General features: G+C 34.7%; 5 protein-coding genes, 2 long non-coding RNA genes and 1 pseudogene across 15 annotated transcripts; 6 read left to right on the top strand and 2 right to left on the bottom strand.

The window, feature by feature from the left end:
• Positions 1–14,027: 14,027 nt before the first annotated feature.
• Positions 14,028–15,094, bottom strand: LOC150025437 (uncharacterized). 2 transcript variants are annotated; one of them, XR_016514712.1, is made up of 3 exons: positions 15,003–15,094; positions 14,801–14,894; positions 14,028–14,099 (listed from the first exon to the last, which is right to left on the bottom strand). It is a non-coding gene; the product is annotated as an uncharacterized LOC150025437 (long non-coding RNA). The 2 variants fall into 2 exon arrangements; XR_016514713.1 differs by having other exon boundaries at positions 14,993–15,088.
• A 1,279-nt stretch (positions 15,095–16,373) lies between these two features.
• Positions 16,374–18,234, bottom strand: LOC137823886 (choline monooxygenase, chloroplastic-like). 4 transcript variants are annotated; one of them, XM_090293736.1, is made up of 5 exons: positions 18,047–18,234; positions 17,691–17,765; positions 17,388–17,600; positions 16,603–16,724; positions 16,374–16,493 (listed from the first exon to the last, which is right to left on the bottom strand). In XM_090293736.1, the coding sequence occupies exons 2-5, from the start codon at positions 17,709–17,711 to the stop codon at positions 16,415–16,417; spliced, it is 435 nt and encodes a 144-aa protein (XP_090149862.1). In that variant the 5' UTR covers positions 17,712–17,765; positions 18,047–18,234; the 3' UTR covers positions 16,374–16,414. The 4 variants fall into 4 exon arrangements, 2 of the variants coding, with proteins under 2 accessions (XP_090149862.1, XP_090149863.1); XM_090293737.1 differs by having other exon boundaries at positions 17,691–17,791; positions 18,047–18,198; XR_016514711.1 differs by having other exon boundaries at positions 16,436–16,493; positions 17,388–17,605; positions 18,047–18,198.
• Positions 18,235–20,111: 1,877 nt separating this feature from the next.
• LOC150025436 (uncharacterized) lies at positions 20,112–22,600 on the top strand. Its single transcript, XR_016514714.1, has 2 exons — positions 20,112–20,142; positions 22,245–22,600. It is a non-coding gene; the product is annotated as an uncharacterized LOC150025436 (long non-coding RNA).
• A 13,824-nt stretch (positions 22,601–36,424) lies between these two features.
• LOC137825479 (tropinone reductase homolog) lies at positions 36,425–38,074 on the top strand. The gene is made up of 5 exons (XM_068631146.2): positions 36,425–36,658; positions 36,749–36,956; positions 37,282–37,498; positions 37,590–37,702; positions 37,773–38,074. Exons 1-5 carry the CDS (start codon positions 36,567–36,569, stop codon positions 37,941–37,943), a joined length of 801 nt encoding a protein of 266 aa, XP_068487247.2. The 5' UTR covers positions 36,425–36,566; the 3' UTR covers positions 37,944–38,074.
• A 20,508-nt stretch (positions 38,075–58,582) lies between these two features.
• Positions 58,583–66,258, top strand: LOC137823881 (tropinone reductase homolog At5g06060). Of its 4 annotated transcripts, none has more exons than XM_090293733.1 (6): positions 58,583–58,774; positions 58,864–58,956; positions 59,197–59,482; positions 65,311–65,527; positions 65,624–65,736; positions 65,942–66,258. In XM_090293733.1, exons 4-6 carry the CDS (start codon positions 65,380–65,382, stop codon positions 66,110–66,112), a joined length of 432 nt encoding a protein of 143 aa, XP_090149859.1. In that variant the 5' UTR covers positions 58,583–58,774; positions 58,864–58,956; positions 59,197–59,482; positions 65,311–65,379; the 3' UTR covers positions 66,113–66,258. The 4 variants fall into 4 exon arrangements, with proteins under 4 accessions (XP_090149859.1, XP_068485292.1, XP_090149857.1 ...); XM_068629191.2 differs by having other exon boundaries at positions 58,646–58,774; positions 58,864–59,124; positions 59,197–59,404; XM_090293731.1 differs by having other exon boundaries at positions 58,653–58,774; positions 59,197–59,404.
• Positions 66,259–72,304: 6,046 nt separating this feature from the next.
• On the top strand, positions 72,305–73,149 carry LOC137824620 (uncharacterized). Its single transcript, XM_068630287.2, has 2 exons — positions 72,305–72,785; positions 72,878–73,149. Exons 1-2 carry the CDS (start codon positions 72,305–72,307, stop codon positions 73,147–73,149), a joined length of 753 nt encoding a protein of 250 aa, XP_068486388.2.
• A 7,264-nt stretch (positions 73,150–80,413) lies between these two features.
• On the top strand, positions 80,414–87,119 carry LOC137823882 (tropinone reductase homolog At5g06060). Of its 2 annotated transcripts, XM_090293735.1 has the most exons (7): positions 81,479–81,555; positions 81,632–82,062; positions 82,152–83,122; positions 83,195–83,402; positions 84,243–84,459; positions 84,570–84,682; positions 86,822–87,119. In XM_090293735.1, the coding sequence occupies exons 3-7, from the start codon at positions 83,031–83,033 to the stop codon at positions 86,987–86,989; spliced, it is 798 nt and encodes a 265-aa protein (XP_090149861.1). In that variant the 5' UTR covers positions 81,479–81,555; positions 81,632–82,062; positions 82,152–83,030; the 3' UTR covers positions 86,990–87,119. The 2 variants fall into 2 exon arrangements, with proteins under 2 accessions (XP_068485293.2, XP_090149861.1); XM_068629192.2 differs by having other exon boundaries at positions 80,414–82,062.
• Positions 87,120–100,570: 13,451 nt separating this feature from the next.
• LOC137824391 (tropinone reductase homolog) lies at positions 100,571–102,851 on the top strand (annotated as a pseudogene).
• Positions 102,852–123,709: the final 20,858 nt, after the last annotated feature.

Here is a 123,709-nt window from a genome sequence, read left to right as displayed (position 1 = left end):
TTTACTCAAAATCTAGTATGAATTACATGAAGCAAAACATTCTATTTATAGCTTAAGGTGTCATGTGAATCGTAAAGGGAGGGAAATTCAAAATCCGAACTAAGCCTACTTGAGCCCCTAAATTGGCGCCACTAATTGTACATCTAAGAGAGTCATGCTTCTCACATTTAAGCATGTGCTTAATGTGAAGGTGCATGGGAAATTCTTTCTATAAGATAGGTTTTGGACTTTGCACAAGTCCAATTTATGTTATTTAATTCCTATTCTATAGAAATACAAAGCAGATAAAATAGTTGGTGCTCAGGTCCAATATTTTGTACTTTGCTCCTGGTAATCCTTTGATGCATAATGGGCTCTAAATCACTCACTATGGAATGAGTCTGACCTAACACTAGGTCCTATGCCATGCTCTTAATCAACCTTCTGAATGGTTGAACTAGCTAAATGGATGCTCTATCAGTCATGATTTCATCATAAGGTCATTGGGAAAAGGTTAATAAATAACCTCCCACAAATTCACCATAAGTTTAATTTTCAGTGTAAATAAAATTCAGAAAATGGAAACAAAATCTCTCATGATTTGGTTCATAATTCATTATTAGTCATTCTTAATTTATTCTCTCTAGAAACTCAAAAGACTTTTTTTTCATAATTAAAAATAATTCTAATAAATTCATAATATACTTATATAAAAAATATTATAATAGTAATTGAGACCACGTATGAGCACTAATGTAGAAGAGGTCAAAGATAGTTGTCCCTTTTAGCAATTAGACAACAGTTTCGAAACCGCTATCTATCATCATGTAGTCTATTCTATTAAGGTATAGAACTGTCGTTTATAAGTCACATATAGACAAAAAAAATTCAAAAAAAAAAAAAACACCAACCTCAAGGTGATGGCAATGACGACGATAACAGTGACAACGGTAGAGGGAAAGTGGAGCGCAGTGGTGGAGCAATGAACAAGAACCTTAAACAATGAACAAATGGAAGAATGAGCAGTGAACCAATGGAAGAATGAAGGAAATATAAGATGAGAACGAAAGCGGAAGAATAAGCAATGAGGGTAGAAAGAACATACAAAGGAAGCGGTGGCAGCGACGATGGAGGGAAAACGGAGCGCGATGGTGGAGCAATGGACAAGAACCTTAAACAATGAACCAATTGAAGAATGAACAATGAACAATGAACCAATAGGAAGAATGTTGGAAGAATAAGCAATAAGGGTAGGAAAAACTTGCAAAGACATTGAGTGAAGAGAATGTTTCAAAAGAGTTGAAGAGAGAGTGCGAAAAAGAAGAAAGAAAACATAGAGAACGAAAGCTTAAGTGACATGGGGCTCAAATTAGGGTATAGACAACAGTTGTAAAAGGAACCAATGTCTATTTAAATCGGAGGGAATAGATAGCGGTTGTAGGTTAGAACTGCAGTTCTTCTTACAACCGCGATCTATCTACCTGTTTTAATTTTAAAAGTGCCACCATATTTTGATAGACAACATTTAGTAGTGAAACGTTGTATATTAATTATTGTAAATAAGCATTTTAACTCTATTGGAGTTAATTTTTCAATGTGTAAACATTATCTTTAAAAATTTATATAAGATTTTCAAAAGAGGAAGGAAAATTTTCAAACTATACCGAAATTTTTTTATAAAAACTATAGATATAAAGACCAAAATTTTATATTAAAATAAATAAATAAACCAAGTGAGACCTAGAAAAAAATTGAATTAAACCGTAAAAAAGTTCAAATAAAATATATAATTTTATGTATTCAAATCACACTTTCTTTGCTACGCATTTTAATATTTTCTTTGGATTGTGGAGTGGAAATGTGAAGGTATGAGAGAGTGAAAATATGAGGATTTGAGAAGAAAATGCAAAAAAAGTTTAGTGTGTTTGGATTGAGGTATGGTAAGGTGTGAGGGAAGTTTATTGAAGTAGAGGAGTGATAAGATGATTGTAAAAGTATTTTGAATTATTTTTAATAGTGTAAAATGTAAGATTACAAATTTACCCTTGTGTATGAAAAAATGAAAAAGAATATAAGTTAATTTTGTGTACATTTTAATTAATTAAAATAATTTAAAATTACAATTATAAATAATAAATAAATATATAAATAAATAAATATTTAAAATATTTTTGCGTTATATTTAAATAATATTTATTAATTTAAAATAGTTTTGTTAGTTAAATTTAATTATTTAGATCATTTTAATATTATTTATGATTATTTTATTATATTATATTATGTTATATACGTATATTAAGTATATATATATATATATATATATATATATATATATAAAAGAATATTAATATTAATGATGATTTTATTTATTATTATGAAAAATTTAATATATTTTAAAAGTAAATGAGTATTTAAAATAAAATTTGATATTCATAATTGTAAAAAAATTTAGATGAAAAATTATCAATATATGTAAAAATTTAAAATTGTTAGATAAAAATAAATAATTTAAATATTCACAATTTTAAAAAATATGATTAGAAAATAATCTTACATTGAATTTAGATTATATTGCTAATTTTATAATAATTTTATATAATTAATGAATTCAATATTTATGCATACTACTAAAAAGAAATTAACTATTTTCATAAAAAAAAATAAAAAAATACAATATATATCAATCGATTATGTCTTATTTATAACATACTATACAATTGATTATGGATAATCAATTATGTCTAATTTATAACACACTAAGCAATCATTTATACCTTCAAAACTAGTGAATAATTGATTATGTCTCATTTATAACATATTACATAATTGATTATGTCTAAAAACTTAAATTTTAATATTGGAAATTTTAAAAAATGTTTAAATTTTATAATATAATTGATTCATAACTAATTATAATACAGAAAAAATACTTTAAAACTAATTATAATACAGAAAAAATATTTTATAACTAATTATAATACAGAAAAAATTAAGATTATATATAATTGATTATATTATATATAATAATAATAAATAAATCAATGTATTTTAAAATTAATTTAATATTTAGATCATAAACAAAATTATTATATTTGTAAAGTTATAAAATTTGAATAATAATATAAATAATTAATTTAATTAAAATAATTTTAAAAAAATATCACATACAAACAGAAATGACAATAGTATAAGTTTGAGAATAAATGAGATTTTTTCAAATAAGTCACCTAATTTCATTTTATTTTTTCACATTTGGGTGATGATTTTTTTTTTTTGTATTTTTCACATTTCTCCGCTCGCAACACATTTCTTCACTCGCAACATCACCTTCTTATCCAAACAGAATCAATCCGCACACTTTTATCCTCGTATTCAATAACTAGCTTAAAGCAAATAGAGGCTAAGAATATAAGATTTTTTTTAATATATAAATCCTTTAAAAATATATAATCAATATCGAAGTATTTATCTTTTTAATTCTCATAATTCACAAGAACAGAGCATAAATCTCTAGCATATTCCCTTTGGAAAAATCTCACCAGAAGCACGTGCCGAAATATGAAGAAGAAAAAATTGGATTTGGCGACAAGATTAAAATAATTTATAGATTATCCACAAATTTTATTATATAAATAGACAGTGCCTTTTACATTTTAAGGTAATTTATTATCGACAATATCCTTAAAATTCGAAGTAAAATTTATTAACATTTGTATTTATTGGGATTGTAAAATAGTCTGGATGAATAAAATTGCATAAAAAAAATACATAAAAGATTTAGAAACAGTGTTAAATTTTTTATAAATATCCGACTCCACAAGAAAATGATTCTCTAATATTCTACTCTCATTGTCGTTATTCTTTTTTCTGTAAAATGAATAAAAACAAAAACATCACTGGCTCGCTCTTTTTAATGTTTTTTTCTTTCTCTGTTCTTATTTCCCTTTCTAGATTTTTTCTCTTGTCTAGATTTTTTTTCTCTTACAAGCATTACACTCTCGGACCTCTCATCGTCATAAATAGAATATAAATATAACATAAGTTTTTTCTCGCAAGTTGAGTTATGAGTATAAGAAAAAGTCCTTTAAGTCTATTGAAGGCAAATATCAACATGCAGAATATTCTGACATTAAACTCAAATTAGTAAAAATATGAATTATAAATATATAAGTGAAGGTGAGGGAATTATGTACTTATGGTCTTAGTGAGTTTTGATTATGTTGTTGAAAATATAAATAGAGATATATTTTGATTATGAAATATGTAGTTCAATCAATTCAAGTTATAAGGTTGTATTTTATTCGTTTGGATTATGTCTAATTTTAATCCATTTGAGTTTTGTAGAGATAATTGTTGAGGTTGACGTTTGTGTAGCTCTTATTAAGTCAAGTTTACTTTGACTCTTTTAGTTGGTATGACGTGGTTCATAATATTGCATTTTTAATATACATAAATGGGAAGTTTTTATTAGTAATGATGATTTTTGTCTTTTTTTAGATGTTTTATCATTTTGACGGTTGACACTATGTCTTTTGGAAACACGTTGCCCTAAGTAGTAACAATTCAAGTGTCATTGATTTGTGTTAAATGTTTGAAGAGTTTCATTTTGCTTTATATTTGACCATAATTTTGTCTCATCATTTCTTTCCTTCCATCCTTTGATTCCATTGATGTTTCCTACCATCTCTACCTAGGTACGTTCCCAATGATCTCCTCTTTATTTTTTGATTCTTATGATGTGAATAGTCCCTTAGTGAGTAGGGAAGTTGTTGCTATTGGGGAGGATTCTTCCACGAGTCATATTGACTCTTTATGGAGGAAAATGACATGAAGGAAGTTTCTTTTCCTCCATCTCTCATTGTTTGTCCAGCTAGGATGCCCAATCTAAGCATATTAAATGGAAAGTTTCCTCTCGTGAGGAACTGAAAGAAAAGAAAAAAAATTCTACCAATCTTAGACCTGGATACTTTTGGGTTTTGGGGGAAGTTGTTGCTTATCCTTTCGATTTTACTTCTAGGGATTTCATATAAGATTTTATTACCTCTTTCAACATCTGTTTTGATAGTATAAATGAATTTATCATAACCAAGACTTGCAACCTTAGTGATATAGTTTATATGAAATCAAATACCAACAAAGAAGATTTCACCTTTGTGTACGAGTTCTTCTTCAAGGAGCATGACATACTTTTTTCCTCGTTCTCCTTTCTAATGTCAGATGTTGATGATCATGAATGTGGTCTCAAGTCAACTTCATGTTAACAGTTGGACCTTCTTAAAGGCCTTTCAAATATTTTTTCATTACTTCCAAATTTATTTGACCATAAAAAAGTTCATGTATTTTTACTAGTTAAAACATGGTTTTGAAGTCGATGGTGTATCTTTGAATGGTCCTTAGCATGGTTCCCTATTTTCCATTTATACTTCTTTCTTCAAGAATTTTAAAAATCGTTTTTTGAAACTCAAAGTTTCCAAGACCTCAGAAAAAGACTATTTTTTCTATCATCACTATACTCTTCAACTCCCCCTATATTGGAAAAGACCTCGAAAGTTTAAATCAATGGCTAAATACCTTCTTAATGTTAAGAATATGGTAGATATTGAAACCCTAAACAAACTTCCAAGGCCCTTACTAACAAAGGTCTCCTTAGTGTCCCTCTTGCTAAGGATCCTAGTTCCCTCTTTTTGAGTAAGATTCTAATTCTCAATTTTTTTACTTGATAATTTTGTAACCATCCAGCCTTAAAATTATTGGCTAAGAAGACTGAAGTAGATGAGGTTTTATTGTATACATTGAGGAGTCTTTTTTTCTTCTTCTTAGTTTTGTAAAAGTTGTACAAAGTAGTTTAGGAATTTATCTTGGGTCTTGTATTTTGGGCCAAGTAACATAGGATTTTATTTTAGACCTTGTATTTGAGCCAAATTTAGATTAGGTTAAATATACTAACCCCATGGAGGATTTTTGGTACCAAATATGTCATAAACCCTAACTTGGGCACCAAGTTAGGTTAAATACCCTAGCTTGCCATGCAAGTTAAAGTTAGGCGCGTCCTACATAAGCATGTGGTGCCATTCCCACTTGTCATTCTCCCAATGAAGAGGATTTGCACCAATGAGGGGATGACACTTGTCACACTTTCATTTGAGAGGATTTATGAAACATGCTTTCCAATTTAGGGGTAGGATTAGGTCATCTAGGTTAGAAGTTTCATCTCCTATAAATAGCAATGTCGTGTACATGAATTTTTTATAAAAGTTTTCATGTTATACATCACTATGCAACTTGGCATCTCAGCTAAGCTAACACCTCAAGTAACAACAATCATTTGCCATCACATGAAAAAAATATTATTAAAAAAAATATATGCGGGGGGAGGGGGGGGGGGATTAGACAAAAACCTATATGTTAACAAAAACGATACATAGGTAGACTATACCTATTCATAAAGAATTCTAAGAACAGACTAGATGAAAGCCTATTATTCCAATGAAATGATTCTCTATGAATAAATCTTAATTAGCCAACTTATCAACACACACATTCTCTTCACGAAAAATATGAGTAACCCTAAACCTGATTTTCCTACAGTAATTAAGCAAGTATTCAATCGATTGCGAAGCCTCCATGGAATATTAGTCCTAGCAATAAATGCAACACAAACCAAGGTAGAATCACATTCAAGTCATACATTAGTGAACCCATCTTTTGAGCTTCCTCCATAGCATATATAAGTCCATAAAACTTAGCAACCATAACAGTCTGAACTTCAAGAAACACAGAGAAAACACTAAAAAACTCCCTCATACTCCCACGAAAAATACCTTTACAAGTAGCAAGACCCATCCGTGTTAATTTTAACCCAACCTGGTGAAGGGAACTCCCATCTAACAGGAAGCGGACGAAGAACTTTACCAGTACGAGTATTAATACCAAAAAAGTTAATCACGTTGAAATCCAACATATCATTCTTCATTGAAGCTTTAGACGAATTTCTCACTAGACAAGTTAAATTTGTAATTGCCGAAATAGCTCTAGAAACATCAATCTTATCCTGAAATCTAGAATAATTCCTCACACGCCATATCATCCAAATAGAAAAAGTTATCATAGCAAGCTTAATAAATTTAACCAAAGAACTGTCATCACTTTTAATAAAAGAAAGAAGATAATCATTATTAGAGAAATAAAAAGTAAGAAAAATTTTCTGAACCCAACTCCAAATATGCAAAGCATTGGAACATTAAAAAAAATGCTGAATAGATTCCTTGTGCTTTTCATAAAGCGTACACATAGAACATATATGCAAACCTTTATTCTGAATATGCTGATCGGTAGGAAACCGCCCATGAAAAACTTTCTAGAGTACTAGAGTTTTGGAAGGCCAAATATATGAAGACCAAATGAATTTACCCTAACCACAGGGAACTCCTAATTCCAAGAAAAAAGTCCTAGGTAATTTAAGAGTGAAACGAATAGACTCATCTAGAATCCAATTAGGGAGATCTTTTTCCTCCCTAACCATGATATGATTAAAAAAAAGGAGACATTTGTTGTAAAGACAATGGAATATTCCAATCACAACCAGTCCAAAACTGAGAGATTGTATCCGAAATGGTAGCACGTCATGTATTAATTTTAACTTTGATTTGAGTAATGAAATGTTGTCCCCATTTTGAGATATTTCTACTTGTCAAAGTTATCTCTAGAGTTTTCTTCTTGCTAGACAAATTCTAGACTCGTCCTAGTATTTTTGTTGTATTTTTTAGACTAATTGCATTTCCTTGAGGATTTTTATAGGGACCTATAAAATAGCTTTAGAGTATAAGTGATATATTTTAAATGACAACTGAATATTTTATTATGAAAGTGAAAAAAGTATAAAAACAAAAAAAACAGTTATTCAGGTTTCATTTTAAAAGAACCACCATCTCTCTAAACTTTTCTTTTTTATTCGTCTTTCTTCTCTCTAAATTTTTGAACATCTTTGTCATCAGAATGACGATCGGAGTCCGCCATTGGATTCATGGGAGAGAATACCACAAGTCTTCCTGATCAGAGTTTTAGACAGAGTAAGTTCATTTTTGCTCATTCTTTTATTCAGTCAGTTTTGAACTTGTTAGATTATCTTTAATATAGGCTTTTCATGTGACATTTAGAGCTTTAGGATTAATTCCTGTTAGTTCAGAGTCCTAGTGATATATTTGGATCATTGATCAAGACTCTATGATGTAGGTTAAACTACCTTTGGATTGTGTAGGATTTGAGCTCTTTGTGAGCACAACTACTCAAAGTCATGTAAGGGAAACTAGTTTTATTTTCAAATAGAACCCTAAGTTAAAAGATCTGGATGCAGGGATAATGTCATCACCATTCTGAATTTTCTTTTAGCAATGTTTGTTTTTCGGAAAAATATAATGTTCTTTGAGATTGAATTATTTATATTTTATGTTGATTATAATGTGAATAAGTTATTGAGTATGTTTTGTTTGAGATTGAAAGTTTTGAATCACATTATAAAGTGATTTGCATTGCCTTTATGTCTAAATTAAAGTGTAAGAGTTGTATGCATTTATTTTATAAATCTAGATAGTTGAATTTGGTTTAAAAATAATGAATATATGTATTGTTCGAGTAGCTCATTGAGAGTACCTCTACCTTTCTAAATAAAGAAATAACAATTTTAATGTTGTAGGTTTATAAAAAATATAAGTTTGAATGTACATTTTGGTGAAAATATTAATGAGATCAATTTTGATGAGAATTTTAATTATATAATTAATTGAAAACTCTTTAGTTTTTATGTAATTTCTGGATTGTTTGCTTTCTTGGTATAATCACCTTGATTAAGTTAATTCATATTGATATGATACCATGCTCTTAGTTGAATAGGATAATTGTGATATTAAAAATTCAAATGAAGTTAAACCATGACAATTCTCATTCATTTGATTTACACTCATTCACTAATTGTTTGGTATAGTTTTGAAGTCTCTAAATGCAAGTGTCTTTTAAATTTGGTTAACGTATTAAATTCTTTTAATTTATAAATTATACTTGAATTATTTAGTTGTCACACAAGTATATATGGATATGACTTTTGCTTATTATTTTGTTACTTGCGTGATTTAATTTGGTACTTTTGCCATGACTTACAAATAATAGTTGAGTGAAATAATTTGTTTATATGGTGACATCAAATATAGTGTATTGAGAATTAATTTGAAACCATAATATTTAAGCGATGTTTTTAGTAAGGAGAAATAAAAAAATGTTATAAATTTGGTTGAAAATGTATAACATGTAATCTATTAGCAAAGAAAAATACATTGTAATTAATTTGAGAAAATGTTGTACTATGGATCCTTTCAAAATAAGGTATTGGAAAAGTATGTTTGTCATATTTCATCTTTTAACATAATACATATCTTTATTTAGATATGAATATTATTAATATTATTAAATATTATTAATATTATTAATATTATTAAATATTATTAATATTATTAAATATGATTAATATTATAAATATTTATTAATATTATTAAATATTTATTAAAATTATAAATAATGTTAATATTATTAATATTATAAAAAATGTTAATTTTATATATATTTTTATTAGCACTATTTATATTATTAATGTTATTATTACTGATATTATTAATTTTATTATATTACTAATATCATTAATATTATTATTATTAATATAATACTATTTATATTATTTAAATTATTATATTAATATTATTAATATGTATGATAGTTGGTAGGTAATAGAGATCTGTAGGTAAAAGTTGGTAGGTAATAAGATCCGTAGGTAATAGTTGGTAGGTAATGCTGAATTTACCTACAGATTCAGAATTCGTGGGTAATAGTTGGTAGTTAATGCTGAATTTACCTACGGATTCAGAATCTGTAGTTAATGTCCGTAGGTAATGTTGTTCGTAGGTAATATCCGTAGGTAATGCTGAATTTACCTACGGACTCAGATCCGTGGGTAAAAATTCGTAGATAATACTGATTTTTTTTGTAGTGATTTTTCATCTGAGAAAGTTCCGAGTATAACTAGCAAGAGGAGAACAAAACATAATTAATAGTAGCAAGAGCATTTCTAATTACAAAACTTTGATATACAAACAACTGAGTACTGTTAATGCATGTTCAAAGGGATAAAAATAATTTATATTAAGATTTCAAGTTCCACCATCAGGTTCTAAATTTCATGATATACATAGCTCAATTCTCTTTCAATTTCTGATTTTCTATAGATAAATAATGCCGGAACTACTGTACCTAAGAACCTCATAGATTATACTGCAGAAGATATAAGTACAATAATGGGAACTAATTTTGAGTCTAGTTACCACCTTTGTCAACTAGCACATCCACTTCTCAAAGCATCTGGATATGGGAACATAGTATTCATATCCTCAATTGCAGGTCTCAAATCTTTTCCTTTCAGTTCTGTCTATGCATCCTCTAAAGGTATATTTTCCTATCTTTGGATCCTTTTAAATTGGTAACTTCATAAATTGGAGCTTCAGAAGATAATGAATCTGTATGTAAATATAATTCAGGAGCTATGAATCAATTCACCAAGAACGTAGCATTGGAATTGGCAAAGGATAATATTCGTGCAAATGCCGTAGCACCTGGATTTGTTAAGACCGAACTTCTGGATTTTATACTGGGAATACTCTAATCTGCATAATTAATTTAGCAGTCATTCCAAAGATCTCTCAGTATTGTTTTTGTTATAGGAATCTCTTGATGAAGGGAGTAAAATTATTGAAGCTACGAAGCCTAAAACAATGGCTGGTCGCACTGGAGAACCTAAGGACATATCAGGAATGGTTGCTTTCCTTTGCCTTCCAGCTGCTTCATACATCACTGGACAAATTATAACCATAGATGGGGGTTACACAATTTAATATTGTTGTGTTGATACTAATGTTTAGCCCCACTCTTGCCTATTTTTAATATCCCATGTTATTTGAGAACCAAACATGTATTCTATTTTCTAATAAAATGAAAAATAAAGGAAAAGATTGTGAACCATAAAAGATTTTAATTATATATATTACTTATTATAAGCATGGAATGCACCTACAATAAATGTCATTTTATAAATACATGATAATTGTGTATAGAATCAGCAATGGGATATGGTTTATAAACTTTTTTTTTTTTTTGGAGTGTAAATATTTCTTTATTATGTAAATCTAACTTTAGTTTTACATAAGTATTAAGTCAAGATCTTAGAATTATATGCTTTTCATAATCTTATAAGTTGAAATATGCGTACTTGATCCATGGAGATTTGTTTTCAATGAGTTGATAATAGATGATAAACTACAAAATTAGTTTTCTCTTTTTTAACATTTTTCTCACTTTTACAAGACTTTCTGATGGAAAAGAAAATATCTCAACTACCTTTTCTAAAATTTCATAACCAACTAATATTATTTTTATTTTATTTTTTTAAACCACATATGTCATATATGCATATTTTACATTCTCCCACTTGGCCAATATGGCAGAATTATGTTTATGGTTTAATAAGCAAAATATACTGCACATAACATAAGGTTGAAATATCTTAAGCATTGATTATATAATTATATCATCATTAAGTATAGGCTAATATGAGTTTTTCATTAAGTCGACATAATTTCTTCCAAGTACTACAATTAAGTTTTCTACTTAAGATGACTTATAAATGAAATGTTTATGATGGTCCAACAATAATGTCTTAGTCAAAGACAAATATTAATCCTGTTATATCAACATAACTCATTCATGTATATACAATACCTAATGCAATAAAACATGATGCATTAAATATCATAAACAATAATATAATGAGTTCGGAGTTCCAATTACATAAAGAACATGAAACTCAATCATAAGGTCAAGAATGGTTTTTAGTAACACCCATTCTTTCAACATGTTCATTAAATGTTTTTGGTGGAAGACCTTTTGTCAACGGGTCTGTAATCATGATATTGGTGCTAATGTGTTCAATTGACACCCTTTGTTTTTTGAACTTCTTCTTTAATGAAAAGGTATTTCAATTCCATATATGTTTAACACCCTTTGAATACTTGTTGTTTTTTTAAAAAGCAGACTATTTTGATATTATCCAATTAGGAATATCATGTTCCTCCCTAACCATGATATGATTAAAAAATGAGGCATATGCCGTAAAGACAAGAGAATATTTCAACCACAATCAGTCCAAAATTGAGAAACTGTATCCAGAATGCTAGCACCATCAAATAACCTGCACTATTTGCTAAAGAAGTAGTAGAACATCATTTATCATTACAGAAAATAATAAAAGTACCTGTACCAATAGTCCAAGAAGTATGGTTAAGAATAGTGTGATAAAACTGCTTAATTCCAGGCCAAATGTATGAGGATCTATAAACCATTCTAAGCTTATATTTTGATTTAAGAACTCTGTCTTTCAGGAGAAAAGACCAAGGTTTGTTGTTATAAGCAAAGTTAAGAAGATACGCGTTATTTTCATGATGATGGTTAATAATCTTCAAACTTTCATTCTCAATAGAAGAACTAATCTTAGTCCAATTAACTATATCTTATGCCTTTTTTCATAATATCATCAGTCCAAATAAAATTTCTATACCACTGCTCAACTTGCTTAAGAAGGAACACATGCCATTTATACATATTAAAGCTATAAGTTAGAAATCTAATAATCATCGTACTAACCAACTAAATATGACCCATCATGCTAAGAGATTTACCTTTCCAATATGCTAGCTTTAATTTGACTTTATTAGCCAAAGGTTGAAGAAATCGACACTTTGGAGCGCCAACAAAAATAGGCACCCATAAATAAGTAAAAGGTAAACAACCATGACTACAAAAAAGAAGACATTGAATTTTGGTGACAAATCTTGCAGAATTATATATGGTGAAAAAAATACTCTTAGAATTATTAACATATTGAACCGAAAAATCTCCATATATTTAAGAAAAATACTCAAATTTCTAGGAGACTTATTATCCTCGCTAAAGAAAACAAATATGTCATTAACATATAAAATAAAAGAGGGAGTGAAATAACCTTGTGGATTAGCCATATGTAGAATCTTCTTATCATTCACAAGCTTAGAGAGAAAAAAAACCCACCAAACTACCATTTATCTTGATAGAAAGCATACACTACAAAAAAAAGTGTATATTGTGGCGGTTTTTTTCGTATAAAGTGACGTTTATAACCGCCACAATATACGCTTGTGGCGGTTTCCCAAACCGCCATAGAACTGGCCGCCACAAAGTTTAATGTGGCGGTTTTATGTTACCCGCCGCAACACCCGCCACTTTAAACATAGTGTAAGTTGTGACGGTTTTTATATGTAAGTAGTGTTAGTTATAACTGTCGCAATTTACAATCATTGAAGAAAATTCTAACACCATAGTATACATAAGTAGTGGCGTTTTTAACTGACGTAATTTTAATACTGAATAAATAAAATTTAACCACTTTTTTTATAATTTGTTTTATACAATTATAAATTTTAACCACCACTTTTTTATAATCTGTTTGGTACAATTATAAAATTTAACCACCACTTTTGCATAATAAAATAAAATAATGTATAAAGTTATAATCATCTATTCATTTCCATTGAAAACTAAAGCACACATAATAATGTTAAAAAATTTATATATAATTGAAAATTAAAACACATATAAAGGTCATACATTTCTAATCAAGTTTAAAATTACAACACATAATTGTTCAAGAGTTCATACATCCCTAATCAAGTTTAAAATTACAACACATAATTGTTCAAAAGTTCATACATCCCTAATCAAGTTTAAAATTAAAACACACATCCTAATCAATTTTGCTTCCAGCACTTGATCCTATTACTTGATTAGGTGATGGAGCACCACTTCCATAATCTGATGTCTGAAATAAATAATTTTAAGTTAATGAATTTGTATGTTTATAATTATAAAATAAAAGATACCAATAAAAGACTTCAGTATCAAAATAGTTGTTCTGACCTCTCCTCATTTTAACTACACCCTCTGAAGACCTCAATGTTGTTGTAACATAACGCTAGTGTTCCAATTGCCATTATCTGTCACAGTGCAGCACATGTCAAATAAACATCAAAATTACTAGGGAAAGATTATCAAAATAACTATTGCTAGATTCATTAAACATAAAATGAATATGAACGAAACTAACACCCCTTTGACCCCAAAAAAAAATTAATAGTGCTTAAAGAAAAATAGGTTCCACATAGCATCAGATTGTACCCAGTAAATCCACCCAAGCAACTTCTTCCTCTAGAACATATGCAACTCAAAAGAACAAATTTCTTATTCCACGTAGTATTAACTAAAACCAGCAAGGCTATATAGCTAAACCCTCACACAATCATGATCTATTAAAATCACTCAACCACAGGAAGACAATCTGTACTCTCACAATTATTGTACATGAAGTTTCTATTAAAAGATATTCTGTTTCTTGGCTTACCACTATGTATAGGTAAAACACTTAACTAAAAATTGTATAATAGATTGTTATTAACACATCTTTTGGGAAGTCTTAAACTAAATCTTAAAAGAAACTGGCATAATATATTAATTTTACTTTTTCATATTTTATTGAACTGAATAGGGAGGAAGCTGAAATGATTTAACTCTTCTGAAACATAACATGGTATGCAAACAATATAAAACATGCATATAAATTATGGTATATCATTGCAACATAGAGTGACATGAACTAAATAACAGTTCCATCAGAAGTAACTAAGTAAAAGAACAGTACCTGGGGTATAGCACAAAAACGAAATATAGACGAGCCTCTTAAAGCAGACATGTATATTAAGGAATCTTCAGCATGCATCAGAGCTTTAGTGACCCTGTCATTTAAGCATTGTACTGCCTTAACAGAGTTCTCCTCATATTTCAAATCCTGGATTATAAAATTAAATTGAAGTGACAAATAAGAAACCCATACATCAACACACCTGAACATGGAGTGAAAGTCAAAAAGGTATTTCATGTGTAAATTTGGCCATGTCAGCACCCATTCTTTTTGTAATGTCCTCAATTGCTTCCTGATAGCTGCAAATATCATTGACTAAAATTTAACTTGTTTATCATAGAATATACAGAAAAAATTTAATTACATAAATAACTGAGAAAAGCTAATAAAAAGGAAGTGAATCAATAGTCCATATACACATCTCCGTTGATCGGGAAATCTCTTCAATTTGAACAATATGAATGGGCCACAAAATCTAACCTGAAAAAAAATCTTCTACAGCTCCTCTAATTGTCCCTCTAAATACTCATAAAAACGAATATATATATATATATATATATATATATATAGAGTGTTACTTTATAGTAAAATCGTTTAACATTTAATGTAATAAATTATTTATTAATTATGTATACATAATAAATGTCACTATAATTTTTAGTTATCAATATTGGTAAAATAATCTAATTATTGATATTTAGCAATATATATTAGAAACTAAATTCTAAATTTAACCAAATTATATAAATTTATTTAGTAGGTAAGGTTCATACCCACTCTTATAATTTAGTTTAATTATATTTTTAATTAAAGTAAAATCTTTATCATACCTACATGGAATACTAGAGATATTAAGATTAAGAAGTAAAGAGTTGATATAAAAAAAAAACACAATAGACTAATAAACGTGAATAAGATAGACTCTCATAAGTTTTAATACCATTTAAAAAAATAAATTGAAGTCTAACTTCACCATATAAAAATTAATTTGTAAAATAAAATTTATTATATTTACAAAATTAATTGTTTATTCATTTAAGCCTCACAAATTGAATCATGTTTATTTAAGGGGTGTTATTAAATATAACACCCCTTAAATACAAAACACCATGTTTATTCATTAGTATGTAATCGACGGTATAATAAGTAATTCCAATCCAAATTTTGATATTCCAGAAAGGGATACAAATGAGTTCACAAATGTTATTCACAAAGATATTCTATTGGAAGCACAGCATGCATTAATGATAAACAGTACACACCCCACTTCCCCAAGTGTAATAACAATGATAGCATAAAATATTGTTTTTATTGCGAACAAAATATATATAAAATTATGTACAGATTTATGTAATAGATAGTTATTTTATATATATACTATTAAGAGTATAAATAATTTTCTGTTGATTGACAAAAAGGGAGCCCATACAAGAAAACAAGTTTTTGTTATCCTTAGTCTAATGGGGTTGATAGTGCAGTAAGTTAACAACAGATACATTTTAGAGACTCTGAATCATGGATAGAATATTGGGTATTATATGCCTACATAACTAGAAGTTACCTTCAAAGAGCGTTCAAGATAGTAGTCAAATATTACTTAACATTTGTTGGGTCCTAGTGGAACCACAAGATTGGTGTCCATCCAAGCTCCGTACCTATGAAGGCCAGCAAGCACCCCAAGTTATAAAGCATGCTAATTTGCAAAACAAATAATACACTTGAATATATCAAAATTTCTTGTTTAAATGAATAAGATGACTGAAAAAATATCTACCATGCCTAAACAACAACAAAACAAGCACCTATTAATCATGAAGTTTGGGTAAATAAAAGCGTATATAGCTTTTCTTCCAAGTCGATCATAATTCTCTTCGCTTTTCTCTGAGCTACCTTCACAACTTTGGATGCTAACCTTTTCAAACATCTGTTGTCTCATTCATAAACAATCTTTTTAGAACATAAGCAACCAGATGTGTAACAAAAGAAATAAAAAATCCAGTGCCAAAAGTATTTATTATTTTAGCTCACTTTAGAAAATTATTTTAGTTAGTAGACTGATAAAGAAAATTCTTTATTCTGGTTGCAGAAAAGGATGAAAAAGTCATGTAACAAGGGTCCCAAAAAACCATCTACATGACTCAATTTTTCATGCTACAGTACAATAGCATGTAAAATGAAAAGATTTTTTAAAGATAGCAAAGAAGCTTACAGTAGAATAGGAATCCATCTTAAGATCAGAAACAAGGCCTTTATGTGCATACGACACATGATAGCCACCATCTAAGTTAGTTATCACAGAATACCTTAAAAAAAAACCCTGAAATTGCTAAAGTCTTAGAAAAAAAACCCATTGAATCATACAAACAACATTGTGGATATAATAAAAGTTGATGTTTAAAATTTCTTTTAGAGAATGTTCACTTGTGAGATAAAGCAAACAGGTTTACCTACTATACGTGAGAGTGAAGTTTCATAAACCAGATAAAAATCTGGTCACATAATTATAACGAAAATGTAACCGTAGCTCACATAATAAACAATAACTTCCAGGAAAAAGAATCAATTAAATCAAATAGTCAATTCATACCTTCCAATTGCATTCAATTGTGTATTCACGTCTGCAAACATAACTTAGTGAAGAATCAATTCCACTGGAACTCAGTACTTCTGAACAGCTATCCAGCCATTCCTTTGACACATTATGGCTATCAACTTTCTTCTGAGAGACATTCTCTTTTTCCAGATTGAGAAGAACAAAAGGTCCCCAGGTAGCTGCTTTGATTGGTAAAAGGCCAAAATCCTACCCTTCATGATCACAGAGAAATTACTTGACCTTTCCCTCTGAAAAATATTTAGTACAAGAAACTTATCACGGAACATATCTGCATACATTTATATTGAAATTTCGCATTCCTGATATTCTAGTGGCCTTTATAAGTGCTCCATTGAAACCATAAGTCCTCCCCTGCAGAAATCATCGTATTTTCATATCTAAGTTTTCAAAACATAGAAACCTATATGAGAAAGTATCAGATCATGATAACTAAGTACAACTATTACTTGTGAAGGAAAGCTTGACAATTATGTTTTCAATTTCACAAGGATCATAATATAAAAAGAGAGGAGATCTATAGAGAAGAGAATCAAAACTGCCCATGTCAGTTCCTTCAATTACACATCAAACAAAGCAAGAAACATTCAAAAAATAATCGGCATTGATAAGAGAACGCGCAAGCATTTAATTACCTTCAAATCGGACCTCTTCACATCAGAGGCGTAATTTGAACTTCTGAAGGCGATAGGGTTTGATTGTGTTGAATCCTTGCAAGGAGGTGGCGATGGCGGACGCGAGAGTAGGGTTTTGTGACAATAAACGTGTGGAGGGAGAGAGCGCTAGGGCTCGTATGGAGGGAGAGAGTGCTAGGGTTTGTGTAGAGGGAGAGAGATCGCTAATGGTTCTCCACATAGGGACGAGAGTGTTGTAAAGTAAGTGTTTTAAAAAAAAGAATACAGTAATTTAAAAAAAAAAACATTTTCAAGTGAAAGCAAGTTTTCAAATATGAAGAAAAATTGTGATGGTTAAAAATGACATAATTTAAAAGATAATTGTGGCGGTTAATGAAATGACGTATTATACTGAAATTTGTGGCGGTTATTAATAACCGCCATATTAAAACTGCCACTTTTTACACATTTTTTTGTAGTGATAGCTAAACAGAGAATTGTACTAATCCAACCGACAAACAAGGGATGAAAACCAAAGCGTGTCAAAACTAATAATAAGAACTTCCAACTTAGAGTGTCAAATGCTTTTTGAATATCAACTTTGTAAGACACATTACCTCATCTAACCTTTTTAGAAAGCATGTTAATAGCTTCAAAAGCAATACCAATACAATCTTGAATTTGTCTACCTTGCACAAACACATATTGATTAGGAGAAATGATTCTAGCAGCCACAATTGCAAGCCTATCCACAAGTATTTTGGAAATAATCTTAAATTTGAAATTAGTAACAACAATTAGCCTATAATATTAATGGATTTAGCATCCTGAATCTTAGGAATAAGAGATACCACATTACTGTTCATTACAAGAAGAACCCAGTTTTGTTTAAAAAAACTGTTGAACAGCTTTGCAAACATCTGTCCCAATAATTTCCCAACAAGAATGATAGAAAACACCACCAAAACCATCAAAACCAAATGTACCATTAAGATTAAAAACAACATTCTTGATTTCCAAATAATCAGGGCATTTAATCAACATCTTATTCTCCTCAGAGGAAACTAGCTCAAGAATATAAGTACTGATAAAATCTTCCATATTACCTCTATCCTGATCATTAGAAACAAACTCAGCGTAATTTTTTTTATAAAAATCATAAATATGATCCTCAATGAGTTGAGGATCCTCAATAACCTCATTATCAATCCGTAGGTAATGAATCCCACTAGAATTATTTCTCTTTTTAACCACAACATGGAAAAAAGTAGTATTTTTTCCCTATCTTTAAACTAGAGCATCCTGGTCCTTTCTTTCCAAAACAAATATTGACAGTGAAAAGTATGATCAAGCTCCTCCTTAGAAATCTTCTTGATAGATAAGCCCATCAATATCAGATAAACTAGCAGTCTCTAAAGTTTGTTGAATACCAATAAGGAGACCCTGCTTAAGAAGCACTACATTGTGAATATTATCAAAAGAATTTTTATTCCAGGCTCGGAGCTCAATTTTCAACGTTTTTAACTTATGTTGAAAAATAAGCATAGGACAACCAACACCAATATTAGCCCAAGAATCATGAATAAGCTTCATACATGAACTATTATAAAGCCACATGGAAAAGAAACAAAAATTGCTAACCTTCCTTAAACAATTACTAGCAAGAATAGGGGAGTGGTTAGAACAATTTTCAACCAGAACCTAATAAGTACAAAAATCTCATTCATTTAGGCACATTTTATTACATAAAACCCTATCCAGTTTTCTATGAATTTTGTGTAACCCTCTCCTCCTATTACACAAAGTATAACAAGGTCCAGTAAAAGACATACAAGTAAGATCATTAGTATTAATCCAATCAAGGAATTCATTACAAGAAACCTGATTAGGAGTCACCCCCCTTTGCAGTCATCAACCAAGAGTACAACATTAAAATCTTCCAAAATACACCAAGATCCTGTGAAGAAACTAAGATCCCTCCACAAAAGTCATCTAGCAAGTATGTGTTAGCACCATAAACACCTGCAAAGCTAAAGCATTTATCATGCAAAAGGCAAGTTACAAAAATAAATTGATCATTGACCAAAATTTGGACTCCACTCTTGGAATCTGTCATGGTAAGTTTAAAGATATGAAATGGATATTGATAATGTAGAAAAGAAGTTAAGATCAAGAGTAGCAGATTAGTATTGTAAATTTGGATCATGTCCAATTTGGTAATGTTTTAAAAAGGTTATAAATATAAATGTTTTTACAAGGTTGGGTTTCTCTTAGAGAAAATTCTTTTATCTTTTGCTTCTGGTCTTCTCGGTCTTCAGGTGCTATAGTCTTCAGTCAAGTCTTTTGTTTCTCCGAATGATTGTGGGAGGAACTTGCAAATGTACTCTGACGATCAAGTTAGTCCTAGTACACTATGTAGGTGGGTTAAAAGAGAAAAAAATTACCTTAAGCGTCTGTCTGTCTCTGGTATTTATACCTTTTGGATGAACGCCTACATTTATGGGTTCGTTCGTGGGGTACAAAAGAGGGTCCGATGGTGTCCTAACTCTTTGCAAATAAACTGGCTTGATTATGTTTAAATGGAATTTGAAGGGTTCTATTTAGGTTAAGTAGCCGAAAGGCCATTGACCACTCGGCCATCCGGTAGTACATTTGTCCCTCAGGCTCAAGTGGAATGATTTTTTGAGTGTCACATAGAGTCTTTGAAAGAAAAATTTCTTTATCTTTAGCTGGATGCCTGCCCCGGGCTATATGCCCCCAGGCCCTAGTAGAGGAATTCTATGTAGGGTCTATGTGATCGCTAAGTCAGCTAACCGCTACGCCGGATGTTAATCTTCTTGTTGGCCAGTATATCCACGTGACTGTTACGCTGTGTGACCGCTTACACGACCTAGGAGTCGAGTGGGAAAACTAATTGGGCATTTGAGGCGCGTGGATGTGACATACTGTCAAGATGTGCAAGGTCAGATGATCTGGACCGTTGATGCCGACATGATCCAACGGTTTAGAATGGGCAAGATGGTTCATATTCGCCCCTTCCTCCACCTATAAATAGGAGTGGTAGTGGGATCCACTTCTTACACTTTACCCGTAAATTTGCTTGAAGAATCTGAATGTCGAGAGTGTTTGTTTTTTTAGAATTTGTGGGTGTATCGGTTGAGGAGTCTTCGGAGGTAACCATGTCTTCTCTTTCTATTAGCACTTTGTTTTCTTCTATGTTAAGGGTCCAAGTGGAGGAAGGGTGATGGCTGTAGATATTAATTTCAGCTCTATTGATGCCGAAAGCACTAGCAAGTTCTCTCGAGTTGTTGTTGATCTTGTAGGTAGGAATGACATAGGGTTTTTGGCATCCTTTTCTTACTTCCATAAGTTCATATAGGGGTGAGGAGTTTCGAGAGGCCAACTACGTGTGGGTGGATAACTGAGTCCGAGAGATTTTCTCGAAATTTCGACAACCATCCATGCTTCAAGCTTTCGTTGAGAGTGTAGACATTTTTTTAAAAGGTACCCGTGATGGATATTATCCTTGCATAGGTGTAAAGAGTTCGAGATAGTTTGTCTGGGTAGAGGGAAGGAACCTAAATACTTTTTCTACTTCTATTCCTGCTTAATCTTAGACATTCATGTCCACTTCCCTTTATATAGTTTCACCATGGAGATTTTGTGTGTCTTAAACGTGACTCCTACTTAATTATACCCAAATAGATGAGTCGCGATGTAGGTTTTTTCGCTGCTTACCAGAGACAACCAAAGGTAATTTTTTATAACCATGAATTAGACACATTTATGTATTGGTATATACCCTTGTTAGAAACTTAAGTATAACTTTAAGTTTTAGTTCTTACATTGAATAAAAGTAAAAAATTAAATATTATTTAATCAAAATAGTCACAAATTTATTGTATTAAAAGGTTTACTTAAAAGGTAATGTCATATGTCATAGGCTTTCAAGTGGATAGGCTTAACCTACCTTCCTTACTTCATAGGGAAAATTGATGGTTAAGGTATTACGGTATTGGTAGAACTGTGTTATGCGTAAAATGGTATTTATTGAGCAATTTCTTGTATAAGGGTTGAACCACCCCTAAAGTGGTTCCTATTTATTTAATTTTTTATTGCCGATAAAAAAAAATTGTGCAATTTCTTATTTGACACATATGTTACCATTATGTTTTTTATTTCTCATATGTTAATATCATAGTAATTGTTGTTCTTTCAGGAGAAAAGTGGACCAAAAGAGTTTGATGCTAATGTAACATCTAAAATACCTTCCGGTCGTATAGGAGAACCCAACGAAGTATCATCACTTGTTGCATTTCTTTGTCTTCCTGCTGCATCATATATCAATGGGCAAATTTTATATGTAGATGGAGGTTTCACATCTTAAATTTCAGTTAGTGATCCAACAATTAATTAAGAGTGTGTTTAATTCTCATTTTTTCATCTTTCGTATGTTTCCTTTGAATCTTGTTTTCTATTTATTTTATGTTCTTAAGCATTGTCCATGTATCCTTTGAACCTTGTATTCTATTTATTTTGTGATAAATGATAAAATTTACTTGTAATATTTTAATATATTTTTACTTATTTATATATATATATATATATATATATATATATATATATATATATATATATATATATATATATATAGGAGTTGGGGCCTAAAGAACTATTGAGAGGATTCCTCTTTCTCCCTCTATCGGTAGGTTGTACTGTCCTTCAACTCCCTTCCTTGTAAACTCCTTGCTCTTCCTTCCTAGTCTCTACTCTCGGTCTTCTTGTAATCCAGATTCGGAGGGTACCTACAGAAGGCACTCCGACGCTCAAGTCAACAAATGTATTCGACGCTCGGTTCTCAGAGCACTGTATATGATGACGTACCTGATTCTTGAAATATGTGCTATTTATATTACCATTGGTGGGCTATCCTTATTGGGCCAGGTTAAGGAGTTTGACCGCGTTTATGGCTGCATTACCTAGCTCTTAATTGTGGATTAGCTTCGCTGACCTTGATTGAGTGTAATTGGACTTCTATTGTTAGTCGGCCCCATGGACGTGGACCTTTACCTCTGTCGACCTAGTGATTGGGACTGAGACATGACATCAGTCGTACAACCCTCACCGGTACACTTGCCCCCAGGCTCGAGGATGATTAATTTGAAGAGTCCTTTGAGAGTGATGTGTCAGTCGAGCTTATGAGTTTGGCGTGACGATTGGACTTCTTGATACCTGACGCAACGTCAAGCGGTGCCTGCTGGCATGACATGACCCACATTGATGAGAGGTTTTTTGGGTGCCAAGTAACGAGGACCGTTGGATCGAAAAGATCTAAGGTTGACATGGTTGTGATGCTTCGTCTCCGAGACTCTCGAGGGCTATAAATAGTGGTCCCAACAATGCCGAGACACTACGCTACTACTTTGATATTTTGTCTTTCACAAGATTAGTCATGTCTTCTTTGTCTCGTCCTACCTCTTCTTCTTCTTCTTTGGCTCTCCGTTCTTTGCCATTCATGAACCAAGACTCTTCTCAATCGAAGGGCTTGTTGGACGTCTTCAAGGAAAGGGTCGCTCAGCAGAAGGGTAGGCCGAGTATTGAGGCCCTAGCGGTTGGAAAGGGATCGTATGGTGGTGCTGGCCCTTTTAGGAAAATCAAGAAAGACCGAGGGAGGGGGTAACATAACTACGACCACCGGCTCCCCCGGGTTAATGCCGACACCACCTCCTCTGCGCCGAACACCGATAGACGTTGACTTTCCGCCAACAGATGACTTTAACCGGCCAATCTCCCCTTCTGCGATCGAGCGTACAATGGAGGTTTCCATGTCACCCCTGTCGGTGTTGGCAGGTGACTTACAATTTGCAGGGGGGTCAAGATTGGTCTGCCTGAGCCAACGTGAGAGCTCATATGGGGCGTCCCCTTGGAAGACTTGCTCCAAGGCAACATCGGGATGATGTGCCAAGCGCTTGTCTTGGCCCGCCTGGGTTCCGAGGACTGGGGTCACCATGCCTAGAAGATATCTCGGCTTGAGCACGAACTTTCAAAAGCTTCGGAAAACCTGAAGCAGTCTCCCGCGGTTAACATTGAGCATGCGGAGAGGCTTGCTCAGAAGCTGCTGAGCGGGAGATCGCCGAAGACCGAGCGGCTGAGCTTGAGCAACGAGTTGTGGAGATTATGGCCGAGAATGCACAAATGAAGAAGGTCGTAGAGGGGACATATAATAAGATCTTAGTATTGCATGCCGAGAACTCCGAGATGAAGGCTGAGAAGGAAACAGTCAAGGTGAAGCTGGATAAAAATTTTGACGACACTTTGGAGCTACTCAACCAAAGTTTTTTCCAGGCCGTCCGTCAGGCCAACATCCTCTACAATGGTCCGCCACCGTCCGGTGATTTCGAACCTGAAAACAAACTGTTTGAGGGTCCAATCTTGTCGATGGCTGAAGTGAGGGCTTTGAAGAGAACAACGCAACCTGCATCGACTGAAGGTGCTGAAGGCGAAGACTAGTAAGTCTTAGGCTTTAGCATTTTTTTTTTGCTTCTGCCAACATGTGACCCTTTATCGCTTTACCTTTGAGGCTGGGGTGTGACCTCTTCCTTTCTTACTTCATATATGAAATGGATGTTTCTTCGTACATTGTAGCTTAATGATCAAAGAAATTGAACAAGTTAAGTTCATCGGTTGGATAACTTAATTGAACAAGTTCATCGGTCGTAATGCGTTTTAAGGTTTCGACAGGGTATGCCGGTTGAGCTTCATCTAGACCGAACATGATTTTTCTAGGTGTCAGTAGGGTAAGCCGGTTAAGGCTACACCTTTGACTGTACCCAACTTTTGTCGTATTAGCAGGGTATGCCGATTAAGGCTTCATCCAGACCAAACCAAGGTTTTGCGATGTCGACAGGGTATGTCGGCTAAGGCTTCATCCAGATCAAAATGAGGTTTTGCGGTATCAGTAGGGTGTGCCGGTTAAGGCTTCCTCTAGAGCGATCTGAGGTTTTGCGGTATTAGCAGGGTATGATGATTTTTCTAACAACCACTCTAGGTGGTACGTGCCCCCAGCTGCAACTTCTCGGATCCGGAAGGGCCCTTCCCAGTTGGATGAAAACTTGTCTTCATTCTTCCTTGCATCGCTTCTCATCCTCCAGACGAGGTCTCCCTTCTGAAAGCTCCTCGGTCGGACCTTTGTGTTGTAGCGTCTCGCCGCCCAAAGCTTGCATGCTGCTTCTCGAATCTTGCTCTTTCGCGGAGCTCGTTGACCAAATCTAGGTTGACCGAGAGACTCTCTTCATTCAGGATCAGATCAAACATCTTCCTTCGGAATGTAGGCTCGCCTACCTCGACCAGAATCATTGCTTCGGTTCCGTACGTTAGGCTATATGGTATTTCTTGTGTGGTCGTGTGGGGGGTGCAACGATATGCCCACAGGATTTCTTGTAGTTCTTCGGTCCATCGACCTTTTGCTTTGTTGAGCCGGTTCTTCAGTTCGTTCAGGATGACCTTATTGGCAGCCTCGGCCTACTCATTGTTCTGGGGGTGTTCGACCGAGGCTGTTATGAACTTGATACTGACGTTATCGTAGAAAGATTGGAGCCCTCGGTTGATAAACTGTCGGCCATTGTCAGTTATTATTGTGTGTGGCACAACCGAACCAGCACACAATATTCGCCAAACAAAGTTTTTCACGTTTTTGGCGGAAATGGATGCGAGTGGCTCAACATTGATCCATTTGGTGAAATAGTGAACTCCGACTAGGAGGAATTTTTTCTAACCCTTTCCCTAGGCAAAGGGTCCGATGATGTCAATCCTCCAGATGGCGAACGACCATGCGAATGTCATGTTGTTAAGGACCGTGTGGTAGTATCTTTGGAGCAAAGGCTCCTTTACCTCGAATTCCCCTTTGATATGGCTGATCATAACTTGGGAGTCGCTTTTGCAAGTTACCTCGGCGAGAAGAGCCTCATACTCTACTTGATTATTGGTGGTCTTGAACCCAAATTGGAGGGCTTGCTCCAAGAGGAGACCACCAGGTCCTTCGAGGACGACTCCTGCTCCACATGTGGTCTTGTTTAAGGAGTCGTCCACATATAGTGTCCATCCGACCAAGAGGTTTGGCAGAGGTGTGAGCTCGGCGGAGAAGTCGGCCAAACATTGAGACTTTATGGCACCTCTCGGCTTGTACCGGATGTCGAACTCTAAAAGCTCAATTGACCACCCTATCATTCACTCTCCAAGGTCGAGTTTAGATAAAATTTTGAAAATAGGGTAGTCAGTTCTTACCATGATGGAGTGATTATGAAAGTATGGGCGCATCCGCCTAGGCGTTAGGATTAGGGCGAGGGCCACATTCTCTATCATCTGGTATTTTGTCTTGGCTGCATTGAGCATCTAATTGACGAAGTATATCGGTCGTTCTTCGTTCTCCATTTCCTGAACTAACGAGGCATTGATCGCTTCTTTAAAGACCGCCAGATACACCACAATGGGTTGGCCGGGTTTTGGCTTTTGAATGGCTGCTAGCGACGACAAGAAGTCCTTCAGTTGTTGGAAGATTTCTTCACACTTCTCGTCCCAACTGAACTTAACTGTCTTGCGGAGCAGCTACACCATCGGCCTCATTCTCAGCTAGCTAGGGCAAAAACCTGGTGAGGGGGGGAGGGGGGGGGGGGGGTAAGACGCCCTATCAGCTACCTCCTTTATGTTTTTGGGGCTCCGCATCTCAGTGATTGTTCAACACTTATCCATATTGGCCTCAATCCCCGGGTGGGTTAGCATGAAACCCAAGAATTTCCCTCCTTCAACCTCGAATGTGCACTTCTCGGGGTTGAGCCTCATGTTCGTCCGTCTGAGGGCTTCGAAGACCGCTTCAAGGTCCTTGATATGGTCACACGAATTAGACTTCACCATGATGTTGTTGACGTAAGCCTCCACACACTGACCGATAAGACCCTTAAAGATCTTATCCACGAGCCGTTGGTAGGTTGCTCCAAAGTTCTTCAGGCCGAACGACATCACTTCATAGTAGTAGTTGGCGTTGTCCGTCACGAAAACCGTCTTCTCCTTATCCCAGGGGTGCATGCTTATCTAAGGACTTGTGGTCAATCGCTCCATCGACCAGCCGGTCGATGTTGGGAAGTGAATACGAATTCTTCGGGTAACCTTGTTTAGGTTCGTGGTCCACACACATTCTCCATTTTTCGTTCAGTTTGGTGACCATGACCACATTGGCCAACCATGTGGTGTATCGGGCTTCACGGATGAACTCGACCGATAGGAGCTTATCGGTTTCTTCCTTAACTGTCAACCTCTTCTCCTTTCTATGATTTCTCTTCTTCTATTCGATCGGGCGTTCTTCCTGAACACTGAAAGCTTGTGCGTGATGATATCTGGACTCACTCCCAGCATATCAGATGTTGTCCATGCGAAGAGGTCCATGTTCTTATGGTCGTGCCGACACAGGTGATGTGCTCCTCGTTGAGCAGGGGTACTCGGCGTAGTTCTTCCCTGTCCTCCAGCCTATCCTTGGTCATTCGGGGATCCAGATCCAACAAAGCGATTGTGTGCTCCATCGATGTAGGTGGGGCTTCTCTACGAGGAGAATTTTGTTTCCGAGAGGATTTGTGCTTTGGGGACCGGTTGTTCTGCATCGATTCCACTCTAAGTCTTTCAGCGTAATATTCTCGTGCGAGTTTTTGGTCTACATGCACCGTGAGAATGTCCCCTGACGGTGAAGGGAACTTCATTTCCAGGTGGGGTGTTGAGATGATCTCCCTCAGCCGATTGATGGACGGTCGTCCTAGGAGGATGTTGTACGATGTGTTACCATCAATTACCAAGTACCAGATCTTAATGGTCTTCCTGCTCTTCACCTCGCCGAAGGTGGTATAAAGCTCAATGTAGCCTTTAGTACTAACCCTCTCGCCCGCGAAACTGACAACATGGACATCATACGACACCATCTTTGCTTCTGGTTTCCTCATCTCCTTGAAGATTTTCCAGTAGAGGATATCTACTGAACTTCCTTGGTCCATCAATGTTTTCATGATGGTAAACTTATCGATGTCGACCGATATCACCATTGGGTCGTCCTCTGATAATTGACATCCTTGAAATCGTCATCGGTGAAGGTGATGGGCGACATCCTCGCTCGAAATGACACCATGTTAACTTGGTGCACCGCTATGAGGTTCTTCTTCCGGGCGCACTAGGAGCTTCCACCACCGGCAAACCTGCCAACGATGGTGTTGATGATTTCCCGGTCACCTCTCCTCTTGTTCTCCCGCGGGGGGGTCTTCTCTACATGGAGATTCATCTCTCCTCGGCCGACGCTCGGGTCGACGATCATCTCCTCGCACCCTCGGAAGGGAGTGGTTCCTCCGCTTCGCGGGCTCGTCCCTCTGGGGGATCGTCTTGTGCCTTGGCTACCTTGGACAAATTGCTGCAAGTGCCTGGCCTGAATAAGTTCTTCTATCTTATCCTTGAGGGCCTGACATTTCTTGGTGGAATGTTCGTTGTTCTTGTGATACCGACACCGTTTCTTACGGTCGACATTCTCTGGGCCTGATGCTTTCTTGGGTGGAGGGATCAGCTCGACGCTGAGAGCCTCGTCAAGGATTCTCCCCTTCTTGATCGTCAGGGGGATGAATATTTAGAATCGGCTGCTCTGGTTATCCCTGTGCCTGTCTCCCCGATTGGCTGACCAACCCTAACAAAAATAATGATTTTATAAAGTGCTGATAAAAACAACCAACTGTTTCGTAAAAACAACTGGTTGATTTTTTGCATCACGCTTAAAAACAGTTTTATATTTGGCTGGACAGATTTTCCATTGATTAATTCTTCATAGCCTTTCACTCTACCTTCAATACTTGCGAAAATCTTTCAAAAACAATTCACCCCCTCTTGTTTGAGCCCTATAATTCTAACATTATTTTTCTGTATTTTTCACATTTCTCCGCTCGCAACATCACAATCTCCTTCTTGATCCAAACATAATCAATCCAGACATTTTTATTCTCATATTCAATAACTAGCCTTAAGCAAATAGACATGAAGGAAGTTTCTTTCCCTCCATCTCCCATTGTTTTTCTAGCTAGGATGCCTAATCTAAGGATATTAAATGGAAGGTTTCATATTGTGAGGAACTGAAAGAAAAGAAAAAAATCTGCCAATCTTAAACCCTGGATACTTTTAGGTTTTGGGGGAATTAGTTGTTTATCCTTTCGATTTTACTTCCAGGGATTTCATATTAGAGTTTATTTCCTCTTTCAACATTTGTTTTGATAGTATAAGTGAATTTATCATAGCCGAGACTTGCAACCTTAGTGATATAATTTATATGAAATCAAATACCAACAAAGAAGATTTCAACTTTGTGTACGATTTCTTCTTCAAAAAGCATGACATACTTTTTTCCTCATTCTCCTTTCTAATGTCAGATGTTGACGATCATGAATGATGATGGAAGAGGCCCACTTCTCCATCAAATGTGGTCTCAAGTCAACTTCATGTTAACAGTTGGACCTTCTTAAAGGCCTTTCAAATATTTTGTCATTACTTCCAAATTTATTTGACCATAAACAAGTTCATGTATTTTTACTAGTTAAAACATGGTTCTGAACAAACTTCCAATGCCCCTAAGTAACAAAGGTCTCCTTAGTGTTCCTCTTAGTTCCCTATTTTTGAGTATTCGAATTCTCAATTTTTTTACTTGATAATTTTGTAACCATCCAGCCTTAAAATTATTGGCTAAGAAGACTGAAGTAGATGAGGTCTTATTGTATACATTGAAGAGTCTTTTTTCTTCTTAGTTTTGTAAAAGTTGTACAAAGTAGTTTAGGAATTTATCATGGGTCTTGTATTTTGGGACAAGTAACATAGGATTTTTTTTTAGACCTTGTATTTGGGCCAAATTTAGATTAGGTGAAATATCCTAACCTCGGGGAGGATTTTGGGTACCAAATTGGTCATAAACCCCAACTTGGGCACCAAGTTAGGTTAAAACCCTAGCTTGCCATGCAAATTAAGGTTAGGCGCGTTCTACATGAGCATTTGGCGCCTTTGCCACTTGTCACTCTCCCAAGAGGATTCACACCAATGAGGGGATGACACTTGTTACACTTTCATTTGAGAGGACTTCTGAAACTTGCTTTCCAATTTATGGGTAGGATTAGGTCATCTAGGGTTAGATGTTTCTTTTCCAAGCTTCATATCTTATAAATAGCAGTGTCGTGTACATGAATTTTTTATTAAAACTTTCATGTTAGGCATCACTATGCAACTTGGCCTCTCAGCTAGGCTGACACCTCAAGTAACAACAATCATCTGTCATCACATGAAAAAAGTATTATTAAAAAAAATACAAAAAAAATATGGGGGGACTAAACAAAAGCCCATATGTTAACAAAAATGATATATAGGTAGACTATACCTATTCATAAAGAATTCTAAGAACAGACTAGATGGAAGCCTATTATACCAATGAAATGATTCTCTATGAATAAATTCTAATTAGCCAACTTATTAACACACACATTCCTTTCACGAAAAATACGAGTAACCCTAAACCTATTTTTCCCACAGTAATTAAGACAAGTATTCCATCGATTATGAAACATCCATGGAACATTAGTCCTAGCAATAAATGCAACATAAACCAAGGTAAAATCATATTCAAGTCATACATTAGTAAACCCCATCTTTTGAGCTTCCTCCATACATATATAAGTCCATAAAACTCAGCAACCATAGCAGTCTAAACTTCAAGAAACACAGAGAAAGCACTAATAAACTCCCCCATACTCCCATGAAAAATACCTCTACAAGTAACAAGACCCATCAATGTTAATTTTAACCCAACCTGATGAAGTGAACTCCCATCTAATAGGAAAAAGACAAATAACTTTACTAGTACGAGTATTAACACCAAAAACTTAATCATGTTGAAATCCAACATATCATTCTTCATTGAAGCTTTAAACGAATTTCTCACTAGACAAGTTAAATCTTTAATTGCCGAAATAGCCCTAGAAACATCAATCTTATCCTTAAATATAGAATAATTCCTCATATGCCATATCATCCAAATAGAAAAGGTTATCACAACAGGCTTAATCAATTTAACCAAAGGACTACCATAACTCTTAATAAAAGAAAAAAGATAATCCTTATTAGAGAAATGCGAAGTAAGAAAAACTTTCCGAACCCAACTCCAAATATGCAAAGCATTAAAACATTCAAAAAAATAAATGTTGAATAGATTCCTTGTGCTTTTCACAAAGCGTACACATAGAACATATAAGCAAACCTTTATTCTGAATATGTTGATCTGTAGGAAACCACACATGAAAAACTTTCTAGAGTACTAGAGTTTTGGAAGGCCAAATATATGAAGACCAAATGAATTTACCCCAACTACAGGGAACTCCTGGTTCCAAAAAAAAAGTCCTAGGCGATTTAAGAGTGAAACGACCAGGCTCATCTAGAATCCAATTAGGGAGATCATGTTCCTCCCTAACCATGATATGATTAAAAAAATGAGGCATCTACTGTAAAGACAATGAAATATTCCAATCACAACCAGTCCAATATTGAGAGACTGTATCCGGAATGCTAACACGTCTTGTACATGAATTTTAACTTTGATTTGAGTAATGAAATGTTGTCCACATTTTAAGACATTTCTACTTGTCAAATTTATCTCTAGAATTGTCTTCTTGCTAGACAAATTCTAGACTCGTCCTAGTAATTTTGTCGTATTTTTTAGACTAATTGCATTTCCTTGAGGATTTTTATAGGGACCTATAAAATAGCTTTAGAGTAGAAGTGATATATTTTAAATGACACTTGAATATTTTATTATTAAAGTGAAAAAAGTATATAAACAAAAAAGCAGTTATTAAGGTTTCATTTTAAAAGAACCACCATCTCTCTAAACTTTTTCTTTTTTTCATTTGTCTTTCTTCTCTCTATCTTTCTGAACATTTGTGTCATCAGAATGACGATCGAATTTCGCCATTGGATTCATGGGAGAGAATACCACATGTTTGCCTAATCAGAGTTTTAGACAGAGTAAGTTCATTTTTGCTCATTCTTTCATTGAGTTGATTTTGAACTTGATAGATTATCTTTGATATAGGCTTTGCATGTGACATTTAGAGCTTTAGGATTAATTCTTGTTAGTTCAGAGTCCCAGTGACATATTTGGATCGTTAATCAAGACTCTATGATGCAGGTTAAACTACCTTTGGGCTATGTAGGATAAGAGCTCTTTGTGAACACAACTACTCAAAGTTAGGTTAGGGAAACTAGTTTTATTTTCAAATAGAACCCTAGATTAAAAGATCTGCATGCGGGGGTGATGTGATCACTAGTATGAATTTTTTCTTGTAGCGATGTTTGTGTTTTAGAAAATTATAATGTTCTTTGAGATTGAATTGTTTATATTTTATGTTGATTGTGATGTGAATCAGTTATTGGGTATGTTTTTTTTTAGAATGAAAGTGTTGAATCACATTATAAAGTGAGTTGCATTGCATTGATGTCTAAATTAAAGTGTAAGAGTTGTATGCATTTGTTTTATAAATCTAGATAGTTGGATTTGGTTTAAGAATAATGAATATATATGTTGATAGAGTAGCTCATTGGGAGCACCTCTACCTTTCTAAATAAAGAAATGACAATTTTAATGTTGTAGGTTTATGAAAAATACAAGTTTGAATGTAAATTTTGGTGAAAATATTAATGAGATCAATTTTGAGAAATCTTTTATGCATATCTCACTCAAGCGAGAAAATTCTCGCTCAATCGAGAATATGATGAAAAATGGGGTGCTCTCGGGTCCATTTTCGCTCAAGCGAGAAGGAATCTCGCTCGGGCGAGACCCATTCCCGTCTAAGTGAGAAGAAATCTCGCTTTAGCAAAAATGGGGTGAATTTTGGGTGTGCTTTTCGATTGATTTTCGCTCAAGTAAGGTCCGTTTTCGCTCAAGCTAAAAAAAATTAAGATTTGCTTATGTGTTTCTGTTTATATTTGTTTATTGTGTTTAATTAAATTTGATGACAATTTTAATTATATAATTAATTGAAAACTTTTTAGTTTTTTTGTGTTTATGTAATTTTTGGATTGTTTGCTTTCTAAGTTTTGGTAATGATTAAATTGTGTGACTTTGTATAAAGTGAGATGTTAATTATGAAGTTGAAATTAAGACATAGTATTTTTAGGAAAGAAAATACCATGTTGAGATTGTTAGGACATGCATTGACTAATGATGCGTCTAGAAGGAGATATTTTGACTCTACTAATATAATGAAATCATATAGATGAAGTTATTCAGATGGTGAGAGTCAAAGGAAGTTCATGTGATTTTGTCTGCGTGTGAAAATGAATATGGTCTTTCATATTCATATGGATTAACCTTGTGATATAAGGTCATTCAAGATATTAAGATTTTTACGCGATAATTGTGTGGATTTACAGTGAGGTAGTATGATAGGTGTGAATCTCTATATTTAATTCAATGCACGAGTCTTCTGAATGCAAAGTCAAGTGTATGAGTATATGGGTCAATAGAAGTCTGACATGAGAGATTGATTATAAAATTTTATGTACTCTTGATTTTTTTTGTATATATCTATGAGCAATGATGGATTATATGAGTGTTAATGGAAGTTCTATTTATATTAGGAGTTTTAAAAATAGTTAGCTTATCCTTTTATTTGTGTTGTTTTTATTTTATTTATCTATGATGATCATGTATTTACATGGGAACAAATGATTTTACAAGAGATAAAGTTTCAGTTTGTGTTGATGGAGAAATTTGTGTTCGGTTAAATAGTTCTTTTAAGTCATGTAAATATTAAAATCCTTAATAAGAGGAATATATTTTGAAATATATAGCATGTCTATTATAGTATTCATAACTGGTAAATAAGGATGTTATAATTCTTTTGATCTTATTTCCTGTTTTTATATTAGATTTGTATTTTTGGAGAAATAAAATAGTTTTTTATAAAATTGGCCTAAAAATGACTTCTTGTAGTTTAAATTTGTTTTATTTGTCTAAACTAATGTTTTGACTTTTTGTCGTGCTCATTTGGAGCTAAAATTGACTTGGGAAACGTAAACGAGGCTGGCAAAGAAGAAAACTTAGAAGGATGTTATTAGGTTTTTCATTATGTTTAATTTTATGACTGAGAACAAATGATATTGTAATATTTTACTAGTTTCAATCGTTAAAATTTGTTGTTTAATTATTTTACCTTAAAAAAACACAACGCATTAAAAAAACACAAAAAAATAAAATTAACCGGGTTTAAAACTACAGAAAGTAGTAGGTTTATAAACTGCTGAAAGTATGGGTTCAAAAAATAGTCAAAAAGTAATTATTATTGTAAAAGTTAGTAAAAATCGTTGATAATCAGTTAAAAATAGTTGGATTTTTCTGAGAAAAGAAAAACTGACCTAATTAGTAGTGATTAAAATCGTCGAAAAAGCTAAATATAATCTCTGTTAAGTACAAATTTTCTTGGAATGAGAAAAAATAATCAATAATTTTGTGGTTATTAACATGTAAAGATGATTGTTCATTGTTAAAATCTTATTTCTCAGTATAATCACCTTGAATAAGTTAATTCATATTGATATGATACCATACTCTTAATTGAATAGGATAATTGTGATCCTGTATTAAAAATTCAAATGAAGTTAAACCATGATAATTCTAATTCATTTGATTTACACTCATTCACTAATTGTTTGGTATAGTTTTGAAGCCTCTAAATGCAAGTGTCTTCTTTTGTTTCTTGAATGATTTAATTTGGTACTTTTTCCATGACTTACAAATAATAGTTGAGTGAAATAATTTGTTTATATGTGGCATCAAATATAATGTATTGAGAATTAATTTGAAACCATAATATTTAAGCGAAGTTTTTATTAAGAAGAAATAAAAAAAAATGTTATAAATTAGGTTGAAAAGGCTAAGTGGTATGAATCATGCTTCCTCTAGTTCAACTTCGTTAAATGTGGAGGACAAGGTAACTCAAATGGAAAATGAGCTTGCAATTGTGAAAAATTAAATGAACACTTTGCTTGCATATATTGCTTCAAGAAAAGATGTTCCATAACATTTTGCTGCAATGACAGCTAATTTGGTTCATGCATTCACCAATGAGGTATTAATATATTTAAATATTTATTAGTGTCTTTAATTTACATATAAACTTTTGAACATTATTATGTGTGCTTTAATTTTCAATGAAATGAATGGATGATTATAACTTTATACATTATTTTATTTTATTATGAAAAAGTGGTGATTAAATTTTATGATTGTATAAAACAAATTATAAAAAAAATTATAAAAAAGTGGTGGTTAAATTTTATTTATTCAGAATTAAAATTATATCAGTTAAAAACGTCACTACTTACGTATATTATGGCGCCAAAGTCTTCTTCAATAAATGTAAATTGCGACAGGTATAACTGACACTACTTACATATAAAAACCGCAACTACTTACACTATGTTTAAAGTGGTGGGTCGCGTTAAACCGCCTCATTAAACTTTGGAAAACTGCCATAAGCGTATATTGTGGCGGTTATAAATACCAGTTTATATAAAAATAACTGCTACAATATACACTTTTTTTTGTAGTGTTTTTTTTTTTATATTTTATATTGTTTAATTTTTCTATTAACTAGATAACTACGAAACCTAAATATAAAATGATATTATGATTAATGTAAAACAATATTGTTTTCCATTTGTTTTACATTAACAATAATATAATTTAATATTAATAAAAAAGTCCATATTTTTAATAATGAAAACAAATAAATAAGATGAAGAGATAAAATACATTCTTAATAAAAAAAAAAAATCAAACAACATAAACTTGAAAAATATAATTTTTATAATACTCAACATAATAATAATAAAAAACTAATAGAGACTCAATGAAAAATATTCTAATTTACCAGAGAGTTATAACTTAGTTAAGCTGATATTAAAATAAGATTTTTAATAATTTTATGAAATGTTTATAAATAATTTCATAAATTCTATGAGATGATTAGGGACTTATAATAAAATTAATTACTTAAAATTTTAAATTTTTGTATTTATACTTATCTCACAATTATTAATGAAATTAAGTCAAATTCAACAATTATAATACCAATAAATGAAAGTGTTGATTAGTCTATAATTCACAAGTTTTATATCTGAATGCTAGTGTAATAAGTGACAACAAAACATGATATTGAGACAGTCATCTGCAACTTGTGACAGTCATCTTAGCATCGCACTCCTTTTTTAAACTGTAATTTCTTTCTTTAATAAAATAAGAATATATTTTTATAGCTATATATTTTCATTGCATATGAATTTAGAAACAAAATTTCTCTTTCACAAACTAGAACCACTAAAACTGTGCTATGAAAAGAAAAAACCAAAACAATATCCATCAAATAGATAAGCAAATCAATCAAAACTTATTTGTGTTTGAAGCTCCTCACAAACTACCAAGCAGAGGGATATGGCAGAAACAAAGTTGAGCTGCTTCAAAGACCAAAAATGGTCACTCCATGGAATGACTGCTCTAGTTACAGGAGGCACCCGAGGCATAGGGTTTGTTCACTTCTATAATGTCTTCTACATTCTTATTTTAATACTATTCCTGTTATTGCTAGTTGAATTTTTTATTCTGTTTGCAATAAGGTACGCTGTAGCAGAGGAATTGGCTGAATTTGGGGCATCTGTGCATATATGTGCACGTAAACAGCAAGATATTGATAAATGCTTAGAAGAATGGAATAGAAAAGGATTTTCTATAACAGGTTCTTCATGTGATGTATTATCCCGTGACCAACGTGAGAATTTAATGAGAGATGTTGCTTCCATCTTTGATGGAAAACTCAACATTCTGGTATGACCCTCTTAATTAAACTTTTAAGAATTTTATACCAGTGTTTCTGCATAATATGCACTACACATATCATGACAATTTTTCATCTGAGAAAGTTCCGAGTATAACTAGCAAGAGGAGAACAAAACATAATTAATGGTAGCAAGAGCATTTCTAATTACAAAACTTTGGTATACAAACAACTGAGTATTGTTAATGCATGTTCAAAGGGATAAAAATAATTTATATTAAGATTTCTTTCAGCTTATTCAAGGCTCCACCATCAGGTTTCTAAATTTCGTGATACACATAGCTCAATTCTCTTTCAATTTCTGGTTTTCTGTAGATAAACAATGCTGGAACTACTGTACCTAAGAACCTCATAGATTATACTGCAGAAGATATAAGTACAATAATGGGAACTAATTTTGAGTCTAGTTACCACCTATGTCAACTAGCACATCCACTTCTCAAAGCATCTGGATATGGGAACATAGTATTCGTATCCTCAATTGCAGGTCTTAAATCTTTTCCTTTCAGTTCTGTCTATGCATCCTCTAAAGGTATATTTCCTATCTTTGGATCCTTTTAAATTGGAAACTTCATAAATTGGAGCTTCAGAAGATAATGAATCTGTATGTAAATATAATTCAGGAGCTATGAATCAATTCACCAAGAACGTAGCATTGGAATGGGCAAAGGATAATATTCGTGCAAATGCTGTAGCACCTGGATTTGTTAAGACCGAACTTCTGGATTTTATACTGGTAATACTCTAATTTGCATAATTAATTTAGCAGTCATTCCAAAGATCTCTCAGTATTGCTTTTGTTATAGGAATCTCTTGATGAAGGGAGTAAAATTATTGAAGCTACGAAGGCTAAAACAATGGCTGGTCGCATTGGAGAACCTAAGGACATATCAGGAATGGTTGCTTTCCTTTGCCTTCCAGCTGCTTCATACATCACTGGACAAATTATAACCATAGATGGGGGTTACACAATTTAATATTGTTGTGTTGATACTAATGTTTAGCCCCACTCTTGCCTGTTTTTAATATCCCATGTTATTTGAGAACCAAACATGTATTCTATTTTCTAATAAAATGAAAAATAAAGGAAAGATTGTGAACCATAAAAGATTTTAATTATATATATTACTTATTATAAGCACCTACAATAAATGTCATTTTATAAATACATGATAATTGTGTATAGACAATCAGCAATGGGAGATGGTTTATAAACTTTCTGTTATTTTGTTGTTTGGAGTGTAAATATTTTTTTATTATGAAAATCTAACTTTAGTTTTACATAAGTATTAAGCCAAGATATTAGTAGAATTATATGGTTTTCATAATCTTATAAGTTGAAATATGTGTACTTGATCTATGAAGATTTGTTCTTTAATGGATTGATAATAGATGATAAATTATAAAATTAGTTTTTTTCATTTTAACAATTTTTTCATTTTTACAAAACTTTCTGTTGGAAAAGAAAATATCTCAACTACCTTTTCTAAAATTTCATAACCAACGAATATTATTTTTATTTTATTTTTTTAAACCACATATATGCCATATATGCATATTTTACATCCTCCCACTTGGCCAATATGGCAGAATTATGTTTATGGTTTAATAAGCAAAATATACTGCACATAACATCAGGTTGAAATATCTTAAGCATTGATTATATAATTATATCATCATTAAGTATAGGCTAATATGAGTTTGTCATTAAATCGACATAATTCCTTCCAAGTACTACAATTTAGTTTTCTACTTAATATGACCTATAAATGAAATGTTCATGATGATCCAACAATAATGTCTTAGTCAAAGACAAATATTAATCCTGTTGAACAACAAATACAATAAAACAGAATGCATTAAATATTAGAAACAATAATATAATAAGTTTGAAGTTCCAATTACATAAAGAACATGAAACTCAATCATAAGGTCAAAAATGGTTTTTAGTAACACCCATTCTTTCAACATGTTCATTAAATGTCTTTGGTGGAAGACCTTTTGTCAACGGATCTGCAATCATGAGATTAGTGCTAATGTGTTCAATTGACACCCTTTGTTTTTTGAACTTATTCTTTAACGACAATGTATTTCAATTTCATATATGTTTAACACCTTTTGAATACTTGTTGTGTTTAGAAAAGAAGACTGTTGTGATATTATCCAATTAGGAATATCATGTTCCTCCCTAACCATGATATGATTAAAAAAAGGCATATGTCGTAAGACAAGGGAATATTTCAATCACAACCAGTCCAAAATTGAGAGACTGTATCCAAAATGCTAACACCATTATAACCCTTCACTATTTGCTAAAGAAGTAGTAGAACACCATTTATCATTTCATAAATTAATAAAAGTACCTATACCAATAGTCCAAGAAGTATGGTTAAGAATAATGTGATAAAACTACTTAATTCCAGGCCAAATAGATAAGGATCTATAAACCATTCTAAACTTATATTTTGATTTAAGAACCATGACTTTCAGGAGAAAAGACCAAGGTTTGTTGTTATAAGCAAAGTTAAGAAGATACGCATTATTTTCATGAAAATGGTTAATAATCTTCAAACTTCCATTCTCAATAGAAGAACTAATCTTAGCCTAATTAACTGTATCTTATGCCTTTTTTCAGAATATCATCAGTCCAAATAAAATTTCTATACCACTGCTCAACTTGCTTAAGAAGGAACACAGACCACTTATACATATTAAAGCTATAAGTTAGAAATCTAATAATGACCGTATTAACCAACTGAATCTGATCCATCATGCTAAGAGATTTAACTTTCCAATATGCTAACTTTAATTTGACTTTATTAGCCAAAGGTTGAAGAAATCGACACTTTGGAGCGCCAACAAAAATAGGCACTCCTAAATAAGTAAAAGGTAAACAACCATGACTACAAGAAAGAAGACGTTGAATTTTGGTTACAAATCTTGCAGAATTATATATGGTGAAAAAAATACTCTTAGAATTATTAATATATTGAACGGAAAAATCTCCATATATTTAAGAAAAATACTCAAATTTCTAGGAGACATATTATCCTCCCTAAAGAAAACAAATATGTCATCAACATATAAAATAAAAGAGGGAGTGAGATAACCTTGTGGACTAGCCATATGTAGAATCTTCTTATCATTCACAAACTTAGAGAGAAAAAACCCACCAAACTACCATTTATCTTGATAGAAAGCATAGCTAAACAGAGAATTGTACTAATCCAACCGACAAAGAAGGGATGAAAACCAAAGCGTGTCAAAACTAATAAGAAGAACTTTCAACTTAGAGTGTCAAATGCTTTTTGAATATCAACTTTGTAAGCCACATTACCTCATCTAACCTTTTTAGAAAGCATGTTAATAGCTTCAAAAGAAATACCAATACAATCCTGAATTTTTCTACCTTGCACAAACACATATTGAGTAGGAGAAATGATTCTAGCAGCCACAACTGCAAGCCTATCCACAAGTATTTTGGAAATAATCTTAAATTTGAAATTAGCAACAACAATCATCATGTAATATTAATGGATTTAGCACCCTGAATCATAGGAATAAGAGATACCACATATTGTTCATTAATATAAGAACCCATTTTTGTTTAAAAAACTGTTGAACAGCTTTGCAAACATTTGTCCCAATAATTTCCCAACAAGAATGATAGAAAACACCACCAAAACCATTAGAACCAAATGTACTATTACCATTAAGATTAAAAACAACATTTTTGATTTCCAAATAATCAGGGAATTTAATTAACATCTTATTCTCCTCAGAGGAAACTAGCTCAAGAATATAAGTACCAATAAATGTTGAATCAAGTGTGTTCAAGCTTTGAAGAATCCAAACCCTTTGAGTTTGATGGAAGGCTGGATGTGCTTGCTATTGCTGAGGTGTATTAGAATAGGATCTGGGGTAGATTATTTGTGTTAATCCACTCTTGATTGAATCCAAAGCTTAAGCATTCTCAATCCTTTTTAATTGAAAGTGTTTTTCAAGCTAAGTGAAAAACAACCTGTTGTTTTGTCGAAACAACTGATTGTTTTATACTTAGGTGTTTTGAGAAAGGTTGACAACTGTTTTTGATGGTTGACTTGCTGTCAAACAAAAACAACCGATTGATTCGAGCATTCAACTGATTGTTTGTTTTGGGACCATAACAGAAAATTGTTTTGTGCTTTGACTGAGCTTTAAATGATTTTATAACTGAATACGCTCCAGTTTTAAATGCTTTGACCAGTCTTTGAAAGCAATAAATAGTTTGTTAAGCTTTTGTAACAAACAACAAAATATTTAATCATAGAAAAACATATTTGAGTTTTCTCACTGATTTTGCTTTTGAAGAGTTGAAGATTGCTTTGATAAAGAGAGTGTGGAATAGGATTTTCATCTTGTATTGATTTCAGATCATTCTGTAACAAGTGTAATCCTTCTGTACTTTGTGTAAACTCTGTTGTGTAAGGCTGAGAAGTGTTGTGTGTTCTTGAGGTTGTCAAGATCAGTATTCTTGGTGGTGTATGTGCTGAGCCAAAGGAAGTGTGTGTCTTGAGGGGATCAAGCTCACTTCTTTGGTGGTTTCTGGGAAGACTGGATGTAGCTCTTGGTTTAAGAGTGAACTAGTATAAACCGTGTGTGCAATCTCTTTATCCCCTGAACTCTTTAATTTCATTTTATATTGTTTTACTAGTATAAACAACCGATTGTTTCTGCGAAACAACCGATTGTTTTTTTGGTGCTGTGCTAAATTGCTTTGTGTTTTTGGCAAACTGAATTCTGAATCAAGTTTTCTCAAAGGAGTTTCATTCTAGACTAAAATTTTTGCGAAAACCCTCTTTAAACCATTCAGCCCCCCTCTAGTTTAAAGCCATACATTCTAACAATAGGCATCAAGAGCTTGGTTCTTGAAATTTATTCAAGTGTGATCCTAAAACTATTTTTATATGGCTGATAGATTACTTTTTGGGGAAGGTGCTTCAATCAACAGACCACCTCTGTTTTGTGGTTTGAACTACCAATTTTTGAAAGTCAGAATGAAAATCTTTGTTGAATCTCTTGACAAAGGTATTTGGGATGCAATTGAAAATGACCCCTTTGTTCCAAAATTTGAAAAAGATGGATCTTCCATTGAAAAACCTTGGTCTCAATGGACTGATTTTGAAAGCAAGAAGGCCAAATTTGATTGCATTGCTAAAAACATAATAACTTCTGCCTTGAATTCAGATGAATTTTTCAGGGTCTCTCAATGCAAATCAGCAAGGGAAATGTGGGACACCTTGGAGGTAACTCATGAAGGTACCAATGAGGTGAAAAGAGCCAGAAAGCATACTCTAATCCAAGAGTATGAAATGTTCAGAATGCTCAAGGGTGAGACTATTGCTGAAGTTCAGAAGAGGTTCACTCACATCATCAACCACCTCATGAGCCTTGAGAAAATCTTTGAAAAAGAAGAGTTAAACATCAAGATCCTCAAATGTCTTGATAGATCTTCGCAACCTAAGGTAACTGCTATATCTGAATCAAAAGATCTAACATCATTGAGTATGGCTTCTTTGTTTGGCAAGCTTAGGGAACATGAGTTGGAGATGAATAGACTCAATGTTCAAGAAAGTGAAGACAAGCATGCAAGGAGTATTGCCTTAAAAGCTGTCAAGCAAAAAAGCAAGCAAGAATCTAGTGATGAAAGTGATGAAGAGAACCTTAGTTTGCTATCTAGAAAGTTTAGCAAATTCTTGAAAAGGAATCGCAACAAAGACACCAACAAAGAAAGGTATGGAAACAAAAAATCCAATGATTTTAACTCCAATAACTATACTTGTTTTGGTTGTGGTGAGCAAGGGCACATAAAGGCAGATTGCCCAAATAAAGAAAGCAAGGAGAAGAAGTCAAGCTACAAAGAAAAGAAGGGAAAGTCAAAAAGGGCCTACATAGCTTGGGATGAGAATGAAGTCTCCTCATCAAGCTCATCATCAAGTGAAGAAGAAAAGGCAAACATATGCTTGATTGCAGAAGTAAATGACGAGTCATGCAGCTCAAGTGATGTAAGTTCATGTGCTTCTCTAAATGTTGAAAATTATAATGAATTGCTTGAAGCTTTTCAAGAAACACATGATGAAGCTAATAGATTGGTTCTTTCAAACAACCGATTAAAAGAACTTAACAACTGGCTTGAAAAGAGAGTTAAGGCACTTGAAGAAGAGCTGTAAAAATCAAAAAGTGATTTTGAAAATCTGGAAACTCATTGCAAAAAATCTTCTTGCAACAAGTGTGACATTCTCATTTGTGAAAATTGTGAAAATCTTGAAAAGAAAGTGCATTATCTTGTTAGTACTATGGATAAACTTTCAAAAGGAAAATCCAACTTTGAGAATGTCTTGGCATCTCAAAACTGTGTTTTTGGAAGAGCTGGATTAGGTTTTAATCCACAAAACAAGCAAGATAAGTTTTCAAAGAATTTTTCAAAACAGTCAGTAAAACAACCGATTGTTAAGTCGAAACAACCGGTTGTTACATGCTTTTATTGCATGAAGAAAGGCCATTCTGTTAGATTCTACAAAATAAGGAAATATTCTGTTCCCAGAGGCTTCATGAAGTGGATTCCCAAAGGATGTGAAGTTTCAAACAACAAAAATAAGTCAAATGGACCCACATTTGTAAGGGGACCAAACCTTGTTGCTTGAATTCATGTTTATGCGGGGAATCTAGAAGAACATGAGGCACTGAGTCATCTGATCAGGTTCTTGGAAGGAAAAGATTAACATTGAAGTTGAATCAATGTTATGTATCAGTCCAAGACTCTCAAATAGTCAAAAGAGGTTTCTTGATCACAAAGCAATGACTCATTGAAGGAACTTCATAAAGGATAAGACCTTCCTTATCTCTATCTTTAATTCTTTTTAAAATCATATTCATGCTTAATATCTCTTGTTAAATGCTCAATTTCATCTACATTGAATCCTATATGCTAATTCTTAAAAATTCAAAATCTGTTTTGCTGCTGTAGAAAAACAACCAATTGTTTCCTCTTTGACAGCATTGTGAAAGAATGGATTTAATTCCTTTTTTAATTCTGTCTGTTGTAAATCTCAATTATGAAAGAATCCTTAGTCAATAAAGCAGTGTTGAAAGTTGATCATGTTCTGGAGGAAGTTACAACATGCATAAAGGAATATATTCCAAAATCTTGAAAATTTAAAAGCCTTTATGACTAGTCAAAGATCACATGTGATGACTGATATGAATCCACTAGCAAAGAAGAGATGATTCTTTGACATTCTATGGACTCAACTTGAGTTGGAGATAGCTTAGGCACTTATAATAGAATTGGATCAAGGTTCTATGTTTCAAGAACTCACCAAGACTTGCACCAAACACCAAACTCATATGGAGGAGCCATCTATTGTCAATTGAACCGAACAAATTGTGTAAAAAGGCAAAGGCACCGATTAAAAATCTTAAGAAAGCAATTGAACCGAACAGAATTATGAAAAGAAGCTACTGAACTGGATTAAAACAGAATCAAATGAAAACAGCCGAACAAAAGTGCAAGGAAAGGAAGATGATCCGAACAAAAGAAACTAAGACATGTTTAAGCTTCATATAAAATGGAGATGAAAGAAAGAAGAACTTATGGAGATGGATGCTTTGGTTTTATGATCACGCCACTTAGAGGATGAAGGCTCCAAGATGAGTGAGCTAGTGCCGCCACTTGAGAGAACCAAATGCACTCAAGATAAGACAAGGTGTAGGAGAAGACAAGCTCTCACAAATTCTCTCTCAAATTGAGTAGAGTTTCTCTATTGCTAATTTCCAATCTGAATTGTGAAGGACCTAAGCCCTCCTTTTATATGAGCAAGGGCTGGTCATTTACATAGCTTATTCCCTAAGCTACCCAAAAAGCTCCTAAGATCACGCCCCCCTTACTAAGCTCACTCCCCAAGCTTCTAGAATTTTCTAAACTAAAGCCTAAAGATGCTTTTACAAAAGAGGTGTCTAATGTTTCCCTCTAAGCACCTTTCTAAACACTATTCTATATTTTTTACAAATTAAAAGAAACTATAAAGAGAGATATTTAATTGAAGCCCATTCTTGAAAGCTTGTAGACTTCTTTGGCGTTAGGCTTGATCCTCTCTTTATTTTATGTCTTCTTTTAATTTTGAGAAGACTAGAAGGAAGAACTTCAAATGTGAGGGTGAATGCCCTCTTCCTTCATTAATAAAAGCCTCATTTATTTGATTCTCATCATACTCCTCGAGTTGGAGAGAATTCGTCCACGAATTCTGAATCCCTGCATATAACAAAGTCAGTTTAATTTTACACTTAAAAGTGGAAGAAAAAGGTAAACACGACTTAGCATTTGGAAACAAAGGAATTTCAGAAAAGGAGGTTCTAGAAATCGACCAAGTTGGAAAAATTTGTTTGGTAATGACGATATGTTTTGGAAAAAGACCTCTTAAATGGTGAGAACCATTAGGAGGTATAAAATCATCCCTAACATTTTTTGACCAAGATGGTGTTGAAATAGGAACCTTGGGTAATGAAAAAGATAAGGAAGGAAAACACCTTGGAGGTGAAAGGATAAGACCCATGTCAACTTGGCCTTCTTTGTCGTTTTCATATTTACTTGTGGTAGGTGGGTGAGTTAGGTCTTGTTTTACCTTGTTTATCATTAAGGTTTGCTTTTGTGGACAATGAAGAGCTATGTGCCTAAAACCTAAACATTTAAAACATTTGATATTTGAAGTTTTGGTAGGTGACTTAGGAGTAGAAGGATTTGTAATAGAAACTTTTTTTGGAGAAGTGGTTTTCAAAAGATATAATTCCATCTTGATGGCTATGCGAAGGACTTGCTTTAAAGAAGAGTACTCATTTAATTCTATAAATGCTCTAATATCGCTTCTCAAACCATGTATAAATCATTTTATCTTTGACTCTTCATTAGCATGCATATTCATTTTAGTCAAAGTTGTTTCAAAATCTTTAAAGTATTCATCTACCATCCTATGTCCTTGAGGAAGCCTTTGGAACTTCAACAAGTGTTCCTTCCTAGAAGGAGGGACAAACCTCGCGCGCATACACTCTTTCAAAGTATTCCAAGAAACCACGGGAGGTTTCTTGCGATATATAATGTCCATTACAATTTTATGCCACCATTCTTTGGCATAATCACTAAATTCTAAGGTGGCTAGCTTATATTTGTGCTCATCTAGGATCTCATGGAGGTCAAAAATCTGTTCACATTTAGCCTCCCAATATAGATACACATTAGGATCACTATCCCCATTGAAACTAGGAATTTTGACCGAAGGGAGCTTGGCCTTTGCATCTCGGTAATAGCCATCTTCACGTTTATCTTCATGAGCATGAGGTGGTCTATATCCATGAAATTTGGGTTAAGGCCTCCTTCTTCTATGTTCTTCTTCACGGCTATAATCATTGGAAGAACCTCTAGATGAAGGTGTATGAGAATGACGTTCTCCATTGATTGATTTAGAGGACCTAGTTTGCTTCATTTCAACTCTTTGTATTCTTTCCTCCAACTTTCTTATAGCTTCATCTTGGAGATTAATGGTTCGTTTTGCCTTTTTTTAATTCATCAAGAGCAGAAGCTTTGCTAGAATAATGCTGTTTGGAAGAACCACTGCTGGAATATGAAGCCAATGTAAAAAGAAAACAGCAAACAAAGTTAGCCAAAAGAATTTGGAACCAAATGCCGAAGTGAAGTGTCACTTAAATCACTCCAAAGAAAGAATACTCCCTTGACCAAGCTGATCTTGAGGCCTTGAGTAACCTCAAATGAAATATGTCAAAGCAAGAGCACACAATCTTCAAAGCAATTCACCACAAAACCAATGAATAATGAAAGACAAGCAAGAAAGGGTATAAGCAATAAAAGGCTATAACAAAAGGAATACTAGATGTATGACAAACTCAAAGAGTAATGAATAAAAGACAAGTAAGAAAATAAGGTACTCAATGAAAAAAAAAGGCACACAAAAGATACCTAAAGAAAAGCACTAGAGTAGATGAAGAAAACAAAAACAGAGCTACTGGAAAATATTTTTATGCAAACTGTGCTTGATGTTCACTGATTTAACTGGAACGATATAAAGCGAACTGGATTATGAAATTTTAACCACAGAAAGTTCAAGATCTTAGCTCAACAATGGCACTGGAATTACTCAAAAACAGTAAGCCAATTAATTGAGATAAATTTTCAAAATCACTGCCAGATTACCGTATTTTTTTCGGCAGAATTGCACACTTTTTGTTTTTGATTTATCATTTTTTTTTACTTTGAATTTTGAAGTACTTCTTTTTTCTGTTGTTTTATAACACTTTAAAGAACACAAATCCAGAATTTCAGAAATTTCCAGTGAGTAAATCAATTGCAATAAATCGAAACAGTAAGCATGTTTTCAGAAAAACAGAGGAATCCTAACAGGAATGAAAAACAGAATGTAGAACTAGCAAAGACATAATGGAAATGATGTATAGGAACTTGTATAGATCTAAAATACAAGTATGAACTCAATACTAAAACAAAAAATGCACAAAGGATCAATTATCAAACTCAGAAACTGTATTACACCAAAGCAAGAAACAAAAAAAATCAATAAAAGTACTACAAGAAGTGATGACATACTTGGAAAAACATGACTATGACAAAACTTGTAATATGACAAAACATGACTATGGATTCAAAAAGGAAAATACACAAACACATGATAGGCACAATTAAGAAAACAGCAATAAAACTCAAAATAAGCCTAAAAACAGAAAGATAAACAACAAGAATTAAAGAGCTCTTGAATTAAAGTGCAACACAACTCAAAATTAAACAAGAACACACCTAAACTCTAGATACCACATGATATGATTCCAATAGCACAATATGAATGATTCTTGACATTCTTAGGAATCAACTTGAGTTAGATATGAGGTAGGCACTTTTTCATAGAATTGGATCAAGGTTCTATGTTCAAGAACTCACCAAGACTAGTACCAAAACCCAAACTCATATGGAAGTTCCATGTATTGTCAAATTGAACCAAAAAACAGCAACTAGAAAAGAAGAAGAAGCAAACCTGAACAACAAAAGTGAAATAAACCGAAGCAAAACACAAAGGAATTGAAATGCCGAAATGAAAAAGCAAAGAACCAAGCTAAGACATGAACATAAAAAGAGAAGGAAGGAAGGAGAAGAGAGAGCTCATGAAGATGGAGGATTGGTTGGATGATCATGCCACTTAGAGGATGGAGACTCCAAGATGAGTGTGCTATGTCGCCACTTGAGGTAACCAAGAACACTCAAGATAAGACTAAGTGAGGAAGGCACAAAGCTCTCCAATTCTCTCTCAAATTGAGTAGAGTTTCATTAATACAAATTTCCAATCTGAATTGTGAAGGACCTAAGCCCTCCTTTTATAGGAGCAAGGGCTGGTCATTTACATAGTTTATTCCCTAAGCTACCCAAAAAGCTCCTAAGATCACGCCCCCCTTACTAAGCTCACTCCCCAAGCTTCTAGAATTTTCTAAACTAAAGCCTAAAGATGCTTTTACAAAAGAGGTGTCTAATGTTTCCCTCTAAGCACCTTTCTAAACACTATTCTATATTTTTTACAAATTAAAAGAAACTATAAAGAGAGATATTTAATTGAAGCCCATTCTTGAAAGCTTGTAGACTTCTTTGGCGTTAGGCTTGATCCTCTCTTTATTTTATGTCTTCTTTTAATTTTGAGAAGACTAGAAGGAAGAACTTCAAATGTGAGGGTGAATGCCCTCTTCCTTCAAAGATCACATGTGATGATCATGTGATTTTCTGCTGTTTCTGACATTTTCTGTACAGGTCTTGGTCAAGTCTTTTCTCTTTGAATACTGAAACCCACTCACATCAATTGAATGCAATTTGGTTCTGTTTCTCTTTAAATTCTGGTGCAGCTGTTCTCTCTCACAAGAACAATCAATTGAGTCATCTCTTGCAACATCTTTTGCTGTCTTTGTGTGAGTCTTCTTTGCCTCTTTTTCTGCTATCATGGAATCAATTCCTCCTACATCAAAGAGGGTCAAAACTAGAGCTGTGAGGTCTGGAGGGAGACTAGAGGGCTGGTTTTCTGGAGACAATGAACTCATTGAAAAGTATCGTTTTGAAACTAGCATAAAGGTGATGAACAACCCCAAAGTTGTTTCCTTTGATTGGCTGAAAAGCCAAAAGCTAGACAATGTGAGGAAACTACTCAAGGACCAGCTGCTGAGAAGGTTCTTAGAGATGAAGAGAAACATATACCCTGATTTCATTCGGGTATTCTACACCAATCTCAAGTTTGAGGGAACCAACCTTGTTTCTCATGTGAAGGGAGTTGACATGGAGATCACTCATGATGTGTGGACTGTTGTAGTTGGCCTGAAATATGATGGTCTAAGAATCATCAAGGGAAATCTTGGAGTAGTGGAGGATTTTAACAAAGTCCAATACTACAAGAGTTGCTTGAAGAATCAAAATGCCCAAGTGAGAACTTGTTCGGTTGGAGGCTTAAAGCTAGATGAAAGGGAGCTTGCTCTTATTGTAGCTTGGATTCTTACTCCAAGGGGGAGCAACCATTTTGTCCTAACAGAAGAAGACCTTGTATACATCTACTGCATCATGAAGAAGATCAAAATCAACTGGATCCACATCATTAAAGAACACATGCAAAAAGCCATGAGGTTAAGTGATTACCACTATCCCTATGCTGTTTTAATCTCTAAATTCTTGTTCTATTTTGAAGTGAATCTTGAAGATGAGTCATCTGAGCTGGTTAAGTCAACACAAGAGATGAAGAATGGCTCGCTTAGCAAGATGGGATTCACCAAAATAAATGGGAAATGGGTGAGCAAAGAAGGTGATCATGGTGCTTCATCAAGTGCTGCAGCTGCTGATTTTGATGAAGAAGATCAAGCTGCTAACATGGATTTTCACCATGAAGAACAGCCTGAAACCAATTTAGGTGCTGGAACCAGAGCAGGATATCAAGGAGATGAAATGCCATCCATGTCTTCTTTTGAAAGATAAATAGTGAATAGGCTTGATGGTTTAGCCGAGAATCAAAGGAATCTTCATGATTTGTGTGTGAGCAACTTCCAAAGTATAGACAACAGATTCAACAACATGGATACACGGTTTATGACCTTGGATGACCATATAGAAGCTGTTCATAATCAAATTTTTGAACTCCAGTATGGCAAGGATGATTAAAGGAAAAACAACCGATTGTTTTTAGCCATGTATCAGTTTAAGAGCTTTTGTTTTAAATTTATGTATAATCTGGAACAATTATCTTTTTTATCTCTTTTTATTGTCTATCTATGAAGACAAATAGGGGGAGATTTTATGTTCTGTTGTCTTTCATTAACTTTTATTTTTTATGCAAACTCTATGTTGTGTTTGAGTGTTTAAGTAAGCCTTATTTCTGTTGGTTTTAATGTTGCTGATATATTGTTTCTGTTTTTGCTCTAACCTTCTATCAGAGATATTGTGCTTTGCTTAAACTTTGTTTTGCAGGAACTGCTTCAGATTCAATCAAATCCAACACAAGCAACCAAGAATTTGTCTTCATCAAATAGGGGCAAATGGTTGAATCAAGTGTGTTCAAGCTTTGAAGAATCCAAACCCTTTGAGTTTGATGGAAGGCTGGATGTGCTTGCTATTGCTGAGGTGTATTAGAATAGGATCTGGGGTAGATTATTTGTGTTAATCCACTCTTGATTGAATCCAAAGCTTAAGCATTCTCAAACCTTTTTAATTGAAAGTGTTTTTCAAGCTAAGTGAAAAACAACCTGTTGTTTTGTCAAAACAACCAATTGTTTTATACTTAGGTGTTTTGAGAAAGGTTGAAAACTGTTTTTGATGGTGGACTTGTTGTCAAACCAAAACAACCAATTGATTCGAGCATTCAACCGATTGTTTGTTTTGGGACCATAACAGAAAACTGTTTTGTGCTTTGACTAAGCTTTAAATGATTTTATAACTGAATACGCTCCAGTTTTAAATGCTTTGACCAGTCTTTGAAAGCAATAAATAGTTTGTTAAGCTTTTGTAACAAACAAGAAAAGATTTAATCATAGAAAAACATATTTGAGTTTTCTCACTGATTTTGCTTTTGAAGAGTTGAAGATTGCTTTGATAAAGAGAGTGTGGAATAGGATTTTCATCTTGTATTGATTTCAGATCATTCTGTAACAAGTGTAAACCTTTTGTACTTTGTGTAAACTCTGTTGTGTAAGGCTGAGAAGTGTTGTGTGTTCTTGAGGTTGTCAAGATTAACATTCTTGGTGGTGTATGTGCTGAGCCAAAGGAAGTGTGAGTCTTTAGGGGATGAAGGTCACTTCTTTGGTGGTGTTTGTAAGTAATCTAGGTTTGATTGCTTAGTGCATTCCCCAGTGGTTTTTGGGAAGACTGGATGTAGCTCTTGGTTTAAGAGTGAACCAGTATAAATTGTGTGTGCAATCTCTCTATCCCTTGAACTCTTTAATTTCAGTTTATATTATTTAACTGGTATAAACAACCGATTGTTTCTGCGAAACAATTGATTGTTTTTCTGGTGTTGTGCTAAATTGCTTTGTGTTTTTGGCAAACTGAATTCTGAATCAAGTTTTTTCAAAGGAATTTCATTCTAGACTAAAAAGTTTGCGAAAACCCTCTTTAACCCATTCACCCCCCCCCCCCTCTAGTTTAAAGCCATACATTCTAACAATAAAATCTTCCATATTACCTGTATCCTGATCATTAGAAACAGACTCAACGTAAAGGTTTTTATAAAAATCATAAATATAATCCTCAATGAGTTGAGGATCCTCAATAACCTCATTATCAATCCGTAGACAATGAATCTCACTAGAATTATTTATCCTTTTAACCACAACATGGAAAAAAAAAGTATTTTTTCCCTATCTTTAAACCAGAGCATCCTAGTCATTTCTTTCCAAAACAAATATTGACAGTGAAGAGCATGATCAAGCTCCTCCTTAACAATCTTTTCTTCATAGATAAGCCCATCAATATCAGATAAACTAGCAATCTCTAAAGTTTGTTGAATACCAAGGAGGAGACCCTACTTAAGAAGCACTACATTGTGAACACACTACAAAAAAATGTGTATGTGGTGGCGGTTATAATATGGAGGTTATTAAAAACTGCCACAATTAGCTGTATAATACGACAGTTTCGTAGACGCCATAATGTTCCTTCGAAATGTGGCATTTAGAACCGCCATAGTTAGCTTCTGAAATAAAATATTCCCCCGTTTTTCGTTCCCTCCTAATAATTCCCAAATTTATTCCCTAAAACCTTTTAACTCCCTCTTCTTTTCGAAACCCTCTCTTCTTCTCTCTGCTACTCACTGTCTTCTCCCTACTGCTCTCTGCCTCCTTTCTTCTCTCTTCCTTCTCTCTTCTCTCTACCACATCCACCATCTTCTCTCCACCACTCACCATTTCTCTCTGCCACATCCACCGTTGACTTTGTTCGAGGTGGAGTTTTTTGAAACAAACCCGTTTTCTCGCTCTTGTTTCACTCTCCACTCTCCATCATCTCTGCAAGTCACTCGTTCGCTTCCTACATTTCCCACACTTCCTCAAATATTTGATTTCCCATAACCCTACTCTCATCTTCATCCCCTGATTCTCCCAAATTCGAAAATCCTTTAAAAACATATTCCCAAAATCCTTTATTTCTTTGTCTTTTCCAATCTCCAAATTTCTTCTTTGTTTAACCTAGCCATCACCTGCATCTTCACATAGTAAACCCTAACGATGCTTCTCCAAATTCGCTTTTGGGTCTCTAAGGCGCCGCCACTAAGCCTTCAACCTCTGATGGGCTCACAATCCAAAAATTTATGGCCGGTAATTGGAAGATTCTGGACGAAAACGATGATGATTAGAAGAATCATTTCGCCGCTGTAGCCCAATCTATTAATTTAATTAAACGCAACTTACAGGTAAATACCATGTTTTCTCTTGAATTAAACATGTTTTTGTTATCATTGCTTACTAACTTGTTAAGTAGTTAGTTACTTAATTGGTCTTCCTTCGTCACCATTGCATGTGGATCCAAGCCTCTTCTATTTTCTCTTTCGCAACTGCGTTGTTTTGATTTTTGCTTTTTATTTTTTTTTCTACTTCGTATAATTGAAGTTTTGTTTGTGGATCAGTTTTACAGCGTGTGCTTTTCTAAATCGAAAGGATTTGATTGTTAAGGTATGGTATGGGGAGACGAAAGATCGTGATAAGGAGGATCACGTTCTCGAAGTCAGAGTTATGATTTTCTCCAGCACCAAAAAACTCTACGATTTCGCCAGGTCCAAGTACACGATTCGTCTATCGATCTATTTTTCTCTCTCTTTTTTTGTGGATGTTGAATGCTACGCTCTACAATTTCACTATCAAGTTTATTGCATCGATGTTGAATGTTGTTTTTGCTGAAGATTATAATTAATATTATTATAGTAATAAAAACGCTTACATAGCTGTGTGTAGTTAAGTAGAGTGGTGTTTTCTTCAAAGATGCAGTGGGTTTTGAAGATTAGAATAGTTGAGCTGGATGAAAAAAATAGGGGTGCCGAGTAATCTTATCAAGTACTGCAGAAGGGGTCCACCGGAAACTTAATTTGTGCTACAAGAAGACTGTAAGTTGTTTATCAGTGTGATAAAGAAACCACTTGGATCGTATTGGGAGTTGAATGAGCTCGTGTGTTTTGTAGATTTGAGGTTATAGTCATTTTGTGTTGTTGAACTTGAGGTAAATGGTGTGATTCTTTCCTCAAAAATTGTCATTCTTATTTTAATCTCTAATGCGTTATTTGGTAAGAGTGATTTATTATTTGTGTGAATTTCTGGGATTGATTTAAGAGAATTTGGGATGATTGTCTGTTAAAAAAAAGTAGTTAGTTACTAATTAGTACTGATTGTTCTCTGCTTTAGTGGCTTTAGTGTAATTGTTTCGATTTCCAAATTTTTATCTTGTGTTTGTTAGAGCATGATCCTGTGTGTTATGGTGGCCGTGTGAAAAATTGAAGGTGAGGTTGGATATGTATCATTCCAGCCTGCTTAAGGAAGACCTTTGGGATGATTCAGTGCGCGCAGGTAAAATATATCTTTATTATACGTATGTAGATTGTAATTTTAGGTATGCATATTTTTTTGTTTTTTTCCTCAACATGGAGTTTGATTTTCATAAACAAATATCTTGGAATAATACTCTGTTTTGTTTGAGTATTTGGCAGATTTTTACTTGTTTTATATATATGTGTCTAATCTGTTTTATTTTAAAAATAAATAGTTTCATTTTCCTTTTGAACCACTATATACATACGAAGTTTCTTAAAGTCCAACAAACTGCATTATGTTTAATATGGCTTGCTTATTATATGCCATAAATCTATATTTAAATAAAAAAATTACTCTAGAAAAGTTGTTTTTATCCTTTAGATTATTCCAACTTGTTAACTGGAAGGTAATTCTTTTATTTACCATTTTATAGTTCAATATCCAGATTATAATTCAAAGGAAACAATTATCTAATTAATTTATTTACTAAGAAGTTCATTTACATTAAGATGTACTAAAGTGTGACACAATTTATATCATGGGAAAAGGGAGTGTACTTCTTAAAATTAGGAGAGGAAAATATAATTCAAGCATCCCTTAAGGAAGAATGAATGTGTATTCTCACTCTTTTTTCTCTCTTTTTAAGTTAAGCCAGTACTAAATAATGGATACTCTGTTTAACAAAATGACATGAGTTAAGTCATAGTAATAAACTCTGTGTTGACTTGATTGTTACATAAATGCACGTCTCAATGTCTACTAATGTTTTTTAAATAAGTATTATGCAATAGTGGATATGACAGAGCCAGAGGAAGTCATGATCGATCAACCATCCAACAGCCCTTGCCTTTCACATGTTTCCTCTTTTTAGCTTCTTTTTTAATTCCTACTCTAAAACTATTAACATTGCTAATTTTATGTCATTGGTGAATATTACAATTTATTATTCATAAAGTATTTTAAGAGTTGAATCATGATTTGATACATTAATTGTTTCTTCCATGGCATACAAGATTTAGTTTCAGGAACAAAATTAAAAGTGTGGTGTTAAAAGTGTGATGTTCAAACTCTTTCTATTTAAATATCTATATTATTGATCTATTAATTTGGTTATTGTTTTATTATTTAGACAGTTGCAGTTCTCATGAATCTAAAGGTAAATCCTAAAATTATAATTATTTATAGTTGTGAATTTTTATTAGTTGTCTTAATTTAATTTTATTGCCTTCATATAATTTTTTCTCTTATATTATACCTTGAATTTCATAATATAATATTGTTTTCATTTATTTTTCAAAAATTATTAATTAACTCTAAGCATATTTTAATTTATTCCAGGCACCGAATGTTGGAAGTGGTGCTGCATCATCAAGTCAGAATATTATGGGATCAAGTGGAGGCAATAAGACAGATTAGGATTTAGAGTTTAGTTGTAATATGTTTAGAAAGTGAAAGAATTTATATTTTGACAATTTAATTTACTTGTTGTTTGGATTAGTTTGACATTATTAACTTTGTTATCAATGAATAAATGAAGTCATCTTTTGATTATTATGTTTAGCAATTTTAATTATATTATGAAATTAGTTTATGTTACAATTTAATTATATTATGAAATTTAATTATAAAATGAAATTAAATAATATTATGAAATCAAATTATAAAATAGAATTAAATAAATTATTATAAATATTAAAAATAAAATTAAATATTTAATATTCATATTATGACAGTTATAAAGTATATTATAAATGTCATACTATACTGTATTAAGTGGCGGTTTAAACTGCCACTATTTACGTTAGAATTTATTTACCCAGTTTTAAAATTACTACATTTATAACTGACGCCAATTACACGCTTAAAACTGCCACTTTATACAATGCATAATATGGTGTCTTCTACAACGGTTCTCAATTGACCGTCACATTAAACTTTGTGGCGGCAAGAATTCTGGCGGTATGCGGTACCGAGACAAACGTATAATGCGGCAGTTAAAAACGCCAGTTTTTGCGAAAATAACTGTCGCATTATACACATTTTTTTGTAGTGACATTATCGAAAGAATTTTTATTCTAGACTCGGAGCTCAATTTTCAACATTTTTAACTTATGTTGAAAAATAAACATAGGACAACCAACAACCATATTAGCCTAAGAATCATGAATAAGCTTCATACATGAAATATTCTAAAGCCACATGGAAAAAGAAACAAAAATTGCTAACCATGCTTAAACAATTACTAGCAAAACTAGCAAGAATAGGGGAGTGGTTAGAACAATTTTCAACAAGAACCTGATAAGTATAAGAATCTCATTTATTTTGGCACACTCTATTACATAAAGCCCTATCCAGTTTTCTATGAATTATATATGTGTAACCCTCTCCTCCCATTACACAAAGTATAACAAGGTCCAGTAAAAGACATACAAGTAAGATCACTAGTATTAATCCAATCAAGGAATTCATTACAAGAAACCTAATTAGGAGTCACCCCCATTTGCAGTCATCAACCAAGAGTACAACATTAAAATCTTCCAAAATACACCAAGATCCTGTGAAGAAACTAAGATCCCTCCACAAAATTCGTCTAACCAAGTATGTGTTAGCACCATAAACACCTGCAAAGCTAAAACATTTATCATGCAGAAGGCAAGTTACAAAAAACAACTGATCATTGACCAAAATTTTTTGGACAAGATTTGGAACTGGCAAACACCAAAGCTTCGAAGCTTTATTAACGATAGGAGACGTAGCAACCAAATACAGATTAATAGATTTAAAAAGAACATCTAAAGAATTAGTGTACGACATCATAGGTTCAACAAGAAAAACAAGGACAAATTTATGCAGTTTAAGTAAATTAAACAACATCTCCACAGTTTTGTGGTTTGCCAGTCCTCTAACATTCCAAAAAGAAATAGGAGACCTTCATTGCAGATAGAACTGCCTTAGCAGTTTTCCTGGATTTACCATTCTCCTTAGGTAGTCTCCCTGGTTTCTAGTAGTGCGGACAATTTTCGCCCCAATATCATTGACACTCTCCTCCATCTCACTAGGATCTGCCAAAATTTTATTATATTTCTTTAATATTTATATAATGTTAACTACTTTTACATATTATTATATTAATATTATGTTATTTTTTTAAATACAAATATAAATTTAAAGTCTATTTTTTTATAAAAATATGAATTTATATTAAATAAATTTATAAAAATCCAAATTATTTTTATTAACGATATGAATTTGAATTTAAAATCTAATTTAAATATTTGAATTTAAATTTATAAAAATCCAAACTATATTTATAAAAAAATATAAATTTAAAATTTAATCCAAATATTTAGATTTGGATCGGAGATAACCATCCTTAGTTTTAACCTCATAAAAAACCATTTTACATCCTCAAAATTGACAAATAAAATGTAAATCAAAATATACTCATTTTTATTATACCATTTATGTATCGGTTTGGGTCGGACGAATTTTAGAGGTTTCGGTATTCGGTTCATATCGGCCGACATATCCAAACACATCAAAATTTAGAAAGAGATTAAGAAATCTAAGCAGTGGATAAATATTAAGTAATAATAATTTGTTCTTAATTATGATCCTGATGTTAATCTGACCCAATAATAATAATGGGTCTATAATAATTATATAAATAATTACAAGTTTTGAGAAAATGTATGTCATTATAGCGCATTAATTACACCGAATAGTAAATACTTACTTTAACACATTTTGTTGGTGTTATCCCTACCAAAAACATAAAAAAAGAAAGAAAAAGTTAATAAAGAAAAAAAGGAGCCATAGATGTTCTAAACAAAGTAAAATTGCATCATTGAGTAGTGAAAGAAGATAGTTGACCAACTGAAAAAAAAATAAAATAATTTTCTCATTCTTCTCTGAAAAATATATTTATTTAATGATAAATCCAAATAATAGACTTATAATATATTTTTATTATAATACAAGTATATGCTAAAAAGAAAATCCAAAAGAAAACATGACGTGAGACTGTATCAGAAAACAACACCCAATCCCTGCACCAATGCCAGTTGACTACTCATCATATATCACATCCCAACATTCAATGGATCTAAGGTCATTGGGGAAAAGGCTAACAAATAAACTCCCACAAATTCACCTTAAGTTTAATTTTCAGTGTAAGTAAAATTCAGAAAATGGAAACAAAATCTCTAAAATTTAGATTAGAAGTTTCTCTCATGATTTGATTCATAATTCATTATTATTGTATCATTCCTATAATTTCCTACTAAATCTAGAATATAAAAATATCGTGACAGCCAACTCAAAGTGCAAATAAGATGGTTTAAAGACTTACATGCAAGACAATAGACTAGGAATTTTGACAGGTAGACCATAAAAAGCAAATCCAAAAGAAAACATCACGTCAGACTCTATCACAGAAGCCCTCTCTATCGCGTGTAATCCCATCCAAGCTCCACCACACAAAATCAATCACATAAAAACAAATACAATCTGAAGCTTAATGAGACCAAACAAAGAAAATCATGCAGTAATTCCCCTTGATACACCATATATCAGTAACACTTGATTTCTCACCACTCCCTGCACCAATTCCACTTCATTACTCACCATATATCACATCCCAACATTTAATGGATATAAGCCCGTTCAGGGAAAAGGCTAACAAATAACGTCCCAGAATTTCAGTTTAATTTTAATTTTCAGCGTAAGTAAAATTCATAAAATTGAAAGTCTAAGTTTAATTGTAAAATTCATAAAATTTCAGTTTATTAAAATTTATTGACATACGAACAGGTAGTTGTGGCTGATTAGTTGTATATGGCGATAAGCTTAAAATCACTGACAACCACAAAGTGCTGCAGAACTTGAACATGCATATATAAAGAGGTATCTTTGAGCTTTTCTCTGTGCTTCACAACACATCTATTTTCCATTTTGTGGAAGTGTTGGATTAGAAACAAAAATGGGGGAACCAAAGTTGAGCAGCATGAAGGACAAGAGATGGTCACTCGATGGCATGACAGCTCTTGTGACAGGAGGCACCAGAGGGATTGGGTTGGTAACATACTTTACGAACATATTTCCTTTTCTTCAGTTCTTTACTTTCTCTTGTTTATTCTTGATTAGGCATGCCATCGTGGAGGAATTGGCAGAATTTGGAGCAAGCATTCATGTATGTTCACGAAAGGAAGAAGATATTAATAGGTGTTTAGAAGAGTGGAAAAAGAAGGGCTTCAACGTCACTGGTTCAGTCTGTGATGTCTTACATCGCCACCAATGCCAAACACTCATGGAAACTGTTTCCTCCGTCTTTCAGGGCAAGCTTAACATTCTAGTAAGATTCAACCACTCATCATAAGCTTTTTTCTCCCCTCCCTCCAAACAAACATTCTGAAGCAAGCTTAACATTCTGGTAAGACTCGACCACTCTTAGCCTATTTGTTGGAGATACATAACCCGGGTGCAAATCTTAATTATAAAATGATTATATAACACAGAGTATCAGTTAAATTCATTTACTAAGTATATAAAAAAGTTTATTTTCTGATAAGATTTGTTAGAAATATATGATCTTTACTGTACTACCTTAAATATTTTTGTTTTTACACAATATATGATTAATTCTAGATGTAAAAAGGTATGTTGGAAATTTCGATCAGACCAAATAAATTACAATATATAAATGATTTGTAATCTCATCTTCTTACTAGTCGTTCATGTAAAATTGACTTAAACTTACACACATGGTTTAATCTTTTTAAAAGTTTAATAAAGAAAAATTATTTTATAACTTAATATTCTCAATCAAATATAAAACTTAATTAAGTTTTAAATTTCTGTATTTTTAAAATAATTTTTACTAAAAATTATTTATTAAAGTACTTAAAATATATTTGATTTTAATTTAAATACTTATTATTTAATTGAAAAAATTACTTTGACACCAGCAAAATAAATCACATCCACTTCATAACCTATTATAATAATATAATCATATTTTAAATAAAAAATAAATTACTATAATTAAAACATTAATTTATTAGATTGTTAATGTTTCTTTACTGTTTTTTTGTCAACTTATCACCGTCCTATGCAAATTAACTCATGACTGGTAACTTAAAAAACAAGTTGATCGTTAACTTAGAAAAGTAAGAGAATATATATTCATTGTAATAGGTTGAATATTCATTGTAATAGAATATTTTTAAGAGAGACTCTTGAGATTATCAGAAACGTTTCTTCAAAGTTATACTTCAGAAATTTGTAGATAAAATCTTACATGACAATAAAATTTGTTTAAATTTAATTACATCAATTTAACACTTTAAAATTATAATTATAATTTTTTACATTAAAAATATAATTATGCTAAAATTACTTCCATCAAATTTTAAAGCAGTGGACTATGTAACTAAACTACTTGTGAGGAATTCGATTCAGTTAACGTGGTAGCTTTTAATTTCATTAACAAATTAAGATTTCATTATTAATCTTGCAATAATAGTTTGTCTAGTTGATCTCCATCTAACTGCACCACCCCAAGTATAAATACATAATCACGAGTGGATTTTGTTAAACATCAATGTACCCTTCTAGCATAGCGAGAAATCCATTATATTCAATAGCATAATCCATTGTACCTATCAAGTATTTCATGGTCTCGCAAGTACATCCCAATGATCTTAACTAGGACATTTAGTGTACCTACTCAGTCTACCTACTACATAAGCAATATCTGGTCTAGAAAAGCTCGTTAAATACAATAAGCTCCCAATTATCTGGGCATACTGAGTTTGAGAAATAGATTCTCCTCTATTCTTCTTTAATTTAGAGTTAGCATCATAAGGGGTGCTCATTGACTTAAAGTCATAGTAACCAAACTTCTTAAGAAGTTTCTCAGTGTATTTTTCTTGGGATAGTAATACAATATCTCCCTTCCTTATAATTTTAACTCCTAGAATCACACTTGCTTCACCCATGTCTTTCATCTCAAACTTAGATCCAAGAAACAATTTTGTTTTAAAATAATATCATTGCATGTACCAAAAATTAGCATGTCATCCACATACAAACATATAATGACACATTCACCATTTTCAGATCTAGAAAACACACATTTATTAGCATCATTGGTAGAAAAATCTCACAAAGTAAAAAATTATCAATTTTTTCATGCCATTATTTTGGTGCTTGTTTCAAACCATACAGAGATTTTAAAAGTTTACATACTTTTCCCTTTTGACCTGGAACTACACATCCTTCAGGTTGAGTCATATAAATTTTCTCTTCTAATTCACCATTCAAAAAGGTTGTTTTAACATCCATTTGGTGAATTACTAACTTATGGATAGATGTTAGGGCTAGCACCACACGGATAGAGGAAATCCTAGTAGCAGGGGCAAAAGTATCAAAATAATCTATGTTATGTTTTTTAGTAAAACCTTTAGAAACTAATATTGCCTTATATTTCTCTATGGATTCATCAGGATGATACTTCTTCTTAAAGATCCACTTACAACCAATGGATTTTACTCCTTTAGGCATATCTACTAAGGTCCACATCTTATTTTTCTTAATTGAATCAAGCTCAGTTTTAATGACCTTATCCCAATGTTTAACATCAGGAACACTAGTAGCTTCTAAAAAACTTATTGGATCATTTTTCAACTAGATAAATGTAAAAGTCATATCCAAATGAGGTTTCCTTTCTTTGTCTTTTACTTCTCCTAACATCCTCACTCATGACATCACTAGCACTATCTATAGGTTGTTCAAATGTACCACTACTCTTTAGAGGAAATATATGTTCAAAGAACTCAACATATTTTTTGTCTCTAATATAGTGTTACGTTCAATTATATCACTATTAAGAACAAGGAACCTATAGGAAACAATATGTTCCGCATATCTTAAGAACATGCAATCAAATGTTTTAGAGCCTATTTTCCTTTTCTTAGGACCAGGTAACATCACTTTAGCTAAACACCCCCGCACTCTTAGGTATTTTAGATTAGGTTGATAACATTTCCACAACTCATACGGTGTTTTACCAGTTTTCTTATGTGGTATCCTATTTTGCAAAAAACACACGGTAAGCAGAGATTCACCTCACAAATTATCAGGATCATTAGAACTAATAAGCATGACATTCATCATTTCTTTAAGAGTTTTATTTTTCTTTTTAGCTACTCCATTAGATTCATGTGAATACGGTGGGGTTACTTCATGAATAATACCTTCTTTAACACAATAATCATTAAATAAAACATATTCATCACCTTTATCTGATCTAATTCTTTTAATTTTCTTATTCAATTGATTTTCTACTTCCGCATTATAAGTTAAGAACATGTCAAAAAGTTTCATCCTTATGTTTAATTAAATACACTTTGGTGTATCTAGAAAAATCATCTATAAATGTTACAAAATAATTTTTACCACCTCTAGACGTGGTTTGTTTTAAATCTACAAGATCGGTATGAACCAAGGAGTTCAATTTGACAGTCTACAAAATGAAATGTTTTTGTCTTTATTTTAGATTCTACACATATATCACATTTACTATTTTGTTTATCATGCATGTTGATTAATCCTAGTCGTTTCAATTTCATAACATACGAATAATTCACATGTCCTAATCTAGCATGTCATATATCATACGAATCAACAAAATAAGTAAAAGATTCAGATTCATTCATAACTTTAGAAATGTTCAATACAAAAAGACCTTGATCACAATATCCCTTCCCCACAATAACATTATTTTTTGACATAACAATCTTGTCAGATTCAAATGACACTTTAACCCCAACTTTACTTAGCAATGCCACAGAGATCAAATTAACTCTAATTGATGGCACATGTAGCACATCACTCAAAGCCAGAGTTTTACTAGATGTGAGCTTCAGAATAAATTTTACTTTTCCTAGGACATGAATTGTCCAGGAGTCACCGAGATAAACTTGTTCTTCTCCATCCCCCACACTTGTGTAGGAGGTAAACACATTTTTTGTTTGCACAGATGTGTTTGGTAGCCCTAGAGTCTACCACCCATTTGCTCACATTTGTCACAAGATTTACTTGTGAAATGACTGCCACAATGGTATCTTCTCCTTTAGCTAGATTTGCCTTAGGAGGATAGTCGTTTTTGGCCCTATGTCTGCATTGAGGTGCATGATGACATGGCTTTCCATAGACAAAGCAGTTACCATTTTTCTTGAAAGTGGGGTTAGTTCCATTGGGACAAGAGAATTTGTTATTATATTTCTTTTTGTGATCAGATTTTTTTCTCGTACCTTTTTGGAGTTGGTTTGTCTTTTACCACGTTTGTTTTGGTAGACAAAGTTTTGACCTTTGCAGTAGCGCACTCCTTCCTGTTTGTGTCTTCAATGATGATGTGGGTGATCAAATCTGATAGTAACATATGTTTGTGTCTATGCTTTAGTTGTTTTTTGTAATCAATCCAAGATTGTAGAAGCTTTTCGATCAAGAGTTTGGACATGAATTCATCCGGCAGGGCTATGCTTTCAGCTTTGATATCTTCAAGCACCTTGTGGTATTCATTTATCAGGATTTTTATATCTTTGCCTTCGATCATCTCCCAGTGGTAGTAGTTTCCGATCACAAACCTTTGTCTAACGATGTCTTCGATAGTGTATTTGAGGATAAGGGAATCCCAAATATCTTTTGCTTCCTTGTAAGAAGCATAGACATTGAATAGAACATTAGATAACAAACTGATTAAGGTGTGACGACATACCTTATTTGCATGGATGCAATCGTCAATTTGTTTCGCAGACGTGCTTGAGTCGGGTTTAGAAGTTATAAGTGCAAAAGAAACTTTGTACATGTCCAATAGGGTGGACACGCGCTCTTGCCAACTTCAAAATTTCTGACCGATGAAGACTTCAATTTTCGAGACATCCGGAAATGGTTTTGCATAAATGGTTTGCATTGCGAAAATAGCGTTTGACGTTTCTAGAGCAGAGTTGTTGTTTTTGTTCGCATTGTCAGCCATAAGTCCTTACGATTGTAGTAAATGAGGCTTTAAACATGAACAAAATTGATTTCCCGAAGCGTGAGTGATCGCTGTCCATAAAGACTTATTTACGGTGTATTGCACAAGTTCCCCAGGATACAACAAGAACTTCTCAGAAATTTCCAAAAATCAAAACTAGCAAGTTACTCTTAAAAGAGTAAAAACCCAATAAACCCAAAAAAATATTTATAATAAAATAAAATAGTAAATGAAGAGAGACAGAGAGAAAAAGGTGAAAAAGTTAGAGGAAGAAAATGTGCACGGGGTGAGTGGGTTGAAGAAGATGAAGAAGAGAGCGTGAGTGAAAGATGATGATTCTGAAGCAGATGGAGCTCTCTTTATATACAGAGAGGAACAACAAAATTTGTTGCAACTTCTAGACCCACGTGCTTCCGTTTCAACATCTCAATTACAACGTTTTAAAAATTCCGAAAGACCAGGCAGTACGAGTGCATAACCAAAATGACATTCTACAACTTGTGAAGGACCAGACAGTGTCCTCCCGATCGTGCGACCACGATCCTAGGTGAAGTGGACAACGAGTGTGAAAATCTCGGTGCAGATCCAGTCTCTATTGCACTTCCAAAATCTCCTCCAACGACATCGAAAACACACATACTCTATTTTTGTTTTGCAAAATCACACTCTGTTTTTCGTTTTGCAATATCTACTCATATGTTGATATGATTTTACAACATTACTAACTCCCTTGTAGTCTGATAATTTATGTAGCTTGGATGATATTCTCTTTAACTAGTTATTCAAGAAGTGTGTCAGCATAATATATAACACGACAACAGTTTATTTGAGAAGTAACAATTATTGTGTAGCATAAGTTCTAAAAAATTCTATGTTCAAAGTTCAGATCGTATAGTCTGGTAGAAGGCAACTAAACATAGTGATAACAAGAGAATCAAATCAAATTCTTATTATAAAGGGAATTTACACTTAACTCATCTTTATAAACTGAGTTTGTAAACTTGGGATATATATTTTGAACATAAAATTAAATATTAGTAGATAATTTGATAATAAATGAGACAATAAACTTAATAAACCTTTTTAATTTAACTCTACAAATAAGTTTAAATTTAATTTTAACTCTACAAAACCAATTTATAAAATGATAATTATCATTTCTTATGTTACATTATATATATGGTTAGATGACTAGAGTTGATTTGGCGAAATGTTTTGTACAGGTAAACAACGCCGGAACAGCTTCAACCAAGAGCCTCTTAGATTATACCGGAGAAGATGTAACAACATTAATGGGTACAAATTTTGAGTCATGTTTCAACCTATGTCAACTAGCACACCCACTTCTGAAAGCATCTGGGTACGGCAACATAGTATTCATATCATCTGTTGCAGGTCTCAAAGCTTTTCCTCTTTGTTCTGCTTATGCAGCCTCTAAAGGTACGTTTCCATATCTTTATATCCCTATGATTAGAAGGTACCATCATAAATTGGAGTTGCAGAAGATAATCAGAATGCTTATATCACTTCATTCAGGAGCTTTGAATCAATTCACTAAGAACGTAGCTTTGGAGTGGGCAAAGGATAATATTCGTGCAAATACTGTGGCGCCTGGTGCTGTGAAGACTGACCTTTTGGATGCTCTCATGGTATGCATGTATTGTTTGTTGTTAAAATATCAGTGAATCAGTTTAAATAAATAACAAAATTTGTCTTCAAATGAATCAGTGGAAAGATTAGAAAACTGATAGAAAAACTGAGAAAGTTTATAAAAAATTATGAGAAATGATATTAATGAAAAATTTATTAAAATGCAAACTCAAAATCTCTATATATGTATTGTTGTTGTGATAGGAATGTGCTGATGTGAATAAGAATGTGGTGGAGGCTGTGGTGACTGAATCACCCGCTGGTCGCATAGGAGAACCTAAGGACATATCAGGAATGGTTGCTTTCCTTTGCCTTCCAGCTGCTTCATACATCACCGGGCAAATCATAACAGTGGATGGGGGTTCCATTATTTAATTTTTTTGCAACCAAAATAAAATTAAATAAATAATTCCCAGAACAAAAATCTCTGGACCAACTAGGTTTGTCTGAACTGGGAACTACTTATTAGTATTGCTTGTTTAAAAGCACCATATTTCAAGGGTTGTTATATTTCTGAAAAACTTTTTTTTTTTCATTTTTATGTTAATTTCGAACAAAATTGCTTTATTTGGTTTCTTTCTATTCTTGTTAGGGAAGGTTGCTAAAGCTTTACTGTGGTCCTTCTGGTCTTCGCGCTACTCCTTCGGTCCTCAGTCTTGGGTGAATGCCAAACAGGGGAGGTACCTGCAGAAAGCACTCCGACGCTCAAGTCAATAAAGAGGGTATTTGGCACTCAGATGTATACAGTAATTAAGGGTGGGCAAAATATCCAAATTACAAAATCCAATCCATAATTATCCAAATCCATATTAGTTTTGATCCATTTAAATGGATTTATCTCAAATCCAAATCCATATTTTTGGATTTTAAATCCAATCCATTTAATTGGATATGGATTGGATATAGATTGGATACATTTTTGGATTATCCAAATTGCATTTTGGGTTAGATTTTGACTTGGCCCGATTCAAGTTGAGCCAAGACAATTCGGGCACAGGTTGAGCAAAGTCGGCCCAAGTCCACGTCAAGCTGAGTCATCCGGGCCCAAGTCGAATTGAGTCGGTATGGGTCAAAGTCAAGCTAAGTCATTTCGAGCCAAAGTCGAGTCGAGCAGGCCTGGACCTATGTCGATCCAAACAGGCCCGGGCTGATGTCAAGTCAAGCGGGCACAGGCAGATGTTGATCAAAACGGGCCCGGGCCAATGTCGATCGAACGGGCCTGGGCGGAAATTTAATAGAGCGAGCCCGGACCGATGTTGAGCCGAGCGGGCTCGAGCCGATGTTGAGCAGAGCGGGCCCGAGCCGATGTTGAGCCGAGCGGGCCTGAGCTGATATCGAGGCGAGCGGGACCGGACCGATGTCGAATCTAGCGGGCCCGGGTCGATGTCAAGTCGACCGGGCCCAGGCCGATGTCGAGTCGAACGAGCCTGGGCCGATGTCGATTCTAGCGGGCCCAAGCCAATTTTGATTCGTTCGGGCCCAAGCCGAGTTGGTTGCTTAGGCCTAGTTCGAGTCAAGTTAGTGTGTGTCCATATCAAAATGGATTTAATGTAATTGACAAATTGGATTTAATCTATATTTAATCCACTTTAAATGGATTTTAAAAAAATCCAAATATATTTGATCTAGTTAAAGTGGATATGCATTTTAAATTCAATCAATTTATTTGGATTTGGATTGGATCTAGATTGGATTTTGGAAAATCCAATCCAAGCCCACCCTTAACAGTAATAATGACGTACCTTTCTTCTTGGAATGTACGCTATTTATATTATTTTAATGGGCTTACCTTATTGGGCCTGATTAGTGGAATGGATCACACTTATGGAGTAGCCATATGTAGAATCTTCTTATCATTCACAAGCTTAGATATATCTCTACTGAGAACTTCCCTTGCAAGACAGAAAAGTAAAGGAGACAATGGATCTCCTTGTCTAACACCCCTACTACAAGGAAAAAAACCCACCAAACTACCATTTATCCTTATAGAAAACATAGGTAAATGGAGAATTGTACTAATCCAACCAACAAACAATGGATGAAAACCAAAGCGTGTCAAAACTAATAATAAGAACTTCCAACTTAGAGTGTCAAATGCTTTTAGAATATCAACTTTGTAAGCCACATTACCTCATCTAACTTTTTTAGAAAGCACATGTTAATAACTTCAAAAGCAATACCAATACAATCCTGAATTTGTCTACCTTGCACAAACACATATTGATTAGGAGAAATGATTCTAGCAGCCATAATTGCAAGCCTATCCACAAGTATTTTGGAAATAATCTTAAATTTGAAATTAGCAACAACAATCAGCCTATAATCTTAATGGATTTAGCACCCTGAATCTTAGGAATAAGAGATACCACATTACTGTTCATTACAAGAAGAATCCAGTTTTGTTTAAAAAACTGTTGAACAGCTTGCAAACATCTGTCCCAATAATTTCCCAACAAGAATGATAGAAAACACCACCAAAACCATCAGAACCAAATGTACTATTACCATTAAGATTAAAAACAACATTCTTGATTTCCAAATAATTAAGGCATTTAATCACACATCATATTCTCCTCAGAGGAAACCAGCTCAAGAATATAAGTACCAATAAAATCTTTCATATTACATGTATCCTGATCATTAAAAATAAACTTAGCGTAAAGAATTTTATAAAAATCATAAATATGATCCTCAATGAGATGAGGATCCTCAATAACCTCATTATCAATCTGTAGGCGATGAATCCCACTAGAATTATTTCTCCTTTTAACCACAACATGGAAAAAGCAATATTTTTTCCCTTTCTTTAAACTAGAGCATCCTAGTTCTTTCTTTCAAAAACAAATATTGACAGTGAAGAGCATGATCAAGCTCCTTCTATCAATCTTTTCTTAATAGAGAAGCCCATCAATATCAGATAAACTAGTAGTCTCTAAAGTTTGTTGAATACCAAGGAGGAGACCCTACTTAAGAAGCACTACATTTTGAACATTATCAAAAGAATTTTTATTCCAGGCTCAAAGCTCAATTTTCAACGTTTTTAACTTATGTTGCAAAATAAACATAGGACAACCAACAACCAGATTAGCCCAAGAATCATGAATAAGCTTTATACATGAACTATCCTAAAGCCACATGGAAAAGAAACAAAAATTGTTAACCTTCCTTAAAGAATTACTAGCAAGACTAGCAAGAATAGGTGAGTGGTCAGAACAATTTTCAACAAGAACCTGATAAGTACAAGAATCTCATTCATTTAGGCACACTCTATTACATAAAGCCCTATCCAATTTTCTATTAATTCTGTGTAACCATCTCCTTCCATTACACCAAGTATAACAAGGTCCAGTAAAAGGCATACAAGTAAGATCATTAGTATTAATCCAATCAATGAAATCATTACAAGAAACCTTTTAGGAGTCACCCCCCTTTGTAGTCATCAACCGAGAGTACAACATTAAAATCTTCCAAAATACACCAAGATCCTATGAAGAAACTAAGATCCCTCCACAAAATTTGTCTAACCAAGTATGAGTTAGCAACATAGACACCTGCAAAGCTAAAACATTTATCATGCAAAAGGCAAGTTATAGATATAAACTGATCATTGACCAAAAAATATTGGATAAGATTTGGAACTGGCAAACACCAAAGCTTAGAAGCTTTATTAATGATAAGAGATGTAGCAACCAAATACAGATTAATCAAGAAAAATAAGGATGGATTTATGAAGTTTAAGTAAATTAAACAACATCTCCATAGTTTTATGGTTTGCCAGTCCTCTAACATTCCAAAAAAAAAAAGGAGACCTTCATTGCGACTTTTTGGATAGACTTGCCATAGCAGTTTTCTTGGATTTAACAATCTCCTTAGGTAGTCTCCCTGGTTTCTAGTAGTGCGAACAATTTCCAACCCAGTATCACTGACACTTTCCTCCATCTCACTAGGATATGCCAATATTTTATTATATTTCTTTAATATTTATATAATTTTAACTACTTTTACATACTATTATATTAATATTATGTTATTTTTTTTAAAATACAAATATATATTTAAATTCTATTCTTTTATAAATATATTAATTTATATTAAATAAATTTGTAAAAATCCAAATTATTTTTATTAACGATATGAATTTGAATTTAAAATCTAATTTAAATATTTGGATTGAAATTTATAAAAATCCAAATTATATTTATATAAAAATATAAATATAAATTTAAAAAGATTTGGATTGGAGATAATCATCCTTAGTTTTTACCTCATATAAAAAAACCATTTTACATCCTCAAAATTGACAAATAAAATGTAAATCAAAATATACCCATTTTTATTATATCATTTATTTACCGGGGTGGTCTAGAAAAATTTTAGAGGTTTCGGTACCCAGTTCATGTCGACCGACATATCCAAACACATCAAAATTTAGAAAGACATTAACAAATTTAAGGAGAGTGTCTTCTTCCTGCACCCCACGTTTTTCTTCCTACACCCCACAATTTTAAATATTCCAAAATTAACATTGACCTATAATTTGAAAAGGGGCACTGTGCTGAACTTCCATTGTCACTGTGCATCTTCATCATTTGATATCAACTACTATGGAGGGTCTTTGTAATTGTTCGTAGCAAGGTGGAGGAGTACGCAACGCTGTCGAAGTGTTGTTTAGGTTGTAGAGGTAAGAGTTAAGTTTTTTTTTAGGAGCATGGTGGTTATAGAGATTTCGGGGTTACCGGATATCAGGATTCGGTATTGTATTCCAGATTCATTCATGAATCCAGAAGTGATTAAATTTTGTTTTTCATATGAGGGGGTGTTCCGGAAGTTAAAATATCATAAATTGTTGTTTTCCGGATTGTTGAATCCATAAGCCTAAATTGTATTACGGATTGGTCGATCCGGAAGCCTAAATTGCATTATGGATTTCTGAATCCAGAATTTTTTATTTTTTTTTTGTTATGGATTCTTGAATCTGGAATGGTCTTTTTTAATTATGGATTATTGGATCCGGAATGATTTTTTTTACTTATGGATTCATGGATCCGAAATGCAATGATTTAGTTTCATTTTTTATTTTATTTGTAGAAGCATGGATAGTAGTGAAGAATTTGAACAAGAATTATATGATGGGGTTGATGTGTGGGATGATGATGATATTGAGAAGTCATTTTTTAAATCGAAGGGATATGAATGTACAAATGTGTTTACTACATATGAGGTAAAGTTAAGTTTGTAAAGTATGTTTAAGTTGTTTGTTAATGAGTAAATGAAATAATTTGTTATGATAACTTTTGTAGGTATTTCGTACTCGAGATGAGCTCCTAAAGTGGGTTAGAAAAGTTGTGTTTCACTTTGGTTTTGTTATTGTGATATTGAGATCAGATACTTCAACTGGCCAACGAGGAAGGAAGACATTTATATTATTTAGGTTGTGAGAGATGAGGTAAATACAGACGATATAAGAAGGATTTACAGGTTATTGAGAGTGGAACTAGGAAATGTGGTTTTCCTTTCAAATTACGAGGGTATCCAGTAAAGAGTGGTGAAGGACGGATATTGAAATTAATTTGTGGGTCTCATAATCATGAGTTGGCAAATACATTGGTTGGTTATCCATATGTTGGTAGGTTTACATGTAGTGAGAAGTCAATGCTTATGGACATGACAGACAGTTCGGTGAAGCCTAAAAATATTTTGCTAACAATGAAAGAGTATAATGAGAAAAATGTGAGCACAATAAAACAAGTTTATAATGCACGATATATGTACAAAAAATCAGTAAGAGGTTATAGAACTGAAATGCAACAATTGATGATGTTACTTGACCAAGATATGTATGTCCATTGGTCTAGGTTTGAAGAAGGGACGAATGTTGTGCAAAATTTATTTTGAACACACCCTGATTCAGTGAAGCTATTGAATGCCTTTAACATTGTATTGCTGATGGACAGTACGTATAAAACTAATAGGTATAGGATGCCCTTGTTTGAAGTTGTTGGTGTAACCTCAACAGGATTGTCCTTTAGTGCTGCATTTATGTTACTCGCATCAGAACGTCATCATAACTTTGTATGGGTCCTTGAGAAGCTTAAATGTGTGTTTTTGAGAGTTGATTCATACCCAAAGGTTATGGTTAGTGATAGAGATATTGCTCTAATGAATGCAATAAATGTTGTGTTTCCCGAAGATGCTAATTTGTTATGTCGTTTTCACATTGGTAAAAATGTTAAAGCAAAATGTAAAATGATTGTTCATCCAAAAGAGGCATGGGATCAAGTGATGGAATCTTGGGGAGCAATTGTTGATTGTGAAAATGTAGAGTCCTATGAACATCGTGTGGAGTCATTTAATGTTGTTTGTTCACCATAACCTATATTTACTGAATACGTGATTAGTACTTGGTTAAATCCACATAAAGAAAAGTTTGTTAAGGCTTGGATGGATAAAGTCATACACTTAGGCAACACGACAAGTAACAAGGTTGAGGCTGCACATTGGAGTTTAAAGAGGATCCTTGAGACGTCAATGGAGGACTTATGCTTTTGTTAGGATTCCATTAATAAGATGATCATCTTGCAACATAATGCAATTAAATCTTCATTTGAAAAGAGTTTGCATGTAGTGAGTCATGTCTTCAATGTAACAAGATATAAGAAATTGGTTGGCTTCGTATCGAAATATGCCTTGCAGTATATTGCAGAAGAGAGTGATCGAGTTAAATATGTTGGTTTAGATAAATCTCGTTGTGGGTGCACCATTATATCTACTCATGGCATTCCTTGTGCTTGTGATTTGGCTTCCTTTGTTGTTGGTAGCATACCATTACATTCAGTGCATTTCATTTGGACACGATTAAGCTTTTTTGATATTTCAAGTGATGATACTTCAACAGAGTTGTCCATCCTACAAGAGTGGGTTGTCATCATGAATCCGTTCAATGAGGTTGACATGACTGGTAAGATTAACATCAAAGCCAAATTACGTGAGATTGTCTATCTAGTTAAGACATCTTTATGTCCACCAAGGGAGAAAGTAAAAACCAAAGGTGCACAAAAAGAGTGTCAGAGTACATTTGGTAGATCAACGAAGCGAATTCCTTCTTACTTTAACATGTTGATGTCATTCTTTCACAACAAGATAGTTCATCTAGTTTGAAATGTAGCAAGGGATTTATTTCGGAGACTCCTCCGACCATATCAATACCAATGATACAACAATTTCCGGTGGGAATTCATCCTTACATTGTTGATATTGTTGATGTTAAGGCTGGCGGTCATTATGGCTATCGTGTGGTTGGTGCATTATTGGGTATGGGAGAGGAGTCTTGGGCTACTGTACGCATGAACTTGCATAAAGAACTTTGTCAATGGCGTCAAGAATATATTGATTTGTTTGACGGAGATGAATGATATGAATTTTTGAAAAATTCACTTCTAGTTGGCCACATGGTAATTCTATTCATTCTGAATGATGTTATTAATTGTAAAATGGTGTACGAGTTGGATTAACTTGTTACATTTTCTTATGTTTGAAGATAAGTACAGAGAAGTGGATGACAATACCGAATATGGGATACATTATTACGAATCGATATAATGAGATTGTTGTGTGTTTATCTCTTAAACAATCATTGACTATTTTTCCATTAAGATCCCAACCTCCAACAGATTCTAATCATCACTGCATCATCTGTATTGGACATGTTCATGGAAATCATTTTGTTCAGGTTTGTTAAAGTTCATTGATAATGAATTTTAGGAATCATAGAAAAACATAATGACATTGCTTACAATTTTTAACAGGTTCAGTTGCAAGAAGGTTGTCTGATTCCACCAACAGATATTTTATGGTATACTCATTGTAATCAAATTGCCAAAACTTGGTGTTCATATTATACAAGTCGGATGCAAATGTTTACACAAATTATGTCCATTAGGAGACATTTATAGTTGTAATTGCATTAATAAATGAATATGTTAACATTCTTACTATTATAAATGCAGAAGAATTGTCTAATTTCATAACTAAAGTGTTCATTCATTAAATTCAGAAATAATTGTAAACTAAGTCTTTCTTCACGAAATTACAAAACATATCAACAACTAAAATGATCATCATCATCATCCGTGTCGTCGTCTGCGGACATACACAAACATGTCCTAAGTGGTTGATCGGGCTAACATCAAGGTTGTCTGTGTCCCTTCCCATGCAGGTGAATCCTCGATTAGATGACCATCATCTATAATCAATTGCAAGGTGGATGTTATTCTTCTACAAAGACCCTACAATTATAAACAAATTACATTGATTGCAATTGACCATGTATTATTTAAAAAAGTATGTATCATTCCCATCCTGACGTCATCCATCAGGGGTAATCATCGGAGGTCGATTATCCTCAGCCATTTAAATGATATATGGGTGTGATATAGACCGAAACCACTCCAAATATGCAGGAACACAGGTACCAACATCAGTTGCTAATACGACACCCTGTACGAGGTTAGCATTAAAATCTAACCATCGATGGTCGATCTCAGATGTGGAGGGATTGCCATGGTGAACAGTGGATGGGTGACGAGGGATACACTGTATATATCCAATTTGTCTGAGTACAAGTTCAGGAAAATGCATCTGCCTACAAGCCCTCAATTGAATGTACACTGAAAATAATGAAATCCACTCAAAAGGACGCACCGCTTTATGCTCTTCGTACGGCATCCATTGAACAACACCTATACAAAGGCTATCTAATTCCATCCGAACAGATGCAAATGTGGACAGCCTACTCCTAACCACATATTTCATACACCGCGGCTCATCCTCAACATAGTCACCCCGAAGTTGTCGGTGCCCAATACTCGGAAAGTGCTCATATATCCACGATGCCAATAACGTGACATACCCAACTAACTGTCTAGTATTTGCATAGGAACCATCTCCCAACTGCTCATACATGTGGGTCAAAGCAGTTGCTGCCCACGAGTATCCTCCGGTGTGCCTTAAATCTACAAATAATCTCAAGTAGGATACACTAACCGAAATAGCACTCTTATCTGCAAAGATGGTACAACCTACTAGGTGTAGGAAATATGCCTGTGCAGCCAGAGTCCATTGTCTCTTGGTACATGCGTCCTATACATCTCCCTCAACCAGCTTAGACGCACATGTCCTCCCCAACAATGACCAGTCTCGGCAGCTGCTACTCCCCAATCTACACTAAGTGAATCAACAAGCAAATCAGTCGTTGTAGTTGCATCCAATCTCGGGTACGTGTAAAATTGTCCGATAATTGGGAGGTGCAACAAATTAGACACATCATCCAATGTGATGGTCAACTCACCTACAGGCATATGAAAGGAATGTGTCTCTGCGTGCCACCTTTCTACAAATGCACACAAGAATCCTTTGTCTATCGTGTCATAGCTTACCCCAACAAGTCCAGCTAAACCTGACAACTCCACTGCAGGTAGTATCCGAGAATGTGGAGCACCCATCTTATTCATTTTTCGGCCATGAGAAAAAAAATTTAACTCTGCTTGTGATGAGAATCAAATAAAGGAGGCTTTTATTAATGGAGGAAGAGGACATCCACCCTCACATTAGAAGTTCTTCCTTCTAGTCTTCTCAAAATTAAAAGAAGACATAAAATAAAGATGAGGCTCAAGCCCAAAGCCCAAGCCCAATAAGGCCAAAGCCCAAAGATCCCAAGTCCATCCCATGAGGGGCAAGGCCAAGCTTTGAAATACTCTTGTATAGGTTTAGGAGGTGTGGTTATTAAATAAAGGAGTGTGAAAATGTAAAATAAAGTCACATTGTACATGTGACTTAGGAGAGTGGTGTAGGTGTAGTTTTTAGGAGGTGTCATAGTAGAAAAAGGTCAGACCTCCCATGTGACTTGTTTTTGGTGGGAATTTCAAATGAGTTTTATTTGAAATTTCCCACCTATTTTTCAGCACCTCTAGGCTATAAATAAAGGTGCTTAGCTTGTACAATTCAGATCTGAATTTTGATTAGAGAAACTATACTCAATTTTTAAGAGAATTGGAGAGCTTTGTGCCTTCCTCACTTAGTCTTATCTTGAGAGTTCTATGGTTACCTCAAGTGGCGGCTTGCACACTCATCTTGGAGTCACCATCCTCTAAGTGGCGTGATTATCCAACCATTCCTCCATCTTCATGAACTTTCTCTTCTCCTTCCTTCATTCTCTTGTTATATTCATGTCTTAGCTTGCTTCTTAGCTTTTTCTGTTCGGCAGTTTCAATTCCTTGCTGTTTTGCTTCGGTCATTTTAATTCTGCTGTTCATCTTTGGTTCTTCTTCCTTTTCTAGCTTAATTGTTCGGTGCATTTCAGTTCTTACACATTTTATTCGGTGGCTTTGCCTTTTCAATCAATTTGTTCGGTTCAATTTGACAATACATGGAACTTCCATATGAGTTTGGGTTTTGGTACTAGTCTTGGTGAGTTCTTGATAATAGAACCTTGATCCAATTCTATCTTAAAGTGCCTATCTCATATCCAACTCAAGATGATTCCTAAGAATGTCAAGAATCATTCATATTGTGCTATTGGAATCATATCAGCTTGGATTTGGAGCACCCATCTTAACCCTAAACCCTAAATCATTATACCGGAAACATCAATGCGAAACAGTACCGGATCAAGAAATCCAGAATATTCTTGGATGCAGAAATCCAGAACATTCCCGGAGTAACAAATCAGAGATTTTACCGGAAGCATAAATCCAGAATTTTACCATATTTTGTGATGCGAAATTCTACCGGATTCTATAATTTGGAATGTGAAAAAGCACTTACGAAAACAAAAATTCATACAAAAACGGATGTCTAGATTTGAAAACAAAAAAAAACTTACTTACCTTTGCCAAGAGCACTCTAAATCACCAAGAAGAAATGTGTGAGAATGGTTTGGAGGTGTCGTTGGTAAAAGATGAAGAAACACGCTGGTAGGTATTCATGTTTTGTACAAGAACACCACTCCGTGGCTTCTTTAGGGTTCTTTTAGGTTAGGGATATTTTTAGAATTTAAAAAACTAATAAGGATGATTTAGTCTTTGCATTAGAGTGTGGGGGTGTAGGAAGAAAAACGTGGGGTGCAGGAAGAAACTGCCTCGTGGGTAAATATTAAGTAAAAGTAATGTGTTCTTAATTATGGTCCAAATGTTAATCTGACCCAATAATAATAATGGGTCCATAATAATTATATAAATAATCACAAATTTTGAGAAAATGTACGTCATTATAGCACATTGAATACTTTTATCGTGTCATCCCTACCAAAAACATACAAAGGAAAGAAAAAGTTAATAAATAAATAAAAAGGAAGAAATGTCCTAAACAAAGTAAAATTGCTAAATGAGTAATAAAGAAAATAGTTGGCCGACTAAAAAAAAACAGATAATAGTTTTCTCAATCTTCTCTTAAATAAAAATATTTATTTAATGATAAATCCAAATACTAGACTTATAATATATTTTTTATTATAATACAAGTATATGCTAAAAAGAAAATCCAAAAGAAAACATGACGTGAGACTGTATCAGAAAACAACACCCAATCCCTGCACCAATGCCAGTTGACTACTCATCATATATCACATCCCAACATTCAATGGATCTAAGGTCATTGGGGAAAAGGCTAACAAATAAACTCCCACAAATTCACCTTAAGTTTAATTTTCAGTGTAAGTAAAATTCAGAAAATGGAAACAAAATCTCCAAACTTTAGATTAGAAGTTTCTCTCCTGATTTGATTCATAATTCATTATTATTGTATCATTCTTATAATTTCGTACTAAATCTAGAATATAAAAATATTGTGACAACCAACTGAAAGTGCAAATAAGATGGTTTAAAGACTTACATGCAAGACAATAGGCTAGAAATTTGTACAGGTAGACCATAAATAGCAAATCCAAAAGAAAACATCACGTCAGACTCTATCACAGAAGCCCACTCTATCGCGTGTAATCCCCTCCAAGCTCCACCACACAAAATCAATCACATAAAAACAAATACAATCTGAAGCCTAATGACCAAACAAAGAAAATCATGCAGCAATTCCCCTTGATCACTCACCATATATCAGTAACACTTCACTACTCACCACTCCCTACACCAATTCCACTTCATAACTCACCATATATCACATCCCAACATTTAATCGATCTAAGCTCGTTCGGGGAAAAGGCTAACAAATAACCTCCCAGAATTTAATTTCCAGTGTAAGTAAAATTCATAAAATTGAAAGTTTAAGTTTACACTACAAGAAAATGAAGATTTAGCTGTTAAACATTTGGGTCAGCTGTGAACGGGAATATCGTCGGCCAAACGGCCGTAAAATTCAGGCAAAAGTGATTTTGAAGATTATCACATGTAAAACGGACACATGCACAAATTTAATTTTATTAAAAAAAATTCACTCTGTGTCAGTCGCGGCCCACGCAGAGTTTAATGTCTGCATCGGCTTGCGTCGGCCTCGGCCACGCAAGTTTATATTTTAAATTTTTAAATTTTATTTTTTTAAAATTTATTTTATGTATACATTATAAGAAATATTTTAATATTTAATTGGTTATTATATCCGACGCAAAACGGACACATGTACATATTTAATTTATTTTAAAAAATCATTTTGCGTCGATCGCGCCCCACATAGAGTTTAATGTTTGCATCGGCTTGTGTCATCCTCGGCCCACGCAAGTTTATATTTTAGGTTTTTAAAATTTATTTAATGTATACATTATAAGAAATATTGTAATATTTAAGTGTTTATTATATTTATTTTAATTTATTTTTTTAATATTATAATAAATTTTTTAATTTAAATTTTTTAATATAAGTTAGTTAAATTAAATTTATTAAATTAATTAAGAGTTTGATTTTAAAATTATTTAAAAAAAATTATCTTAAAAAGTTTAGAAAGAATTTAAAAAATATAGAAAAATAATAATTGAATAAAAAAAAGATATATAAATTATTTAAATGTTATATGAAGTATTTTATTATTTTAAAGATTATTTATTTTAAATTTATTAAATTTATTTAATTTATAAATTTTCATAAATATTTGATTTTTTAAATTATGATATAAATTAGTTAAATTAAATTGATGAAGTGTTTTGAAAAGTTTATAAAGATTTAAAAAATAATAATTGAGTAAAAAATAGTAAAAAAAAAATGTATTTAAATTTTGTAAAAATTATATAAAATATACATAAATTTAAAAATATAAATTCAAGATGAAGTAATTAATTAATGCAAAATGTAATGGATGTATTTAAAAATAGAGAGTCAATTTTATCTTAAAATGTTTTATTTGACTTAAGAAAAAAAAAAGTTAGATAAAACTATTGATTAGTAACTTAAATGAATTTAAATGTTATATCTATGCAATGAATGAATTAGGAATTTTGCTTTGATATCCATTATAATTTTAAAGATGTTACTTCTCATAAATGAAGCATAAGATCATCTTAAAGAATTAGCGAAAATGTATATGATACAAACATATTAAGACTAAGTGCGTGAGTAAGTAACTTATTCTTAATTATTAGATTGCTACAATATCCAAAGTGTTCGAAAGTTGACTACATGCTCTATAAATGTCATTCTTATAGTTACTGAGTATGATCTCAAAAAAAAATTGATGTTTTTCAACTGAAGCACATAATAATGTAGTAAGTTTTTAAGTGACGAGATGACACATATGCAATATTCCTTATAACTGTGTTAATACCATTTTCCAATGCACTAAATAATAGGTCTTTGACATAGTAATTTTAGTAGACTTAGTTCTTAATAAATGTAACATAAATAAGTAAATTTCGACTGAGTTAGATATAGAATGAACTTAAAATCATGGAATAGAGTTCATGATTAGATTTTGGATTATAAGTTCATAACCCTAGTCCATTGTCATTTTGGGTAGAACATATGTACTTGTTTTTTTTATTACAATTAGTAAGGTAAGAGTTCAACTAAGAAGTGCATTGTAAAGGCTTGAAAGAGAGTATCATGAGCAATTTGACAAATATGACTCATTGATATTCGTGATAGTATATAGAATTAACTTAGAATCATGGAATATAGTTGATTATTAGATTTTGGATTATAAGTTAGAAGGGATGATGAGGGTATCATGAGCAATTTCAATAATAGGGTTCATTGATATTTGTGATAATAGATGTTATATCACATACAAATTATACTTAATTTAGTTTTTGTATAAATTAAATTTGTTTATTGTTGTATAAAATAAATAAAGTTTTTTTTTACAAATTAAATTAATTTTATGTCCTATAAATTAGTTTTCTTTTGTATAAATTATACTATTTTTTTATTCTATAAATTAAATTAAATTATTTTGTATAAATTAAAGTAAATTTTTATTGTATAAATTAAATTAAATATTTTTGTATAAATTAAATTAATTTTTTATTGCATAAATTAAATTAAATTATTTTTAAAAAATTAAAAAAAAGTTTGTTGTATAATGAAATTAATTTTTTTATACATTAAATTAATTTTTTTGTTATATAAATTAAAATTATATTGTTTTTTAAATTGAATTAATTTTTTTAAAGTTTTAATTAATTTTGTAAACTTTGAATTCAATTATAAATTTAGTTTAAATTAAAATTTTAAAGTATGTGTCGCGTCCCTAGCTCCTCCGCGTCTGCAACTCCTCCGCGTCGCGTCTGCAGCTCCTCTACGTCGTCCCTAGCCTCCTCCGCGCGTCGTGTCACTGTCACTGGTCTTCTCCATTGTTGCTGGAGGTAAATGTTTAAAGTTTCAAAATTTTATGATTATTTTGTTTGGATTATTGAGCTGTTGTTGGTTGCTGGTATATCTTGGTGATAAATTTGGACTAAATTTTTTATGCTGAATTTTTACCATGAATTCCTAAGAAATTTGGTATAGATGATTCACTTACTGCAATAAACCCATTAAGTATAGTAATCATCTTTGAGACTTAACTATTAAACTGACGAATAAAGCACAAGACTTTTAATCAGGGCTGCAGAAAGTAGAAACTTTTGGCAGCATATTGGGTTAGAAAATTAGAAAAAGTGATGTGGGGTGTGTAAATTAAATAAGGGTTGCAGAGAGTAAAAAATTTGGGATGTTTATATACATTCACGTTAAATGAAATTACGATTTATGAATTACGATGTTTATATTTATGTGTTAAATGAAATTACGATGTATGTATTATAATGTATGAATGAGGATGTATGAGTTATTGTCCTATATTTAACTTGAACATTATTGTATCCTATTCGACTAGGATTTACAAAAAGATGATTATACTAACACTATAATTAGTTACATGAATTACTATAAATTAAATATTTAACATACTAAGTTTAAACAATAAAGTTCATATGTGGCATATGCAGTGTATTGGACACTAATATCCACATGATTCATATATTAGATCGTGTGTTGGGTAAAAGTATAGGATTAGGCATGGGATGACCTTTTGAACTATTGGGATTCAAAAAAGTTCAAAGATAAATCAACTCAGAATAAAGTCAATAGGGGTTCAACTCGTGGTAGAGCACTGCACTCCACAGGTCGAAAATCACATATAGATATTGCAGTGACCTTGGTAAGTACTTCTCACTGCCTTACATGATATTCATTTGACATTTGCAACCTATACTGCTTTTAATTGTATAACATTATTAGGAACGTCAATATGGTCGTCCTCCAGAGCTTGATGAACTATTTATGGCTACCCACACAAACAAGAAGGGTGAATGGGTTGATAGTCGTGTTCGTGAAACTTATGTAAGTTATTCTTTTAACTTTTTTTATATTTATATTTTAATTTCCTGACACTTTCATTTCCTAATGATCTATGTAGGAAAACTATCATGAGCGATTGAGGGCCCTTCAAGCAGATAGTTCTCAGGACTCTAGCACTGATGTCCATCAACTTGATCCTGCAACCAAACTTCAAACTTGGAAGGAAGCTGCTGGAGGAAAGACTAGAGGTTGGGTGTATGGTACGACAGACTTGGCTGCTAACTTCCGCCAAGGAGTCTCTTCCCTAACTCAATCCTCTACTTCTGGCACTTCACAATCTAAGAATGTAATTGAAATCAAATGCTTCGTGCTGAGCTTAGTATGTGGGGTCAAAAGTATGCACACTTGGAGGATGAGATGAAGGTTATAAAGGAAAAGCTTATCTCAATGGAACGTGAAAAAAATGCTTCCAGTAGCACAACTCAATTTGATCACGAGTATGATCCTGAGCAGGATGACCAACCTGTTCCTTAAAGTGTATCCTAGACTGTAAGTTTTTAATTATTTAACATTTTTATTATCTACTGAGTATTTTAATTATTTCATTTATTTATTCATATTGTTTGTATTTTTTACAGGTTTTCATAAATCACATCACCAAGAGATTCACTTTATATATTCAATGACATTCTTTTATGTTTGAATTATATAGCATTTTAAATTTTAGTGCTTTTAGTTAAATTTGTAAACTACAATTTTAATTTTAAGTTTTGTTTAAGTATTTATATCTATCTTGAATATTTGAATGGATCAAAGACTTTGTCTAACTATTTGAATTATTTTGGTATTTTGGATATGGTGTGAATGACACCAATTTTTCTGAATGTGATTTGGATGTTGTTTCTTGTTTACAGGTTAAACTGGCTAGAACCAAAAATATTTTTTTTTTCATCCTCTTTATGCGTCGGCTTTTGGCCCACGCTATATTTTATTTTATTTTTCTGAAAATTAATCCATGCGTCGGCTTTTGCGTGGGTCTGGTCCACGCAAAGTCTGATACCAAATTATTTTTTTTCCATTTCGTCGGCTAAGTCGACGCATAGGGCGACATTTTAAATTGCGTCAGTTTGGCCCATGCATAAGCCGTCGCAATTGCGTCGCCTTTACGTCGGCCTGACCGACGTAATTGGTGTCTGCTTTGCGTGAGCTTGATCCACGCAATATGCGTCGCCGGTTTTTGCTGTTTTATGTCCGTTTTTGGTCCACACAAATCTGTGTTTTTCTTGTAATGTTAATCGTAAAATTCATAAAATTTTAGTTTATTAAAACTTATTGACATACGAACAGGTAGTTGTGGCTGATTAATTGTATATGGCGATAAGCTTAAAATCACTGACAGCCACAAAGTGCGACAGAACTTGAACATGCATATATAAAGAGGTATCTTTGAGATTTTCTTTCTGCTTCACAACAAATCTATTTTCCATTTTTGTGGAAGTGTTGGATTAGAAACAAAAATGGGGGAACCAAAGTTGAGCAGCATAAAGGACAAGAGATGGTCACTTCATGGCATGACAGCTCTTGTGACAGGAGGCACCAGAGGGATTGGGTTGGTAACATACTTTACGAACATATTTCCTTTTATTCACTTCTTTACTTTGTCTTGTTTATTTTTTATTAGGCATGCGATCGTGGAGGAATTGGCAGAATTTGGGGCAAGTATTCATGTATGTTCACGAAAGGAAGAAGATATTAATAGGTGTTTAGAAGAGTGGAAAAAGAAGGGCTTCAACGTCACTGGTTCAGTCTGTGATGTCTTACATCGCCACCAACGCCAAACACTCATGGAAACTGTTTCCTCCATCTTTCAGGGCAAACTTAACATTCTAGTAAGATTCAACCACTCATCATAACCTTTGTTTCCCCTCCCTCCAAACAAACATTCTGAAGCAAGATTTAATTGTTAGAAATATATGGTTTTTATTGTACTACCATAAATATTTTTGTTTTTACACAATATATGATTTATTCTCGATGTAAAAAGGTATGTTGGAAATTTTGATTAGAAATAAAATAAAATAAAAATTAATATATTAGATTGTTAATGTTTTTTTACTGTTTTTTTTGTCAACTTATCACCGTCCTATTTAATTTTGGCAGATGGCTTGAATACTATTTCCATCTTCTCATCTCTAACTCACCAATAAGCTATTTCTTCTTCAATCTCTTTGGAAGCTAACTCACTTAAAAAGTGAATAACTAAGTTGACTGGTAACTTAAAAAACAAGTTGATCGATGAGTTAGAAAAGTAAGAGAATATATATTCATTGTAATATGTTGAATATTCATTGTAATACAATTTTTTAAGAGAGACTCGAGATTATCAGAAACATTTCTACGAAATTATACTTCAGAAATTTGTAGATAAAATCTTACATGACAATAAAATTTATTTAAACTTAATTACATTAATTTAACAGTTTAAAATTATAATTATGCTCTTTTACATTAAAAAATATAATTATGCTAAAATTAATTCCATCCAATTTTAAAGCAGTCGACTATGTAACTAAACGACTTGTGAGGAATTCGATTCAGTTAACGTGGTAGCTTTTAATTTCATTAACAATTTACTGAAGTCTCTGATTCAGTCAATGAATTATTCTTCATTTTCTGATTCATTTTTCATTATTGTATTTGGGATGATTTCATATGTGGTTCTCTCTTAGGTGAACAATGCAGGGACAGAGATAACAAAGAAAATAATAGATCACACTGCTGAAGATATATCAACTATAATGGCTACCAATTTTGAGTCTGCTTTTCATTTGACTCAACTTGCACATCCACTTCTTAAAGAATCTGGATCTGGGAACATTGTATTTATTTCATCCATTGCAGGTGTACAAGCTATTCCACTTTTATCTGCCTATTCAGCCAGTAAAGGTATATGCATACTATTTTATTTTATTTTTGTAATTTTCCGAATCTAACTTGTTGAAATGAATGAAATGGGTGGTAGAAGATATTTTATCTAAATATATAGTTTAATTCAGGAGCCATGAATCAATTCACCAAGAACGTGGCTTTGGAGTGGGCAAAGGATTACATTCGTGCAAATGTTGTAGCACCTGGACCAATTTGGACTCCACTCTTGGAATCTGCCGTGGTATGTTTTAAGATATGAAATGGATATTGATAATGTAGAAAACAAGTTAAGATTAAGTGCAGCAGATTAGTATTGTAAATTTGGATCATGTCCAGTATGGTAATGTTTTAAAAAGGTTATAAATATAAATATTTTTAAAAGGTTGGGTTTATCCCATAGTGACTTCTTTTATCTTTTGTTTTCGGTCTTCTCGGCCTTCAGGTGCTGTAGTCTTTAGTCAAGTATTTTGTTTCTCGGCCTTCTAGATTGTGGTGGTTTTGTATAAGGGTTGGGATACCCCTGAAATATCCCCTTTAATTTACTTAATTCTTTGCCGATAAAAAAAAGTATTTTGTTTCACCGAATGATTGTGGGGGAAACTTGCAAAGGTACTCTCACGATCAAGTTAGTCTGAATAGAATATGTAGGTGAGTTAAAAGAGAAAAAATTACCTCAAGCATCTATCTATTTCTGGTATTTATATCTTTTGGATGGACCCCTACTGTTATGGGTCTGTTCGTGGTGTACAAAAGAGGGTCTGATTGTGTCCTAATCACTCTTTACAAATAAACTAGCTTGATTATGTTTAGATGGAATTTTAAGGGTTCTATTTGGGTTAAGTGGGCCGAAAGGCTGTCGACCACTGGGCCATCCGGTTGTACATCAGCCCCTCAGGCTCAAGTGAAATGATTTTTGAGTGTCACATAGAGTATGTGTTAGTAAAAGAAAAATTGGTTTATCTTTAGCTAGATGCCCATCCTCGGGCTATATGCCCCCAGGCTTTAATAGAAGAACTCTATGTAAGGTCTATGTGGTCGCTAAGCTGACTAACCGCTGCATCGGATGTTAATCTTCTTGTTGGAAGGTATATCTACGTTACTCTTGTCGTGTGGCCACTTACACGACCTAGGAGTCGAGTGGGAAAACTTATTGTGGCGTTTGAGGCGCGTGGATGTGACGTACTGTCAGGATGTGCAAGGTTATATGATCTAGACCGTTGATGCCGACATGATCCAACAGTTTACAATGGGCATGATGGTTCATATTTGCCCCTTCCTCCACCTATAAATAGGAGTGGTAGTGGGATCCACTTCTTACACTTTACCCATGAATTTGCTCCAAGAATTTGAATGTCGAGAGTGTTTGTGTTTTTAGAATTTATGGGTGTACATGTTTAAGAGTCTTCAGAGGTAACCATGTCTTCCCTTTTCATTAGCACTTTGTTTTGGGCTGACCTTCCTTCGTGTTTGGTTTTGAGACTTTTTGCATCAAGGGGTCCGAGGGGGGAAGGCCGATGGCCTTAGATATTATTTCCAATTCTAGTGATATCGAGAGCACTGAAAGTCCTCTCAAAATGTTGTTGATCCTGTAGGTAGGAATGACATAGGGTTCGTGACGTCCTCTTCTACTTCCCTAAGTTCATATAGGGGTGAGGAGATTCAAGAGGCTGACTACGCATTGCTGGATAACCGAGTCCGAGAGTTTTTCTCAAAATTTCGGCAACCATCCATGCTTCAAACCTTCGTCGAGAGTGTGGATATTCTTTTAGAAGATACCCTTGATGAGATATTATCCTTGCGTAGGTATAGAGAGTTTGAGATCGTTTGTCTGGGTAGAAAGAAAGAACCTAAAACCTTTTTCTACTTCTATTCCTGCTTAATCTCGAACACTCATCTCCACTTTTCTTTAAATAGTTTTATCAAAAAGAGGTTTTGCGCATTGCCTTCTACCTAATTACATCCAAATAATTAGGTAACGATATAGACCTTTAGACTACTTTGTATTAGATACAGTCGTCGGGCACCTGAAGTAATTTTTTATAATTATGACATTAGACACATTTATTTAAGTATAACTTCAAGTTTTAAGTCTTACACTGAATAAAAGTAAAAAATTAAATATTATATAATTAAAATATTCACAAATTTATTGTACTGAAAAAGTTTACTTTAAATGTAGTGTCATGTGATAGACTTTCAAGTGGATAGATTTAACCTACCTTCCTTACTTCATATGGGTCAGGGTATTATGATATTTGTATAACTGTGTGTGTTATGAGTAAAAATGGTATTTATTGTGCAATTTCTAATTTGACACATATGTTACCATTATGTTTTTATTTCTCATATGTTAATATCACAGTAATTGTTGTTCATTCAGGAGAAATGTGGACCAGAAGAGTTTGATGCTAATGTTATATCTAAAATACATTTTGGTCGTATAGGAGAACCCAAAGAAGTGTCATCACTTGTTGCTTTTCTTTGTCTTCCTGCTGCATCGTATATCAATGGGCAAATTTTATATGTAGATGGAGGTTTCACATCTTAAATTTCAATTAGTGATCCAACAATTAATTAAGAGTGTGTTTAATTTTCATTTTTCATCGTTCGTATGTATCCTTTGAATCTTGTATTCTGTTTATTTTATGTGATAAATGATAAAATATTTTTACTTGTAATATTTTAATATATTTTTACCTTTTACCTTTGTGGATATATATATATATATATATATATATTAATACGATCTTAACACTTAATTAAGATCTGATTAATTGTTTGAGTGTGTTTTTTTATATAAATTAAGATGTACTTAGATTTGCGAAATGTGAGAGTGTTGAGTTTAGTATTAATGGTGCTCTCTTATAGTAGTTTGAGGAAATTGTAATTGAGCTCATGGAGATGAGATAGGTGTGACTGTCCTGGAAGAGGAAACGACATTAAGATATGGTCAACCAAGATTTTTCATCTTATATCAAATATGTAAAATTTGAATATTATTTATATTTGAATTACTTTGTAAGTTTCTAAAATATTTATAAACTATTAATTAGGTGTAGGTTTTTGAACATAAATAAATTATCTTTTACATTATAATAAATTATATTGAATTATTATGTATTATCTATTAATTTACTAAAATAAAATTCCTTATTATTACATAAATATTTTTTTTATGTCTGCAAAGAATATAATAAATAAATATAGGGATTCAGATATCCCAACCCACGTACAAATAACAAGATTTCTCACCACCTCTATAGAAATAAACTTTTTTTAAACTTCCTACCATACAAAAAAAAAAAAAACTAAAACAGCCCTCTACAACATTTACATCAGCTGCATAATTGACTGCCAAAAAGCACCAGCAAAATCGGAACCAGCATATTGAACCTATGGCTTTAAAGCACAGCATAGGCTCTGGCCTGGCTAGCCCTGCACCTGCATCAACCTTGGCCCCCTTTTCTTGGCTTTCACAACTATTGTGAGCTTATATGACTCCCTTAGAAGTTGCCAATAACTGCACCGAACATGTATATTTCCTTTTAATCAAAAAAGCATGTCTGCTCCAAGTGCTTAACTTTACTCCCATTCATATTGGTTATTATAACAGAACCAAACCAAAATTGAACCAAATTTGAGCAAAAACAAAGTTTGAGATTGCCTCATCTAAAGGTCGTGATAGTTCTACAGTTTAGATCTTCAAAAAGTTGCTATAATTGCAAAGTTAAATCTGCTCCACCTGCAAAGAACATGGTTGCTGCAGAACTATGCAATTATGAGGTTGTCAACAGAATTGTGCATCTAACATCACCGTTCCATGATATGCTTTCCCACCTTAGTACCCAATTTTCTCACAGATTTGGCTCTGTAGAGAAACTCAGCTTTGCACTACAATTATCTTGCACCCTTGCTTGTGAACCCCCCTAGTTCCTCAAAACTATGTATCAATTGTATTATGCTGCATCAATTTTCAACCTGTTTGATTCTTCATTCTTCCACTAAATCAAATCTTTTCTCAGTGCGCTCACAACGGGTGTTTGTTTTTTATGAACCTGTGAGAGTTTCAAAAAACCATTTTCTAGATGACTGCAATATTTCAGCTTTCAAAGCACCCCAAAGTTAAAATCGCTGCTGCATACTAAGGATGCCTCTGCACATTTCCGGGTACTGTTGCATAAATTTTACTGCATACTTATGCAGGAACAAAACCAATCACCCCCCCCCCCCTGCTCCCTTCCTCCCAAGAAAATAATGCATCAGTGTTGGACCTGCATAATTGTTCTTTAATCCACAAAAAACCTTGCAATGGGATCAAAAAGAACAACTTCTAGGCACACTTAATCGTGTGTAAAGACCTTCTAAAGGCGAAGGCATCACTGTTGCAGAAAAACAAAACGAGTGTGGTTATTTTATATTTATAAGGACGACTATATAAATCGCATTTGAAGAGCACGCATTTGTAAATCGAAGAGATAAGAAGGTGGTTATATAGTCACACTCATAAATTCGATTTATAAATGCGACGATTTATATAGCCGCATCCATAAATCGCATTTGTTACGAAATGGACTTTAAGCCTAACTCAACCCCATAAAACCGGCTCATGGGGTTGAGGTTTGCACCCACTTATATACAATGAAAGGCTCTAATCTCTAGTCGATGTGAGATCTCCAACACACCCCCTCACGTCGAGAGTGAGAGCTCGTGCGTGGGACAACATATTATGGGTGGTGGCCTGATAAACCCAACAAATACTCGTTAGGATAGGCTCGAACCTAGCTTAGATACCATGTTACGAAGTGGACTTTAAGCCTAACTCAACCTCATAAAACTGGTTCAATGAGGTTGAGGTTTTCGATAGCGGTCTGATAGCGGGTGGTATGAGATTCTTTTTTTTTTCGTTGTTGATTGGGTTTCTAATCAAAGTTCTAAACTTTAATCTTTTCCGAAGAACATGGTCATTATTTTAGCATTTCTTTTGATCTCTTGGTGCATCCATATCATACCTCTTTGTATTTCATCCTAATGGAAGTCCAAAAAACGCAAATAAAAATTCCCCAATGAAATGCAAATATATGACGGAGCAAGGCGGCAACAACGACGAGGAAGGCACAACAGAAAGCAAACAAAAACCTTCCTAATGAAGCATGACCTTAGCAATGGCATAACACAAAACATAATAGAAACGCAACATAAAATAAATAAATAAATCAATGGTGAAGAAGAATGGAAGACAATGCTTACCGATGACACGAAGACAATGCAAAGAAGAGAGGAAGAAAAGAGGAAGCAGAGTTAATGAAGGAAGCACATAAGAGAAACGAAGTGCGAGAGTATCAAAACGTAGGTGGCACGTTTCTGAATTAGGGTTAAAAAGGTTTTAAGAACGCGGCTATTTGTAAAGCCGCATTCGTAAATCAAGCATTTTGATTTACAAGGGGCGGTTGTACAAATAGCCGCCCTTGTAAATTCAAACGTTTGATTTACAAGTGCGGATTTACTAATAGCCGCAGTTGTAAATGAACTGAATTACAAAAATGCCACCACATTTTTAAAAGAAGTGTTTGAGCGCAAAGTCGCACTAAATAAATCGCACTTGTTTATACATTTTGCACTAGTGCATCTAAACCACCAATATACATAATAACCTGCCATATTACACCAAGGGCTGCACTAGCTATGGTGAAGCAAAACCAAGAGAGACAAAAAACAAAAACTCGTAAGAATTGCTACAGCTGAAAATGATACAAAACCTGAATTAAGCAACTATTGGTTTTCTTTTAACAACCCCAACAACAGTACAAAAAGCTTCATAATGGTAATCCAAGTGGTCTACCACACATGTGTACTTGTTCTTCTGTAGCACCACCAACAGATAAAAGGCTCTAAACATATGTAATTTCTCAACCTTCTATGCCTCTTAACCAACCCACATCCCTTAACCAGAGAGACCCTGCAACTTCCTATAAGCATAGAAAATAAAACACAGCAGCAGGGAACCACAATATTCTTTGCAACTTCAAAGCTTTGTAGTTCAATCATATGAACCAGGGTAGTCCATCGGGTCTAAAACTGCAACTTTATCAAGAGAAACTGCCTACATCAGCTCCAAACACTAAGAAAACGGAGGACCATTAACTACGTATCATGCTCTCTCCTTCCTTAGTTGGGGCCCAGTTACCTGCAGCTTTTGATACACAAAACATGATTTAAGCTCCAATCCGAAAAAAGAAAAAAATAGAAGTTTTGATCCTATGTTTCAACTAAAGCCACACTCTAAGTTGACCCATTTGGAAACTTCCTCTGCATCAGGTACACCTTGCTTAAAAATAACCATGTTCCTTTGATCCCAAATACACCTCACTATTGTCGTCCACATACCCTTTCACACCTGATTTTGCTTAGAATTCATATTAACCAAAAAGAAACTTTCAAAATGAACCTTCAAATCCTTATGTTGGACACCCAGGATACCTATCCACCTAAAACAAAGGGACCAAACCCCCTTCCTCCATCAGTTTGCACACTTTCTCCCAACTTGCCCAGGCAATCAATCTCTACTCTCTACCCCATGCCCAAAAGAAAGCTTCTTTGCATACTAATAATTCTGTTATACACCTACACCAGAGCTTTAAAAAAACATAAGTAGAACAGGGGTAAAGATTTTAAAACCGATTTCACTAAGCAGATCCTTCCCGCCAGTGACAAGAATCTCCTTTTCCAAACGCTCAGCCTATCACTTAACTTATTAAGGATAGACTCCCAAAAGGACGTCTTTCTTGGATTACCTCCAACAACAACACCCAAGTATTTAAATGGTACCCCTATAAGAGTACAATTTAAGGTACTTGCAAAGAGCCCTAGAGTGTTCCCTTCAACATTTATGCCAGCCAGTTTGGATTTGTGAAAGTTAATTTTCAGCCCAGAAGCAATCTCATAAATCCTTTGATGTGAGTTGTGAGTGAGTGAGTCTCCTCCTAAATTGGTCTTATCTTGTGAGATATGAAGCTCTCAAGTGGCGACCTCCTTTCACTCATCTTGGTGATTCCACCCCATCAAGTGGCGTGATTCATCCTAGCTTCACCATCCATAAGTTCTTCTTTCATCATCTCTTCCATTATCCATTTCCATCCCATACTATCATAAACATGTTCTTAGTTTTGTCTCTTTGAATTCCATTCGGTCCATTCTTTGCTCTTATATTACTTGTTCAATTTTCGCACCATAATTGTCATCATCATCACCATTTAATTGTGTTTTCCTTTTTCCTTTGTGAAATGAACCTTCAAATCTACTTAACTACTTGGTTAAGTTAATGTCTAGTGGGGATTTTCCTTAGGTTTTCACTCTTTAATTGTCTTAAAATCTCAATCATAAATATAAAAGTGTCACCTAATGATCAATCCTAAAATCAAATCACATCACCTTTAGAATTGCTTTATACTGAAAACACTTGTATAGGAATCTTCACACATGAAGCGGGTGTCGTCAACAAATTGTAGCACATAGACTTCTACCTCATTCCTCCTCACCTTCACACCTTTAATGAGGTTTTCTTTGAGTGCTTGTCTCACAAACCCTGCTATACCTTTTGCAACAATGAGAAAAAGAAATGGTGTCAAAGGGTCTCCATGCCTCAACCCTTTTGTTGGTCTAAATTCCTCCGTAGGGCTTCCATTGACCAACACAAATACCGATGCAGACTCCAGACACCCTTTTACCCAATTTATCCATTTACTATGGAAGCCCAACTTCTGTAACATATATAGAAGAAAGTCCCACCTGACCGAGTCATATCCCTTTTCATAGTCCACTTTTAAACACAATCCGCTCCTCCCATTCCTCCTTAACTCCTTAATAACCTCATTGGCCACAAGGACATTGTCTAGCATGCCTCTTCCCTTTAAAAATGCCGACTGATTAGCATCAATCACCAACGGTAAAGCCTCCTTTATCTGGCACGACAACACCTTAGTTATAATTTTATAGAGAACACCCAAAAGGGAGATAGGCATGTACTAGTCTAAAGAAGTGGGATCTCTCACTTTAGGTACTAATGCTATAAATGAAGCATTATAACCCTTGGGATGCTACCCGAATCCTGAAACAATTTATAGATAAGATTTAGCTATAGGTCAATCCTTTATAGGTAACTACTATTTACGGATGTTAGAAATTTGAAAATAATTTCATATAGTTATATCTTAAGTAATTTTCGTGTGTAATTATCAATCAACAACATTCATATGTAAATAGCTAACGAACGGAATCCATATACATATATATATATATATATATATATATAATTATTTAAAGACAATATTGAGATATAATTAATTACGAATGTTTTTCGTATTGCATAAAAGGAAAATTTCCTAGAAATGGAAGCCTAATGAGACCAAACAAGGAAATCTGAGTTGATTTAGCAATATACACATTGAGTTTTGTATTTTTTTTATTAGGATTTTGATTACAGAATACGGTAAGATTCAGTAAGGATTGTCTCTAAACATTCCAGTAAGTAAGTGTTAAGGTTTTCTTTAAAGGATAAAAGAAAAAACACACATTGTTACAACTTGGTCCAACAACAATAAACCTAAATGCTAGATTACTAAATCCAAATGGATGAAGGATTACATTGTGTAATAAATAAGGTGTTATTAGAAATATTTTGAAACAATGTAAGACTCATTGGTCCATACAACTCCTATTTAGGACTGAATTCAATAGTAATAAAGGGCAGAGAATTTTGACCTTACTCTACCGTTCATTAATCTTTGCATAGTTGTAGTGAAAGTCTAGCAATTAGTGCTTTCATTGACCTTACCAATATCTCAAAAACCCAAACAAAAGACCTAAAAGAAATTCTAAGGTTCATTCAAGAACGTATGTCTTCCATTCAGATCCAGATGGAGGACAATCACACCCGTCAGATAGCTATAGAGGCACATAATAGTTCTATTCAATCCACCCTCACCTTTCTCATGAATCAAATTCCCTCCACAAACCACGATGAAAACACGGGTCACACCCTGGTGACACCCATTACAATGGCAACCAACAAGCTATCACTAACAGCCATTCAATGGATAATTTTAGAACTTTTGAGAATATGAGACTAAAAGAAAAAATTATTGGGGTACAGAAAGAAATTTCTAAAATATTTAAATACGTGGGTTATTTGGGCCCCCTCCCCTGAGCACCTAGCCCGTAAGAGTTGCAAGTTATGTAGGATGGACCAATGGGTAGACTCGTTCCATTTTGTCAACTCTACATACAAGATCTAGACTTGATTCCCTCCGACACATGATTAACACTACTACTAATAATAATAATAAGAATTGTAATAATTAATAATAATATTAATAACATTGAATAGTAATAACATTATTAATAAATATTAATAAAAATAATAAAAATATTAATGAATAATAATAACATTAATAAATACTAATAATAACATTAATAATAATAACAACATTAAATAATAATAATAATAATAATAATATTAATAACAATATTAACATTAATAATAATATTAATAACAACATTAACATTAATATTAATATTAATAATAATAATAACATTAGTAATAATAATAAAATTAATAATAATAATAATAATAAATAATAATAATAATAATAATAATTAGTCACTATAAATTATTTTATTTTAATTATTAATTTAATTTAATTAGTGATCGATTTAGTGACTGAATCTCTCATTAATTTTTTTTTTCTAAGTTGATCTTCTAAAATTGGGGTGACTAATCTTCTACGATGATTATAACTATTGGTATTTTCAATTGTAATTTTGCGACTGATGAAAATAGTGGTTGTGAAGTGTTTTGTTACTAGGATTTTTGCTACCACCTATGTTTGGTTGCTATTTCAGTCACAAATCAATTTAGCAATCGATTTTTGAACTTAAACGACTCATTTTAGTGGTTGTTAAAATTTTATTTTTTTTAGTGATAAATTCTCTTTGTGTGTATATAGGAATTCTAGTATTTCTTCTACTTTCCTAAGTACAATATATAATGGGTTAAATATGTTTTTCGTCCATATATTATAACAAAAAATTGGTGCTTGTCCCTAGTCCAAACTTTAAATCATCCAGATATATCTAGTATGAAAATGATTGGAATTGGTCATTCTGTATGTGAAATGATTGTTAGTTTTTTTTTAAAAATTCATTGTTATAAAGAATAACTCATTTCAATTATTTTCATACTAAAAGTATCTACATGGTCTAAAGTTTACACCATAAACGAAAATCAATTTTGTGTTATAGTATGACGAAAAACATATTTAATGCATATAAAATTTACATTTTGTATTTCTGCTTAGAAACATAATCAGAACCTCTAACTTTGTTTGTGGAATGAAGGGGTTGATGTGTTTGACGCGTTTAAGAATGAATCTTTCCGATTGCATGCGATGTTGTTTTGTACTATCAATGACTTCCCTGCATATGGCAACTTGTCAGGTTATAGTGTGAAAGGCCATAGAGCATGTCCAATATGTCAAGACAAGACATCTTATGAGCAGTTGAAACACGAAAGAAAAATTGTGTATCTTGGGCATCGTAGATTTCTAAAGAAATATCATCCATATCGTAGATTGAAAAAAGCTTTTAACGGATACCAAGAACATGACATTTGTCCCACTCCCTTAAGTGGTGTTTAAATTTATGAAAAAATAAAAAATGTTAATGTGACTTTTGGAAAAATGAAGAAGCAAACTGTGAGTGAAATATGGAAGAAGAGATCAAATTTTTTTGATCTTCCGTATTGGTGTAAGTTAGATGTCAGACACTGTCTAGATGTAATGCACATAGAAAAGAATGTGTGTGACAGTCTAATAGGAATACTTCTGAACATTAAAGGCAAAACAAAGGATGGTGTGAATGCACGTCTGGATTTGATTGAGATGAATATACGAGAGGAATTGGCACCGAGAGAAGTTGGTAAACGTACATACTTGCCTGCAGCGTGTTACACTTTGTCAAAGAAAGAGAAAACATGTTTTTGTGAATGTCTTAAAGGTGTTAAGGTACCACAAGGCTACTTTTCAAATGTGAAGAGTCTTGTATCTATGAATGATTTGAAACTAATTGGCTTAAAGTCACATGATTGTCACGTTCTAATGCAACAATTACTACCGGTGGCTATTCGTGGAATCTTGCCAAAAAATGTTAGGCATACAATCACTCGACTATGCTCATTTTTCAATTCCATATGTAGTAAAGAGATTGACTCTCAGAAGTTGGATGAACTTGAAGAAGAAATAATTGTTATCTTGTGTCAACTTGAGATGTTTTTTCCTCCATTTTTTTTTGATATTATGGTACACTTGGTTGTTCATCTTGTAAGAGAAATTAGATTGTGTGGGGGGCCAATTTATATGCGATGGATGTATCCAGTTGAACGATTCATGAAGATTTTGAATGGATATGTGAAGAATCAATGTCGTCCAGAAGCTTCCATTATTGAAAGATACATTACATAAGAATCTATTGAGTTTTGTTCCGAGTACATGTCAAAAGCCAAATGTATAGGAGTTCCTGAAAAAGGTTGGCACTCTCGTAGATTCATAAGTAAATCTTCAAAAGGTGTACATGTCATAAGCAAATCTAGAGAAGAGGTTCTGCAAGCACACTTGTATATCTTGAATAACACTGATGAGGTGTTACCATACTTAGATACACACAAAGACATTGTCAAATATAAAAACCCAAGACAATCAGAAAAATGGGTGTTAATTGAGCATAACAAAACTTTCATGTCATGGTTTAAGCAAAAAATAATGAATGATCCATCAGCATCTGAAACATTAACATGGCTTGCAAATGGTCTCAAATTTGATGTTTTATGTTGTTCTGGCTATGAAGTAAATGGTTGTTTGTTTTACACAAAGTCTCGAGATGATAGGAGTACAGTGCAAAATAGCGGAGTCACCTTAGAAGCATCTATGCAGTTTTCAACTGCAAAGGATCAAAATCTTGTTGTGGGATCAATGCCTTATTATGGTGTCATAGTAGAGATTTGGGAAGTTAATTATACCAAGTTTTACTGTACCTGTTTTCAAATGCAAGTGGGTTGACAATAAGACTGGTGTCAAAGTTGATGAATCAGGAATGACTTTGGTTGACTTTCGAAAGATAGGTTATCATGACGAACCATTCATAATGGCACATCAAGCTTCCCAAGTTTTCTATATCCAAGATCCTACGTCTGACCACTGGTTTGTTGTGCTACATGGAAAAACACAACATAATGACCCAGAAGATACAAACAACGACATTTGTGAGATTGAATCACTTACAAGAACGACCATCAATAAAGAGTACGAGGATTTTTTATTTATTTTTATTGGCATAAAGAGTATGAGGATGTTGTTGATGTTGTACATGCAGCTCGAAATGATCATGATGAAGGAATATATATTTGTATGTGCATGTGATTCATGTTTAGTTTTACAATATATAATTTTAATTATATTTCATATTCTTGCTGCTTATCATATTCTTGCTAACAGGAACATGGCAGATGATAAAGTTTCTCGTTCAAAAACTGGTAGAGGACCTACCAGATTAAAGAATATGTTTAAAAAGATAAATAAAGATGACAAAATACCTTTGTCTATTGATATCCACACTGGTGTGGCCACTGGGCAACATGCAAAGAAATATAGGAGTTATCTCAGAGTACTGTCTCGTGAAAGGATCTCTATCTTAACTGAGTCTTGGGATCACGTGACTGACCACGAGAAAAATATGATTTGGCAAGATATTATGGTATGTAATTGTTTTTACTTTGTTCAATCTAAAGTTCTTTTATACTTTGTTCTTGTTTATGAACTAATTCTTTCAAATAATGTAGACACATTACAAGATGTCGACTGTGGAAACCTTAAAAGTGAAGGTTCTTTCTGATGTGGGTGTCAAGTTTCGTCAGTTCAAATCAAAATTGACAACAAATTATATATATGGTAAAAGGAATGAAGAAAACCCTTGTACAAAATATGCATCCCTTAATGAAGAAACTTGGCAGCAGTTTGTGAAGATTTAACAAACTGAAAAATGGCAGGTTAATATCACTTTTATATTTGAATATAGTTTATATTAACGTATTATTAAATTTTGAATGTTATGATAGGAGGTTCGGAACAAAGCAAAAGTCAGTCAGGCACATAATGATACCCCACACTTATTGTCCCGTGGTGGTTATAAGTTGTTAGAGCAAAAGATGGTTGAAGAAAAGATTAAAGCACGTTCTACTTCCATTGAGGAAATGAATAGTGTAGATTCTTTTAGGCCTCCATCCCCACCACCCCGACATGAGATGTGGAAGGGTGCCTGTATAAACCCATCAGGGACATGGAGTTCTAAGTCTACAAAACAAACAGTTGAACGAATTGTAAGAAATATGTTTTCTATGTGTTATTTTAAATTCAATGTGTTGAAGTTTGACAATTTCTTTTCATTTGTTTTAGGATTCTCTTACTGAGCAATCAACACAGGGGACTTTTAATCCATATGGTCGCAATGATATTCTTAATGTTGCTCTCGGACGACCTGAGCACCTTGGACGTGTTCGTGTAGCTGGATATGGGTTTGGGATTCACTCATACTTTGGACCTTCATCACATAGCAAGGAACAATCGTCCAATCAACCTAGCCAAGAGTATTTACTACAATTACATGAGCAGTTAAAGGCTGAGGTAACTCAAGAGCTTAAAGAAAGCTTCATGGATGAGTTTAATGTGCGAATGGAAATGGAGTTCAAAAAGCGGTGGGAGGGTTTAGGACTCTCTCAGCAACCACCTAGTATGGTAGAAGATGAACCAGCTTCGCCTCCTATTAAGAAAGTCAGCACTAAAGGGAGTTGTTCGACGGTTGATCTATCGGGGGATGACTTTGGCTCAACTAGCCAATGCGAGTTATATGTTGAGTGTAATTCTTTGACCTGATTCGTTGACTTGGGTAAGTGTTATGAAGGGGTCACAATGTTACACAATGTGTCTCTTCCTTCTAATTTCATGAAGGTCACGGTGGAGAAGGTCTTTTATGGTGATCTTGCAGTTCTTGTGCCGACATCAGAGGTCACAATTGTAGCAGAGGCATTACATACTTTCGTTGCCTGGCCTAGACATCTTGTTAGGCCTATAAACTCTATGGTATATCTTTGCACTAATACAAATAGAATTATATATTAGATATATTACATTCTAACTAATTTAAGTATTTGTTTGTTTGTTGATGAGTAGCAGGAACCTAAGACAAAATTGCCTCTGCGAAAGAAGAAAATATTCTCCATTGATGATCCTATGACGGCATTGGTGGAGGTTGCTACAGAATTAGATACAACCGTCTTAGAGGTTCCATGGGATGCCAATGTTTTAGGAAGGCATAGTAATCTACCGTTGTATGTTCACATGTCTGATTTGTTGGACCTTGCAGCCAGAGATCAAGAGATTAACGTAACAATTCTGCAATTATGGATAATGTAAGTTCAAATATTAAAATCTTTATACTTTTGATTTATTAAATATATTAGTACTAACTTATTGAATTTTAGGTATCTTTTTGGATTATGCTTTGATGAGGGGAAACACAATATATATGGGTTTTTAGACCCTCAAATCATTCAATCAATTGGAAACAAGAAGTCGGAAACACAAATATACATCACCACTGCCTTAAAGAATGGTTGAAAACACATTTATTTTGGTCCGTACATCCATGAGTAAGTTCTTATTTATTAAATAAGTTTTAATAAATTATTGAAATAAAAGAAACTAATTAACTGATTTGTTATACAGGCGTCATTGGCAACTATTGATCATATCTGTTCAAGATCATACCGTTACATGGTTTTGCCTTGCATAAAAAACCTCCTACCTATTTTAAAAACACTATAGATTGGTACGACAGTTTCATTTAACATTTATTATTAATTATATATTATATAATATTATGTATTCTAACATGAAATCTTATTATTTTAGTGTTTACTCTGGATATAATATGTTGTGTGGGAGGAGAACTTCAAACGCACAAAAACTCACTTGGATGTACCTTAAGGTATTTAAAGTATATTTGTTCATTCAATTTAATGTGTTTCACTCATTCATTTAATACATTTATTTTCACATGCAGTCTAGCAGGCAACCTGAAAATTATGAGTGCGGTTATTATGTTATGCAGTGGATGTTGATTATTTTGCAAGCTGAAATTAAGAAAGGTTGGGATCAGGTAATACCTCAATACAATAAACACTTTAAAATTTGAGATTTATTATTCATGCACTAATTCAAAAAAGTTCAAATGTCACAGTTGTTCAACGACCAACACCCGCTAGATTCAGAAGCATTGGAATATGTGAGAACAACATGGTCAAAGTATTTTGTAACCATGTATAAAACTCTAGTATAGATAAATCATTAGAATGACAAATTTTTTCATATATTAGCAAAACTTTTTTGTATAATGTTATAATTTATTGTATGTAATTTTTATATTTAAATTATGATTTTAAATGTTTTTATTTTCTGGAATTGAAAATTTTATGCAGGTTTGAGATTTATTAAAAAAAAAAGTTTTTTTGTTAATCACTACATATAACGACGGTTCTAGTTGGCATTACAACGACGGTTCCTGTGGGAACCGTCTTTAAAAGTCGCTTAATTTTTTCAAAAAAAAAACACAAGTCACCTTTAACTACAACCGTCGTTATAAGTCTTAGTTTTAACGACGGTTCTAGAACCGTCATGAAAAATCTCCATTTTTAACAACGCCCGCAATTACGACGGTTCTGGAACCGTCTTTAAATGTCGATTTTAACCGTAATAATCTACCTTTTTGTACTGGTGTGTATGTGAAATGATTGTTAGTTTTTTTTTTAAATTCGTTGTTATAAAGAATGACTCATTTCAATCATTTTCATACTAAAAGTATCTGCATGGTCTAAATTTTAGACTAGAAACGAGAATCAATTTTGTGTTATAGTACGACGAAAAACATATTTAATGCATATAAAATTTACATTTTGTATTTCTGCTTAGAAACATAATCAGAAGCTCTAACTTTGTTTGTATTAGAAGGATTCCAATAAGTAGCAAAAATGGAAGAAACAAAGTTGAGTTGCTTCAAAGACAAAAGGTGGTCACTCCATGGCATGACAACTTTAGTTACAGGAGGCACCCGTGGCATAGGGTTAGTTTTATTATCTGATGTTCTTTAGTTACTTCCTTGTATTAATCTAATTTCTCTGTTATTGTTATTATTATACTTCTGTTCCATTGTGAATTAGGCTTGCAATTGCAAAAGAATTAGCAGAATTTGGGGCAGTTGTGCATGTATGTGCCCGTAATCAACAAGATATTGATAGATGTGTGGAAGAATGGAATAAAAAGGGATTTCGCATAACAGGGTCGGTGTGCGATCACTACAAGAAAATGATTAAATATAAACCAATTTTTAGAAACCAAAATAATTAGTTGCAATAGTAACTAAATTAGAGACCATTTTATAAACTAAAAAGAAAATTGGTTTTCAAATTAATTTCTATTATTGTTAAGTAGTTTCTAAATTGGTATCTAATTAGCAACCAGGTTTTAACTACCAATTATTTAGTTTCTAAATTTGGTCTCTAAAACCTTGGTTGCTAATTAGATACCAATTTAGAAACTACTTAACAATAATAGAAACCAATTTTTTTTTAGTTTTTAAAATGGTCTCTAATTTAGTTATTATTGCAACTAATTATTTTGGTATCTAAAAATTGGTTTCTATTTCATGATTTTCTTGTAGTGGGTGTACTATATCAGGACCAACGCGAAAATTTGATGAAAAATGTTGCTTCCATTTTTAAAGGAAAGCTCAACATTATGGTAAGATCCTCCTATTTGGATTAAACTCTAAACAAAATTTTACATTATGATTATATTAGCAAGCATTATGCCAACCTTGACTGTCTTCTCATTAGGAAATTAGGTACATTCACCTCTTTCCTGAGTTTGGATATTATTTGATAAGCTAGATCATAATTCATGTGATAGATCAATAAAAATATGATTCGCCTAATTTAAGTCTTAAATAAATTTCTCTACACAACTAACTGGGAAATATACCTATTTTAGCAAACTTCTTCCATGAAGCTAACTTGAAGTCAAGTTACATGCACATTTGATGTTCTGACAAGGGCATTCCTAAAGTTGTGTTTGGACTGGGAAAAGGATATAAGAATTTGAAGGAGTGAATCTAGACTGATTTGGGAGAAAAATGTGAAGAAAGTGATATTGTGTAGACTCATGTATATTAAAGTGAACTTGTGAGTAAATTTTATTGAAATGTGTGAGTGATGTAATAGTTGTGAGAAAATTTTTAATTTTTTTAAAATGTGTAAATATAAGTTTGCAAATTTACTTAATTAATGAAATATGAGATATTTTTATGTAAATTTGAGTTAATTAAATTTTTTGTAAATTATTTTCGGTATTGTTAAATAATTATTTTTATAAAAAATAATACTTAACATTTTTGAAACATGAAAAGGAGTGATGTGGGAATTACCTTCTCTTATATAACATGATATATATGGTTAGATGATTGACTTGATGAGATGTTTTATACAGATAAACAACGCCGGAACAGCTTCAACTAAGAGCGTCCTAGATTATACTGAGAAGATGTAACAACATTAATGGGTACAAATTTTGAGTCATGTTTCAATCTATGTCAACTAGCACACCCACTTCTGAAAGCATCTGGGTGCGGCAACATAGTATTCATATCATCTGTTGCAGGTCTCAAAGCTTTTCCTATTTGTTCTGCTTATGCAGCCTCTAAGGGTACGTTTCCATATCTTTATATCCCTAAAATTAGAAAGTACCGTCATAAATTGGAGTTGCTGAAGATAATCAACATGCTTATATATTACTTTATTCAGGAGCTTTGAATCAATTCACAAAGAACGTAGCTTTGGAGTGGGCAAAGGATAATATTCGTGCAAATGCTGTGGCACCTGGTCCTGTTAAGACTGATCTTTTAGATTCTCTCATGGTATGCATGTATTGTTTGTTGTTAAAATATCAGTGAATCAGTTTAAATAAATAACAAAATTAGTCTTCAAATGAATCAGTGGAAAAATTAGAAACTTGAATAAAAATTTGAGAAAGTTTATAAAAATTTATGAAAAATGATATTAATGAAAAATTTATTAAAATGTAAACTCAAAAGCTCTACATATGTATTGTTGTTGTGATAGGAATGTGCAGATGTGAATAAGAATGTGGTGGAGGCTGTGGTGTCTGAATCACCAATTGGTTGCTTTCCTTTGCCTTCCAGCTGCTTCATACATCACTGGGCAAATCATAACAGTGGATGGGGGTTCCATTATTTAATTTTTTTGCAACCAAAATAAAATAAAATAAATAATACCCAGAACAAAAATCTCTGGACCAACTAGGTTTGTCTGAACTGGGAACTACTTATTGTTATTGCTTGTTTAAAAGCACCCTATTTGAAGGGTTGCTATATTTTTTATAAACTTTTTTTTTTCATTTTTAAGTTAATTTCGAACAGAATTGCATTATTTGGTTTCTTTTTTATGCTTAACTTTACTGCTTGTCCATTATTTACTCCAACTTTGTACTTCCATTAGTTATTTTGGCACCCATATTTTATGTAAAAATAAGTTTTAATCTGGTAAATAATACATTATAAATTATAAATTTGAAAGTTTTTTTAATTCATAAAAATTTCCGAAGTATGTAATCAGGGTTGGTTATTAATTCAGAATTTATTATTATTAATTCTGATTTTATTATCCTTAAACTATTTTATCGTTATTATTGCATTAATGGTCAATTTAAAGGCTTGTTAGTATTTCTATTTTATAGCTTCCAGTAATTGTAATTTTATTATATATATATATATATATATATATATATTATGGAAGTAAATCAAAATGAATAAGATCAGTTCAACCATTTTGCAATCTTGTGCAATTACCTTCAATTAGTTTTCTACAACCTTTTGCATTCTCTTATTTCCTTCAATTAGTTCCTACAACTGGTATCAAAGCCAGTTTGTTATCATGAACTCTACCCAATTATCAGTCTCTATCGATGGAAAAAATTACAGTCGGTGGTGTGTGCAAATGAGAGTTTTGTTTGATTATCATGAGTTATGGGATGTCGTTGAGAGTGGAGTGTTTGCATTAGCTGCTAATGCAACTGAGGCGCAACGAGTAGCGCATCGTGATCAGAAGAAAAAGGACAATAAGGCTTTGTATCTCATCCATCAAAGGATGAATGACGAGACGTTTGAGCAAATAGAAGGAGCAACAACTGCATGCAAGTGATGCTTGGATCATTTTTGTCAACCAATTATAAAGGTGATGACAAGATCAAGAGGGTGTGTCTTCAAACCCTAAGACGCCAATATGAACTACTGCAGATGAAAACCACAGAGATTATTGATGTCTATATAAATAATCTTGCCTTGACAAATCAAATGAAGACCAATGGTGAAACACATTCGGAGCAGGCAAAGGTTTGAGATCTTTAACTCCCAGATTTGAATATGTTGTTGCCGCAATTGAAGAGGCCAATGACATTTCAAAAATGACAGTAAGGTTATTGTCTGGTTCCCTACGAGCGCATGAGCAGCAGATGAATGACAATAATATTGAAAAACCAATTGAACAGGCTTTACAAGCACAAGCCTCAATTGGTAGCTCCTATCGTAAACACGGTAGTTCACGAGGTAGAGGACGGGGACATGGTGGTAGCTATTCCAGCAAAGATCGTGGTGGCCAGAATCATGGAGGCGCTAAGCAAAACAACATTGGTTCCAATCACATTCCAAGTTCAAATAACTCTTGGCGCGGAGAACGTGGTCGCGGTGAACGTGGAGACATTTATAATAAATCAAATGTTGAGTGTTATAATTGCCATAAACACGGCCATTATGCAAATGAGTGCAAATCAAAAGGTGATAATCATGCTGCCAATTGTGCTCAAGAAGATAGTAATCAAGAACAAGATGAAGAGGATCATGCAGTACTAATGACAACCACATCAAATGAAACTCCAAACAATCATACTTGGTATTTGGATACAGGTTGCACGAATCATATGTGTGGTCAGAAGGAGCTGTTTGTAGATTTGGATGACTCATTTCGCACAAAAGTGAAATTCGGAGATGGCAGGTTCGTTCCGGTGACTAGAAAAGGGTGAATTCTTATCACATTGAAGAATGGTGATTACAGGTACATCTATGATGTTTTTATGTACCTGATATGAAAAGTAATTTGTTGACTGTGGGACAGCTGGCCGAAAAGGGTTATGTGATGCACATAGTTGAAAATAAATTCTCAATTTTTGATAAAAAAAAAGGTAATTTGATTCTTAAAACCTTTTTATCAAAAAACCGCATGTTTCTAGTAGATATTCATATGGGTGATTTCAAGTGCTTGAATGAAATAATGAATAATGAATCGTGGTTGTGGCATTTACGCTTTGTGCACTTAAATTTTCAGAGTTTGGAAAATCTCTCCAAACGAAATTTAGTGAATGGTTTACCCCATATTCATTACCCTGATCAATTGTGTGAGGCTTGCATTTTTGGAAAGAATCATAGGATACCATTTGTTAAGGAGCCTTGGTGTGCAAAATTTCATTTGGAGCTTGTTCATACAGATGTTTGTGACCGATGAACATATCATCAGTTGGAGGTAATAAGTATTTTTTAACCTTTATTGGTGATTTTTCTAGGAAAACCTGGATTTATCTATTGAAAAAGCAAGGACGAGGTATTCCACTGCTTTAAAATATTTAAAGCATTTGTTGAAAGACAGAGTGACAGACAAATTGAGATGATGCGTAGTGATGGAGGAGGTGAGTACAAGTCTAATGAGTTCAAGAGGCACTGTGAAAAACTTGGGTTGCAACATAACATAACATGTCCCTACACACCTCAACACAACGGAGTTGCCGAGAGAAAGAATAGAACAATCATGGACATGGCGAGGAGCATGCTTAAAGCGAAAGGTATGCCAAATTATTTTTGGGTTGAGGCCGTAACATGTGCGGTATATTTGATAAACAGATCACCCACTCGGAGTGTTCCTAACACAACTCCGATTGAGGCATGGAGCGGATTCAAACCCAATGTGCAACACTTGAAGGTATTTGGGTCAATTACTTATGCTCATGTCCCCAAGACAGCAAGATCAAAGTTGGATGATAAGGCAGTGAAGGCCATTTTCATTGGATATAAGCATGGAGGATACAAATTGTACAATTCAATGACAAAGAAGGTCATTATCAGTCGTGATGTTACATTTGCCGAAGATGAGGAATGGCAATGGAATGCACAACTGAAATGGATTCGGAAAAATGATATATTTACATTTTGAATGATGATGTGGAAGATGAAGTCACTCTTGAAGCACCTACAGTTCAACGTGAAGCACTTGTAGTTCAACCCTGAAGTTGTAATTCAACCTAAAGTTGTAATTCAACCTGAAGTTGTAATTCAACCTGAAGTTGCAGCTCCAATTGCAACTATGATGGAGCGACCAAGAAGGCAGCAACGACAACATGTACACCTTCAAGATTGCAGAGTAAATCTTGATGATGAAGTTGGTGATAATGGAGATTTAGTTCATTTTGCTTTTCTTGCAGATTCAGAACCCGTGAGACTTGCAAATGTCATTCAACACCCCAAATGGCAAAAGGCTATGAATGAAGAATTGATGTCGATTGAGAAAAACAATATCATGACTCAAATTGGTTTTAATCTAGAAATTCCAATTAAGATTAATTGCATATGCTTCCATCAAATTAAGAGATTTGTTGGACATAAAGGTTGTTCCAAATCAGAATTAAGAGAGGATGTTGGTTATTAATTCATATTAAATAAATCAAAATGAATAAGATCACTTCAGCGATTTTGCAATCTTGTGCAATTACCTTCAATTAGTTTTTACAACATTTTACCTTCTCTTTTCCCTTCAATTAATTCCTACAATCAAAATATATTTTATGAAAAAATATATTTTAAAATGTATTTTTCTCAAAATTCAGTAAAAACTTTCAGATATTATGTACTCTATAATGTGTTTTTTTAAATAATTATTTCCAAATTTTATTAATCTAAAAAATTCTCAAATCATAATTACTGAATTATGTAATTTGAAATATATACTTTTTAAAAATAGGTTCTGAATCAAAAAATTCATAATATAAATTTACATATAAATTGAATAATTTATAACGTTTCACTCTATTAAAAAATAACTTATGAATTATGAATTACGAAAAGTATACCAACGTTTCAATTAATTATTATGAATTGTGTAATAACTTAATTAAACAATTCAAAATATATTGTGAAATTAATTAATTTAAATAATAAATTAAAAAGTAAAATAGATTATATAAGTACACGAAATGGTGAGGCAAAGTTTTAACTCAATCATATCCTATGTAGCACAGATACGGATACGGATACTGACACGACACAGACACTGACACGACACGGATACGGACACGGAGATAGATATAATCTCTAAAATGAAGGACACGGGGACACTGATCTATATATTATATAATTTTGAATTATATAAATTGAAAATAAATATTTATGTGTAAAAATATGTTTCAGATTCTTTTGAGAGCAGGAAGATATTTTTCATGACTGGTTCAAAAGAATTTGTTCCTTATTTTTATAATCATAATAAAAATTTATACAATAAAATTGAGTTTTTAGAAAATTATTGTATTTATACATTTTAAAATTGTATTAAAACCGTGCTAGAATTTTCAAAAATCCAACAAATATTTTTTGAATTGAACACTTCACCGATAAGTGTCCTATGAGTGTCGACACCGATACGTGTGTCCGACACGGATACGCCCATTTAAGAGAAGTGTCTGAGCCTCAGATCATATCTCTAAATGGTGAGTCAATCTTCAAATAAATCCATTTATATTAAAAATTGTTATACATTCTTTAAAAGTTATAAAAAATTATATTGCAATTTATAAATATTAATATGTGTTCCTGCTAGGGAGATGGGACCTAGAGAACTATTGAAGTCTTCTTCTCCTTCCTTCGGTCGGGCATGTGACTGGGTGCTGCACTGTGATTCTTCTCGTCCCTCTGCTTGTCCTTCGGTACTCGGCGCTCGGTCGTCAGGCGAATCACCGGATGGTGGGGTACCTACGAGGGCACTCCGACGCTCAAGTCAGTAAAGCGGGTGGTCAGCTCTCAGGTAGGTGAACAGTAATAAATGACATACCTTGCTCCTTGGAATGCGTGCTATTTATATTATTCTAATGGGCCTACCTTGTTGGGCCCGTTTATCGAGGTGGATATCGCTTAAGGTTGCATTAACTAATTCTTGATGATGGATTAGCTTCACTGATCTTGGTTTGAGAATTAATTGTGATGGGGTTCGGCCGTCGGCCAAATTCTCATCGTGAGGGTCGGCCATCGGCCAAATATCTGTGGTCTTCGACCGTCTCAGTTAGGTTTTCTAAGGTCTCGGTCTCTCGGCCAAGTCTCCAAAGGTCTCGGCCACTCGGTCTCTCGGCCAAGCCTCCAAAGGTCTCGACCACTCGGTCTCTCAGGCAAGCCGACTGGGCATCGGGCAGCCAGTCAGGTCCCAGCCTTGCCCAGTACCGGTACACTTGCCCCCCAAGCTCGAGGGCAGATGTGTTAGATGTGCCCGATGAGTTTGTGCTGATGGATGTCTGTCGGCCCTTTTTGATTGTGCGGCTGTTTCGTTTCTCGAGGTGTGACTTGACTAGGCGGCGTGATATGACCTCAGACGGCGCGATGTGATGTGCATTGATGAGGGGTTTTTTTGGGCGGGGGAATTTGTGGATCGTTAGATCTCTTAGATCTAACGGTTGAGATTGATACGACGTTTCGAATTCTGGGGCCCATGGGCCCTATATATAGGGGTCCACCACAGCGTCGCACTCTTGTAATTTTTATTGGAGCGAACTGATAGCCGAGTGACCTCTCGCCCTTAGCTCTGATAGCCGAGTGATCTTTCGCCCATACTTCATTTCCCAAAAAGGTTAGTCAGCGTGGTTGAGAAATCCTCCACCTACAGTACTGCGGAGCGCGTGGCCGAGTTCTTCGTTAAGAACCCAGCCCTAAAGCCGGGCGGCCGCTCTAGTTATTTCGACGTTGTGCCTTGTGGGCCAACCGAGAGAGTGTGCATGGGGCGACCGGATGACGGTCCCCCTTTCTTTTATATGTATACTTGTTTCTTTTCTGACCTCCACGTGTCTTTGCCCTTTGACATGTTTACAATGGGCGTTCTTCGAGCGCTCAACGTGGCGCCCACCCAGGTACATCCGAACACCTGGGCGTCCCTTCAGGCCTTCCGCCTGTTGTGCGACGTAATGCGCCTTCACCCTTCTCCCTCTTGTTTTCTCTGTTATTACGCCTTTCACCCTGCTAAGAAGGCCTCGTGGCATTCATTGGTTGGGCGGACGGGTAGTGTTTTGTTCGACCTATTTGCCGGCTCCTACAAAAGATTTAAGGAGCGTTTCGTTAAAGTCATCATTCGGCCGGAGGCGACAACCATCTATTTTGACGAGTCCGGTGGATCGAGGTTCCCTCTCTACTGGACTCGCAAGCCCTGTGGCTTCAAAGAATGGCCGAAGCCGACAGAGGATGCCAATGAGCTGGAAATTCTTTCGCTCTTTGACGCCCTCCCGACGAGGCTCCCATGTCGGACGCTGGTCAAGGCTTACGCCAAGCCTGGGCGTTGGGCGGCCGTTCGGGTTATGGGTTTTTGTTTTGGCGTTTAGTCGGTCTGTCGGTCATCGTCTTTTATCGTTCGGCTTTTTTCTAACTTGTGTTTTCTTTTTGCAGAAACCATGGTGAACGAGCGACCAAGTGCTGTTGACGTGCTTGACAAACACCGACAGAAGGGTCGCCGCAGCTTGGAGGTGATGCCTTCGGTCAATGAGGTGGCGGCCAAGTCCAGGGAGCGGGCCGGTCCTTCCCAGAAGTCCAAGAAGCGGTCAAGGGAGGGTAGTAACATAGCAACTACCGTCCGATCACCTGGTTCGATGCCGACCCCGCCTCCTCCTCGTCGAGAGGTGGCCGAGGTGGCGCAGCTCTCTCCTCGCTCCCGCCCGGGTTCATCTGGGCCGACCCCCTTCGATCTCTTGGTGCGCGGCCATCAATTCACACGAAGGGTTCGTGTGGCGCTCCCCGAAGAGTCTCGGGAGTCGCTTCAAGGTGTCGCCCCGACAGAGCTCTTCAGGAGTGGCCTCGAGCTCGTGTGCCGCTCGGTCGTACTCTTCCAGCACGGTCTCCAGGGGCAAGATCGACACGTAGAGACCGTGTCACAATTGGAGCATCAGCTCTCGAAGGCCACCCAGTCCTTGGAGCAATCTTTGGCCGCTAATGCTGACTTGACAACCAAGATTGCCAAGGAGTCGGCCGAGAGGGAGTTGGCTCAAAATGAAGTCGTCGAGGCGAGGCGGCAACTTGAGGCCGAGAAGAGGAGGGCGGCTGCTAAGGTCGCCCAGTTGAAGGAGTGGGCCGACGGAAAGCTTGCCGAGTCGGCCGCTGAGGTACTTGCCCTTCAGACTGCCAAGGCCAAAGTCGAAGCTGAACTCGACGAGAATTATGACGAGGCCGAGGAGTTATTGAAGCAGTGCTTTGAAAGAGCCGTGCGTCAAGCGCATGTGCTATATGGAGGGCCGCCGGCATCTGGGGAGTTCGACCTTGATTGTGAAGTCTATCAGGGTCGGATCATGCCGAGTGCCGAAGTGGCGGCCTTGACTGCTCGAGGGGCTGAACGGCCGGGACCGAAGGAGGGGAGGCCGAGGTTCAAGGTAGGGAGGCTGAGGCCGAGGAGGGTGAGTGTATTGAGGTGCAGGACTAGGCTTATACCTTTGGCCGGGTTGTGGCTTTGTCCTTCTTTTGTTATCCTCCGAGGCTGGGGCGTGGCCTTCTTATCTAATTTTGTGTTGTATCGCCCGGTCTTTATGTTTATCAATATATTGTCCAACTTTTTCTTTATCAGTTTTGGCACAAGAATTGAAAAGTTAACCAATCGGTCTCCCGTTGACTCGGGCGATCGGCCGTGACTGCGAATGTTTTAATTATTAGTAAGGTATGGGCGATCGACCATTAATTGCGAATGTCAAATTCGAGCAAGTAAAATATGGGCGATCGGCCATTAATTACGAACGTTAAATTCGGGCAAGGAAAATATGGGCGATCGGCCATCAATTGCAAATGTTAAATTCAAGCAAGTAAAATATGGGCGATCGGCCATTAATTACGAACGTTAAACGCGAGCAAGTAAGACAGGGGCGATCGGCCGTGACTGCGAATGTTTTAATTATTAGTAAGGTATGGGCGATCGGCCATTAATTGCAAATGTTAAATTCGAGCAAGTAAAATATGGGCGATCGGCCATTTAATTGCGAATGTTAAATTCGGGCGTTCGACCTTAATTTGCAATGTTAATCGAGCGAGTTTGGTTGGCGATTGGCTGGCACTTGCGATGTTAATCGAGCAAGTGGGCGATCGGTAGGCCGGCACTTGCGATGTTAATCGAGCAAGTGGGCGATCGGTTGGCCGGCACTTGCGATGTTAATCGAGCAAGTGGGCGATCGGTCACTATATTTCCAACTCTTTGATGAAAACGCCTCGTTAAAACCTCCCTGGTTGGGTGAGGAAAGAGTGCGTGATTTTATTGATTTTAGCTGTAATAGAATTTGAGGTGCGTGGCATTCCACGTCCTCGGTACAATTTTTCCTGAAAGCCATTCTAAATGATAGGCTCATCCTTGTGCGACTTCTCGGACTCGGAAAGGCCCCTCCCAGTTGGCTGAGAACTTCCCTTCATTTTTTCTTGCGTCGCTGCGCATTCTCCAGACGAGATCGCCCTTCTGGAAACCTCTCAGCCGGACTTTGGTGTTGTACCGCCTGGACGCCCGGGCTTTGTAGGCAGCCTCCCGAATCTTGCTTTTGTCACGAAGCTCACTTACCAGGTCGAGGTTGACCTTCGACCGCTAGGCTTTCCTCGTTTAGGGTGAGATCGAACATTTGTCGTCGTATGGTGGGCTCGGCCACCTCAACTGGGATCATGGCCTCGGTTCCGTACGTCAGGCTGTAGGGTGTTTCCTGTGTGGTAGTTTGGGGGGTGCACCTGTACGCCCAAAGTACCTCGATCAGCTCCTCGGTCCATCGGCCCTTTGCTTTGCCCAACCGCTTCTTCAGCTCGTTGAGTATGACCTTGTTGGCGGCCTCGGCCTGCCCATTGGTTTGTGGGTGTTCTACCGAGGCCGTGATGGACTTGATGCCCAGGTCGTCGTAGAAGGATTGTAGGCCTCGGTCGATGAACTGTCGGCCATTGTCAGTTACTATGGTGTGTGGGACGCCAAATCGGCAGACAATGCTCTTCCATACAAAGCTTTGTACATTCTTCGCCGAGATGGAGGCGAGGGGTTCGACCTCGATCCATTTTGTGAAGTAGTCGACTCCCACCAGGAGGAACTTGGTCTGCCCCTTCCCTGGGGAGAATGGGTTGATAATGTCCATCCCCCACATGGCAAACGGCCATGGGGAGATGATGCTGTGTAGTTCTTCCGGCCTGGTGTGGAGGAGGGGGCCGAACTCTTGGCACTTGGCACATTTCTTCACGTATTCGGCACAGTCGCCCTGCATGGTTGGCCAGTAGTAACCGACTCTCAAGACCTTGGCAGCCATCGTTCTCGCCCCAGCGTGATTTCTGCAGACTCCTTCATGGATCTCGTCCAGGATGTACTCGGCCCTTTTGTTGGTGATGCATTTTAGCAGGGGGGTTGAGTAACCTCTCCGATACAAATCTTCGTTGATCATGGTGTATCGGGCGCATTGTTGCTTCATCGCCTTCTCTTGGTCGGTCGTGCACGTGCCGTCCGTCAGGTATTGGATGACGGGTGTCATCCAGTTGTCGGCCTTGGCCTCCTCTTCTTCTATAGCCAGGCATTCAGCCTCGGCCTCCGTCACACTGGGGTGTCTCAACCATATTTGTATGACTGACCTCTGATGGCTCTTTTTTTTGGTGACCGAGAGTTTGGACAGGATGTCGGCCCTCTTGTTGTCCTCCCTCGGTATGTGTTGCAAGGGTGCTTTGCTGAAGCGGGCGATACTGTTTTTGGCCGCGTGGTAGTACAGCTGTAACAGAGGCTCCTTAACCTCGAAATCCCCATTGACTTGGCCGACCATCACCTGGGAGTCGCTTTTGCACGTGACCTCGCGTGCTCCCATGTCGTAGGCTAGGTTCAGCCCGGCCAGCAAGGCCTCGTACTCGGCCTGGTTGTTGGTCGCCCGGAATCCGAACTGGAGGGGTTGCTCCAAAAAGAGGTCGCCCGGCCCTTCCAGGACGACTCCCGCTCCACAAGCTGTTTTATTTGAGGAGCCGTCCACATAGAGAGTCCATCCGCCCGAGAGGGTGGGTAGCGGCGTCAGCTCGGCCGAGAAGTCGGCCAAGCATTGAGACTTGATAGTGCCCCTCGGCTCATAGCGTATGTCGAACTCGGAGAGTTCGACCGACCATCCTATCATCCTCCCTGCAAGGTCCGGTTTAGATAAAATTTTAAAAATAGGGTAGTCGGTTCTTACAGTTATGGAGTGATTTTGGAAGTAGGGGCGCATCCGCCTTGACGTGAGGACGAGTGCGAGAGCCACCTTCTCAACCATCTGATATCGGGTCTCGACCGAGTGGAGGGTTCGGCTGACAAAGTATACGGGTCGCTCCTCGCCCTCGGTTTCTTGCACTAGGGCAGCGCTGGCTGCTTCTTCCGAGACTGCTAGATATACCAGGATTGGGTTGTCAGGCCTCGGCTTCTGGATGACGGTCAGGGATGTGAGGAAATCCTTGAATTGTTTGAAGATTTCCTCACATTGGTCATCCCAGACGAATTTTTTGCCCTTTCGGAGCAACTGGACAATCGGCCTCGTCCTCTCGGCCAGGCGGGGGACAAATCGAGAGAGGGCGGTCAGCCGCCCAAGGAGTTGTTGTACCTCCTTCACGGTGTTCGGACTTCTCATGTTGAGTATTGCCTGACATTTGTCGGGGTTGGCCTCTATCCCTCTGTGGGTGAGCATGAAGCCTAGGAACTTTCCTCCCTCCACCCCGAAAGTACATTTTTCGGGGTTGAGTTTCATGTTGACTCCTCTTAGAGCCTTAAAGACCTCGTCCAGATCCTTCAGATGTTGCTCGAACGAGTCGGACTTCACGACTATGTCGTCCACATAGACTTCTACCGCCCGGCCTATCAGACCCTTGAAAATTTTGTCCATGAGACGCTGGTAGGTCGCCCCTTCGTTCTTGAGGCCGAACGGCATGACCTCGTAGTAGTAGTTGGCGTCGGCCGTCATGAAGGCCGTCTTCTCCTTGTCCCTCGGGTGCATGCTTATCTGGTTATAGCCAGAGTAAGTGTCCAGGAAGCTCATAATTTTGTGGTCGGCCGCCCCATCCACCAGGCGGTCAATGTTCGGGAGGGGGTAGGTGTCCTTCGGACATGCGCTGTTGATGTTTCTGTAGTCGACGCACATCCTCCAGTTACCGTTAGGCTTGGTGACCATGACGACGTTGGCCAGCCATGTCGTGTATCGGGCCTCCCTTATGAATCCGGCCGACAGGAGCTTCTCGGCCTCCTCCTTCGCCGCGAGTCGCTTTTCGTTGCCTAAGTCTCTCTTCTTTTGGGAGATCGGTCGGGCTGCTTTGAATATGGACAGTTGATGGGTGATGACATCCAGGCTCGCCCCGACATGTCGGTCGGCGTCCACACGAACATGTCGACATTCTTTTTTAGTGCGGCATGCTTGATCTCGGCCTCGGCCGCCGCCAAGGCTGTCCCTACAGCCGTGCTGTGCTCTTCGTCGAGGAGGGGAACTCTCCTCAGCTCCTCTCTTGCCTCTAGCCTGTCCTCGGTCGCCCGAGGATCGAGGTCTACTAGTGCCACGGTCGGCTGGGCCTCCCTCGGCCGGTCTTTCCTGGGGGAACGGTTCTTTCGGGAGGATTTTCTCGCCCGAAGGGGAGAGGTGTCGGCCCTTAGAGGCTCCACCCGGAGGCTCTCGGCGTAGCACTCTCGTGCTTCTTTCTGGTCCACGTGGACTGTGAGAATGTCCCCTGTCTTCGAAGGGAATTTCATTGCCAGGTGAGGGGTTGATACTATGGCCATCAGCCGGTTGATGGACAATCGGCCGAGGAGGATGTTGTAGGAGGTGTTGGCGTCAATGACCAGGTATCGGATTTTGATGGTCCTGGTGTTCTTTCCCTCTCCGAAGCTGGATATAACCCTTGGTGCCCACCCTTTCGCCCGAGAATCCTACCACATGGTCGTCGTATGGCATCATCTCGGCCTCAGTCATCCTCATGGCTTTGAAAGTTTTCCAGTAAAGGATATCTACCGAACTTCCTTGGTCCACGAGGGTCTTCCGTATGGTGAATCGGTCTATGTCGACCGTTATCACCATCGGGTCGTCTTGCTGGCGGTAGTCCACGCCCTTGAAGTCTTCGTCCGTGAAGGTGATGGGTGGCATCCTCGGCCGGAATGCCACTGCGTTGACCTGGTGTACCGCCCGGAGGTGTTTCTTCCGAGCGTTGTTTGTGCTTCCTCCCCCGGCGAAGCCGCCGGCTATAGTGTTGATAACCTCTAGGTTACCTCTCCTATCGGCCTCCCTGGGGGGATCGTCTCTTCGAGGGGGATCGGCCCTCGCGGGTTGTCGGTCGCCTCTGTTATCTCGGTCATTTCGGCCGCGTTGAGGAGACCTCGTCCGCCTGGGTGGATCCGCCCGGCCGGAGGGTCTCGGCCATTCCTGACGAAACGGCGGAGATGCCCGGCCTGGATAAGTTCCTCGATCTTATCTTTAAGGGCCTGACACTCGTCGGTTGAGTGTCCGGTGTTTTGGTAAGACCGACATTGCTTCCTCCGGTCGGCGTTATTTCGGCTGGCCACCTTCCTTGGGGGAGGGATCAGCTCAGCGTTGAGGGCTTCGTCTAGAATCCTCCCCCGCTCGGTCGTCAGGGGCGTGTACCTTGAGAACCGGATCGGTCGGTCTCGATTTTTCCGTCGTCGGTCGTTTCTTTGACCTAACCGCCCCTGGCGATCCTTCTCTTCCTTGTTTTTCTCCCCACCGGCCTCGGCACGGGCCTGGTTACGGAATTCTCTTAGCTCTTCCAGCTGCATGTACTTAGCAGCTCTCTTTCTCAGCTCGTCAAGGCTGTCGGCCGGCTGCATGCATAGGTTGTCGGCAAAGGGTCCTGGACGCAGGGCCGTCAGCATGTGGTGCATGGCGACGTCTGGACTCAGATTCCGGATGCTCATCGCACCTTTGCTGAACCTATCCACGAAGGTTCTCAGCAACTCTCCCTTCTCCTGGCGGATGCCTACCAGAGCGATGGAGGTCAGATGGTGCGGCCGGCTAGTCGCGAACTGTGTTTCGAACTTTGCGACGAGCGTGGCAAAGCTGTCGATGAAGTTGGGTGAGAGCTTGGTGAACCAACTAAGGGCTGCACCTTTCAAGGATGTGGGGAACACTCGGCACAAGACGGCATCGTCCGAGGTGTAGAGGCTCATATGGGTGGTGTAGGCATCCATATGCTCGTCCGGGTCGGTCGACCCGTCATATCGGTCTCGGTTGAAACCCTTCCACTTCTCAGGAAGTGGGACTTCGATGATGTTGTTCGTAAAGGGATGCCGGCGATTCGGGTCGGCCGTTAGGGTCGTCCGGGTGGACCGGATTAGGCACGACTCGTCACCCATCTCGGTGTCTCGGGGAGGGGGTCGGCCTCTCGTTCCCTCGGCCACATTCGGGTCGGGCGGAGAGGTGTATGACTTGCCGACAACATTCGTCGGTATGACGGAGGGTCCTCCCTCCCCCAGCTTCTTCTTCATCTCTTCAATCTCCCTACGGAGAACCTGCAGCTCTTGCTCGTTTTTCTGAGCAGCCTCTTCGGTCTTCCTTCTCATCTCGGCCATCTCTCTCTGGAGAGATAGTAGCAACATCGTCTGGTCGGCTTCGGTCATTCTCTCCATGCTTCTGGTTGAGACCATCTACTTTCTTCCTTCAGCTAGTTTCCCTCGGCCCCACGGTGGGCGCCAATTGTTCCTGCTAGGGAGATGAGACCTAGAGAACTATTGAAGTCTTCTTCTCCTTCCTTCGGTCGGGCAGGTGACTGGGTGCTGCACTGTGATTCTTCTCGTCCCTCTGCTTGTCCTTCGGTACTCGGCGCTCGGTCGTCAGGTGAATCACCGGATGGTGGGGGTACCTGCGAGGGCACTCCGACGCTCAAGTCAGTAAAGCGGGTGGTCAGCTCTCAGGTAGGTGAACAGTAATAAATGACATACCTTGCTCCTTGGAATGCGTGCTATTTATATTATTCTAATGGGCCTACCTTGTTGGGCCCGTTTATCGAGGTGGATATCGCTTAGGGTTGCATTACCTAATTCTTGATGATGGATTAGCTTCACTGATCTTGGTTTGAGAATTAATTGTGATGGGGTTCGGCCGTCGGCCAAATTCTCATCGTGAGGGTCGGCCATCGGCCAAATATCTGTGGTCTTCGACCGTCTCAGTTAGGTTTTCTAAGGTCTCGATCTCTCGGCCAAGTCTCCAAAGGTCTCGGCCACTCGGTCTCTCGGCCAAGCCTCCAAAGGTCTCGACCACTCGGTCTCTCGGGCAAGCCGACTGGGCATTGGGCAGCCAGTCAGGTCCCAGCCTTGCCCAGTACCGATACAATAAGTATTATGTACTAAAATGTTAATTATAATAATAAATACATGTTTAAAACATTTCATAATTAATGATTGAATATGAAATTAGGATTTAAAGAAACAAACATTGTTAAATTAGTATTAAGTAACTCAATATACTATAAATAAATAATGATATTCTGAGTCCAACTTGAATTAATTGACAAAAATATACAGATCCGCCTAGACTCTATAGAATAGGAATGAAAAAAAATGTGAGAATGGTAATTCATTCTGTTTTAAAAAAATTCTTTATTACTTACCTCAATATTAGCTGAATATCCAAAAACATATTTCTAGATTATTTTTTTTATAATTGTGAATATTTTTTAACTTTATTTCTTAACTTTAAATAAAATTATTTTTATTTAAAATATAAACTCAAATATAATAACTTACACCATAAAACAGAGATACAACACAAGTCCTTAGGATTCTTCTGTAAATCATAAGAGGATGGAGAATCTTGAAGAACAAATGGGTCATGGCTAGGGATGGCAAAGCGGGGCGGGTTATGTGGGTCGGTCCACGGCCCGCTGGTAAAAAACGCGGGGCGGGTTGACCTTTTCAACCCGCTAACCCGCATTAGCCCGCCCCACATTAGCCTGCGACCCGCGCGGGGCGGGCTGGTCCTTTAACCCGCAAGAAAAAAAATTGTCATTGTTTTAATGTGTGCAAATGACGGGGAAAATTATAATTATGAAAAAATTGATGAAAGTTCTTCTAAGGCGGGATCCAATGTTATTGAAATGGAAGAATGTCAATAATGTTTATGTTTAATGTGTTTGAATTAATGTTTATGTTTATGTTTAATGTTTTAGAATTAGGTATTTTTTAATGTTTTGGAAGTGGAAGAATAGTGATATTTGATATTTATCTTAATGTTCAATGTTTTGATGTTCGACTATGTTTGAAAAGGAAGAAAAAAATAATTTAGGTTTGATAGTAACAAATATATAGGTTTAATTTGACAATATTTTAAGAACAAAATGAAAAAAAAATATTTAATTTAAAAAAAAAAGTAAAAAGAACGTGGGTTGACCCGCAAATCCGGAGACCAGCTCTTATGCGGGACGGGTCAAGAATTCTAGCCCACAATAACTTTGCAGGGCGGACCAACTCGACCCACATTTTTGCAGGCCAAGCGCGGGGCGGGCTGGCCCGCTTTGCCACCCCTAATCATGACCGATGCTTGCTACTACTGCAAACGGTTGGCCGTTGGCGGTTGGTAAAGTGGTTTAGATAAAAACTTTTAATTAATTCTTTTTAAATTTTAACTATCACACAATATTTCGATTTATGTAAACAATTATTGATATTAACAAAATATTACGTGGCAAACTGAGTATGGTTTAAAGTTTGGTTAGCCGGATTAGAAATATGCTTAGTTCACTTTTTATAATTATTTTCAGACGAAAAGGCAGAAACAATAAAAATAAATAAATTTCTCCAAGCATTAAACTAAGTTATATACAAATTAAAAAACTAATTTAAGACAACCAAATTAAAAGTTTTACATATATTGATTTAAACATAATTTAGTTTTAATTTATAGAAACATTTATCGTATATATTTGTGAAAAAATTATCTTCTATGAACCAATCTCGTCGTTGTTAATTAAAAATAGGTATAATTAGTTTATTTGCTTTTATGTCTAAAATTAATTTTTAATTTAATATGATAGTTTTTAAGAAAACATTTTAGAGTGTATGGAAACCTTATTGGTGGTAAAAGGAGCTTTTGCTTTTTGTGGTGTGTGCGTGGAGGATTTGAATTGGTGATTCAGAAACTTTGTGCCTTTGTTTTGCTGCAGTGCTTTTTGTTCGGTGCAGTTATTGCCGAAATCCTACGTGGCAGTTTGGCGATTGTCTTGGATCTCCCAGTGGTGTTGTAAATTTGGATCGTGCGGGGGTTAGGCTGTGTGTTCTTGGCAAGCGTGGGAGTGCAGGTCCATCTTGGTGATTGACGTGTGTGGGAAGTCTTGGAGGTTCAAGGTGGCAAGAGGTATATTTAAGGTTGTGATTGAATTGCGGAAGAAATTTGAAAAAATTAAATTTGAGGTAATTTGAGGAGAAAGTTAGGTTTTTTAAATTGAATATTAAAGTAAATTTGTAAAGAAAGTTTATTAAAGTTTTTAAGTGATAAGATGGTTGTGTAAAAATTTTCGTTTTTTAAATTATCGTTATTTTTAAAAAATTTAAATAATAATAAAATAATTAATGAATTTATATATTTATTTTTTATAATTAATAATATTATTATATAAATAAATATATTTATTATTATTATTTTATTAATAATACGATTAAATATTTGATATAAATAAAATTAAGGATAATTTTAACTTTTTAATAATATTATGTTAATTTTTAATAATTATAAAATATATATATCTAAAATAATATATTTTTAGTTCCAATTTTCTCACAAATCTTTACATATTTCAAAAAAAATGAATGGAACCTTTTTACATTGATTTCTGAATTTTAATAGTATTTTATTTCTTGGTTTTCTCATCTCTTTCTTTCTTAAAGTTTCCACTTCCATAAACAAACAAGCCCTAAGTTTCTTAATATTTTGGAATTGTTTGAAAAGCAAGAACGGGTTCCAATTAAGAAATCATAGGTTGCACCCTCTATCAAGACGGACATGGTTGTTGTCTGGGTTAAGGAGGAAGATTACTTGGCGGGTCTTGACGATTGCTAGAATCACCTACATGGGAAGATTATTTTATCTAAGGGTGATAAAACCCTTACTCACCTTGATTTAACCAAAAAACTGCAGTTTGTGTGGAAAAATATTGGACCATGGAAAGCTATATATCTTGGCAAGGGCTTCTATGAGTTTGAGTTTTCTTCTTTAGAGGACATGAGGTGGGTTCTAGGGGTTGGCTCATGGTAGTTATCTCCTAGCTTCTTGAGACTATTTGTCTAGACAAAAGATTTTGTTCCATCTACTATGAAAAACACTAAAACCTAGGTTTGGGTTCGAATTTACAATTTTCCTCTAGAGTATTGGAGACTGAGGGCTATATTCTCTATTATTAGAGGAATTGGTACCCCTTTGTCTTTGGATGATCATATTGTGAAAAAGAATAGGGTTTTTTTTGTATAGTACTTGTTGATATTGATCTTTTATCCTCTCTTCCTAATCAGGTATTGGTTGAACGTTTAGGGTTTGCTTTTATAGCTGATGTGGAATATGAGTGACTCCTTCTATTTTGCTCTCATTGTAAGATGATTGGGCATGATCCTACTCAATGTCGTGTGTTTAATGCTCGGAATCATGTTGTTTTTGGTCCTCAACATAAGTCTTCTTAGAAATAGAAAATTACTGGAGATAACAGAAAGCAGGGGAAATATGTGGGGTATCCAGTGGTTCCTAAACAACATAAATAAGAAGACAAATCCTATTGAAGTGATTGCTCCGCAAAATAAGATCTTTGATAGCTTTGTCAATAATCTGATAACCACAGTTTCTAGTGGCACTAAAGTTGGGACATTGCTGGCACAACTTGATTCAGATAAAACAGATAGTGGGGAGGATATATTTGCTGACATGCCTTCCCTAGAGGATGCATTGGATCATGATAGATCCTTGCCTCGGCAAAATTTGTCCAACACCCTTTTTTACCATGCCAAGGTTTTAGAATCACCTATTGCAGAAGATTATCCACATTCACAAGTTGTTACGAGTGTTATTGATAAGGTTATTGCTTCCCAATCTATTAATGTCAATCATGTGCTAGAGTGTTCTGATACAGTTGTTGTTCCATCTCTACCAAGGACGAGTTTTCCTATGAATGAACAATCTCTTGTTGCTGCCAAAGCCTTACTTCCTAATAATAGTATGTTGTCTCTGCAAAATCCTTTTTGATCCCTTACTGGTTTAGAAATTGTAGATGTGACAGGTGACCCTAATACTGGTAAGCTATCCCAACTCCAATTGTTGATTTACATCTTAATGAGCAAATAACTGTAGAAAATCAGGTGGCATCTAAATTTCGGGTTGATCATAGTGAGGCTAAAGAGAATGGCAGTGATAATGTGGAGAATATTGTACACACCACTAGAAAACCAAGGAAACCGCTTAAAGGGGTTGGTAAATAACAAAAAAAAAATTGCTAAGGCGGTTCCATAAAAAAGTTGCAATGAAGGTTTCTTGTTTTTTTAGAATGCTAGAGGCCTGGCAAATTAAAAAATTGTGGAAATGCTATTTAATTTACTTAAACAACATAAACCTCTTTTTGTTTTTATTGTTGAACCCATAGGCCTTACACTGATGCTTTGAATGTTCTTTTCAAAACTTTTAATCTGCATTTGGTTGCTAATTCTCCTATCTTTAATAAAGATGCTAAGCTTTGGTGTTTGACGGTTCCAAATCTTGTCCAAAATTCCTTGGTTAATTCTTAGTTTATTTCTGTAAATTGCCTTTTGCATAATAAATGCTTTAGCTTTGTAGGGGTTTATGGAGCTAACACTTACTCTGTTAGAAGACTTTTATGGAGGGAGTTTAGCTTCTTCACTGACCCTTGGTGCATTTTGGGCAATTTCAATGATGTTCTCTCAGGTGATGATTACAAAGGTGGGGTTTGATAGTTGTTATTTTGCTATCAAATTAAAATGATTTCAGCAAGGATCTTCCTAATGCTAGAGAGATGATAGTATAATTGTGGTCAGATGATTCCAAGTCGTCTCCCAAGAAATCCAATAGTGAAATTAGTAAATCAGTGTTTAGAATCTATCTACAAGCAATAAAAGTTAGCAATAACAATAAGGATAAAAGGGGGTTGAGATAATTGTGCAGAAAATAAAAAAGAGATTAAAATAGCAAATACAAAGCGGTTGATCCCTAAGTTCTTCTACCATTAAATTCTTCACAGGTTCTCTAAATATTATTCTTTTCTCAATCCTCCAACATAGCTAAACCAAATTGAACACGCGTCATTCTAATTCAAGTGAAACTCACCAATAAAACATGCGTCTACTAGTTTAATCAATACCTACTTTGTTTGATGCGTATACTTCATGGGAATGTTTATCTCCTCTTTCTTGAATCATGCGCCCAAGAAATTAATTAGAACAATGTGAACTAACTAAGAAACCAAAGTTTAAGATAAGAAAGACTCTCAATCATGCGTTCAAGTACAACATCTCACAAAAACCAATTTTCCAAGAAATTAGAATATTAAAACAATTGTTATAGAGAATTAAAAAAATGAAACTTTTATTGACCAAAACCTCATAACTCAATGTGAAATTACAAAGGAATTAACCAAAAAGGTTTAGCCTTCCATGCGGAAGCAAAACAAAAGAATTACAAAGAAGAAAAGAAAATTAGGTCTAGAATGTGTTTGCTCCTATGAAACACGATCCCCAAAAGCTACTTCTTCCTTCCTATGAAGTCTCTTTTATAATCTTCTTTCCCTTGCACAAAATCATATTAAAAAATTTCCTTATGATATTGTTCTACAATTATCAGATGTTTTCTTTCCTGTTTCAAATTATTAAACATATATCTTCATTCTCAAATAGTCTCAAATTTTATTCTTCCTTTTCTTCCAGAAATATTGTTTCTAATTTTCTTTAGATTTGTGCATTGATTGTAATTGATTCCAACATTTTTGTGAGAGATATTGCAAAATATTTTCTTAAATAATATCTTCAAAGTATATTTTCTCTATTTTGAAGGATTTGTTTTAATTGTAGAATTTTTAGAGAATATCGCGACAAAAATTTGCATTCAATTCCTTTTCTCAGATATTTGTAGATTTAATTCTCTAATTCTTTATTTCAAATTTTGTTTCCTGGTTTGATCCAAAAGAAGCAACTTAGGTTAAAAATACAAAAATTAACAGAAATAATAATAAAGGCCCAAATAAACCTAATTAGAAGAATATTAATTAAAATAATTGATTTATTTATTATTATAGTCCAATAATCTATGATTAAGGCTATTGAGTGTGAATAAATATATGCTCATCAGGGTTACTCCTAATCAGGTTTCTTGTAATGAATTTCTTGATTGGATTAATAATAATAATTTTACTAGTATGGCTTTCTCTGGTCCTTGTTATACTTGGAGTAATGGGAGGAGAGGATTACAGAGAATTGATAGAAAGCTTAACAGAGCTTTATGTAATGAAGAGTGTCTGGATGAATGATTCTCTTGTACTTATCAAGTTTTTGTTAAAAACTATTCTGATCACTCCTATATTCTTGCTAGTCTTTCTAGTAATTGTTTACATAAGGTTAGCGCTTTTCGATTCTTTAATATGTGACTTCAAAATGTAGATCGTGTATGAAGCTTATTAATGATTATTGGAAGAATATTGTTGTTGGTTGTCTTATGTTTATTTTGCAACATAAATTGAAAAGGTTGAAAATTGAGCTCAGAAGCTGGAATAAGAATTCTTTTGGTAATGTTCAGAATGAAGTGATTCTTAAGCAGACTTCCCTACTTGC

This window comes from Phaseolus vulgaris, chromosome 8 (genome assembly GCF_051622355.1).
Source record: "Phaseolus vulgaris cultivar YP4 chromosome 8, ASM5162235v1, whole genome shotgun sequence".
Taxonomy (NCBI): domain Eukaryota; kingdom Viridiplantae; phylum Streptophyta; class Magnoliopsida; order Fabales; family Fabaceae; genus Phaseolus; species Phaseolus vulgaris.
Note: the sequence above shows the minus strand (reverse complement) of the source record. Positions and strands in the feature narration are given on the sequence as shown.

What these genes read in the sequence shown, in the direction of transcription:
- LOC137824620 (XM_068630287.2), top strand. Translation starts at nt 72,305, where the DNA reads ATGATCATCTTGCAACATAATGCAATTAAATCTTCATTTGAAAAGAGT. An exon ending in GGAGAAAGTAAAAACCAAAG is followed by an intron (nt 72,786 to 72,877) that starts GTGCACAAAAAG and finishes TTTCACAACAAG; the next exon opens with ATAGTTCATCTAGTTTGAAA.
- LOC137823881 (XM_068629191.2), top strand. Translation starts at nt 59,033, where the DNA reads ATGGGGGAACCAAAGTTGAGCAGCATGAAGGACAAGAGATGGTCACTC. An exon ending in TGCTTATGCAGCCTCTAAAG is followed by an intron (nt 65,528 to 65,623) that starts GTACGTTTCCAT and finishes CACTTCATTCAG; the next exon opens with GAGCTTTGAATCAATTCACT. An exon ending in ACCTTTTGGATGCTCTCATG is followed by an intron (nt 65,737 to 65,941) that starts GTATGCATGTAT and finishes TTGTTGTGATAG; the next exon opens with GAATGTGCTGATGTGAATAA.
- LOC137823882 (XM_068629192.2), top strand. Translation starts at nt 83,031, where the DNA reads ATGGGGGAACCAAAGTTGAGCAGCATAAAGGACAAGAGATGGTCACTT. An exon ending in TGCCTATTCAGCCAGTAAAG is followed by an intron (nt 84,460 to 84,569) that starts GTATATGCATAC and finishes AGTTTAATTCAG; the next exon opens with GAGCCATGAATCAATTCACC. An exon ending in CACTCTTGGAATCTGCCGTG is followed by an intron (nt 84,683 to 86,821) that starts GTATGTTTTAAG and finishes TTGTTCATTCAG; the next exon opens with GAGAAATGTGGACCAGAAGA.
- LOC137825479 (XM_068631146.2), top strand. Translation starts at nt 36,567, where the DNA reads ATGGCAGAAACAAAGTTGAGCTGCTTCAAAGACCAAAAATGGTCACTC. An exon ending in TGTCTATGCATCCTCTAAAG is followed by an intron (nt 37,499 to 37,589) that starts GTATATTTCCTA and finishes AATATAATTCAG; the next exon opens with GAGCTATGAATCAATTCACC. An exon ending in AACTTCTGGATTTTATACTG is followed by an intron (nt 37,703 to 37,772) that starts GTAATACTCTAA and finishes CTTTTGTTATAG; the next exon opens with GAATCTCTTGATGAAGGGAG.
- LOC137823886 (XM_090293736.1), bottom strand. Translation starts at nt 17,711, where the DNA reads ATGCGAAATTTCAATATAAAT. An exon ending in TGCGAAATTTCAATATAAAT is followed by an intron (nt 17,601 to 17,690) that starts GTATGCAGATAT and finishes CATGAAGGGTAG; the next exon opens with GATTTTGGCCTTTTACCAAT. An exon ending in CCAAACTTCATGATTAATAG is followed by an intron (nt 16,494 to 16,602) that starts GTGCTTGTTTTG and finishes TTTGCAAATTAG; the next exon opens with CATGCTTTATAACTTGGGGT.